General features: G+C 37.4%; 2 protein-coding genes and 1 pseudogene across 3 annotated transcripts in view; 2 read left to right on the plus strand and 1 right to left on the minus strand.

Moving 5' to 3' along the window:
* Positions 1-18,702: 18,702 nt before the first annotated feature.
* NVL (nuclear VCP like) lies at positions 18,703-98,783 on the minus strand. The gene is made up of 23 exons (XM_074222779.1): positions 98,675-98,783; positions 94,113-94,186; positions 93,615-93,667; positions 93,436-93,535; positions 91,299-91,356; positions 87,806-88,069; positions 75,140-75,266; positions 74,806-74,882; positions 74,179-74,313; positions 73,264-73,365; positions 72,221-72,338; positions 65,935-66,079; positions 60,192-60,456; positions 57,180-57,398; positions 56,230-56,334; positions 47,179-47,241; positions 45,983-46,102; positions 38,585-38,684; positions 34,108-34,214; positions 28,805-28,881; positions 26,917-27,005; positions 22,333-22,403; positions 18,703-18,964 (listed from the first exon to the last, which is right to left on the minus strand). The coding sequence occupies exons 1-23, from the start codon at positions 98,729-98,731 to the stop codon at positions 18,923-18,925; spliced, it is 2,568 nt and encodes an 855-aa protein (XP_074078880.1). The 5' UTR covers positions 98,732-98,783; the 3' UTR covers positions 18,703-18,922.
* Positions 77,656-78,333, plus strand: LOC141510848 (ATP synthase F(0) complex subunit C3, mitochondrial pseudogene; annotated as a pseudogene).
* A 26,037-nt stretch (positions 98,784-124,820) lies between the features above and the next one.
* Positions 124,821-144,179, plus strand: part of CNIH4 (cornichon family member 4) — a 21,984-nt gene continuing 2,625 nt past the window's right edge. Inside the window, exons 1-5 of one of the 2 annotated variants that reach the window (XM_074222785.1) lie at positions 124,821-125,004; positions 127,000-127,068; positions 136,054-136,166; positions 136,218-136,219; positions 142,801-142,892. In XM_074222785.1, coding sequence (XP_074078886.1) covers positions 124,936-125,004; positions 127,000-127,068; positions 136,054-136,166; positions 136,218-136,219; positions 142,801-142,892 — 345 coding nt within the window. In that variant the 5' untranslated portion in view covers positions 124,821-124,935. Of the gene's footprint in view, positions 125,005-126,999; positions 127,069-136,053; positions 136,167-136,217; positions 136,220-142,751; positions 142,893-144,179 lie in introns of those variants that run through there. The other variant, XM_074222784.1, reaches the window with a different exon arrangement.

The following is a 144,179-nucleotide window of genomic DNA, read 5'->3' on the forward strand; positions in this document are numbered from 1 at the left end:
CACTGGTATGGAAATTTTATGGTAACAAAGTTTGGAATACAGTAAAGCTAACCTGTCTCTTGATGGTCTATTCACACTTCATTGAGTTTCAACACTGACATTCAGAGAAAACCTCAGCAGGCTCTTGAGATGCTTTGTTTTAATTAAATGATCAGATTCCTCTGGTTTGCACCAATTCTAAGTCAACTGCTAGGCACTCACTGACAGTCTTGATTATCCTCAACCTGGTTTAGCCCATCTGCTAAGATGGATTTACCAGGGTGTAGCTAGCAGCTATGTGGTACATGGGATAGAGCATCAGCTCAGGAGTCAGGAGGACCTGAGTTCAAATCTGACCTTAGATACTTGCCACTTACTAGCTGTGTGACCTTGGGCAAGTTACTTAACCCTGATTGCCTCCTTGCATCCAGAGACATCTGTCATCCTGATCCATATCTGGTCACTGGACCTAGATGCTCTGGAGAAAGTGAGACTAGTGGCTTAGCACAGCTCTTCCTCACCTGCTTGTCATGACATCACCTCCCTGATTTCATGGTCTTTTTCAGAAGGAAGGACAAGCATCATCATTAGCTGTTGCTGCACAGGCTAGAAGGGCAGCCCTGAAAAGAGCTAGCAAGCCCTTACCAGAGGTACCTGCTAGTCCTCCTCCCTCAACACTCCATGCACCTCTTTCCCATGCCCCTGCCCTATTTCCTATAGCTTTCATTGAAAGTAGCACTTCCTGTGGAGAGGGGCCAGTCATCTCCAAACACAGGGCAAGGGCAAGGGCAAGGCAACTCTCTTCCTTAAACTCTGAGATCCAGTCATGTAAGTTTACTTGCAGTTCCTCAAATTAGACACTCCATGTCTTTTTCGTTTATTTGTTTTTTGCAAGGCAATGGGGTTAAGTGACTTGTCCAAGGTGTCTGAGGCAGGATTTGAACTCAGGTCCTCCTGACTCCAAGACTGGTGCTCTGTCTACTTCACAACCTAGCTGCCCTGACTCCATGTCTTGATTATCTTTGCAGTGACTATTTCCTATGGCTAGAGTGTATTTCCACTCCTGGTTTCCTTCAAGATGCAGCTTTTTCATGATCATGCCCTTCCTTCCATAATGGCCTTGTAATCATTTATATATATATATATATATATATATATATATATACACACACATATGTATATACATATATTTATATACAAAAAACACATGCATATGAATGTTCTCTCCCTCATTCCAATGTACGCTTAAGTTTGACTTTTGTCTTTGAATCTCTAGCACTTAGCAGTCACTTAACACAGTGTCTGTCATAGAACAAGTCCTTAATAAATACTTATAGATTGATTTCTTTTTTAGTTTTTTGCAAGGCAATGGGGTTAAGTGACTTGCCCAAGTCCACACAGCTAGGTAATTATTAAGTGTCTGAGGCAGGATTTGAACTCAGGTCCTCCTGACTCCAGGGCCAGTGCTCTATCCACTTCGCCACCTAGCTGCCCCTGATTGATTTCTTGATATATAGTATACACAACAAATTCATGTTTATTGATTATTTGATTCTACTTCAATGAAAGAAAATTGAAGAAAAAAGAGCAGGCTCAAAGTAGAGTGAATGGAATCAGTGACCCGAAGAGGAAGACATAATAAGAAGGAAAAGGGGAAGAGAATTGAGAAGACAAAGTAAGGAAGGTAAGAAAAGAAAAGAGAAAGAGCTGGAGAATAAAGTAAAATTGAAAGACTGGTTTGGCGGGTTTGGTTGGGTGGGGCAAATTGTTGAAACAGAATATCAGCAAGGGGAAACAAATGGGTGTGGTTTTAGAATTGGGTTTATTAATTTAGGGAGATAATTGGCTATACAGGTTTGATTTATAGTGATAATTGGTTATAGAGCTTTAAGTAATGTGGCATAAGTGCCTACTTATAATGTTGGTTGGGAAAAAATCAAGGTTGCAAATCTCAACTAGTATGGCAAAAAAGTTTTGTAGTAACTTGGATTTTCTGCTACCATTTATTTGTATATGAAGGGAATTGAGAACCCCTATCCATCTATCCTGTTGTTGGGGACAGTGGGGAAAAAAAAGTGATTTTAGTCTTCCCTTGTGAGGCCAAGTTGGATTGTGGAAGAAAGCTAACACTGCAAAAGAAGGGAAGAAAAAGGACAGTTCTACACTTACAACTAATAACCAAAAGCAAAAGAGCAAAAAACACCAAACTAAATCAGACTTGAAGTTCTTGAAGATTCCGAAGGAGCTAGATGGTCTGAGGACAATTCAGTCGCTTGACTTCAGTAGAGTTAGGTGAAGGACCATAGAGTAAAGACAGGAGGAAGAATTAAAGCAGAGATTAGAAGTTCTCTGTCTGTTTTTTACATCTTAAAAAAAATTTCAAAAACATTTAATATGTAATATCATGCTCTAGCTGCAATCATTTATTTTACCCAATTTAACAATTAGTTTACTGGATTCTAACACACCTTTTTTAAATCATTGTGAAAGCACACTTTGATCCAATTGATATTAAACATTAAAGTCAACCCAAATATATATATTATTTTTCCAATTATATATAGAAATAACTTTAACATTCATTTTTGTAAAGTTTTCCACCTCTCACCCTTCCCTCTCCTTCCCTAGATTAGCAAGTAATCTAATATGGGTTATAAATGTGCTGATTGATATAGTATTGATATAGTTTTAAATAGTATTTTATTTTTTACAGTCATATATATATATACATATATATATGTGTGATATGTGTGTGTGTGTGTGTGTGTGTGTGTGTGTGTGTGTGTGTGTGTGTATTTGTTTTTGCAAGGCAATGGAGTTAAGTGATTTGCCCAGGATCACACAGGAAGGTAATTATTAAGTGTCAGAGACTGGATTTGAACTCAGGTCCTCCTGATTCCAGGGTCAGGTGCTCTATCCCCTGTGCCACCTAGCTGCTCCCTGTAAAGACAATTTTTAACATTCATTTAAAAAATTTTTTGAATTACAAATTTTCTGCCTCTCTCTCCACCAAAAAAAAGAAAGAATTTTAAATAGGTTATATATTTGCAATTATGTAAAATTCCATATTAGTCTTTCTTGGAGCCAGCCTGAATTTCATTGTTGCCTAGTAAAGCCCCATTATCCTTTTCCTTTTTTTTTTTAGGTTTTTGCAAGGCAAATGGGGTTAAATGGCTTGCCCAAGGCCACACAGCTAGGTAATTATTAAGTGTCTGAGGCAGGATTTGAACCCAGGTACTTCTGACTCCAGAGCAGGTGCTTTATCCACTGCACCACCTAGCCGCCCCTCCATTATTCTTTTCTAAGGACATAAATCTTAACCTCCATGGAAACTCCAAATAATGCACAATCTCACTTTGGTGAACCCCCAAACAAAACCAATCCTCTATGGGAACCCCAATCCCAATCCCTATAGAAACTATACCACCCTACCTCCTATATCCCATACCCTATAAAAAGACTTGCTCTCCCCATTACCCACTGCTGGAATCTGTTGGACCCAGTCCACTGTTCCTTCATTCAACAGCTTTGCATTCACTTTCATTCATAGTACCATCTTCCTTTTTACTGAGAGTTCATCTTTTGATCTATTATTTGGTGTTGAAATCCAGGAGAGGAGTAGTGGGGAATCCTGAAGGCTCCCTATCAGGTAAGCTAGTTAACGCCCTGATTTTGCCTAAGGGAACCCTTGCCACCCTCTCCTGGACCCACCAAGCCCTCAGATGACTGCTACCAGTCCTCCCACTCACCCCGCCACTTCAGAAGACCAGACTAATTTGAGAGTTAAGACTACTTCCTAGGCATTGCCCTTCAGCTATTCCAGGACACCCAGGCTGGGTGCTCCTTCCAAAATCCAACCTAGGTGGGGAACTGCCTGGAAACAGAGAAACAGAACTGGGACACCACTTTCTTTCTCTGTTTAAAACAAACTAAACATGCCTGAGCAGGTGGGGACATCCTTCGCATAGAGTCTTAAGTTACACCCACTGGGATCTTCACCTCTCTTAGTACTCATCTTCATGAGGACCTTACATTCCAAAAACACCCTAGACCTTCCACTGGGATGTTCTCGAAAAATCTGAAACAAATAGAACCCGACTCAAGACTAAATGGCTTGTCTTTCTTTCCACCACATAGTGACCTCAACACAAATTGGATAATAGGGGGGCATGGCCCCCATTGCTACCCTCACTGACCTGTGTCAGAGGCAAGACAAATGGCCTGAGATTCCACATGTTCAGTTGTTTTTTGACCTGTGTCTCTCCCTATGTGAATACATTTCCAACTCCCAAATTCTTCTTTTCCATCAACCAGAACCTCCCCAGACTGATACATCAGACCCTTCAGCCCTTTCTACCGCTGCTCAGGATGATCCTCTGGAAGACGCCCTCCTTTCAGCCCCACTTCACTTTCCCCTCCACATGCCACTCCTCTTCTGCCTGACCACCACAACTTCTCTTGTCCTTCACCCCCTCTTCAGTCTCGCCATCCTTTAGATCCTGTCCTCCCTCTTTTCCACGTGGTGGGGCTGAGGGTAAACCGATAGGGTCTATAGCCCTTTCTCTTTTGCCAACCTCAGTTAGATTGAGAAACACCTTAGTTCCTAGTCTACTGATCCCTCTCAATTTTCTCTTTTTTTTTTAGGTTTTTTTTTTTTGCCAGGCAAATGGGGTTAAGTGGCTTGCCCAAGGCCACACAGCTAGGTAATTATTAAGTGTCTGAGACCAGATTTGAATTCAGGTCCTCCTGACTCCAGGGCTGGTGCTCTATCCACTGCACCACCTACCTACCCCACCCTCTCAATTTTCTAAAGAATTTTATTGTCTTACTGTTTCCTTATGACCTGACCTGGAGAGATGTTTATGTTATTTTTTCCCACTTGTATGACTGCTGATGAGAAGGAAAGGGTCTGGAAAGCACACAGGATCATACAGACATGTTAAATGGACAGAATCCTGCAGCCAGTCCTGTAGGGACGCTAGCCATCCCTCAGGAAGACCCTAAATCCCAAGAGACGTTACCAGGGATCATGATTGCTTGCTTGATGACTGGCCTGCCAACCGAAGTTGGGAAAGTTGTCAACTTTGATAGTTAAGGAGGTTTCACAGGGCTCTAATGAAAACCCCACAGCCTTCCTTAACAGACTTAAAAAGGCTACTACCAAATATATTAATTTTTTTTAGGTAGTTTTTTTTTTGCAAGGCAAATGGGGTTAAGTGGCTTGCCCAAGGCCACACAGCTAGGTAATTATTAAGTGTCTGAGGTCGGATTTGAACCCAGGTACTCCTGACTTCAGTGCCGGTGCTTTATCCACTGCACCACCTAGCCACCCCAAATATATTAATGTTAATTCTGAATCTCCTGAAGGAATTATTTTCCTAAATATCCACTTTATTTCTCAATTGCTCCTGAAAGCTGAGGAAGCTGGAGGCTGGCCCCAGCCACTTATAGGAGACTTGGTCAATTAGGCCTTTTTTGGTCTTTAATAATCGAGATGAAGAGAGTTACCTCCCAAATCAAATCTCTCCAGATGCTTCTGCCATTAATGGGTCCCAAGATCCCCAAGGGGCACTTAATAATGGCAATGATACCAAAGGTGACTGTTAAATGTAGTACGTCTGGACACTGGGCAATTCAATGCCCAAATTCCAGCCCCACCCTTCCAAGCCTTGCTCAAGTTATGACAAAAAAGGACAGGACACTGGAAGTCAGATTGAGCAAGTCCTCTTCCTTGAATGGGAGGACCTTGGTTGACACCTAATGTTCTCCCTGCTCTCTTGGATTTGGCCATGGGTGATTGATGGTGCCAAGGATTTGCTTCAGTCCACAAATCCATCATATGAGCAGAATCTTGGGTAATTCCACAAGCAGCAGGTTAGGCAACATTTTTCTCCTAGACATGGGGGCCACCTTCTCTGTTCTGCCAGAATATAAAGGACCCACAAAGAACATTTATTTCCATTCTAATTACTACTCCTTTACCCTGTTCTTTTGGGGCTTCCACTTTTACTCATCCCTTTCTGGTAGTTCCCAGTTGTCCTATACCAGTAGTGATAGAGATATCCTCTCCCATTTAATGGCACAGATCTTAATTCCTTCCTTTCAGCAGCCACAAGAGGATCCTATGGTTATCTTCCTTCTCTCACTTTGACTCTCCCACTACCCTCTGATTCCTTCTCCTCACACCTCTGTCCCAAAGTTGTCTCTGATCTTCTCATGCCCTTCCCTCAGATTTCTGACACCCCCTTCCCAGCCCCTGATGATGACTGGTTCATCGATGGGAGCTCCTCAGTGTTAAAGGGGAAGCAGATAGCAGGGTATGCTACATATCCTCCATATCTCTCATTGAGTTCATCCCTCTTCCTCCACAGACTTCTTCAGAGACAGCAGAACCCACTGCCTTAATTTGAGCAAAAGGGAAACATTAATATCTACACAGATTCCTGATAAGCCTTTCATATTTTACATTCTCATGCCTCTATCTGGGCAGAAGCTCTCCTGGAACTGACCTAATTCTTTTTTTTTTTTTGCAAGGCAAATGGGGTTAAGTGGCTTGCCCAAGGCCACACAGTTAGGTAATTATTAAGTGTTTGAGACTGGATTGGAACCCAGGTACTCCTGACTCCAGGGCCGGTGCTTTATCCACTATAACACCTAGCCGCCCCATGACCTAATTCTTAAACTCTTCTCTGCCCCATCCTCCTCTGCTCCTTTGCTGGTGATCCACTGTAAGGGCCATTAAGGTATGCAGCCAAACAGGCTGCATGCCAAACCTCCACACACCTCCAGTTAGTTATCTTGTCTTCCCTGATTCCAGAACGAAAAACAAGCCCACCTCTCTAAAGGGCTGTTATGGCAAGGGTTAAATCAGAATGGCTGCCTTCTCTTCCCTACTTTTCTTTTCTCACTTTCATGATCTCCATCTAGGACACAAACCCCTCCTATAGTTTACATCCCCACTGCTTAGTGCTCCTACTCTGTGCCACCCTCTTGAACCTTGCCTCCCCTCAAGGGAGCCTCCAAATTCCCCCTTCTTTCCCAACACACCAAGCCCATGGGCATGTCCCCAGCCAAGACCCATGACAAGTCTAGCCCTTGCAGGTTCTCTCTCACTTTGGCACAGAGAGAGGAAAGAACTCACCTCTTCTCTCTCTCCATCTTGGTGTATGCTTGAGAGGAGATGGCATCTTCTCTGTGGGCATGCTGCATATGTCTTTTTTTATTTTATTTTTTTAGGTTTTGTTTTTGCAAGGCAGTGGGGGTTAAGTGACTTGCTCAAAGCCATGCAGCTAGGTAATTATTAAGTGTCTGAGGTCGGATTTGAACTCAGGTACTCCTGACTCCAGGGCCGGTGCTCTATCCACTGCACCACCTAGCTACCCCCCATGCTGCATATGTCTTACCATCAACTGGATAGGTATTTGTTCCCTGGTCTACCTCTCACCCCACATTGAGGTAGCTTCTAACAACCAGTCCCTTCCTGTCACCCTCAAGACACACACACAAGGTGCCAGAGAGGTCCTGCTCTCATTCCTTTCTTAGTGGCAATAGGCATCCTTTCTGCCATGGGTATGGGGGTAGGTGGCATCACAACTTCTCTATATTACTTTCAGCAGCTATCATAAGACCTTCAGGAAAGTCTTGCTGATATAGTCAAAAGTCCTTTACAAATTCAAAATCAATTGGATTCCCTAGCTGCTGTAACCCTGCAAAACAGATGGAGCCTGACTGGACCTATTGATAGCCAAGGAGAATGCTGTTCCTATAATCAGTCTGGATTGGTTCGGGATGCTGCTAAAAAATTGGCTGACACAGCATTATATTGTATGAGGGAAAAATCAGCTGACACTTGGTCAGGTTGGTTTTTGTCTTCTCACATACTCCTTTGGTTCTTTCCCATATTAACCGCACTAATCATGGTTTTGTTGGCCCTCTTCTTAGGTCCTCCTTTGTTTTGGATGCTTACATCCTTCATCCACAAAACAGTGAATACTGTGCAACATCTCAGATGGCCAAATCCATGATGCTACTTTGGGCACAAAGATATCAGCAGTTCCATCCTTTAACCTTGCTATACATGATGATATCATCACCCCCACTCAGCTAGAAGTATCTCCAGAAGAACTGATCTCTGACCCCAACCCCCCTTAGTAAAATTAAAACAAAAAGGCTAAGGGGGCAGCTAGGTAGTGCAGTGCATAGAGCACCAGTCCTGGACACAGGAGGACCTGAGTTCAAATCTGACCTCAGACACTAATAATTATCTAGCTGTGTGACTTTGGGTACATCTCTTAACCCCATTGCTTTGCAAAAAAAAAGCTGGAATGATGGATCCAGGCCTGAGTTTCATTGTTGCCTAATAAAGTCCCATTGATTATCCCTTCCTAAGGACATGAACCCTAACTTCCATAGAAACTCCAATAGAAACCATACCACTCCACCTCCTATATCCCACAACTTTTATAAAGACTTGCTCTCTCTACTCCCCACTGCTGGAATCTGGTTGGACCCTGTCCACTGTTCCTTCCTTCAATAAACAGCTTTGCATTCACTTCCATTTATAGCATCATTTCCTTTTTACCAAGGGTTCACCTTTTGAACTTTCATTCACTTTGTGACCTTTTAGTCATATTATGAAATAAGAAACAGAACAAAAGGGAAAAATAATCATGAAAAAATATGGTGAAAATAGTATGATTTGAGCTGCATTCAGATTCCATGAGCTCCTTCTCTGTATATGGATGGCATTTCCCATCATGAGTCTGTTGGAATTGTCTTAGATCATTGTATTGCTGAAAATTATTTATAGTTGATCATTGCATATGGTTGCTGTGACTATATACAATGTTCTTCACTCTGTACAGAGCAGATCTGTGAATGGTCTTTAGGTCTTTAAAAAAATTGAGCTATGGCCTTCATCTCTACTTTCATTCTTTGCCATTCTTTGCTCTATGTTAGTAAATCAGGAATGAGGGGCAAATGTGGCCAACTGTCTAGTTTTGTAGGGCCCTTGAGCAAAGAATGGTTTTTGCATTTTAAAATATAATAAAATTTTATTTAAAAAATGTAAAGGCCATTCTTTAGCTCATAGGCCCTATAAAAATGCTTGACTGATATTGGTTGAGGGACTGGAGTTTGCCCAACCCTGCTCTAAGACATCAATTCTACTTTTTGTGGATTCAGAAAATAGGCTCAGGGCAGCCAGGTGAAGTGGACAAAGCACCAGCCCTGGAGTCAGGAGTACCTGAGTTCAAATCTGGTCTCAGACACTTAATAATTACCTAGTTGTGTGGCCTTGGGCAAGCCACTTAACCCTATTGCCTTGCCAAAAAAAAAAATATAAAAGATACAGAAAATAGGCTCATAGGATCATAGTTTTAGTAAGTCTGAGACCCAGAGGTGAAGTGTCATACCCCAAAGTCACATAAGAAGCTGTAGAGCAAGGATCTGAACCCAGGTTCTCTGCTACCATCATGCTGCCTTTATATTATTTATAAGGTCCACATGCCTGTTGCATAGAGCTTAATAATTCCAAAGGAATTTATTGATTCCTGATGAAATGATTCTATGACCGATAGGACTGACTACAATAAAAAAACCTGGCAACCTGTTCAACCTGCATGCCAACTGCCTTGAAAACTGTCATTCATTTATGGATTCCCTGCCCCCCCCAATTTGTCTTTAATTTTATGCTTACCAAATAATCTGATGAAATGTTTTGGCATCCTGAGATACCCTAAAGGTTACTCCTAGGTCTCTACCCCCCAAAACCCCCTACCACCCAAAAGGTCTCAACCCTTAAAAAAAAAAAAGAGGAAACTTTGTGTACCTACATCTACTCTTTTTTTAAAAATGTTTTATTTTTTCCCCAATTATAAGTAAAAAAAATTTCCACATTTATTTTTTAAAATTTTGGGTTTCAAATTTTCTCTTTCCCTCTTTTCTCCACTCCCTGAGATGGTAAGCAATCTGATATAGGTTATACATGCACAAATATGTAATATATATTTCCATATTAATCTTTCTGTATAAGAAAACTGATTTTTAAAAAGTGAAAATAGCATCTTTTGGTGTGCATTCAGATTCCAGTTCTTTCTCTGGAGGCAGAAAACATTTTTCATTATAAGTCTTTTGGAATTGTCTTGAATTTTTGTGTTGCTGAAAATGGTCAAAACATCTAGTTGTTCATCATACAATATTGCTGTTACTATGTTACTATGTACAATGGTCTCCTGGTTCTGCTCCCTTCACTCTGCATCATTTCATCCAAGTTTTCCAGGTATTTCTCAAATCATACTGCTTGTTACTTCTTCTTCTTCTTCTTTTTTTTTTTTAGGTTTTTGCCAGGCAAATGGGGTTAAGTGGCTTGCCCAAGGCCACACAGCCTAGGTACTCCTGACTCGAGGGCTGGTGCTTTATCTACTGCGCCACCTAGCCGCCCCTGCTTGTTACTTCTTACAGCACATTAGTAGTCCATTATAATTATAGGCTACAGTTTGGTCAGCTATTCCTCAACTGAGGGGCATCCCCTAAATTTCTGATTCTTTGCCAATCCAAAAAAGGGCTAGTATAAATGTTTTTTACAGATAAGTTCCCCCTCCCCTTTTTTAATCTCTTTGGTATCTAAGAACTAAGCAGTGGTATTGCTGGAACAAAGGATATGCAGTTTTATAGCTCTTTGGGCAAAGTACCAAATTGCTCTCCAGAACGTTTGGATCAGTTCACAACTCCACCAGTAATGCATTTGTCCCAATTTTTTTTTCCATGTAGCCTCCAACATTTGTCACTTTTCTTTCTTGTCATTCTAGCCAGTCTGTTAAGTGTGAGGTGGTGCCTCATAGAGTTGTTTTAATTTACATTTTCTTTGAGCAATATTCACTAATGGATCTTTCATGGTTCAGCTCAAATCCCATTTCTACCAAGAAGACTTTCCTGACCAGTTCAACCTATAAATGCTCTCCCCAGCTTTGGCAGCTAAGTGGCACAATGGATAGAATGCTATAAGCTGCCTGCCTCAGTTTCCTCAGCTGTAAAGAAGAGACAGTATACTCCCAGGGTTATTGTGTGAGCATCAAATGAGAGGATTGTAAAGCATAGAGCTTAACTCAAATAAACTGTTAATAAATTGTTTGTTCACTTTCCTTTTCCCCTTCCTCTTCCCCTTGAACTCACTATGCTTGTCTGTAAAAAGAATTTGGGAATGAAACATCTTGCTGCCTTATGACAAAAGGCAATATCCCATAGTAGATAAAAGTATGAGCCTCAAGCCCTCCTTTTAACACACACACCATGTAATCTTTTTTTTCCCCCTAGGCTTTTGCAAGGCAATGGGGTTAAGTGGCTTGCCCAAGGCCACACAGCTAGATAATTATTAAGTGTCTGAGGCCAAATTTGAATTCAGGTACTCCTGACTCCAGGGCTGGTGTTCCATCCACTGGGCCACCTAGCTGCCCCTTCGCCATGTAATCTTGGGAAAATTATAAAACCCCTTAGAATTCTAGGCAATGTGAGGACTGGCTCTCCTTAGGAGGAGTTTCTTCAACTAGAAGTTGCCTCCCCAACTGAATTGTAAACTCCTTGACTGCAGTGAGTAGGTTTACTTCCATGAGTCTCCTCAACACCTACAAAAGCACATTTCTCAAAATATCTCAGAATTGTTGGATTGCTTGATTGTCCTGAATTCCTTAGGGATCCTAAAGAATGGCCAGTCTAACATTTGACCTAAGAATTTTATTGAACCTAAAGAAAGATTTCCTTCCTTTAGTTCTATCAGCTCTAAAATGTCACAAAAGGGGATAGTTAAAAATTCTATTTTTATTTAGTCACTTGTCATAAGTCACTTGAATTACCTAGAAAAAGTGAGCAGCTTTGTTACTCTGCACCTTAGCTTATCCTGCTGGAATTTCCAGTTAAAAACAAATTGCTTCACTTATCAAGTTAGACCTGAACACTTCCCTATTGCTAATTTTGTCCCAGAATGGGGAATAGAGAGTAAAGTCCCTACTCAATATTCTGGTTCTTTCCTTCTCATCTGTATCACATTCCACTTTTTGAAGGTTTGTCAGCAAAGTTTTATCGCAATTGCCTTTGCTTAAGTGAGGGACCTTTAGAAGACCAGTGGAGCAACTTTTAATTATAATATGGAAATTTAATACAGAGCCAGCTCATCAGGTTTAAGTTTATGGGAAAGAGGAAGAGGGAGGGAGATAGTTTGATGGCTGGGAGTTTTGTGCCAAAAACTTACCTTTTAATCTATACCAGGCAGTTTTCATAACCACAGTTAAAGGGGCAGGAGCCTCCTTTGGGGACCTTGCTTTTTCTTTTTGTTTAATTCAGGTTCTGCTCTCAGGCTACAAACAATATTCATCTTAGTTATTTTAATTGCTTTAATTCCTTTCAGTGATAAGTCATACTCAAATAGAGAAGGCATCAAGGCTTGTAGATAAGATTTCTTATGGGTCACATATAGACTTGGAAAATTACATTATGGTTTATTGCATTTTTTTTGTTAAATATTTCCCAATTACATTTAATCTGGTCAGCTTGGGAGTGTTTTGGGTCATATGCAATTATAATTTGACATCTCTGCTCTACATTACTTATAAAGCTACAATCCTGGTCTGCTATATGTGGGGAATGAGTTTGCTATGCAAAATTAATATCTTACCTCCCCTTAGTTGGAAAATTAGTCACTTAATTAGTCATCTAAATCTACTACCACCTTTGACCAACTACTTCATTTAGCCTTTTGCAACATGTATAATTCTTGCTTTTTGCCTAGTATGACCCACTGCTGCCTAATATGACTTAATTTATGACCTAGAGTGTGAGAAGGTGCTAGCTTCATACTACCTAAACAACTTTGGACAGGTCACAGGGTCCAAGTTGCCTTTTCTGCAAAAGGAGAGGCTTAGACTAGATGTCTTTGCAGATTTCTTCTTGTCCTAACTTTATGATCCTATGATCTTTGATGAATTGCAGACTTTGAGTTTTCAGGTCATCTCTGTACTCTGATTTCCCAATGTTGTTATAACCCTACTGGTCTCATCTCATCTTCCAATCTGTGGCCATAGTCTCCTGTGTCTAGCACCATTATAGTGGCATGAAGGATTTTTAGATTTCTGTTAGTCCTGGAAGAATAGCTAAGATTTAGAATAATACAAGTAAAGTGAAAAGGCATTTTACCAAGAGGGAACAACCCAAGGAAGTGAGAGTTAAGCTGTTTTGGGAATAATGATGTGATTGGTCTGGCTGAAATTGTGGGTTAGGACATAATAGATGAACTATAGGAAATGTAATTGATTAGGTAAAGTGGATTAAGATTATGGAGAAAATTGAAAGCTAAAAAGAATTGTGGGTTTAGGGGCAGCTAGGTGGATAGAGTACTGGCCCTGGAGTCAAGTTGTAACTGAGTTCAAATCTGACCTCAGACACTTAATAATTACCTAGCTGTGTGGCTTTGGGCAAGTCACTTAACCCCCAATGCCTAGCAAAAACCAAAAAAAAAAAATTGTGGGCTTGATATGGCAGGCCAAGAGATACTGTTGTTGGTTCTAAAGGAAAGGTAGTGACACAAATATGAGAAATGTTTGGGATGAAATGATCTGACAGCAATATGAAGGATTTGAGCAATCAGAAACACAAGAGACATCAAAAATTGGTCAAGGAAGGGATGAGTTGCAGATTGGAGCCTTGTCACTCCCAAATGTGAGACTCAGATGAAATGGTGTCAGTGGAAGCAGTTGGATCTATCTGTTGAATCATTCAGCCTATTGGGAATTTTTCAGGTATATGAATCAGTCAACAAGAATTTATTAAGCAGGGATGCCAGGCCCTGGTTAAGTGCTGAAGAAAAAATGTGGTCAGAACTCAGATCTCAAAAATAAAGGGAAAAAAGGGGAGAAAGTGAAAACAAACCCCGCCCTTAAGGAGATCATATTTTAATGAGGGAGACAATCAAATAGTTATGTACATATAAAATAACTACAGTGCAAATGGAAGATAATCTCTAAAGGAAGGTACTAGAAAGGGGGAGTAAGAAGAAAGGCCTGAGGTATATAAGATGGGGATTTGAGCTATCTTGAGATGTACATTTCTTTCCAATACCAGAGAAATACCCATTTTGGTGGGTGGGGGGATTGGTTATTGTCCCTCTTGACCTAACTATGTGAGAGTCAAGTAACAATGCGTTTTACTATGGCTGAGACCAGCTTGGAATGCCTCACTATGGATCAGACACAAGTGGTCCATGTGCACATTTAGATTATCTAAATTTGCAGATTTCATATTTCCTTTGCGCTATTTGTTTTGCTTCCCTCATACAGGATAGTGCCTACTTTGATATAGGTACAACAAGCTAGGTGGTCCTTTACAAGCGTCTCCCAAGTCAATCAATCCCAAAGTTCTTGAGACCTTGAGAATGTCTTGTATTGCTTCTGATGTCATATTAGTACTTGTCTTGTGTAACTACTCCATGAAAGGCTTTCAGTTTGCCAATCAAGCAACTTAGCTAACCCACTGGAGTTGAGTTCTTATAGAACTTCAGTTTGGTAGTCTATTATCTCTTCTCTTCCACATCTTCCTTTGGAGCTTCCCAAACACTGAGCTAACTCTGGCGATGCATGCATCATTATTAATGTGTACATTCCTGGAAAGTATACTGCCAAGGTAAGTGAACTGAATAAATTCAAAACCTCTCCACCTGCTGTAACTGTTCTACATATGGAAGGTCTGGTGCTGGTTGGTGGAGCATCTGTTTTCATGACATTGTTAGGCCAAAAATCAGCACAAGTAGAAAACTGATCCATACTTTGTTGCATCCCAGCTTCAGAGGCTGCATTGAGTACACTGGGGTGTAAGGTGTGTTCAGGGAAGATTAGTACCTCTGGTGTAAGGGTTGCCAGTCCCCCTTTCAGGGATGCTTTCCACCAGCTAAAAACATGGCACAATAACTCCTTCTAGATCCACTCTCCTTGGTTTTCTTCTCTTGCCCTAGTTTTTTTTAGCAAGCATAATGTATTTTGGGACCCAACTGTGAGTCTTAAGCAGTCTTTCCACCTTTGACCAGTTCAGATGTGTGAGGTTCAAGGCTCAAGTTTGTCACTTCTCTATTCCCCTCTTTATTTGGATAGCCTCTATCCATAGCATGCTGATATGGGAGACAATTTTCTTTACTCTTCCTTTCCCTTTACATTCTTTTACAGTCATTAAAACAGAGCCAATATCAGGTCCTGTTTTAAAAACTCCCTCTATAACCCCCATAATCATCTTGTTCTATCAGAGTGTAAGCAGTTTGTCCTTGTTTTGTCCCATAAGATTTGCTCATTTACCTTTATCTTTTTAGTTTTTACAAGGCCATGGGGTTGACTTGCTCAAGGTCACACACCTAGGCAATTATTATGTGTCTGAGACTGGATTTGAAGTCAGGTCCTCCTCATTCCAGGGCCAGTGCTCTATCCGCTGTGCCGGGGATAGCTGCCCTTATTTACCTTTTTATGCTTCTCTTATCTCTTGTGTTTACATTTCAAAGTTTGTATGTAGCTCTGGACTTCTCATCAGTAATACTTGGAAATATTTTCTTTCACTTCAGGTTCATTTCTTCTTCCTCCTCCTCCATAGGCTAAAACTCAGTTTTGCACATAGGCTATTCTTTTAGAAGTCATCTTTTGCCTTCTGAAATGCTGTCAAAGTCTGTGCTATGAATGGTGGTATGTGTGAACCCGACTGGCTCTTTGGTAACTTTCTGATTGCTTGTGCTATTTTCTTGTTTGGCCTTGGAAGTGATGGATTAGGGTTATGTTTTGAGTTTTTCATCTGGAGTTTTTCAGGAGTGACTAGTAGATTCTATTTTCACTTCATTTTTTATTTTTACATGCTTGAGATTGTGTAGTTTTACAATTTCTTGAAAGATGTTCTATTTTTTTTATCATAGATTTCAGATAATCTAATGATTCTTAAATGTTTTGTCTGATTTCCAGTCACTGGCTTTTGGACCAATGTCCAGTTGAACTTTCAGAGAGATTTTTCTTGGGCAAGATTCTGTATGTCTGGTGCCAAGCTACTATTTCTATTCCCAATTCTTAGTTCCATGGTTTTCATTTCTTTCTTTCAGGGCACTTATCTCATTAATAGAAACATTTACAACTTCTTAATTATCAATGAAATCCCAGGTCTAAAAAGAAAAATGTCATCATAGAGTAGTTGAAGGAATATTGAACCTGGAATTAAGTGACCTAATTTCTAGTCACTGATCCAGCACTTACTAGCTCTGTAAATCACTGACTAGCTAAGTCATTTAACTTTTCTTAATCTATTTCCTCATCTGTAAAATTGGGATCAAAATAATTGCAAGATTTATAATTCATGTATATTATGAACTTTGAAGTGGTTTTTAACTTCCTTGAACTTCCTGTTAAATCTCCCACTCTATTTTTTTAGTTTGTTCTCAGTTTCTTCAGGACATTCTGAGATTTCTGGAACACAAAAAGTCAAGACTCAATGTATGACACACTAAACTCAATTAGCTGGAGTAGAAGTGCTGGTTATCCTGTCTGTTTTAAAAAGCTGGGGATAAGCAGAACCAGAAGAACAGAAGAACACTGTACACCATAACAGCAACATGGGGGCTGATGATCAACCTTAATGGACTTACTCATTCCATCAGTGCAACAATCAAGCACAATTTTGGGGTTTCTGCGATGGAGAATACTATCTGTATCCAGAGAAAAAATTGTAGAATTCAAAGACCAAAGACTATTGCCTTTAATTAAAAAAAATAACCCATTATCTTATTATGTAACTTTGCCATCTCATAACTTTATTTTTCTTCCATAAGGATATGATTTCTCTCTCATCACATTCAACTTAGATCAGTATATACCATGGATTAACAGACTGCCTTTTGTGGGGAGTAGGAGGGAAGCAAGGTTAGGGGGAAAAAATGGCAAAATTCAAAATAGAATCTTTCTAAAAAAAAAAGTTGGGGTTAGATTATCAGTCAAGTTGTGGCAAAAGACCTGTTGAGGTTTTTTTTAGGCTTTTGCAAGGCAAATGCGGTTAAGTGGCTTGCCCAAGGCCACATAGCTAGGTTAATTATTAAGTGTCTAAGGTTGGATTTGAACTCAGGTCCTCCTGACTCCAGGGTAGATGCTTTATCCATGGCACCACCTAGCTGCCCTAAAGGTCCTATTTTTTACACTATTTATCATTTTCTTCAAAGGGCCAACTGATGCTAGTTTGTCTGATAGATTTCAATAAAATCCCATGAAATGTTTGTCTAGAGTAAGTAGATGTAGTTGTACCCCTTCATCAGATTTAATTTGGGTACAGATAATAAAGAAAACATTTCCTTAGATCCTAATTCTTTCTCTCTCCCTAATATTTATTCAGGACAACAGCTCTCCATTAAGAGCTAGACCCCAGTGGCCACAGAAGTATCAATGAACTATATATGTCACAACTTAAATGTGATTTCCAGATATAAAGATTAAAAATGCAACATGTTAAATTTGTTCTAAACACTCTAATTTGCACAAGTTTATAGAATTTTAAGATGGGAAGGAACTTTTAAAGGGTAGTCTAATTCAATCCTTCTCTCCAATCTCCATCTCACAGATGAAGAAACTGTAAACTTAAAGAAGGGAAGTGACTTGGCCAAGATTACATAGATTTAACCTCAAGACTTCTAATTTCAAATTCAGTGTTCTTTTCCAATATGCCATACTCCTAATTTATTTGAACGGAAATATATACATATTATTTTACAAAGACAAATAATATTAATTACATAAAAATAAATTTATTGACTTTTTGCATTTATTTCCATTATGTTTGATTCACTGCTGTTTGTCTCAGTCACTTTATCCTTCTCTTTTTATCTTTTCAACAATGTGTCATCTTTACAGCTATTCAGTGAGATTATAGAATATATCTAAATTTCACACAATCTAGAGCTGGGGAAAATGTGTGGTCAATATATAATATATAACTTGATGCTAATTATAGTAATGGAAACTATGCAAATTCAATTCACAGAATAAACTTTATGCTTAAATCACACTCACAAAGAAGAAAAAGGAAGTGGCTTATTTCTACTTAAAAAAATTTAGGGGAAAAATGTCAAAACTTCATGCTTGTCAGAATACTTCAGAGTTGGCAACATTTCCTTTCACCGGATCTATAATAGTTTCTTTTTTCTCTGACATTTCATTTATGACCTCTTTTCCTTCCATCTTCTCTCTCTCTCTCCCCCGCCATATACAGACATACACACACACACACACACACACACACAAGAGTGTATGCATGCAATTTTCCTCAGATGCTCTCCAGGTGGGGATGGCAGCTTTCTTTTAGGCAATGTGTGAAACCTGAGGTGATTTCTGTAAAAAAGATCAGTTTCAACATCCAAATTTGGAAATCCAACATCAGGGATGTCCAATACCTTCTCCAACTGTGGCACTCATAAACTTCATTTGATCTGTTTCAGCCATGACAGAAAGAATGCAGGGTAGTTCCATCTTACAGAGATGAGCAAATTGAGACATGAAGTTTTGCGTGACTATAGGGAGAGGACCACACTTCAGATTACTATCTAAAAATAGTACTTTTTCTAAAAGAAAAACTGTTTCCAAACTAACAGGTTCTTTAGTTGGAAGACAACTCTTCTACAGGTAGTGAGAATAAGATACACTCAAACTGGAGAAACATAACATAAACATATAATCTGTTTCATTTTGGTTCTTTTATTTTCCAAAAAAAGTAAAATGTTTGACTGTTACTATACAAAGTTCCAGAGAAACTAAGGATTCTCCAGCAATTGTTCATGTTTACCATCTTGAAAAAACAAATTATCAAACGAAAATGTCAAGGTTTTCTTTGCATACAAACAAATGATACAATCAACACATTCTTCCACAGAGCAAAAATGCAGATAGTGACACTATCAGCTGAAGGATTGACGAAGTTTTTCATACATCATTTGGTCCTAAAGATACCACAGAGAGAAGAGAGACAAATAAGAGAGCATTAGGTTATCACTGTGGAACACTGACACTGCTTGTTCTTTAATCTAATACCTACCTTTCCACAGGTGACCTTTAAAGTTGTTTGTGTAAAACACAGGGTCGTAAAAGAGAATTATTTAGTAAAATTTTGGGGGAAAAGTAAAATTATAAACTGTATTGAGTGAGAACTGGGCAGCAAAGCAGAAATGGGAACCTTGGCCATATATTACTGGCTAAATGAAATTGGTTGTAGAACCCATTTGAATATTCTTTTAAATCATAAATGGTGTGTCTCTGGTATCAAGCCAAATCTCTGCTTTCTCTTTGTCTTGTATTCAATCTGATTTTGTTTTCTATTAGCACTTCACAGCTAATTTTTCACCAGAATTCAACTACCCCAGGAAAGCAAATGAATATGGAACAAACTAGCTTTAGGAAAGGTAAGCAGGAGTAGTGTCTTAGAGACTGCCTGCATGGTGTAGTATGCTATAGGACTATAGCAACAGAAAAGACTGCTCAGGGAAGGACTATGCCTGAGTGCTCTTTTACACTCAATATCAGACCGCTCTTTGGTCAGATGCAGTTCTTAGAAACTAAGGCCAGGATGTACAGGAGAAATGTAGTAATTATTAGGAAATCATTTGAGAACAAAGTACTCCAGAGCTAATGGAGGCATTGGTTCTCTTTCCTTAATATTTTCTTTCCTGGTTCTGAATATGGACATAGGTAATTGCATCTGTAATAATTTTTAAGATAGAAGGGATGGGAATTCAGGGAAGCCTGGAAGGATTTGAATGAACTGATGCACAGCGAGATGAGCAGAACTAGAAGAACACTGTACACTCTAACAGCAACATGGGGGTGATGCTCAACCTTGATGGACTTGCTCGTTCCATTAGTGCAACAATCAGGCACAATTTGGGGGGTATCAGCGATGGCGAATACCATCTGTATCCAGAGACAGAATTGTAGAGTTTAAACAAAGACCAAACACCTTTAATTTAAAAAAAAAAAACACGTTATCTTATTATGTAATTTTCCTATCTCTTATACTTTATTTTTTTTCTGTAAGGATATGTTTTCTTTTTCATCACATTCAACTTGGATCAATGTATACCATGGAAACAATGGAAAGCCTAACAGACTACCTTCTGTGGGGGGAAGGAAGTGAGATCAGGGGAAAAATTATAAAATTCAAAATAAATAAATAAATTTAAAATAAAAACCATGCATATTATTGCTCACATCTAAAATTATCTATCACATTCAGCATTTAGAGTCCATCATGTTCATATACCATATTTGGTTTAGTCATTCTCTAGCAGGTGGTACTCTTATTTTCCAGGTTCTTTCTACTATGAAAAGAGCTGGCATAAATATTTTTGTACATGTGGATCTTTTCCCTTCTTTCCCTCCACCCCTTATTCTGATTGACTGAGAGTCCATCCTCTAGGTCAACACTCTAGGTCTTCACATTAGTATTCTTTTTTTCCCCCAAGGCAATGGGATTAGGTGATTTGCCCAAGGCCACACAGCTAGGTAATTATTAAGTGTCTGAGGTCAAATTTGAACTCAGGTCCCTCCTGACTACAGGGCCAGTGCTCTGTCGACTGTGCCCCCTTGCTGTCTCTCATTAGCATTTTAATTAAAACCTGAGCAACAATTTACACTAATTAATATTTATTGTGTACCTATTATGTGCCACTGGAGATAAAAAAAAAAGAAAAATTTCCACCTTCAAGGAATTTACAATCTAATGGAGGAGACGACATGCATACAAATAGATATTTATTTATCCTGTTTAAAGCTTGCTTTATACATATATAAAATGAAACACATTTATGGACAAGAACAATGTGGCAATTTATTTTGACTACGTATACTACAAGAGTTTAGGTTCTGTTCTTTTTTTCTCTTTAGAGGAGATAGGTCACACAGCTAGGTGATTATTAAGAACCTGATGCTGGATTTGAACTCAAGTTCTCCTGACTCCAGGGCTGGTGCTTTATCCACTTCGCCACCTAGCTGCCCCTGCAACATCCTTTGGAAGCTGGAAAACAGTTCTTGAGTTCAAATCTGGCCTCAGACACTTACTATCTATGTGATGCTGGGAAAGTCATTTAACCCTCTTTGCCTGTTTTCTCCTATATAAAATGAGTTAGAGAAAAGAAAACCCAAAATGGGGCAACAAAGAGACAGACCTGGCTGAACGGATTGAACAACAACAGGGGATGAGGAAGGAGGCTCCAGGAATGGGAGAGGAGATTCCATGAACAAAAGCTCAGGTGAGGTGAAGACACTGTTGGGTGTGGTGCTACAGTAAATATCTCATTCAGTTAGAATAATGAGAAAAATACAACTAATAAGACCCAGCTCTAACTGTGGTCACCGAAGCTATGGAGCATACCACAAGCAATCAATCCATTCTATATGATTGTTAAAGATTTTGAAGTAAGATTTTTCAATTGATAATAATATTGCAAGAAAATCTGGAGTTGGAAGTAGTAAATAGTTAATGATTTAAAAGCTGTTTTTAATAAGATAAAAAACAAGTTGTCTTGGCCAAGAAACATTATACTTTGTAAATGCTATCCAAAGAGCCTGGAAACAATAAGAGACCCAAGTGAACATGGACTTCCTAACTATTCAATTCAGATTCATCTTTGTATATGGATATCATCCCTGTGATAATCTTCACAAGAACCGGTTTCATTTCCTAACAACAAGTCTTTCTCATTCATTAATTACAAATAGAACACATCAACAATCAGAAGTGAACATTCAAAACCAGACATCTCATATGACAAAGGGAAAAGAGAAAACATCGTGGTAATTTCTTAATCTCATTCCTATCAAAAGGTGAAGATATTATTTCTACTTCATTGAAATGAATACATAAATTAATAGTTTTCTAACCAATGCAAAGCTTAAGTTTAGCAAAACCACATTATGATTAGAAGCCACTAGGTAAGAAATATGGGTCCAATAGATACTTGAATGGATAATTATTTAAGTTCAGCTAGTTGTTTGGTAAATTTAAAAAAATTATCTTCATCTATAGAATGTTAGCACTGCAACAGATGTGAAATAATTTCATGGATAATAAAACAGAAGAAAATTTTTTTCAATTTGTTCCTAATTTTAATGATAATCAAATAACTTTATTTCACCACATAATGTGTTTCTGTTTCATTTTCTACCCAAACATCCCTCCTGACTCTAGGAGGAGCAGTATTGCTGGATTTTTCATTTCATGTATGCAGTGTGGGATTCTCTTGGAAAAGAGATAATATGTTGAAAAGAGGTCAAAAATGGCTCCCATTTTTTTTACTTAAAGGGCATTTCTTACCTCTTTTGATGTAGAAGGTTTCACTTTCTTAAAAGCTTCTTCAAAGTGCTCCTGGCTAACCATAACTTCTCCTATAGAGGAAAACATACACACATAGTCTGACTTAGAATAACAGAATGTTAGGGCTTAGAGGTAATCCAGTCCAAAGTTCTGATTTTACAAATAAGGAAACAGGCCTCTGAAGGTGAGGTCATTTGGTTAACTAGAACTAAAATCCAGATTTGTTGAACTGCAACATCATTCCTTCTTTCCACTGTGCCTTCCTTACTGAATAGGATTTAATAACCTAATTCTTAAGGACAGATTAACTCAAAGAGAATATCAAAGAACAATATATTTTCAATAGTCTTTGATGAAATTATCCTACAGAAACATTTTCATGCAAGTTCTCAGAGCTAGGATTTTGTTTCAGCATTAAATAAATCAGTATAAGCAACCCTAAAAAAAGGGCATCCTTTCATATATTTTTATGAATCATGTATCTTTACTCATTTTTTGGGGTTGTTTTTTTTTTTAGGTTTTTGCAAGGCAAACGGGGTTAAGTGCTTGCCCAAGGCCACACAGCTAGTTAATTATTAAGTGTCTGAGTCCAGATTTGAACCCAGGTACTCCTGACTCCAGGGCTGGTGCTTTATCTGCTATGCCACCTAGCTGCCCCTTTTTAGGTTTTTTTGCAAGGCAATGGGGTTAAATGGCTTGCCCAAGGTCACAGAGGTAGGTAATTATTAAGTGTCTGAGGCTGGATTTGAACTCAGGTACTGCTGACTCCAGGGCTGGTGCGCTATCCACTGCGCCACCTAGCTACCCCGTTTACTCATTTTTTTTAAAATTTTTACTAAGACAAACGAGGTTAAGTGGCTTGCCCAAGGCCACACAGCTAGGTAATTATTGTCTGAGACCGGATTCGAACCCAGATACTCCTGACTCCAGGGCCGGTGTTTTATCCACTACGCCACCTAGCCACCCTCCGTTGACTCATTTTAAAAAGAAAGTAACAGTCTATGTAGAATAAGATTTTCTACTGGTAGATCTCCCAAGACAACTAACATGAAAATATGGACATTAGGATAACAAGTTCATGGATGAAGTAGGATCATTACTATAGTTAAAACAGAGGAAAGTGATCCCTCTGATTAAGTGAAAAACAGCCAAGTTTCTCCTATATTTCCTTCATTTAGACATATTTAGTGAGACTCAGTTTCACTTCACTAATTTATTAGTCTCCTCTCAGTTTCACAAGAGCTATCCTGCTTCAGTTCCTCACAAAACAGTATTTATTTATCAAAAGTATCTCCTTTGTGCTAGATCCCCATGTTTACTCTCTAAAAGCTTCCAATACTTTCTGAGTCATCAAAACATTCATGTCTTGTTTCATTTTTCAGGTGATAATCTTAAGTGTCTGAGGCTGGATTTGAACTCAGGTCCTTCTAATTCCAGGGCAGGTGCTCTATCTACTACTCCACCTAGCTGCCCCTGGATGATAATCTTATGAGGATAGGTGCTATTACTCCTATTTGTCCTGATTAGTTTAAGCAATCAGGCTAAGTACACTGAGCTAATGCATCAGACCTGGGACCTCTACATTCCACTTGTGAGTTTGTATAATGGCACAATCTGCAACAAGCAGTGGATAAAGGCTTGCAAAAGAATCAGTCCCATTTCTTTGCAGGTATATAAATACTCTATTCAAGAAAGTTTTTTTTGAATTTCCTACGTTATGAAGCTAATTGAATTAGTTATGTTAAAATATTTTTCAGTCTGCTCTACCATCAGGTATTTTGTTTTAATCTTTTTGTTTAAACCTGTTATTTCATCCTTGTAGAACTACTGGTACAGAAATTTTCTCCACAATGTAGATTCAACACTGTAATTTATAGTCTTTGATAGAACCAAAGCACTAAAAGGCTTAGAGACTTGATGGTGGCAATATATAAGCAAATGTTATATACAAACCAACTCAAGACCCTGATAGAGAAGGGAAACTTTTAACTTTTTCCTAAAAAGAATAAAATCTCATCACAGATTTTATTTCTTGTCTGTTGAGACTTTCTCTTAAAGTTTTAGCCTTCTACAGAGAGATGAAAGAGGAAATTAAGGACATTACTTCAGAATGTTTCCAAATGAACAGTCTTAGGAATAAGTCCCTATACTGAATAGTCTACAGTCAAATAAACTACAAAAAAGAAATAAATCTCCTGATAAAAGTAACATACTGTAGAAAAGGATATTCATTTATGTCTATAAGATTAGTATTGAAGGAGGCTAGGTGGCGCAGTGAATAGAGCACCGGCCTTGGAGTCAGGAGTACCTGGGTTCAAATCCAGTCTCAGACACTTAATAATTACCTAGTCATGTAGCCTTGGGCAAGCCACTTAGCCCCATTGTCTTGAAAAATCTAAAAAAAACAAAATTAATATTGAAAGATGACTTGGAAAAGTTAAAATTTAATAAGAATATTATGTTATGTTTCTTTTTTTGTTTTTGCAAGGCAATGGGATTAGATTAAGCGACTTGCCCAACATTACAGTTGGGTAATTAGAATTAGTTAATGTCTGAGGTCATATTTGAATTCAGGTCCTCCTGACTCCAGGGCTGGTACTCTTTCCATTGCACCACCTAGGTGCCCCTATCAAATTGTTCCTTAAACTAATCAGAAACTTACTTTAAAGCTAGAGGAATTATCTTCCACCAAAGTGGATCTCAATCTCTCTAAATTATAGTTACACTGGGCCATGTGAGCAAGCAAGATGGCACACTAGATTTTATCCAATCTCCACAACTTCTCGAAGTTCTCCATTTCAGAAATTATGTGCCAAAGATAAAGCAACTTCAGTTGTCTCCCTGGTACATGGCATCAAGAATCTAAGTCAAGAACTGATATTCATTGACCCTAAGCTCACTCAGCAATTTCTATCTTAACTCCTCACTAGTGGCAGCAAGGTTACACCAGCAGACCTAAGGACAGAAGATAGACTTACATCAAAACCTCCATGCCACCTGTTCTCCCCTCCCTCTTTCCAGTGCAATGGAGACCCTAGCTCTAGGCTATGGTCTTGATGGTCAGCATAACCACTGCTCTTTAGGAGCAACCTAGAAAACCAGTGCTATAAAGCTCTGAACTTACAGTGCTGGGCCAGAGAACTGAGGAAAAAGGGACTGGCACCAATAGCCAGAACAGGATATTGTGTGGGTGGGTGGGGTGTGTGCAGCACTCTATAAAGTCTAGGAAAGACAGAATCCTATGGAATTGAGAACATGGAACCATAAAAAAACTATTCCTGAGTGGTTGAAAATAGAAGTGAGAGTGAAGAGCAGAATCTATGTGTTGTACAACAAAAATGAACAGATTAAAACAATTTGGATCTACAATGGCAAGGCTAACCAAAGAAACAAAAGAACGTTAGATTGAGAATGCAAATACACAGAAGAGAAGGACAACCCATTTATGTAATCCTGGATAAGTCATCTCCTTGGGCAATGGTTTTCCTCATCTATAAAATGAGGGAATTTGGCATCTGAAATTCTTTTCAACTCTGGAAACTTCTGGGCAGTAAAGTAATGCAACATTGATCAGACATTAGAAAGATTTCTACATATAAGAGAGATTCAATTAATGCTGACTGCTCATTGCTTAAGAGCCTGAATTCAAAATTTAAACTTGCATTCATAAATATGTGAATCTACAGGGGCTTGTTAATCTCTACTGAAGATAGATCTAAATAGTCATCAATTGCAGTTATCTTGGCAGAATGTTATCAAATGTTGTTTTGACATATGACGAAACAGGGCAGCTAGGTGGCACAGTGGATAGAGCACTGGCCCAAGAGTCAGGAGGATCTGAGTTTAAATCTGGGCTCAGAACTTAATATTTACTTAGCTGTGTAATCCTGGGCAAGTAACTTAATCCCATTGCCTTGCAAAAACAAAACAAAACCAACAAAAAAAGGAAAGTCAAAAAAAAAAAAAAAAAAAAGCAAAGCAAATGTGCATGTTGTCCAAGCCCTGGGCACACTGGCAGGCTTTCAGATAAAATGGTAATATATAGACCCCACACAAGTTCTCCTAGGCAGCGGAAGTTTTTTTTCCCCTAAGGAAAAGTATGCCAGGCATGAGAGAAAAACTGAAGGTCATAAATTGAAAGTAGAAAAGAGAAGGGCTTCTAGACATAAATGCCAGCCACCTCTGAATCTTGCCAGCTGTGTCACCATCATTTCTCATATTTGCACCTTATTTTAGAGGAGTTTTTCTCATCTCATCCCCAGTCCCTCCTCCAGCCTTCCTAAAGCAGGTCAGGTGATGGTATCAGGAAGGTGACTGTGACTTGCTCCAGGTCATGTGGGTAGTAGGGAAATAGAGTCAAGTCTAAGAATCCAGAGCTCTTCAGAATGAGCCATGTGGCCAAAGTGATATAATATGAAAGGCGAGCAATGGCAAAACTTTGAGAATGGTCCCAAATTTTTATATACAGAACATTCTTTTAAAATGAAAAAAAAGAGGAGTCAACTGGTAGGGAAATTCTTCCTCTGGAGAGATTTCCCCAAAATAAAAATTAAGCTGGAATTGAGGGCCTGAAGACACATTTACCTTTTTTATTACCATTCTTGTCACTTGCCATTTCTTGTCTCAAGACACAGATGGAAGCTTCTCTTATCAGAAGATAAAGATCGGCACCACTGCAAACATAGAAAAATAGGTGTTTAGATGTCTATGTTCATCTTGTTACCTAAAATGATCACATGCACTGGAAACTGTAAAGAGAGGACTATTTCTGACTGAGGCAAAAATCACATGTTGATCAAAAACATCTCCAACTAAACAGAATGAACTGACCAGAACTGGAAGGAAGGTGATTTGAGATTTTTTGCATATACTTCTTCTACTCTTCTTTTTTTTTTTAAAAGGTTTTTGCAAGGCAATGGGGTTAAGTGGCTTGCCAAAGGCCAAACAGCTAGGTAATTATTAAGTGTCTGAGACCGGATTTGAACCCAGGTACTCCTGACTCCAAGGCTGGTGCTTTATCACTACGCCACCTAGCCGCCCCCTTCTACTCTTCTTAAAGTCAATACAACAACTATTTAAGCAAGACACAGAAAGTTGACAGGACTTTGACTATTTTATTATTTTTAAAACGTGCTCTGGTACAAGATTAACTTGTTATACTCAATTGAATGCTCTGAGTCAACAGAAACAGTGAATTCTGTTTTGCCTATATTACAGAATTAAATCTTTTTTTTTTTAACACATATGAAGGAATGGTTGTTTTGACAAAGAGCTAGTTATTAAAAGACCCCCAGTTCTTCCTCTGGCATGCCATGATCTCTGGATGAAAAAGAACTCACAACTTATTTACTATATAAGACTGAAGGACTGCTTATTAAATACATGAAGCTAAAAGACCCTCAAAAACGAAGAAATATTAATTTTGGGGACTGCAATTAAGGAATTTTATGGTTCTAATAACATACAGGGATTTTTTGTAAGGCAGTAGGGTTAAGTGACTTGCCCAAGGTCACACAGCTAGGTAATTATAATGTGTCTGATAGTGTATTTGAATTCAGGTCCTCCTGATTTCAGGGCCGGTGCTCTATCCACTGAGCCACCTGGCTGTTCCAACATACTGTTTTTTTTTTAATTCCTTCTACCAACTTTTCTGTAAATGGTGTTACTGTCTGTTATCAAAACTGTCTTAATTGCTTTTTAGAAAAGGGACAGGATTTTTTATAATGGCACCAAAATTCTGCTCAGATTTTCAAGTGTGGTCAAGTAGGGAAAAGGATAAAACAAAGATCAGTAAAGCTCATTCCCAATTCTAGAAAACAGCTTAAGTTCTGTCAGTAGAGTAAACATTTCCCCAATTTATTTTCAAATACAAAAGTCAGCACATATTCTTATAGAAGATTTTTATATGGCTTATAAAATTTCCAAATCCATGAGACACAAAAATATTAGCTAATCTAGGTCAGAGAATTCACCATATCAACTCTATTTTTGTCACTATTAACTGGATTCTTCTGTTCTGTTTTCTTAATAGAACTATGAAGATAAAATAACTTTTACAAAACACATTGGCAATAGTGTTTAAAAACTCAAATATTTTAATAAATGGGAAGTATGAAAACCTGAAAAAACTTTAAATACTGTCCTTAATATGTGGCGGTCCTAATTTATTCACATTTGATTTCTTATATATCATACATTAAAAATAAAAACAGGACTAAAATTAAAAATGGATAATCGTAAGCCAATAAGTCACTATTTGTGAAAAATTTCAGTATTCCTATACAGAACATTTTGGCAATCACTTATCTTCTTTTACATCTTAGTAGAAAGGATAAACAGAATTTGTTCAGAATGGAAACAAGAAGAGAATTTAGGAATTAAAGGTCCACAAGATGAAATCTCACATTCACAATACACATTTCACTATCTCATCAAGAACATTCTTTTTATTTTAATTGGAGAAAACACTTACGAAAAGCAATCACATCTAGAGTCATAAGCAATGGACTCTAGACTGACAGAAACATCCAGAGGAGGTGTGGTTCCATTCTAAAGAAGGGAGAGAAATGAACAGTTTTCAGTGGAGTTTTGAAGGAATTCCTTTTTTGAGAGTTGACATGCATTGCACAATGTAACTGACAACTGATGGTACCTAAATATTTTAATTATTCCATCTCAGTTTAGAAATAGGAAATGAATTTTGCAAAGTCTATACTAAGGAAAATAATTCACACTCATGAATATTAAAGAATTTTGATGCTATTCACGGGGGGGGGGGGGGAGAAAAAAACTCTTACCAAAAGTGAAAATAGGTATGCATTTTCTTTTCTATGATTAAATTTGATACTATGATGGCATAATGACAAGTGAGATAGACTGGGACTTAAGAAAGCTTGGATTTATGCCCCCCCCCCTCCTCCATCATTTCTACAAGCTGAAGGAACAGGGGAAGGCCTTCAACTTCCCTATGGTAGTTTCCAGAATTATAAAATCCCTGTTTTGTGTGTATAATTCATTGGATTGTCATGAAGATCATTCTGCAAACATTCAAATGATATGTTAATGTCAACTCTCATTCAACTTCACAAGTCAGAAGCATCAAGAGGACACAGGGGAGTGCCAGGTTGGGTTCTGAGAAAGGAAAAGAGAGTCCCCACCCTAGAGAAGCTCACAATTTAATAATTCTAAGATTTTTTTTTTTGCCCCCAAAGAATAAGTCATTTAGTTAATATTGGGAGGGTTGCAGGAAGACAGGAAAACTAAGATAATTGGTCTGACTATTCTGAAATCAATTTGGAATTATGCTAGGATAAAAATGACTAAATGTTCACAAAAAACCCTAAGTACATACCTCAATGAGCTCAAAGTCAGTAAGAAAGGTCTTAGAATATTAAAACACAGACAGTAGCACTTTTTGTGTTATCAAAAAATTGTAAATAAATTAAATACTCCTAGAGCACATTAGGAAATGGCTAACATGATACATGATTATAAAAGAATATTATCTTGCTGAATATTGTACAATTGCAATAAGCAAACCTGGCTCCAAGAAAATGAAAGAATACAGGCTCATCTTTCATTGTCCAGAAGAGGAATGTTAATTAGGCTGTCAGATATGGTCAATGTATTGCCAGATTTTGTCAAACTTTTTATTTCCTCTTTCTTCTAAAATCTTCATGACAATGGAAAACTTATTGGGAAGGGAAAGATGGGAAAGGATAAATCCAGAAATGAATATGATGCTTTTAAAAATGCTTTTTAAAATAAAATTTTATCATGCTTCTATATTCATCTCTATTCCCAAACTATCTCACTGTAACCCATCCAGAGAATGGTTTCCTGTAAGAAAGCATTGAGAGAAAAAACAATCCAGCAATCCAACAAAAAACTGATTATTTTGGGACAGGTAGGTGGTGCAATGGATAGAGCACTAGTCCTGGAGTCAGGAGGACCTGAGTTCAAATCTAATAGATACTTAATAATTACCTAGATGTATGACCTTGGGCAAGTCATTTAACCCCATTGCCTGGCACCCCTACCCCCACAAATTGATATTTTATTGTTCTTTCCACTTATGTTGCTGTAGTCATTGTAAATATTTTTCCTTGGTTGTTTGTTTTTGTCCTTCATTGCTGAAGAGACCACAAGAAGCACATGATTGAATTTGAGTGAGGGGATAGCATGCTAAGTCACCAGTCTCACTTCCTCCGCCAGTCATCTGAATCCAGTCACCAGGATGACTGGAGAAGAACTCAGATGCAAGGCATCAGGGTTGTGACTTGCCCAAAGTCAAACAACTAGTAAATATCTGACACTGAATTCAAACTCCTGTCCTCCTGACTCCAAAACCAGTGCTCTATCCACTGTACCTTCTAGCTCTCCCTCCTGATTACTTTACTTTAAACAGTTTATATTACTCCTTTTCTGCTTCATTATACTCATATGCATTGTGTTTTAGAATAAGTTATATTTTACATTCATGAACCACTATTTATTTGAAGAATTCAATGAATCTCTTAATTTGTGTCCAATTCCTTGCTATTACAAATATTTTGGTACTTTATAAATCCATTCATTTTATCACTGACTTTTGGATGTGATAGGCATCAATTAAAAAAGAATGCTACTATACAGAAAAATGTTAGTCTTGATATTGAAAAGCAGTATTTAACACTGAATTCAGTGGTTTAAAACTCCAGACCTTTAGAAAGAGTTAGACTTCTAAAGATAAACAATATATAGTAAAGTTCTTTTAGTCTACTTTAGCAGGTTACATTTTTTTTAGAAAGATTATATTTATTTTGAGTTTTACAATATTTGCCCCATTCTTACCCCCCCCCCCACCAGAAAGCATTCTGTTAGTCATTCTTTCCATGGTATACATTGATCTCAGTTGAATGTGATGACAGAGAAATCATATACTTAAGGAAGAAAAATAAAGTAAAAGATAACAAAATTACATAATAAGATAACTCCCCCCCCCCATTTGAAAGTAATAGTCTTTGGTCTTTGTTCAAACTCCACAATTCTTTCTCTAAATATTCTCCATTGCAGACAGCCCAAAGCTGCCCCTGGTTGTTGCGCTGATGGAATGAGCAAGTCCATCAAGGTTGATCATCACCCCCATGTTGCTGTTAGGGTGTACAATGTTTTTCTGGTTCTGCTCATTTTGCTCAGCATCAGTTTATGCAAATCCTTCTGAGTTTCCCTGAATTCCCATCCCTCCTGGGTTTCTAATAGAACAATAGTGTTCTATGACATACATATACCACAGTTTGTTAAGGCATTCCCCAACTGAAGGACATTCACTTAATTTCCAATTCTTTGCCACCACAAACAGGGCTGCTATGAATATTTTTGTTCAGGTGATGTTTTTACCCTTTTTCATCATCTCTTCAGGGTATAGACCCAGTATTTTTGTTGCCCTTTGGGCATAATTCCAAATTTTTCTCCAGACAGGTTGGATGAGTTCACAGAGCCACCAACAATGTATTAGTGTCCCAGATTTCCCACATCCCTTCCAACATTGATCACTGTCCTTTCTGGTCATACTGGCTAGTCTGAGAGATACTTTAATTTTCATTTCTCTAATAAGTAAAGATTTAGAGCAATTTTTCATATAGGTAGCTTTGATTTCCTCATCTGTAAATTGCCTTTGCATATCCTTTGACCATTTGTCAATTGGGGAATGGTTTTTTTGAAAATTTGACTCAGTTCAATGTATATTTTAGAAATGAGTCCTTTGTCAAAAACACGTTGTAAAGATTGTTTCCCAATTTACTACATTTCTTTTGATCTCAGCTAACAATGATTTTGTCTGTGCAAAAGCTTTTTAATTTAACGTAATCAAAATCATCTAGTTTGTTTTTCATCTCTTCCTTGATCATAAACTGCTTCCCTTTCCACAGATCTGACAGGTAAACTACTCCTGATCTTCTAGTTTGCTTATATTGTTTTTTATGTCTAAATCCTGTATCCATTTTCATCTTATCTTGGTATAGGATGTGAGGTTTTGATCTAATCTAAGTTTCTTCCATACTAACTTCCAATTTTCCCAACAGTTTTTAATGAAGAGTTTTTATCCCAACAGGTGGACTCTTTGGGTTTATCAAGCAGCAGAATACTATGATCATTTCCTGCTATTGCACCTAGTCTATTCCACTGATCCATCACTCTATTTCTTAGTCAATACCAGACAGTTTTGATAACTGATGCTTTATAATCTTAGATCTGGTAAGGCTAAGCCACCTTCTTTTGCACTCTTTTTCATTGAATCCCTGGAAATTCTTGACTTTATTTCTTCATATAAATTTACTTACCACTTTTTCTTTTTTTTTTTTTTTGCAAGGCAAACGGGGTTAAGTGGCTTGCCCAAGGCCACACAGCTAGGTAATTATTAAGTGTCTGAGACCGGATTTGAACCCAGGTACTCCTGACTCCAGGGCCGGTGCTTTATCCACTACGCCACCTAGCTGCCCAACTTAGCACTTTTTCTAACTCATTAAAGTAATTTTTTAGTATTTTGATTGATAGGGCACTAAGCAAGTAGTTTAGTTTTGGTAGAATTATCATTTTTATTATATTAGCGTGACCTATCCATGAACAGTTGAAGTTTGATCAGTTATTTAAATTTGATGTTATTTGTGTGAGAAGTGTTTTGCAATTGTTTTCAAAAAGTTTTTGAGTCTGCCTTGACAGGTAGACTCCCAGGTATTTTATATTGTCTGAGGTTACTCTGAATGGGATTTCTCTTTCTAGCTCTTTCTGCTATATCATATATATAAATGTTGAGCATTTATGAGGGTTTATTTTATATTCTGCAACTTTGCTGAAGTTGCTAATTATTTCTAGTAGTTTTTTAGATGATTTTTTGGGATTCTCTAGGTATACCATCATGTCATCTGCCAAGAGTGAGTTTTGTCTCTTCCTTCCCAATTCTTAATTCTTTCAATTTCTTTTTCTTCTCTTATTGCTGAAGCTAACATTTCTAATACAATATTGTATAGTAGTGGTGATAATGGGTATCTTCCTTTCACCCCGATCTTATTGGGAATGCCTCTAGCCTAGCCCGGATGCACATAATGCTTGTTGATGGTTTCAAATAGATAAGCAGGTAACATTATCAATCAAGCATTAAAATCCCAACAATAAGCTAGCTTATTCAGTCTAATTTTGATTACTTGATTTTGATCCTGGGAAAATGGGAATTTAAATTTTTTTAATTATGAAAAAGATGTCAAGCTCCAAGTCAGGTACAGTTACAGAAAGAAAAAAACTTGGATGTTACTTTCAACTACTTTTTTTTTCATTTTAAAGATTTTAGAATTTTTCCCCTAACCTTACTCCCCCACCACAGAAGGCAATATACCAGTCTTTACATTGTTTCCATGGTATACATTGATCCAAATTGAATGTGATGAGAAAGAAATCATATCCTTAAGGAAGAAAAATAAAGTATAAGAGATAGCAAGATTATATAATAAGATATCAGGTTTTTTTCCCCCTAAATTAAAGGTAATAGTCCTTGGTCCTTGTTCAAATTCCACAATTCTTTCTCTGGATACAGTCTCCACTGCAGACAGCCTCAAATTATCCCTGACTGTTGTACTGATGGAATGAGCAAGTCCATCAAGGTTGATCATCAACCCATGTTTCTGTTCTGCTCATCTCACTCAACATCATCAACTACTTTTTAAAAATTATATACATTACAGTATGAATCACCTCAAAACAAGAAACTTTTTTCAAATGGTAAAAATAATTCCTTTTACTCACCTTTGTGATAGTTTTCAAGATAGCAAAACGATCTGCAGGGGATGGCAAACCCACAAAAAGTGTTTTATCTAGCCGGCCTGGACGCAAGATGGCCCGGTCAATAGAATCTAGTAAGAAAATGCAAATACTAATAAAAACAATTTCTATGAAAGCTAGAATAGAAGAACCACATACTTAACCACAACCAACTTTCACATGGTATTTTTATAAAAATACTCTTGTCAGAAACAAAATGTAGCTATGGTTCAGAATCTTGTTAGAACTTTTCTTTGGATAACTGCTGCACAAATATTAACAACACTGTTAAAGTGTGTACAACACTGTTAAAAGCATGAACTGAAGAGTTTAAGGAACAAAGAAGGGCAATCCATCTAACAGGAAGTTTTCTCATTATTAATCATTTCAGCAAGTTTAATGGTTATGAGTGGTCTTAAAGTTACTTTGGCCCTAGTTACAGGAACCTTGGAACTAATGTCAGTACAATCTCCTGGGATGGCCCAGAATGGTGATTCTTAAATTCCTTTTTAAAATTTTTTTAAGTTTAAGGCACTGGTTAAGTGACTTGCCCAAGGTCACACAGTTAAGCAATTATTAAGTATCTGAGGCAGGATTTGAACTCAGGTACTCCTGACTCCAGGTAAGATGCTCTATCTACTGCACCACCTAGCTGCTTCCCAATTCTTAAATTCTTACAAAATACTACTCAGTCTCATTCTTGGATTTTAGGTTTTGTAGAACTATCAGACAAAACAAGAGGTTTCTTATTCAATTTAAGTAATTGTGGCTATTAATTTCTTAAGCTTTGAAAATCACAGTATAGAAATAAAATATACAAAAATAACTGATTTCTTGTGCATTTAGGAATTTGTTAGCCAGAGGTGGTGAACAGATGGGCGACAGATTAGATATTTAGAGATAGTGATTTCTCAGCAGGAAACAACCCCTGTAGCTTGAAATAGGTATTCAGTTTAGACATAAAGGGTGATAGAGGATCAAGAAAGGAAGAAATTACCTATTAGACACATCTATAAATAGGGGAAGAGTTCATGACCAAAATGAACAAGATAGGTTCTCAGGAGGCAAAATGGATAATTCTGATTACATAAAATCAAAAAGGCTTTGTACAATCCAGACCAGTTCAGCTAAAATTAGAAGAGAAGCAGCAAACTGAGGGGGAAAAAAAATCTTTGCAGCAAGCTTCTCTGATTAAGCTCTCATTTTAAAGATATATATATATATATATATATATATATATATATATATATATATATATATATATAGAAACTTAGTTTAATTTTAAAAAAATAAGTCATTCTCCATATGATAACTAGTCAAAAGGCAGGTCATTTAAAGACTATTATTACCTTTAATTAAAAAAATGTTCTTATTATGTAATTTTGCTTTTAGACTTTATTTTGTTCCTTATGGATATGAATTTTACTCCAATAACAGTGTTTTGATTACTGATGTTTAACACAGGAAAAACAACTATTCTAGTACCTCAAATATGGTTGGAGAGTAATAAAAGTTTGCTGAACCGAATAAAAATTAAAGTTGGTTGCAACCAGACTACAGCTCTATTTCTTTAAGCTTCAATATCCTCACCTAAACAATAAGAAGCATGGAATAAACTATTTCAGATCTACATTTTCAACTATATAATTTTTGGAGGCAGTAAGTAAAAGGGCTCAAAAGGGAGCTTTATCTGATTTATGCAACATCTAGTAAGAAAATGCAAATACTAATTAAAAACAATTTCCATGAAAGCTAGAATAGAAGAACCACACCAAAACCAACTTTTACATGGTATTTTTATAAAATACTATTGTCAGAAAAGATGGATGGGAAAGATATAGAAGACATGATCCACAGAACTTGATAACTGAAATGAAGAGCCAAACTACACCAATATTTTAAACATGGAGGAATGAAAGATTGATGATGTCACTAACAAAAGGTACTGGAGGTTCAAAAAAATAGCTCTTTTATGTTAAGTCATGATAAGCTTGATTCAGACTCAATACTATAAAAAGCACTGGGTTTATTGTATAATCTTAGAAGAAATAAATGAATTGTGTTTATTTTTTAAATTTATTTGTTTTTCCAATTATATATAAAGTTTTCCACATTCATTTTGTAAAGTTTTCTCCCTATTACCCTGGAAAACAATATGCAACTATATCAGAAAACAAATTACAACTATGCCAAAAAGTCATTAAATGTGCATTCTCTTTGCCTAGTAATTTGATTGCTAGGTCTATATCCCAAAGAGATCAAAGAAAGAGAGAAAGGACCCATTGTGGAAAAAAACAGGCAGCAAGGTGCGGCACAGTGGCTAGAGTATACTCTGGAGTTATACTCTAAATAGGACAGTTCCCTAGAAAGGATATTAACTATTGGTTAAAATATTAGCCAAGCCAAGTGTCCCACTCCACCCCACCCTCATCTGGGTTGTATGAAGCTAAGGAGCAGACTATAATTATTAATTCTTTGTTTGACTTTTGTCTTCCATATGTTCCTAAGGAAAGGGAGTGGCCCAGACTATTCTTTTTTTTTTTTAAAGGTTTTTGCAGGGCAATGGGGTTAAGTGGCCACACAGCTAGGTAATTATTAAGTGTCTGAGGCCAGATTTGAACTCAGGGACTCCTGACTCCAGGACCAGTACTCTATTCACTTTGCCACCTAGCTGCCCCTAGACTATTCTTCTTAACTGTCTCTCCCATCATAGTCAATCTGTATTCCCTTGGTAAAACATGCCAAGTATTTAACAACAAAGTCCCATACACAGAAATACTGTATAATAAATACTGTATAAATACAGCACAATTACTCTGGGAGAGCAAGGGATTAGCAGGGCATACAAATGTAAAGAATAAGCCAGGGACGCATATACATCTTATTGGGGAATGCCTATCCAACTGTTGTCTATTCTTATCTGAAACATAAAATTATTCTGTGTAATACTGAATTTTGAGGTCCTCTTTCTACCATTTGGAATAGTCTCCTAACACATAAACGCATGTGAACTTTCCTCCCTTCAAGCTTAGATGCTTTTGACTTTTCTTTTTAAAACTCCAAATTTGACAAGAACAAACACATGCATTGTTCACATAAAAGAAGAAAGAGAGCATGCATGGCACATAAAACTGAATCTCTTCCACATGAAATTTGTCCTTTTATTTCTTCTAAGATATACAATAAACCCAGTACTTTATAGTTAGATCCCAGTTAGTGCAAATATCCTTAATAAGAAGTTATCCTCTTATAATAGTCTGGAGATTGTTATTAACTGATGACTGGAACTGTTATTTCTGATTCTTAAAACTTTAGGAGAACTCAGCCATTTAAGACAAGGTCAGTTTGAAGAATAACTAATGGTACTTTAGTTTATTTAGAACAAAGGTAATTCAATTCAATCATAATTGGTGACTCTCAAAATCACATCAATTCTCCTTCATCTGTAACTTAAGAAATAATGTCATGAATTTACTTTATAGGAATACTTAAAATTAGTAAGTGTGGGTAGTACTTTATGATTTATGTAGTTATTTTAAATTGAACTTTATAAAGTTATGTGAAAGAATAAATCACTCTGGCCCTTCCTAAAAGAGTTAAACACAAGAAAATATATCCAAACTATTTTAGTTTAACTTGTGCATGGCCAGTAAAAGGTATATTTTATGGAGTACTATGGATTCAGAGCTCCACTACAGAAAGAGAATAGTTGGATAAAAGGTTAAATTCTACTTTTGTACACTTTGTGCCTATCAAGTAACTTCTCTGAATATCTAAGTACATAGCTGTAATAAATTATTGCCCAATGTGCTAATTCGATTTTCTGTGATTTTCCTTAAGAATGCAAGTTATTGGGTGGGGAAGAGGGAATGCAGGGAGATGGGAAAAAGTAATTTGTCCAAATCATTGGACAAAGCAAAAAGCAGAAATAAGATTTACTGGTCAGAATACAGGCAGTCTAATTTCTTTTTTAAGTGCAATACTTGTTTTATGATGGCAGATTTAAAAAATCACTCAACTTCTCAATCCTCCATGTTCAAATGTTGTATTGTTCATGTATAAAACTTAAATCACATTAATTGCTATCTTAGGGTGGGGGTTGGGGGGAAGAAAGGGTAATAGGGAGAAAACTACAAAATGAATGTTGAAAACTTTTTTTTACATATAATTGGAAAAATAAATTAAAAAATAAATCACAATTAAGTTTCTTTAGAAAATGAAGATTTTTACTGGTAGTAAAGTAATATATATGGACTAATTTAAATATTTAAAAGAGTTTTCAGAACATCAATTATAAAAGCATGTGCATCAAGAAAAAAAATCACAATCTTGAATGAGTCAAGAAAAACTCCTGTTTTTTCCTGGTATCATTTAGTAAGACACAGCTGAAAAGTTGAATTGAACATCTGATACTCAAACTTATTTGTTTACCACAAATTAAGCAAATCACACTTTTTCTTACCTGGCCTGTTGGTGGCTGCCAGAATGTAAACCTGCTGCCGTGATTCTATACCATCCATTTCTGTAAGAAGCTGACTTACTACCCGGTCACTGACAGCGGACTGAAAAAGAAATGGGTTTTCAGGAAACACTTGGGAAAATGAAAACCACAACCAATTGTTTTATTAGACTAATGCAAAAAAAAAAAATCTACTATAAAAGAGCTTGCTTGATAAATTAAAATTAACTACTTTTGTAGCAGGAAACCTAGAGCAGACATATTAAGGAGATAGGGGTCATCACATCATTGGGGAAGGTCTACCACTAAGATTAATAAGAAAAACACTGGATGAGCTAGAACTTTCAAACATATTAAAATTTTAAAAGTTTTCTGTTATTCCAACATAAATATTCTTTAGATAAGAGTGTTGACTATTCAACTGAAATGTCTAAGGGGTAGTAAGATAAAATGCAAAGCAGCTAGATATAGTTAACATTACAGTTATAGACAAAGATACATGCATAAAAGAAGTAGGTGGTACAATGGATAGAATATTGTACCACCTGGCTTCTTTTATGGATGCATCTTAAGAGCAATAGCTATATCTAGCTACTCTGCATTTTATCTTAGTACCTATCTCACACCTTTCTAGATCTGTGAACCTGGGGTAGTGACTTAACCTTTTATTTACCTCAGCCTCTTCAACTATTAAAATGGGGATTAATAACTGTAGGGTTGTAGTGAGGGTGAGATATTTTGTAAAACACTTAGCTAGTCTGTAATGTAAATACTTATTCCTTTCTTCCCTTACTAGTCCCCATATAGGAAGAGTAAAAAGAAAGCAATAGGGAATACAGTAAGAGTCAAGGAAAGGTAATTTACAAAACTTCTTTTCATAATTCACAGGGTTATTTCTATGCAACATATAGAAGTGTTCATTAGCCTAACACTCCTTTATCTGACGACCATACTGGTGTCCCAGACCATCACTGGTAGGAAGAGTCTCCATTAAGACTAAAGGAGGACAGAACCACATTATATTTTGGGGGAAAACATATTTTTTTTTCATCTGGAGAAGTGAGCAATAATACATAGCATAGTGTGATTAGGGAAAAGTAATTAACACAAAAAAAGCAAAAACAAGGTTAACTGTCACCTAAATGCAGACTCCAAGCAATTATGTTGATGGTTTGTAAAAGCTCAGCTGACTAAATAAGTTTTCTTGGACTTGCTCGACAAAAATCAGTTTAAAAAGTCAAATTGTCCTAGTTGGCATGTTGTTCTAGCACATCCTTTTGCAAAAACTATGAAAAAAAAGTAACTCTTTTGCAAAAGCCAGTCAATACTTTTTCTTATTAGGTTCGGTTCAAACAGAAGTTGGGTGTGGCTTTCCTAACATTGTTGAAAGGTTAAGTAGCAGAGTGAGCTCAGCATCAAGTCTCAGAGTGGGGTATAATTTTGATAACTGTAAAATCACCCTGTACAATGGTAATAGTGAATTTATTTATTTATTAGGTTTTTGCAAGGCAAATGGGGTCAAGTGGCTTGCCCAAGGCCACACAGCTAGGTAATTATTAAGTGTCTGAGACAGGATTTGAACCCAGATACTCCTGACTCCAGAGCCGGTGCTTTATCCACTATGCCACCTAGGGTAATAGTGAATTTAATGGTGGTTGAGAACTAGAGCCTGGTACATGTCCCAGGTGGTCTAGTTTTACAGAAGCCAACAACGGAAAAGTCAACTTTAACTGTTCTAATACATTTCTGATAATATAAATGCCTACAGGATCATTTAAAAATGCAAATCTTAGCATCTTGTACTATTAATAAAAAAAATACTAAATACAACATTAACAACCAGGGGAAAGACTGCCAGAAATTGGTTTTATCCAAGAATCTTAGCCACAGGTTTGCATACAGATTATGAAAGGTGTGCCCAGACACACCTATGCCAGCAGAGCATGAGACAGTTTTGCCAGGATCTAGAACCACCCAGTTGCTATAATCATGACTGCTACTACTACTCTGTGACAGAAGGAAGAAAAAGGGGACTCTAATGACTTGGTTGCTCTAAACAGCCTTTTCCTATACTATCAGCTTCATCTTGACAGAATCCAGGTTTGGGGGTTAATTGAGCGGTTTGACCTCCTTCCTTTCTACCCAACTGGCTTTAGTCAAGTCAAATAAAAATTCAGTTTTACCTCTATGATATTTTGTTTTCATTGTTTCAGCAGCTAATTATTTGTAGCCTCTGGGTTCTGGGCTGGAATGGGAAAAATTAAAATCTGAAAGAATTCCCCTATGGTTACTAGTCCATGAACTTGACTACTCATCTTTCATGGCAAACTGTGCATCTACAGGAGAAGGATCCACTGGAAAAGATGCATTTTAAGCAAAGAAGATATAGTTGAAAGGCTGTTCTATATTTTAGAATAAGGGAAATGTTTATTTAAAAGGAACTCTTTCAAAGCCTAAATATTTTTAAAGTTAATTCTTTAAATTTTTTTTTTATTTATTTAAGGCAGTGGGGTTAAGTGACTTGCCCAAGGTCACACAGCTAGGCAATTATTAAGTGTCTGAAGCTACATTTGACCCCAGGGCTGCTGCTCTATCCACTACACCACCTAGCTGCCCCAGTTGTTAAGTTTCCTTAGTTTGAGGAATAACAATGTCTCTAACAATTGCTTCAACAGAGTAAATACTTTAAAGTTTTTAAACAATGAGTTTAAGAAACTTGTCCTGAAGTGTTAGAACAAGAGGGGTAAGTAGAAATAAGAAAAAAATTCACTGATCACCACCTGAAAGGGATCCTAGGAATTTTTTTCTCATTTCTATTTTCCCCTCTTGCTCTAACACTTCAGGACAAGTTTCTTTAATTATTTCTTATATAATTGTATATCAAGATTTTATTTTTGATTGTAGCTTTCAGGAAATACAATTATTCTTATGTTTCTTATATTTCAGCATAGTGGATGGAGCACCAGCCCTGGAGTCAGGAGTACCTGGGTTCCAATCCAACCTCAGACCTTAATAATGACCTAGCCATATGGCCTTGGGCACGCCACTTAACCCCCTCTGCCTTGAAAAATCTTAAAAAAAAATTCACATTTCTTCTATTTTTTTCATTCTTCATAGTTTTTTTCTTGGTCTCAAAACTTCACAGTTCTTCCTTTGCTCAATTCCTATTTTCAGAGTCATTTTCTTCCTTAAGATTCTGAATCTCCTTTTTTCAGTAAGTTAACCTTCTTTTCATAATCTTTTTTCTTGGATTGTTCTTATTTTCTTTATTACCTTTTTTCCTCAATCTCTTTTATCTGATTTTTAAAGTCTTTTTTTGAGTTCTTCTATGAATTCCTTTTATCAGTAGCTACCTAACATTATTCTCTGGAGTAGGAGAGGGTTTTTTTGGCTCCAGCATCTTTCTCTGAAGATAAAATCCAATCTTCTTTATTGCCAAAATAACTGTCTTTGGTTGGGTCCTTTCTCCTTTGCTCATTTTTTTTTGTCAATTTTTAAATTTTTAGCAGCTTGTTGATATATTCTGCTCTCGTGCTCCAGTGTGTGAGATGGTGCCTCTGGTCTCAGGAGTTTTGTCTTGGGATCAACCTCTATACTCCTTTTCCCATCTAAGTCACAATTGGAGCTTCCAATAACTTTCAGTTCTCCCTTCTGATCTGGAACCAAGATGAAGAACTCAGTTCTCCTATAGGTGTCCACAACGGCCAGCATCCTGCATCACTGCTTTTGCACTCACTGGTTCTGTGCTGGGTCCTTCTTGCCCAGGACCCCACAGCTGAGTGTGCTCAGACATCTGATTCCTCACACTATTCAGGAGGTGAGAGTTCCTTTGGCTGAGGTAGGGGCTATCTCCTACCCCAACTGCTTCAGGGAGCTAACCTGGAGGTATTTACATTTTCATTCCTGAGGAACTCCTTTTTCCTATCTTCTCTGGTTGTCCCAGGAGCACGGTTCTGTTCCAACTCTTGTTTATTTTTGCTATTCTACATTCACCCTATGGTGTTTTTTTGACTTGTTTGTGGAGGAAATCTGGAAAGCTTCGAATTTTCTGACCAGTAGGACTGCCATCTTCCCAGAATCTTCAAGAACTATTGTTTTAATGGTAACAGGGAATAATAGATCATAAACTATTTATAAGTTTAGGTTTAAGGGTTGAAAAAAATCTTAGATTAAGGTCAAAATAGGTTAAAGGGTGATACTATAAACCAATTAGAAGAGCAAAGAATCATTTACCTATCATATTTATGGAGGGGAGAATTTATGACCAAAGAAGAATAGAGAATATTATGAAATGCAAAATGGATAATTTTGATAACATCATATTGAAAAAAGTTTTTGCATAAACAAAGGCCAATGCAACCCAGATTAGAAGGAAACCAGAAAGCTGGGAAACAATTTTTACAGTCAGTTTTTCTAAAATATATAGAGAACTATGTCAAATTTATAAAAATACAAATCACTCCTCAATTGATAGTCAAAGGATATGACTAGCCAATTTTCATATGAAGAAACTAAAGCTCTCTAGAATCATGAAAAAATGCTCAGTTACTATTACTTAGAGAAATGCAAATGTAAATATTTCATACCAATAAAATGGGCTAATATAGCAGAAGAGGGAAATGATAAATATTGGAGGGGATGTAGAAAAACTGGGAAACTAAAGCATTGTTGGTGGAATTGTGAATCAATCTAACTTTTCTGGAACACAATTTGGAACTACGACCAAAGGGCAATAAAATTGGGCATACCTTTAGAACCAGCAATACCACTACTAGGTCTGTATCCCAAAGAGATCACAAAAAAAGGTAAAAATAAAAAACCCTGCATATACAAGAATATTCATAGCAGTTGTGGTGGTAAAGAATTAGAAATTGAAGGGATGTCCAATATTTGAAGAATGGCCAAAGAAGTGATAGGATATGAATATAATAATTTAGTTCTATAGAAATGCTGAGCAGGCAGATCTCAGAAAAGCCTGGAAACATTTTGCAAGAACGGATGCTGTGTAAAGTGAGCAGTACCAGGAGAACAACATACACCTTACAACTACATTGTGCAAGGTTCAGCTATGATAGACTTAATTCTTCTCAGCAATAAAGTGATTAAAGACAATTCTAAAAGAGTTGTGGGGGGCAGCTAGGTGGTGCAGTGGATAAAGCACTGGCCCTGGAGTCAGGAGTACCTGAGTTCAAATCCAGCCTCAGATACTTAATAATTACCTAGCTGTGTGACCTTGGGCAAGTCACTTAACCCCATTGCCTTGCAAAAAAGAAAAAAAACAAACCTAAAAGAGTTGTGATAGAAAATGCCATTCACATCCAGAGAAAGGATTATAGGGTCTGAATAGCAGATTCAAAGCATTCTATTTTCAACTTTTTAAATGTTTTTTTTGCTTTATTTCTTATGGTTTTTCCGTTTTTGTTCTTATTCTTCTTTCACAGTGTGAGTAACTTGGAATATCTTGAGAGGATGGGCCATAATGATGATTAGTTCACTGGTAGGTTTGGATATACTGGGTTGTTTCATTCTATCATATATTGAATGGAAGGTCTAAGGGAGGAAAGGCTGTACGGATGATCAGTTCATCGAGAGACAGGTTAGGTGGGTTGTCACACACTCTGATGCCAGTGTCACATGGCAAGGAAAGTCTAAGAGGAAAAGCCAACCTGACAATTACTCCATCAAAAGACATGTTAGGATGTACCCATTGCCAGATATCTCATGCTGGTACTTGCCTGGTGTTGATGAAGCTTAGAGGTGTCTTGCTGATGTGGGAGTAATTTAAGGCCAAGAGACTACCACAGCAGCCCTAATCAATCAGGTCATGGAGTGGAACAATTCTGATAAAGGCAAATGAGAAGGATGCCTTGCATAGCATAGCATACCCCTCACTATAATAAACATAAATGTGCAAGCATCAATCACTTAGTTGATCGCTGTGGTCCTCTTCAGTAGTAGTAGTAGTAGTAGTAGTAGTAGTAGTAGTAGTAGTAGTAGTAGTAGTAGTAGTAGTAGTAGTAGTAGTACTAGTAATAACATGGAGATAATTGCAATATGATACATGTATAGCCTCTTCAGATTACTTGCTATTTTGGGCACTCTCCACTGAATTCTCTATATGTTGTATTATAAGATACACAGATACAATAGCTATCCAATATATCTCAATTTTAAGCATTATTTTTCTAATACACCAAATCTGGAATTACATTCTGTGTCAAATAATTGCTACTCTTATACTTGACTCATGTTGTGTTCTCTATTTGTAAGTAAGTTTGGATAATCAATATGCAATGCACTAGGTTACCTGATTTTTCCTTCAAAAAACATTCAATGAACTTCCTTTTAAAAACATGTAATATGGCTGGCTGCTCTCTACTTAGGTCAGAAGTTCTTAAATCAGAAGTTCATGAACTAGCTTTTAAAAATAACTGGACAAATATATTAAAACGTTAATACACTAAACACATTTTAATATACTTTAAAAATCCCACACATTTTACTTTATGAGTACATGAGTTCAAATCCGGTTGCAGACACTTAATAATTACCTGGTTGTGTGGCTTTGGCCAAGTCACTTAACCTCACTGCTTTGCAAATACCAAAAATATAAAAAAAAATTTAAGGCAATATGTCACATTAAATTCATTTCTTTTTCTTGCCTCATCAGAAAATGAAATCCATTTGAACACCAAATAAATGAAAAATAACCCCATTTTAAACATTATTTTTCAATCATTTGTCCAAATCTGTGACAAGAATAGTCTAATTTCAGGCTGTTTGTCGAAGGGAAATGAATGAAAACATGATTAAGATTTTCTTTCCACTAGTTTTTTAAAATAAATTCTTAAGACAAAACCTGAGGATCCCTCCACAAACTGGTTCTTTAGCCCAGGAGAAAATTAAAGCCAAATCCATTCTGATAGTCCAACTGGATAAACAATCAAACATGGCACAACACAGAAATCTAACTATTCCTTTATTAATCCCAATTTTAAGTGAATCTCTTGAAAACTTATTTAGAAATTTAGATTGATGGTATGTTTGGCTACATTTAAAAAAAAAACATCGATTTGGGCCTCTGGAGTCAGGGAAGACTGAAGTTTTGTTTCTCTAGAGCCCCCAAGGTGGCAAGGAATGCTGTAGGTTCTAAGAATTCAAAGCTTAAATTCCTCCCTTTGTTATCATGTGGAGAAAATGGTATCAATCAAGTGGAGTAGCCAAAATGCAAGCAAGGGAAAAAAAGGGAAAAAGAATTATGGGTCTGTGAAATGGAGCCAGAAAAACCAAAAGTTGCTGATACTTCACAAAAAACATTTTCTAAAAAAACATAAGAACATTGCAAACTTACCCTTTTAAACAAACATACAAATAAAATATTTTATCATCTGTGAGTCTCACCTCCACTTTTGCTCTCTGAGGGCACAACCCATCTATTTCATCAAAGAAGATGACACATGGTGCTGAATTTCTGGCACGCTGGAAAACCTGTCGCACAGCTGACTCACTCTGCCCAACATACTAAATATATGGTATGAAAAAAAAGAATCATCTTAGGCTGAGTGATTTTCTTTTAAACAATACTACCAATATCCTGCCAAGACCTGAATGGGAGACAATCTGCCTAGTTTTCCCATATCAAAAAACAAAAATTTGAAACTTGCACTAAATCAAATAATGAACAAGATATCTAAAGAGAAACTAGAGTAAACAGTTCACCCATCCCAGAAGTGGAAGAAAAAAGTGAAAGAGAAGCTCACAGAGGGAAAAAGATTGCATCAGCATTTTATCCCCTCCCCCCACCAGACAATGGCAACATGACCAAAGATTAGACAGCATGGCTCTTGTGTCTAGAGGAAGTCAGAGGACAAGGTTCCCCTGAGAAAATTTCATGGTCAGTACCAGCCCTGGAATAAGGAGGACTGAGTTCAAATCCAGCCTTACATCCTTAATAATTGCCTAGTTGGGTAACCTTGGGTATGTCACTTAACCCCATTGCCTTAAAGAAATAAAATTTTTTTTAAAATTCCATGGACATCAGAAAGGCCCAAGGAGTGGAGATGGAAAGTCCTGCCTGGGCATAATAACTTCCTTTAAATTTATCTCATTTTTAAGTCCTACACACCTAGTATGATGGCCAAGCATTCAGACCATAATAATAGGCAAGGTCCAGGTAGCTCAAAGATGTCTATCTTTCTGTCCCCTAGACCCTAGAGATGGCCCTAAAGATACAGCACTTTGAACCACAAAGAACTAGGGAGAGGTGAACTCTGAAAGGTAAAGATCACCACAAGAATCTAGGTTGGGGCTTACAACTCAGACTGGTTATTTTATTTCTCAGAAGGAAACAAAGTGACAAGGGATACTGCTATTCTGCCCAGCAAGAAAAACTTGAGGAAAAAATTACTGACATCTTAGAATTTATGATAGCCAAGGAAGGTAGAGCTATAACCTTGATTTTATAATATCATGGGCATAATACTGTGGCCTGAGAATCTACAAGGCAAAGCTCAGCAAGAAAGAGAAACTCTCTAATGTAATCAGGGACAAACACTAGAGTGGCACAGACCTTCAAGACTGGCACCAATATTACTCACCATATTTAACAATTCAGGGCCCTTCACAGAAATGAAATTCAGTCCACATTCATTTGCAACAGCCTGTAAAAATAAAAGTGACACATATATTCTGAAAATGTATTCCTATTGCATGGCAAAGGTTTTGTGGTCTTTTGTTAATTAAATTAGTCAATGAATAGGAAAAAACAAAATCAAAGGAAAGCAGTAATCAAATGTTAGCCTAAACAGCCTATGAACTATAATAAAACAATACAAACCATAAGAAAAACAACAAAATCCTGGTTAGCTTTCACAAGTTTAGATGTGTTCCTTGGTAAAAATTCTAATTAAGTCCATTTATTAATATTTATTCCAAGGAATAATAAATACTTTCATTTTAAAAGGTTTTCTTTTTAGGTTAGCAGTTTTACATTTTAATGGATTACATTTCTTGAAATGAATCTTAAAAACCTCATAAAACATATTATGTGTTAAAACATAATTTTGATATAGGTTTAAAAGTTATAAAAGTTACAGAGTTGAAGAATAACATATGGCTACTAAGAACAGATGATTCAAACAAAATAAGCCAGCACCCAGTATCCAAACACAGAAATGATTATTGTTGAATAGAAAAATCAGAACTCTGGCACAATAACTTCCTTTAAATCTATCACATTTTAAAGAAAGACAGAGAAAATATTGGATAGAGAAATGTTTTATCATTATTATTATTATAATGTTCCATCAGCACAGACCAAGTATCTCACAATTAACAATGCTGAAGGAATATACCCCCATCATTGAACTTTTATTTTTTTGAATTTTACAATTTTCCCCCCCAATATTGCTTCCCTCCCCCACCCCTTATAGAAGGCAGTCTGATAGTCTTTACATTGTTTCCATGGTATACACTGATCAAAATTGAATGTGTTGAGAGAGAAATCATATCCTTAAGGAAAAAATATTAAGAGATAGCAAAATTACATAAGATACCTTTCTTTAAAAAAAATTTAAGGTAATAGTCTTTGGTCTTTGTTTAAAATTCACAATTCTTTCTTTAGATACAGATGGCATCAAGTCCATCAAGGTTGAACATCACCCCCATGTTGCTGTTAGGGTATACAATGTTTTCTGGTTCTGCTCATTTCACTCAGCATCAGTTCATGCAAATCCTTCCAGGCTTCTCTGAATTCCCACCCCACCTGGTTTCTAAAAGAACAAAAGTGTTAAGTACTTTGCCCTACCCTGTCCTGAAAGGATAAAATATATGAGCTTACAGCCCCTTCACCATTACCTCTCTCTCATTACCTCATCTCTGCTCCCTGAGTTTCCTGCTCCTACCTATGTTTTCCTACATTCTCCTTAAAAACTCAGTTGAGTTGCTTGTCTTCCAGTGAAGCTAGTCCACTCTCAGGGAGTGTTGTCCCCCATATATTCTCTCATACTCATTTCTTTAAGGCTCATCCTCTCATGGCAGCTTATATATTGTTGATGTGGCTGCTGCTGCTGGCTTCCTGTTGCCTTTACTTTTTCCTTTCATTTAGCTTCTGCTAACCACAATAATACTTAAATAAATCATTTTGATCCAAAATTTCTACTGTGTCAGAGTTGGTCAGTCTTTCATTTTCTGCCTGAACCTTTAGCTAGCTACATTTTCCTTGGCATCATTACCACCAAACAAAACAAGGGAATTGGAGAATTGAGAAAGGCAGCAAAATGAAAGAGGTCTGAAAGAGAGTCTTAGTTTCCTTTTTAATACCACAAAGTGGTTGAACTAGGGTCCAGGGGAAGGGAAGCTCATTTCTGCCAAGAGCCATTTGGATATTTATTACATCATTCAAGGGCCATCCAAAACTATGAACTTAAAAATCAGCCTGCTATATTTGGTAAAATATTTAACTAATTCACCCCTAAAAAGTACTTAGATTTATAAAATTTTGAGTCCTGTCCACAGTTGCCCATTGCTTTTATATTGCCCTCCTGACCTTGGAGGTTCCAATCCCTGGCCTAGATAATCTAGCAATAATAAAGACTGCTTTGAGAAAGCTCCCTTAACTCTAAACAGCACCAAGGATTGCAATCTTAATCCTGCCAAGAGCTTCATAGCAATCTCCATTTCACTGGACTCCTTTCACTGGAATGTCTGATGTTCCGAGTTCCCTCTACCCCATCCTGATTCCCCCCACCATCCTAGGTTGGGGGCTTATACCCTTCTTAGGTTGGTAAAGACAGAGATGATGTTTCAGATTCCACCTTCTGATATTCAAAAGTTGGGTAAGGGGTCTTGGATCTCTAGCTAGACACTTCCTCCCATGTCAGAGTAATTTTTGACTTGGAGAAATATCAAAAAATGTGGTGTTAACATAATTCTGTTTTGCTCTTTAAAGTCAAACCTCTGGTAATGTTTGTCCTTGATTAGAACAAAATCTGAAAAGGATAACACAAAATTCACACTAAAAATCTGTGATAAGATATTTCTTGCTACAGTTTGGCTTTTTCAACTCACTCATTCTTCACTGGGGTGGGGTGATAGTAAAGTCTTATTATAGCACAGGCTCAGACAAGTCCAAATCAATACGGAAAGAATTTATTACCTCCCAAGATGGACAATGGACTGTGGTTTATTTGAGGGCGAGTCTATGAATTTCAGAGTTTATGGAGAGTTTCATCATTAGAAGGGTTAGGAACAGGCAGTGAATTTTTCTGGGCCACAGCAAATCATAAAAATCATTTAGCAAGGCAGAGAAAGGTTGTGATCTTTATATAGAAACATAATATAAACAATAATAAAAATATAAGTCTTTTACTTTCTTTGGAGGGGGAGGATGGGGGAAAACTGTGAAATTCAAAACCCCACCAAAAAATGATAGGTAGAAACTAATATTGTATATAATTGGAAAACAAAAATATTTATATATAAAAATATAAGTCTTTTGAAATATTACAACTAGTATTAGGAATGTGACATGCTAAATGCTAAATGCAATTGAATTTTATAACTAACTCTAATCCTTACATTCTTGGACTTTTCTATTTTAGTTGTTTTTGAAATCTTTCTAAAATTAAAAATAATCCTGGATCCCAACCCTTTCCACTGACACAGATTAGTAAATCTTCTGAAATTAAATGGTTAAATGACTTTTTTATTATAATATGATCCTTGTGAATACCTCAAAGTGCTAAAGAATAATAGTTATCTTTCATTCACGCAGTTGCCTAAGAATACTTTAACTATTGCTTCTGCTCCAATTCAAATAACTTCAAAATGCATAAAACATCTGAGGATCAACTTCCCAGGGCACACAAAAGACTTGTATAGACTCAATTACAAAGCACTCTTCTCAAAGAATTAAAGAGCAACCTGAAAACTGGAGGAAAACTTATGGGTCAGTATAATAAAAACAATAATGTTAACATTAACTCATACTTTTAATGCTATACCAATCAAATTATCAAGAAGACACAATTCAGCTTAATAAAGTAAAATCAAAATTCAGTTGGAAAAACAAAAGATCAGGAATATCAAGGATAATGATAAAAAGAAGTAAGGATGAAAGAGGAATAATATTTTCAGACTTCCAACTATATTATAAAGCAGCAGTCATCAAGTTTTGATCTGGTAATGGTTAAAGAAGAAAGAAAGAGATTAACAGAACAGACTAGACAAGAGAGATGCAGTCTGTTAGAAATTAAACTTAGATCAGCATCTTAAAATTCTGCTCTACAATAGAGCCTCAAAGGATATATGACCTTAATGAAAAGATCATACTATTTTAAAAAACAGATCATGTATCTCTTAAAGTTACTGGTAAGTATTCTTGACCAAACAAAAGGTAGAGAAGCAGTTAGGAAAGATAAAATAAATAATTTCAATTACTTGAACCTGAAATTCTTCTGCATGGTCAACATGAATATACTGAGGATAAGAAGGGAAGTAGTTGAATGGGAAAAAGAAAATCTATATATCAAATTTTTCTAATAATGGTATATATATATATATATATATATATATATATATATATATATATATATGATATATAAATAAATGTATATATGTCAAATAGCTATTCTCCAATAGATAAATGGTTAAAAGTTATGAAAAGAACTGCAAAGTACTGCTGACTACATGAAAAAAAATGTCCCAAATGACTAATAATAAGAAAAATGTAAATAAAAACAACCCTTAGGCTTCTCATCTTTCAAATCAGAAAAAATAGCAGTGGTCACTGTCAGATGGGTTGTAGAAGGATAGGCACACTAACACGTGGATTTTGGAATTGTGAAACGGTACAACCATTTTGGAAAGCAACGTGAAATTATGGAAAAATGTCCATATCCTTTGACCCTGAGATTATTTTTTTACTTTTTTAAAAATTATATTTATTTTATTGTTGTACAAATTTTTTATACATTACTAAAATATTCTTGTTTAAGAATAAACATAATACCCCCTCCCCCTCAAATATAGACCTTCATGAGCAATAAAGAGCAAAAAATTAAAATTAAAAAATAATAACAGGGGTAGCTAGGTGGCACAGTGGACAGAGCACCAGCCCTGGAGTCAGAAGTACCGGAGTTCAAATCTGCCCCAGACACCAAACAATGACCCAGCTGTGTGGCCCTGGGCAAGCCACCCCAAACCCACTGCCCTACAAAAACCAAAAACCAAACCAAAATAATAATAACAATAATAACGATGATGACGATGACGATGATAGCAGCGGCCAGAGCACCAGCCCTGGAGTCAGGAGCACCTGGGTTCAAATCCAGCCTCAGACACCCAACACCACCCATTTGTGTGGCCCTGGGCAAGCCACCCTACCCCATCTGCCCTGCAACCCCTCCCAAATAACAACAACAACAACAACAACAAAATAAAAAATGAAAATGTGCTTCAGTCTGTGTTCCAACAGCACCAGCTCTGTTTGTGGGTGAATCACATTCTTTCATCATAAAAGCTACTTCCATATTTTCCCACTGTTACCATTGCTGATCACAACTCCCTCCGTTCATACTACCCCATGCCATACACTATATTTTCTCTCTCCTTTCACTCTGTCCCTCTTCTTAAATGTGCTGTAGGGTAGCTGGGTGGCACAGCAGACTGATAGCACTGGCCCTGGGGCCAAGAGGCTCAGAGCCCACATGCCACCCCTAAGGCCCAACGACCACCCAGCCCTGTGGTCCAGTCCCAGCTCCTTGCAAGAAGTAAAAAAGAAAATGTTATATCTGACCACTCTCCCCCATGGTCCATGCTCTCCTCCATCACTCACACCCCACCCCTTCTCTAGATGTCTATACCCCATTGAGTATATATGCCATTTCCTCTCCAAGCCACCTCTGATGAGAGCAAAGGTTCTCTCACACCCCCTTGCCTTCACCCCATCCATACCATTACAATAGCTCATTGAAAAAAAAATCTTATTATGTGAAATATCTTAGCCTATTCCACCTCTCTTTTCACTTACTCCCATTACGTTTCCCTTTTAGCCAATGACTCCGTTTTTACATTATATCTTCAAATTCAGCTCTCTCCTGTGCTTCATCTATAAAAGCTCCTTCTACCTGCTCTATTAAATGAGAAGTTTCCTATGAGTATTATCAGTATCATTTTTTTAGGCAGGAATACATGTAGTTCATCATCATTAAGTCCCTCATATTTTCCCCTTCTCCTCCACTCTCTATGCTTCACCTGAGTCCTGAACTTTCTGTTCAGCTCTGGCCAAACTTAACATGAACATTTGGAATTCCCCTGGTTCATTGACAGTCCATCCTTTTCCCTGGAAGAGGATGTTCAGTTTTGTGTGTGTGTGTGTGTGTGTGTGTGTGTGTGTGTTTTTTAAGGTTTTTGCAAGACAAATGGGGTTAAGTGGCTTGCCCAAGGCCACACAGCTAGGTAATTATTAAGTATCTGAGGTTGAATTTGAACTCAGATACTCCTGACTCCAGGGCCGGTGCTCTATTCACTGCGCACCTAGCCTCCCCAGTACATTCAGCTTTGCTGGGCAGTTGAATCTTGGTTGCATTCCGAGCTCTTTTGCCTTCTGGAATATGTTCCAAGCCCTACGAGCTTTTAATGTAGTTGCTGCTAAGTCCTGTGTGATCCTGACTGAAGTTCAATAATATCTAAATTGTGTCCTTCTGGCTGCTTGTAATATTTTCTCTATGACTTGGGAATTCTGGAACTTGGCTATAATATTCCTGGGAGTTGTTTTCTTTTGAGTATTATTGGGACATACCCTCCCCCACCCAGGATCTCCGTGTGTGAGGCTCTGTCTTCCCTCCTGGTCTGTGATTTACCACAAGTGCACCCCTCTGACACAGGGCTGAGGTGGGGGGTCCTAGACTATGATCAGGATCTGAATGTGGTCAGAATCCCAGAGTCCTGTAGCAGGTACAGAGGACAGACTTTGAAAGTCTCTCTCCACTCCCCTACCTAGGGTGAGCATTCAAGGCTCAGTTGCCTGGGGGCTCCTGCTTAATGCAGCTCTGCCTGCTTCGGGTTCCTGGATCTGAGCTGCCATGGCCATGGTGCTCACTGAGTGCCCTGAGGGCTGGGCTTCATGCGCTCCTCTGGCACAGGCACCCCCCCCCATCTTTCAAGTTGTGCCTGGTGTTCCACAGGGTGTAGTAAGCAAACTGCCACTGCTGCTGTGCGCCATGGCTCCCAGGTGCCCTGGGGCTGCCTCTGGGAGGCTGAATTTCCTTCACTCTGGTGGGCTGCCCCTCTAACCCCATGGAATGGAGCCTTTCTGTTATTTTCCAGGTTACCTTGGCCTGAAGAATTGGCTCACTCTGTCCCTCTGTGGGTTCTGTCTCTGGAAAATTTAGTTAAGAGTCCTTATTTTATAAGTTTTGAAATATTATAGTGAGAGAGCACCTAAGAGAGGTTCTTCTCCTGTCACCATCTTGGCTCCATACCCTTGAACCTGAGATTCTGTTACTAAGTTCATACTACAAGGAAGCCATCAATAAGAAAAAAGGTCTCCAAATATTCCTGAATATTTATAGCATCACTTTTTGTGATAGCTAACAGAATTGGAAAAGAAGTAGATGTCCATCAATTGGGAAATGGCTAAACAAACTGTGGTAATAGACGATTACTGTGCTGTAAGATGATGCTATGTGATAAATACAACAAAGCATGGAAAGATCAACATGAACTGATGCAGAGTGGAGTAAAGAGAGTCAAGCAAATAAAATACAAAATAACTACAATGATGTAAATGTAAAGAACATACCAAAAATTAAGTAAATATAACAAAATTGAAAAGATCAAATGGAACACAAATGTAGATATACAAGAAGATCATGGAAATAGGAGGTCCCCACAGGTGTTTTTGGACTTTCTCAATGTACTGATCTGGTGTGCTAAGGGAGAATCTATGATGATACAAAAAATAGGAAACATGAAAATTCTTTAAAAATATGCTTCTGTGGCCTCTAACCCTAACCTTTTCCCTGACTGATACCACTACTGGTCTATATCCTGAAGAGATCATGAAAAAGGGTGATAACATCACTTGTACAAAAATATTCATAGCAGCCCTGTTTGTGGTGGCAAAGAATTGGAAATCAAGTAAATGTCCTGCAATTGGGGAATGGCTTAGCAAACTGTGGTATATGTATGTCAAGGAACACTATTGTTCTATTAGAAACCAGGAGGGATGGGAATTCAGGGAAGCCTGGAGGGATTTGCATGAACTGATGCTGAGTGAGATGAGCAGAACCAGAAAAACACTGTACACCCCAACAGCAACATGGGAGTGATATTCAACCTTGATGGACTCTCTCATTCCATCAGTACAACAATTGGGAACAATTTTGGGTTTGTCTGCAATGGGGAGTGCCATCTGTATCCAGATAAGGAGCTGTGGAGTTTGAACAAAATTCAAGGACTATTCCCTGTAATTTAGGAAAAAAACACAGATTTCTTCTTTTTGTTTCTTCCTTAAGGATTTCATTTCTCTCTCATCATACTCAATTTGGATCAATGTACAACATGGAAACAATGTAAAGACAGACAAATTGGTTTCTGTGGGGGGAGGGAAGTAAGATTGGGGGGAAAATTGTAAAATTCAAAATAAATAAAATCTTTAATAAAACAAAACAAAAAAAAGAGTATTAAAAGCTACAGGTTACGGGGCAGCTAGATGGCACATTGCATATAGCACAGGCATCTTGGAATCAGGAAGACCTGAGTTCAAATCTAGCCTCAGACACTTAATAATTAACTAGTTTTATGACCTTGGGCAAGTCACTTAACCCCATTGCCTTAAATATATGAAATTTTTAAAAAAACTACAAGTTAAAAAAAAGCATTACACAAAATTTAGCAACATGTAAAACTAAGCAAGGCAGGTGGTACAGTGGATAGAGTGTCAGGCCTGGAGTCAAGAAGAACTGAGTTCAAATCTAGGCTCAAGACGTTTATTGCCTGTGTGATCCTGTAAAATGAACTGGAGAAGGAAATGGCAAAGAACTACAGTATTTTTGCCAAGAAATCCTCAAATGGAATCACAAAGAGTGTGACACAACTGAAATAAATGATTAAAAAAAAAAGAAACCATGTCATCATGTCACTCATTTACAGTCCTGAGTGCAGTTATGACTAGAGAAATATTGAATCTACAGATCTACTGATACATAGATTTAGTCCCAAAAAGCTGTCCTGCATCACTTCTAAATCTCAAAATCCTTCCTTGCAGTACTGGAAGAGTCTGGAAAGTATATTTTCTTCAAAGTGGAATGGGTAAAATAAGACAAATGACTCCTAAATATCATGATACCTTGTACAAGTAGTAAATTTGTTTTCTTAGGTTTTTGCAAGGCAAATGGGGCTAAGTGGCTTCAAGGCCACACAGCTAGGTAATTATTAAGTGTCTGAGGCTGGATTTGAACTCAGGTACTCCTGACTCCAGGGCCAGTATTCTATCCACTGTGCCACCTAGCCACCCCTGTACAAGTACTATTAAGCTATGTTCAGTTTTGTTCCTTTTACCCTAAAGGTAAGCCTGGTTTCTGTTAACCACCTTGGTTCAAACACATTGTGTGGTTCAAAAATACAAAATATATCTGAAGACCCACCTTTGCCAAAAGAGTCTTTCCACAGCCTGGTGGTCCAGCAAGAAGAATACCAGCTGGTGTCATTAATCCAAGGGCTTTAACCTGATCAGGATAGCGCAATGGAGCCTAGAAACAAAATTCCAACATGTTTTAGTTATTCTTTTTTTTGTTTTTTTGCAAGGCAATGAGGTTAAGTGGCTTGCCCAAGGCCACCCAGCTAGGAAATTATTAAATGTCTGAGACTGGATTTGAACCCAGGTACTCCTGACTCCAGGGCCAGTGCCTTATCCACTGAGCCTCCTAGCTGCCCCTACCACTGCGCCACCTAGCCGCCCCCATATTTTAGTTATTAATAATTTTTCACTGTTTAATTTTAATGGAATTAATGATTTGCAGACTTGATGTGCCCATCTAAATGACAAAAGATATTGTTGTTAAATGGCTAAACTGGCACTATTTATAAAAAAGTTTGTCACAAAAATCTCAGAAAACACTCAGGTTTATGGAAAATGTAAATTTTATACAAATATAAATAGCAGAGGGCTGCGTAACTAAAATACTTTCTCTGCATTTCTTCTCCTTTTCAGTACATTCTAACAATAGATGTTTTTATTATTAAAGTTGATTAATGAGAGCAAAAATAGAAATTTAACACAAAAAATTAAAAATTGGAGTTAATTTAAAATTAATTTTTATTTTTAAATGTACCAAATTTCACAAACACTGATAGGAATTTGGTCTCAGAACAAAACTTGATGTGTCTTTGGTTAAGTCACAGACAAATATAATCACAATCTAAAAATAAAGAAAAATCTAAGGAAAGACTCACCCTGTGGTGGGTGGGTGAATTTAGTTTGCAAAGACCTCTAAAATAAAAATATACAGCTGAGTTAGCTATGTATAAAACAGAATACAGTGGTATGACTCTGTCTCGGATAGCTTTAAATGATTTAAATATAAAACACACCTACCAACAATGCCATGGTGAGCTCTTCTCGAATACTTTCCAGGGCTCCAATATCTGACCATGTCACATTAGGAACAGTGACAAAGCCTTCTCTCTTTGCAGAAGGCTGTACTTTAGACAAAGCAACAATGAAATCATTCATTTCTATACACAGCATTTGCAGATCCTCTTCTGGGATGGAGTTTTGGTCCTTTAGCACCTCAAGCAGTCTCAGTAATTCATTCTTGGACATTGGAGGTATGGAAGAGGCAGTGAGAAGAGAGAGAATCAGTTATCATTTAGAGTTTACTGAAAAGATAATATCTATGTTTTAATGCTCATTTTACTCTCCTCCCTTAAGCCCAATATCTGTTCTTGTTTCTCTGGAAGCTAGAATAAACTTCCTTACAAATTTATGGTTTTCTTAAATTGACATCATCATGAATTTCACTTGGTGCCACTAAGGCTACACACATGCAATGAAATGGTCCTCCATTAATTTTCATATAATCAATCAACCAAACATTATTAAATGCCTAACACACACACACACACACACACACACACACACACACACACACACACACACACACTGCCAGGCAGTATATGAGCTGGGGGATACAAGTACAATAAATGAGACAAAACCTACATACCAACAAATGTACAGCCCTCAGGAAAATATTTCAATAATAAATTACCTCCCAATAGTAAAAGAAATATGACTATCTCCAAATATATGGAGTTACTCTGAAGTGGCTTTATTATTCTACAACTTCACAGAGGACAGAATGCACAAAAGGAAATACATTTAACATAACGGTATAGAGCATTCAAGTAAGACAGAGCTACAGCTGCAGGGGTGAGTAAACAATAAAATAGGCTAACATGACAAAGAATGAAATCTCCCATCCTGGAAATATGGTATATAACAGGAACTGAGAAAGGTACAGAAAGGTGAGATGTGTATTTATTTAGTTTAATATGTACATAAGAGGCAAATCATGAGGGAAAAAAATTTGCAGCAAATCCATCAGTCTTTAATGGTCAAATATTAACCATAACACAGAAGACCAGATCAAATAATTTTAGGTTTCTTTTCCATCTACAACTTAATAACATCTGAGATAACTTTTCATGCAAAGGCCAGACAGGCTCTGGTGTACACTATCCTCAGTATGTGGGTTAAGCTTATGGTATCTACAAACTATTAAAGTCTAGAGGAGAAAATAAGACTCTTGCTCAGCCTTAAGGAATATATAGGATTTGGATGGGTGAAGAGCAAAGGGAAAGTAGAACATGCTTACTGGACAGTGAGACCATTCTATCTAGGTACCCTAAGCAGAACATAGGGTAAAAAAGAAATATCAATTACTATCCTTTCACTTCTCTGTTTGTTAAACTTACATTTTGAAATATCAGGTTTCCTTAAGTTTGGAACTCCTCTTTGGTGAGCACTAGTTTTAAAAACTCCATGCTTTCATATAGAAGAGAAGGTTTAAGATGAGCATATTACAAACCGAAGTGAAATAAAGGATTACAAAAATATTAAATGGATGATATATTAATGTTAGGAAGGATTCTGTGCTTTATAAAAGAATACAACATGGGTTTATTTAAAATAATTCTGAGGGGCAGTTAGGTGGGACAATGGATAAAGCCCCGGAGTTAGGAGGACCTGAGTTCAAATCTGGATTCAGACACTTGATAATTACCTAGATGTGTGATCTTGGGCAAGTCTCTTAATCCATTGTCTTACGTAAAAAAAAAAAAATTCTGTGCCATAAGATTTAAGGTGATTCTATTTTTTTTTTTTTTAGGTTTTTGCAAGGCAATGGGGTTAAGCGGCTTGCCCAAGGCCACACGGCTAGGTAATTATGAAGTATCTGAGGCCAGATTTGTACTCAGGCACTCCTGGCTCCAGGACTGGTGCTCTATCCACTGCGCCACCTAGCCGCCCCTTAAGGTGATTCTATTTATAAGAGCTTCATTAATTAACTTTTAAGGGGTGGCTAGGTGGCGCAGTGGATAAAACACCGGCCTTGGAGCCAGGAGTACCTGGGTTCAAATCTGGTCTGACACTTAATAATTACCTAGCCGTGTGGCCTTGGGCAAGCCGCTTAACCCCATTTGCCTTGCAAAAGCCTTAAAAAAAAAATTAACTTTTGCTTTTCTGAAGAGTTAGAAGGGATCTCAGAACCCACCTAGTTTAATTCATACCTGAATAAGGATTCCTTCTACAATATCCCCAATAGCTAACTGATCACTTATGGTCTTCTTTGACTCCCCCTACTGAAAAATTTGCCAAAATTTCCTAATTTTCTTCTCCTCAAATCTGGCAACTATCTATCCTCACTGCAACAACCCTGTACTGGATCAATCTGTGTATAGATCATGCTTCTAATACTAATTTACTATATAATAAATGATTTCTGAATTGAATTACTTAAAACAATGTGTGCTTGAAGCTCCCAATAGAAGTTGACCAGAGTAGACTGGACTTGGAATCCAAAGATCTGGGATCAAATCTAACTCTGTCACTTTATTACTTAATTTGGGGGGTAAAGGGGAGAAGAAAAGAATAACCTAGCTATAAAATCAAGGTTTCATTATCTCTAAGGTACCATCTAGTCTTAATATATCCTATAACTGTCCTATAAATGTTTTCAAAATTTTCACAAAGAATTATTTCTTTTAAAAGTTTTTGCCTGATAAATATTCTTTAAGATTATTGTGACTGAGTTCTAGGATTGTATAGGACTTGAAACAGATACTATGACTATGATGAGAGGGAATTTTACCTTATACCAACCCCAAAAGTCCAAATTGCTTAAAGGCTCTACAGTAGTACTAAGTCTGCCATAGATCCAATCCACTCAAAATAAATCATGGAGAAAGAACTAAAAGGTTTTTTAGGATAACTTTTAGTAAATGTCTGTTTCATGCAACTATGCCATTTAATAGGGAGTCTCATAAACATAAACTAGTTTCACTTAAAATAAAGAGCACAAGGAAGAAAGTGTGTAGCCATTTATAATACCTTTTCAGAAAAATCCAGTGGTTTTGAACCATCATCTGTTTTCATCAGCTCTACCAGGCTTCCCTCAGGTGTCACATCCCCAGATTGACCATCTTTCTGCTTTGTCATATTCAACTTTAACAAAACCCTGTCAACTGCACAGCTGACTGCTTCTTGTCGCAATGCCATCAGATCAGCACCAACATAGCCTGGTGTAAGGTGGGCTAAGTGACGAAAATCAAAAGCCTCAGGGAGTTTCATCTTTCTACACAAAGTTTGAAGAATCCTGTTATGGGGGAGAAGCAAGAGGCAAAAATTCAAGTATCCAGTTTAAATAGATAAAGTTATCTGTTGAATTAAAGTGTCAAATTGACACTATGGATAGGGAGCAAGTCCTAATGTCAGGAAGTCTAGGGTTTAATTCCTGTTTCTGGTATATACTAGGTAAGAGAAAAAAAGCCTGTTGTAAAAAGGAACTGTGACCTGCATGGCATAGGGAGTTTCCTTATCTGAAAGTTCCCTATATGAATGAAATCTCGTTCTCTTTATATTTTTTCCTATATATATTCATATATTCATGAGTCTTCTCTATTAGAAGGCAAGTTCCTCGATAAGGACTGTTTCATTACTTCTAAGTGTAGAAAGACTACATCGGAGTACATTACACACACACACACACACACACACACACACACACACACACACACACAGTAGATATGCATAATAAATGATTTATCATTTGAGTGAGAAAGTAAATGAAAAGTTTGGATAGTGATGAGGGGGACTTGAATCATTTATCTTTTTAGGTTTTTGCAAGGGAAATGGGGTTAAGTGGCTTGCCCAAGGCCACACAGCTAAGTAATTATTAAGTGTCTGAGGCCGGGTTTGAACTCAGGTACTCCTGACTCCAGGGCCGGTGCTCTATCCAATGTGCCACCTAGCCACCCCAGGGACGTGAATTATTAACACAACTTCTGGAAGATCCATTAAGAAATTTCTGACTTGGGGGGCAGAGCCAAGATGGCAACAGGAGAGGATTGATTGTCTCTTAGACTAACTAAATTTGAGACAGAATCCACAGAGGGATGCAGGGAGGCAGTTCTCCAACCCAAGGTAACCTGGAAATGAGTGGAAAAGCTCCGCTCCATGGGGTTGGAAGGGTAGCCCGACAGAGCAAAGGAACTTCAGCTTCCTGGAGGCAGCCCCAGGGCACTGGGAGCTGCGGCTCAGAGCAGCAAGGGCAATTTCCTTACCTACACCCTGGGAAGCACTGGGCACAACTTGGGGGATCAGCGGGGGACCTCTGCCAGAGTGCAGCCCAGATCCAGAAACTGGAAACAGGCAGAGCCAGTAAGCAGGAGCCCCCATGCATGAGTACTGAGCCTAGGTAGGGGAGTGGAGAGAGACTGGTGAACTCTGTCCTCTTTCCCTGGAAAAGAACTCTGGGCCTGTAACCACATTCAGATCCTGATCACAGCCTAGGCCCCACCACCACCTCAGCCCTGTGGCAGAGGGGGGCACTTATGGTCATTCATAGATCAGGAAGGAAGACAGAGCCTCCTCACACACAGTGTTCCTGGGGGGGGGGGGTGTCCCAACAATACTCAAAAGCTCAGGAAGCACCCCAAAACCAGGCACAGGCTGGAGAATGAGTAAGCAGAAAAAAAGAGGAACACCATTGAGAAATACATTATCTATGATCCCAAGAAGGATCAAAATACTCAGTCTGAAGATGAGGAAGTACAAGCTCCTGCATCTAAAGACTCCAAGAAAAACAGAAATTGGGCTCAGACTATGACAGAGCTCAAAAAAGACTTTGAAAATCAAATGAGGGAGATAGAAGATAATATGGGAAAAGAAATGAGAGAGAGAGAGAGATGCAGGAAAAACATGAAAAAGATGTCAGCAGCTTAGTCAAGGAGCTCCCAAAAAATGCTGAAGAAAATAACATGTTAAAAACCAGCATAGGTCAAATGGATAAAACAGTTCAAAAAGTTATTGAGGAGAAGAATGCTTTAAAAAGCAGAATTGGCCAGATGGAAAAAGAGATAAGAAAGCTCTCTGAGGAAAACAAATTCTTCAGACAAAGAATGGAACTAAGGGAGGTTGCTGAAATTACGAGAAATCAGGACTCAATACTTCAAAACCAAAAGAATGAAAAATTAGAAGAAAATGTGAAACATCTCATTGAAAAAACAACTGATATAGAAAACAGATTTAGGAAAGATAATTTAAAAATTATTGGAATACCTGAAAGTCATGACCAGGAAAAGAGCCTTGACATCCTTTTCAAAGAATTACTACAGGAAAATTGCCCAGATATCCTAGAAGCAGAGGGCAAAATAGAAATTGAGAGAATCCACCGATCTCCCCTGGAAAGAGATGCAAAAAAAACCCAACTCCCAGGAATATTATAGCCAAGTTCCTTAACTCCCAAGTCAAAGAGAAAATATTACAAGCAGCCAGAAGGACACAATTCAAATAACATGGAGCTTCAGTCAGGATCACACAGGACTTAGCAGCAACTACATTAAAAGCTCATAGGGCTTGGAATATAATATTCCGGAAGGCAAAATAGCTCAGAATGCAACCAAGAATGAACCACCCAGCAAAACTGAACGGCCACTTCCAGGGAAAAAGATGGAGTTTCAATGAACCAGGGGAATTTCAAATGTTCCTGTTGGAATGGCCAAAGCTGAACAGAAGGTCTGATCTTCGAATACGGGACTCAGGTGAAGCATAGAGAATGTAGGAGAAGGATAAAATATGACAGACTTAATGGTGATGAACTACATGTACTCCTGCATAGAAAAATGATACTGATAATACTTATATGAACCTTCTCAATTAACAGAGCAGGTAGAAGGAGCTCTTATAGATGAAATACAGGAGAAAGCTGAATTTTAAGATATATTGTGGTGTAAAAATGGAGTCAATAGATGACAGGGAAATGTAATGGGAGAAAGATAAAGGAGAAGAGGAATAGGCTAAGATATTTCGTATAATAAGATTTTTCTTTATTACAATGAGCTATTGCAATGATATGGAAGGGGGGGAGGCAAGGGGGAATGAGGGAATCTTTGCTCTCATCAGAGGTGGCTAGGAGAGGAAACAGCATATATACTCAATGGGGTATAGATATCTGGAGTAAGAAGGGGAAGCAGGGGGAAGGGGTGGGGATGTGAATAAAGGAGGAGAGGATGGACCATGGGGGGAGAGTGGTCAGATATAACACATTTTCTTTTTTACTTCTTGCAAGGGGCTGGGATTGGATGGCCTGTCCGGGACCATAGGGCCAGGTGGATGCTGGACCTAAGGGGGTGGTAAGGGGGCTTGGGGCCTCTTGGCCCCAGGGCCAGGGATCTGTCTGCTGCACCACTCAGCTACCCTATAGCAGAGAGAGTGAAAGGAGAGAGAAAAATATAGTACATGGTAGTGGAGAAGTACGAATGGAGGGAGTTGCGATCCGCAATGGCAATGGTGGAAAAATACGGAAGTAGCTTTTGTGATGGACTTATTTTGGCTCTTTTTTCCTTTTTTTGGTTTTTGCAGGGCAATGGGGTTGGATTGCATTGGGTCACACAGCTGGGTGACTGTTGGGTGTCAGGGGCTGGATTTGGTCTCAGGTGGTCCTAGCTCCAGAGCCAGTGCTCTGTCCACTGCACCACCTGGCCATACCTACTGTTATCATTATCATTATTATTATTTTTAATTTTTTTCTCTCCCCTTTACTTTCTTGCTCATGCGGGTCTATATTTTTTGGGGGAAGGGTACTATGTTTACTCTTAGACAAGAATATTTTAGTAATGTATAAAAAAATTATTTGAACAAAATAAGAATAAACAAATAAAAAATAAAAGCACTTGGAGGTAAAAAAAGAAGTTTCCAACTTGCCTTAAAAGATAATTTCATCTTTTTAATAATTTCACCATTTCATTTCATGTATAAAATTTACAATTTCATCATTCAATGAATTAGTGCATTAAGTAGACATTATGTGAATGGATTGTATCATGAGGAAAAGTAACAAGAAGCATTTGATAATTTACTAATGGTATTCCAAGAATGTTACCTTTAACCTTTTTTTTTTACTGCATATCAGAAATGCAGTCTGAACCAGATTAAAATGTTTTTAAAAAAATAAAAATATAACAAAACACAATATTAACTTGAGGTTTTTAAGTATTCAGTTCACAGGGAGTTACACTGTTGTACATGATCTTTGGATAACTGTACAACACCTCCTCCTCCCTCACAAACTCTTGTCTTATCAATTTCAATGTATCTTTCACATAAGAGCCTAGGAATATTTTATATATAAGTAACTTGTGAGTTTGAAGTTGATGACTCAAATAACCTTTCCATTTCCAAGATTCTGTGATTCTTTTCAAAGCTGCCTGGAAGCCTAGGAATGGAAAACTGTTTTTATTTCTAGATTACTATTACAAGCACAAAAGCCATTGTGGAAAAATTTATCTTAAGATCAATAGACAAGGAAGAATTTATGACCAAATTAGAGATAGAGGGAATCACAGATATAAAATGGACAATTTTGATAACAGTAAATTAAACCTTTTTTATACAAAGCCAATGTAGCTTTGATTAGAAGGAAAGCAGGAAACTAGAAAAAAAAGTTTTCAGCAAGTTTTTCTGATAAAGATTTTATGTCTTTTTCAAATATAAAGAACTGTTAACTGATAAGCACTTTTTTAGAAGAATTAAAAGAATTCAAATTTAAGTCATAAAAAATGCTCTAAATCACTACTAATTAGAGAAACACAAATTAAAACTCTGAGGTACCACCTATCAAATTGGTTTAAATGACAGGAAAGGAAAATAATAAATATTTTGGAGAGAAAGTGGAAAAACTGAGGTACTAAAGTACTGTTTTAGTGAAGTTGTAAACTGATCCCACCAATCTGGGGTACAATTTGGAGCTATGCCTGAAGAGCTATAAAACTGAATATACCAGGGTGGCTAGGTAGTGCTACTGCACCAGCCCAGAGGTCAGGTGTACCTGGGTTCAAATCTGGTCTCAGACACTTACTTAATAATTACCTAGCTGTGTGGCCTTGGGCAAGTCACTTAACCCCACTGCCTTCCAAAAAAAACTATATAAAAAAACTGAATATACCTTTTGACCAGCAATATCACTGCTAGGCTGGTATCGCAAAGAGGTTTAAAAAAAAAAAGGCAAAGGTCTCATAATGCACAAAAATATTTATAGCACATTTTTTTGTGTGGTGGCAAAGAATTGAGAATTGAGGGAACAGACATTAATTGTGGAATGGCTGAATCAGCTGTAGTATAACTGTCATGGAATTCTACTGTGCTATAAGAAATGATAAGTAGGATGGTTTCAAAAAAACCTGGAAAGTCTTTTATGAACTGAGGCAAAGTGAAGTGAGCAGAAACAAGAGAACATTGTGAACACTAATAGCTAAATTGTAAGGATGATCAACTGCTAATGACTTTAGCTACTCTAATGCAATGATCCAAGACAATCCCAAAGGACCCATGATGAAAAATATGCTATTCACCTCTAGAGAAAGAACTGACAGAATCTGACTGCAGATTGAAGTGTAAATTTTTTTTTCACTTGTATTTTTCTTCCTTTTTTCAAGAACATGGCTAATAAGTAAATGTTTTGTATAATTTCCATGTGTAACTAATACCACACATTTCTGGATGGGGAGAGAATTCAGAACTAAAAAAAATTTTAAATCAATGTCAAAAAGAAATAACAATGTAAAACAGAATTTACCTTTCTCTGGATGCCTCATCTGGAATACCCATGCAAATTTCTCTGTCAAACCTTCCTGCACGTCTCAATGCTGGGTCCAGTGAATCTGGTCTGTTGGTAGCTCCAATTACTAAGACCTGTGCTGTAGCAGCTAGATTATTCAGGTCTAAAAGAAAAAAAAAGGAACTGGTGAAGATATTAACCCTTTGGATTTATCTTAATGATTTTGTTTTGTAATAAACAATGGATACTGAAAAGCCTGGAAAGACCTGCATGAACTGATGCTGAGTGAAGTAAGCAGAATCATGGGAACACTGTACATTGACAGCAACATCGTGTGATAATCAACTATGAAGACCTTAGCTTTTCTCAGCAATTCAGTGATCAAGGACAAGTCTGAAAGACCTGTGACAGAAAATGCCATCCATATCTGGAGGAAGAACTATGGAGTCTGAATGCAAACTACAGCATACTATTTTCACTTGTTAAAACTTGTTTATATATATTTTTTTCTCATGTTCCACCCCCCCCCCCAGTGGTTCTGAATCTTCTTTCATAACTTGACTTATATGGAAATTTATCAAACATAATTGTACATGTCTAACTTACAGCACATTGCTCGCTGTTAAAGGGAGAAGGAGGAAAGGAGAGAGGTAGAAAAATGTAGACTTCAAAAGTTTAAAAAAAGATGACTGTTAGAAAACTATCGTTGCATATAATTGAAAAAATAAAATATTTTAAAAAATAAAAACAAAATAACTGATAAGCCTAGAAAAAATTTACTGAATATATCTAGTTACAGGAAATAATTTTGTTGCTTTTTGCTATTTAATCTTGACCTTTCTATATACATCTTGTAACTACATTACTTCATCTACCTTCACATCATTATTTTGATCAGAATAACTAAGTCACTCATAGTTTATCACCCTAACAATACTGTTGTTTCTGATAAACTCTTGAGAGCAAATTGAAATAGAATTCTCTCACTTTAAAAAAAACTGCTAATATGAAAATATTTTTCATGATTTTATATGCAAAATTGATATCATATTGCCATCTCAGTGGATGGGAAAGGGAGGGAGAAAAGAAATTCAGAACTCAAAATTTAAAAAAAAAATCAGTTGAGTCATCCAATTCTGAAGGGGAAAGATGATCATTAAATTCCAATTTAAGTGGTTAAGGAAACTCATACCCCTTGGAAGCCTATAAGGAAACAACATCAAAAAACTCAACTTTCATTTCACAATCAATCCTTTTATTTTAAATTTACGTAAGGTCTTCTCCTTATGTTAAGATTACTAAGGATTAAATCCATACCATATAATTTATACTTATATTCACAATAAATACATTACAATATATTTACAATAAATATATATATACTATATTTATATATTTTGCTTTTGCATTATGCTTACAATTTCCTATCTCTAATTAGATTGTGAGGTTAGATGGTAAGCATGAAGATTATTTATATATACATTCTTCTCTATTTGTATTCCTTGAGTCTCAGTCTGGTGTTATGTCTGACAATGATCTGATCAATTAATCAGGAGGATCAATTTTTCATTCAATCACTAGCATAAAAAGGATCTTCCAATCAAGATACTCCCTTATGAAAAAAACTGAAAAAAACCTCTTTAATTCTGGTACAAAATATTGCATTTGCTTTTGGAGAAAAATGACAATTTGGTTAGTTTTACTGAACACCCCCCTCCGCTTCCATCTTTCTTTGTTACAAGGATGGCTCCCTAGGTGGGTAGTGGGATAGATTCACAAAGGCAATTTCAAAACAAGATATCATTAAAAATAAGATTAAAAAAGAAATAAAAATACTCTATTAAATAGAACTATCTCCCTCATTTTTATTAAATGAAATAAAATTAGGGGTAAGAAAATCTCTCAAAGCAGAGATGTTACTCAGATTGCTGAACATTTCTAGAGGAAATTTCAATTTTATATTTTTCTCAGAACTCATTTCAAATTAAGTAAAATCTGTATTATAAAATATTCTAAACAAAGTTTTGCTGCTTTCTGAAACAGTATTGAAGCTAGTGAACAAAGTTTAATAAAGATCAATATGCAATTAGCATAAGTAAAAGGGTATGTTGAGTAGTCAAAAATAATTAAAAAATAACTTGCTCAAGTATTTAAATATTCTCCACTTAAAGTACCACCAAAGGTTTTCATTCTCCTCATCCTTCTTAATCTTTTTGCAGTATTTGTGACCATCAAATGCTTCCTTTCCCTCTACTTCTCTTGGACATTCTGACATGTTTCTAGTTCTTTTACCTGTATGACAGTTTCTCCTCAAATCAATTCAACAAAAATTTATTAACAACCTACTGTATGAAGATATTACTAGGTTATAAGAATTGGAAAAAAAGAAAACAAAAGAACAAAAGTACAATCCTTGACCTCAAGAAGCATATGATTTACTTTGGAGAATGCATCCATCACATGCATAGAAAAATTAAACAATTCAACTAATATTAACTAAAATTATCTGCATATTCCCATGAAAATGACCACAGCAGGTCCCAGAAGATCATCAGAGCAGAGAAAAGAAAGAGCATAGAGACAGAAATGAAACTAGAGTTCAGGTCAACAAATATTGGTCAAGTTCCTTCAGGCACCAGGAAGATGGCATATTACCATTCTGGGAAAGGAAGGGGAAAGTTACTAAGAAACTCAGAAAGTCTGACTCATCAAACTGAATCAAAATCCACATTAAAGCACAACTGAGGCATAAGTCTCCTAAATCTTCCTGTCAGTCTAATCACATTCATTTTGGTTCTCAATGCCTCATTTTATTTATCACACTTTCATCCTTTTCTCACAAATTTTTATTAGTGTACATCTAATGATCCATCTCTCCACACGGGGCCTAGGAAATTTTAACATTTATACAAATAGTAAAGAATGATGATATTAAATAATCAGATATAGGGCGGCTAGGTGGCGCAGTGGATAAAACACCGGCCCTGGAGTCAGGAGTACCTGGGTTCAAATCTGGTCATAGACACTTAATAATTACCTTGGGCCTTGGGCAAGCCACTTAACCCCATTTGCCTTGCAAAATAAATAAATAAATACATAAATAATTACAAATAACTATAGAGAAAACTGGTTTGGATGGAGGAATAATAGCAATAGAAGAATGGGAAAGGACACGGAAATGTCCTCTGTCTGCATACCCATCTATACTCAATGCTAACCAAGGTACTGTTTTAGGGTCTTTTCTCTCTCTCTCCCCCCTCTCCTTTGGTGATCTCATTTGGAAAAGAATTCACTTATCAGCACTACAGAAGGAATATTCAAATCAGTAAAAAGATTCCTAATTTTTTCCCTTTATTGTAGATAAAGCCCTGTATTGCAAAACTGCCAGCCGGAAGTCTTCTCTTAGATACCCTGATTATAACTTAAAACTTGTTTCTCTCCCTCAAACTTTTGTAATTTTGTTAATAGTAGCACTAGTCTCCTAGAAACCCAAGTTCAAAACCTTGAACTTATTTTTAACTCTTCCCCACCCTTAATATTCTCAACCAAGTAGCTGCCAAATTTTTGTGAGATTGGACAATACCTCCCAAATCTGTTCCCCTACTCCATTTATACAACCATAATTCTAGTTCAGACAATCACCATCTTTCCTGGGACTATTTATAAAGTCTCCTGTCATTCTCCTTCTTCCAACAATAGGTTTAATCTTCCTAAGGCACAAGTCTGACACTCAAAAACCATCTAAAGTCCTCTATGGGGTAAAATACAAACTCCTAAAGCTGGCAACTAAAGAAATTCCATAAATTGGTTCAGATGTCTACCTTTCCTATGATTCTACTTACTATTCATTACAATCAAACATTTTACTTTCCAATCAAGGTTAATTATTGGCTATTACATAAATTAATTAGGTTCTGCTAGTAGGGCAGGGATTTCAAGGTACAGAAAGAAAGTCATACAAGCAAATTTTCCCAGCTACAGATTTTAATGATGTGATATTAAACCAATCTAGTGCATCCTCAATCATTGTGTTCCTATTTTTACTAACCTCAAATTTTCTAAATTTCCCCATTCTTTTTTTTCTAGGTTTTTCCAAGGCAAATGGGGTTAAGTGACTTGCCCAAGGCCACACAGCCAGGTAATCATTAAGTGTCTGAGACCGGATTTGAACCCAGGTACTCCTGACTCCAGGGCCGGTGCCTTATCCACTGCACCATCTAGCCGCCCCTAAATTTCCCCATTCTTAAAAAATACCTTCATTAATTTCAATTATCCCCTCAAAACAGCATCCTGTATCTCTTCTCTCTCTTCAAGAGAATTCCTTGAAAAAGCAATTTAAGGGGGCAGCTAGGTGGCGCAGTGGATAGGGCACCGGCCCTAGAGTCAGGAGTACCTGGGTTCAAATCCGGTCTCAGACATTTAATAATTACCTAGCTGGTGTGGCCTTGGGCAAGTCACTCTTAACCCCACTGCCTTAAAAAGGGGGGGGGGGAACGGCTAGGTGGCATAGTGAATAAAGCACCAGCCCTGGAGTCAGGAGTACCTGAGCTCAAATCCGGTCTCAGACACTTAATAATTACCTAGCTGCGTGGCCTTGGGAAAGCCACTTAACCCCATTTGCCTTGCAAAAACCTTAAAAAAAAAGCAATTTAAATTTCCCTTTATTTCTTCTCTTACTCCTCCTTACTCCTCAATTTTCTGCAATCTGGCTTCCAATCTCACCATTCAACTAAAACTACTCTTATACCTGCCAAATTTGATTTTCCTTTCTGGTTACTCAATATTCACCCAGGGGGAAAAAATGAACAAAAAAACATCTATTTGCTAGGCTACAGAATACCAATGGATAATTAGGTAATATTATATACCAGTATTAAGAAGTAAAAGTTGATGATCATTCGAAGGGCAACTGAGAGATGAAAAGGCATAAATAAAGCAATATCATTGAAATGATATGGATGTTATAACAAGAAAAGTAGATAGGCTAGTTGTATTGTGAAAACAAGAAATAGTCAACAAGTCAGCCCTTAATGGATAAGTCTTATAATTGAACATCCCAGTGTATGACCCTGTTTTGGGGCCTTGAAACACAATCATACTTAAATAGCAGAACTTGGTTAGGATGTGTTATTTCAGTGACAAAGATTTAGAGGAAGGTACTGCTGGACCACTGTGGAGGCTTTCTGGAAGAATATGGTAAGTGTGATAAAACCCAGAAGAATAAGCGTATCCCTAGCAATCTTTGATACATTAAATAGTTAAGAAATTTTGTTGAATTGAATTAATTTTTCTCATGATCTTATGAATTTACTTAGTAAAAATTCATGTTTGAATCAGTGGAAATTACAACTGAATGGAATCAAAATAAATGATTTTTTTAATCAGCCTTAAAAATGTGCAAAACGGGTGGCTAGGTGGCACTGTAGATAGAGCACTGGCCCTGCAGTCAGGAGTACCTGAGTTCAAATCCTGCCTCAAACACTTAATAATTAGCTAGCTGTGTGGCCTTGAGCAAGTTACTTATAACCCCATTTGCTTGCAAAAAAAATGTGCAAAACAAAGAACCACTGATAAAATTATCAGGAATAAGTTTCATTAGGTTTATCTTTCATATAAGTTAAATCTTGTAACTTTATGTTCTGGTTTAAGGGTAATCTTTTAAAGTCTTTATATTCCCTTCCAAGTTGATACAGGTTCAGATGCTAGAATTCTTCAATAATATGGCTCATGTTCTCATATGTTATGGAAAAGATAGGTGGTCATGAAGTCTCAAAACCTGGGTTTAAGTCCCTTTTTTAAGTGTGACTTTGAGCAAGTCACTTCGTTTCTCTAGTTTTCAATTTTGTGATAGGTAAAAAGGCAGATAATACTAATTCCATTAACAACCAACTTCAGAGTTGTTGAAAATCAGGTATGGTGACACACACACACACACACACACACACACACACACACACACACACACTATATTTTATAATTACTCAGCACTATAATTTTAATAATTGCAAAAATGCAATCTTACAGAACAAACTATCATCAAGAAAATATATCAAGGCTTAAAAGTCAAAAGAATACAGAATATATAGGTAATTAAAAAATGAAATGTACAGATCAACTTTTTAAAATCACAAAGTTATACAAAGACATTTCTACTTCAGATTTAAACAGGTGCACAAAACAAGCAACATTCAACAATGGGGATTATCTTAAGAAGTTTGGTGGAACTGGCAGTGTCAACCCCCTTAATACAAATTATGCCTTTAAAAAAGAATATTTTTCAAACAAGTATTTATTTTAAACTAACCATCCATGCAGACTAGAAGCTGGGCCACAATTCTTCGTTCCATGTCTTTTGAAGCAATTTCTCTTTTGGGAGTGATAGCATCAATTTCATCAATAAAAAGGATGCAAGGTGCATTTGACTAAAAATAAGAATGCCATGATAAGTGATTTATGGAGATATCAACCATACAAAGATGAATAATAACAAAACAATCTAAGGAAGCATTCGTATCATTCAGAAAACCTAGAATTTTTAAGATCACATATTAATATCTTTGACCCCAAAATTTAGATGGTTTTATAGTGTAGGCACTGTGCTAAGATAAAAAGGCAACAATAAAATAGTACTTGACCTAAAGGATAAGACAATACACACATATATAGGTACAAAGGCATTTGGGAAAAGAAAGACAGCAGATGGGAAAAAGGAAAGGAGGGATTTTTAGAGGCAGAGGCAAGGAGAAATTTGAAGCAAGAGGAACATTCAATACAATTTGTAAGGTCAGTAATAAGGACAGGTTGGCTGCACTGCAGAATTCAAATTTCTGAATGAAAAAGAACTGTAATAAGTTGTTATTATGTATCAAGCAGTGTGATAGTAAAAAGAAGTTCAAAGAGCTTACATTCCAATAGGGTGAGAAAACATGAAAAAATAATTTCACTGAAGTAGTTTCCCATAGTCTGGACCAATTCGATTCCCCCAGCTCCTATTTGAGGGACCAAGTCAGAGAGCCCAAGTGCTGGCTTGGAGCTGAGCAAGCAATCTGGGATACCTTGGTCACTTATGGAGTATTCTTCTGGATGTTCAAAAGTGGCTTCTATAAAAGCTATCTGCAGATTGTCTCTATCCAATCATGTCTCTGTCATGGGGTCCCTGAGTACAAAATACTCAATACAAAAGTCTTCCTCAATTCTCTTTCGCAACAGTAGGCATGGCAATTATAATGTCACTCAATCAGTTCAGTGAATGAGCAAATGCTGCTGATGCCTCAGAAATGGGGACTAAGCTGAACATAATTTCCTAATGAAATAGTCTCAGTGTAGCTATCAGCCATCTTGACTTACCACAGCCTGATCAAAGAGGTTTCTCAGATGCTGTTCAGACTCCCCTGATAATCCAGACACAATCTCAGTAGCAGCTACTTTAAGAATTGGCAGTTCAAGCTCCTGTATGCAAACACACAAAGAATGATGAAATTGTCAATTTGTAAACTAAATTATTTCCTTTTGACTCAGTCAACAGAAATAAACTAATTTTTTAGGTACCAATTTCTAAGGAATTGCTATCTTTTGATACTAGCCCAATGAAAAAGTAACTTTTAAAATCAAGAATATTTTAACATCAGTTTTTGTGGAACATGCCCGAGGATTTTTAATTCCACCCTTGGCAGAGGAAAGCTTGAAGATTGTTTTCATTCCCCTGAAAAGCTGGTCTGGTACTAAAGAAGTTATAATCTTTCCCAATTCTAGAATCAATTTATTTCCCTGTTGCCTAGGAAGAGGTGTACAGAAGATCCAACACAAATCCAAAACTTTCCCTCCCTAAAACTGACAAATCTATGGTCAGTGATAAGAGGGAAGTCTCATAGAACAAAGCTATATATATAAAGCCAATTTTATCAATGGCTATAAGAAGGATAATTATGATCATCTTAAAGGTGATTTAACTTCACTGTCTACTGCTCTAATGGAAAAAGTAATGGGATCCTATTCTACCCATAAAGTTAACCAGAAATAAAGCAGTAAGATTACAATTTTGGTTATTATCAGTTTGGGAATTCAGTGAATAGAAAACCTGAAAACTAACCTGGAACATGTTATTTCAATATACCGGTTTCATAAATTGACACAATTCAATGACTTTTAAAATAAAGAAAAAATGAAAAGAAGATAATTTCTAAATGAAAATTATTTTCTTCCTGACACCAGCACATAATTAATTAAAGAAATTCAGAGAGAAATAGTATCAGCATTTCTTACCCCAGCAATTGCCTGGGCAAGTAATGTTTTCCCACAACCTGGAGGCCCATGCAAAAGAAATCCTCTAGGTGGCACTACACCAAGGTAGTGGTATACTTCAGGATGTCGCATATGGATAAGCATTTTGCATACTTCCTATCAAAAGAGAAGGAAATAATACTGGTCTGCAAAGCAAAACACATACATTATCTAATTTGATCAGCATAATAACTGTGAGGTAGGCCTTGAAGGTATGAAATTTTTTTGATGTAGCAGGTTAAAGTGACTTGCCCAAGGTCAGAGGAAATAAAAAGTCAGAGAAGATTTAAATTCTAACCTCACAAGACTTGAAAGTCAAATCTCTACAATACCACAGCTTCCACTAAGTTAGCCAAAGGGAAAAATACATTTAAGTTGAATTGAATATCCAATTTTTAAAACAAACATCAATGACTGACCTTAAATCAAAGGTACTGTGTTTTATCACAGTATATATTTCTTTTGCCCCCAATAAAGAAAATAAGTAGGCTAGCCTATCTGAGTTTTTATTCACAATGGATACATATTTGACAGAGGCAAAAAACTGGGGTCTGTTTCCTTCTGTCACTAATAGCATAACAAGAAGTTATATTCTATAGTGTAACTAACCTTCAGGGTCACATCATTGCCCCCCACATCTTCAAACTTCACAGTTGGAATCTGAAGCTCTAGTGTTTGAAGTTTGGCTGTCAAGCAGGAGAATTCAGAGCAAGTCAATAGGAATCTACGTAATGAACCATTATTAAGTACATTACTACAAATAAGGAAATATTTTCTAATGCTGGCTTACTATATACTCCACCTAAGCCCTATATCTAAAATCACAGGACCTTATATCTACGTCTCCAAAAGAAGTTTCATGAAATTTAAAGCTAAGTATGATCCAATGATACACTACTGCCACTTACCACCCACATAAAAGTAAACTACTCATTAATCTAACCTTTTTTTTGTAAAACACCTTCAATTTCTCCATCTACTTTCTGAAGATCCTCAGTTTTCCTCTTGGTTCTCTTAAGCCTGTTTTTTCTTTTTCTCTCATTCTCCAGAAGAGAATTCTCTTTTGAATTCTAGAGACACCAAATGAGATAATATCTGTAAGAATAGTAATTCAACATGCAGTTTTAAAAATATTTACTTAAGTTACCATTGAAGATATGATAGAAAAAGCCTTAACTTTTTCAGAGAAGGGTACTTGTCAAACATTTCACTGTTCCTGACTCCCACATTATTTATCTCAGACATCAAGAGTTACTGGCTAATTCAAGTAGGAAAGAAGAGAACAAAGTCAGCTAAAATTCAAGCACAAAACTTCTTCTGTTGTTGAAGTTCAACAGAGCTTTTTATCTCTCCAGATGTTTATGCATGCTGGCCCACTTGCTCCTCATGTGGGCTTTCTGAACCTAAAACTATGTTTCTTGATACACCAGTCTAATTCAATTCAGATTCCTCTATTTGTTACACAGCCTAGACTGACAGAATCTGATCCCATCACCTTCTGTGTTTTGCCCTACTTTTTTGTCATCTGGTTATATGCTGCTGAGTCCTAGTGAGAAAGATTTTAAAACAGTTTTTCAAATATATCATAGCATGGCAGAACCTCCATATTATCCTACTAATGGTTAATTATGGTGTAAGAGGATAAGTTCTGGATATTTCTACCATTCTGGAAACTGATTATTGTCAGAGCAACCTTGCTATGGGAGAGGCATGTCAACAGGATATGATCACCTAAATAATCTATTTTTTTGGACCAAGACTATAAATCAAAGAAAATTGCAAAATGGCAATTACAGGTTTGGGGCAGCTAGGTGACAGAGTGGATAGAGCACTGACCCTGTAGTCAGGAGTACCTGAGTTCAAATCTGGCCCCAGACACTTAATAATTGTCTACCTGTGTGACCTTAGCCAAGTCACTTAACTCCATTGCCCTACAATGGGCAGATTCCCAGAACCAGGTTCCCTGAAAACAAATGCACAAAAAGGTGAAGCTTGGGAAAGTGCACCCTCCATCCTGGAAGCAGAATCCCACTTTACTATACAATTAAAAGTTAAAAAACAAACTGATAAACTCAAATAAGAGAATAGAGGAAAAATTGGGAAAAGAAATGAGAATGATGCAATGATGCAAGAGTCAATTGCTTAGTAAAAGGAGGTTCAAAAAATACTGAAGACAACATCACCTTAAAAAACAGAAGAAACCAAGTGGTAAAAAAAAATCAATAAGAAGAATGCTTTGAAAAGCAGAATTGGTCAAATGGAAAAAGGAGTATAAAAGTTCACAGAAGGGCAGCTAGGTAGCATAGTGGATAAAGCACTGGCCTTGGAGTCAGGAGTACCTGGGTTCAAATCTGGTCTCACACACTTAATAATTACCTAGCTGTGTGGCCTTGGGCAAACCACTTAACCCCATTTGCCTTGCAAAAACCTAAAAAAAAAGTTCACAGAAGAAGTAAAATTCCTTAAAAATTAGAACTGGGTCTGAAGAGATCATGAAAAAGAGTAAAAATTCCAGATGTTCAAAAATATTCATAGTTCTTTTGGTAGGGGCAAAGAATTGGAAATTGAAGGGATGCCCATCAATTAGGGAATGACTGAACAAACTGTGGTAAATGTATGTGATGGAACATTACTGATCTATAGGAAATCATGAGGGATGGGATTTCAGAAAAGTCTGGAAAGACTTGCATGAATTAATGCTAAGTGAAATGAACAGAACCAGAATGACACTATATACATTAATAACATGGGATGAACTTATAATCAAAGACAATTTTAAAGTTATAATTGAAAATACCATCCAAATCCAAAGAAGGAAGTGGAGTTTAAATGAAGACCAAAGCTTATTATCTTCAACTTGTCAACAAGTTGTCATATGTATTGTTTTCTCTAATATTGTCATTCTTCCACTTGGATCTGATTCTTCTCTCACAACATGTTCAATATCAATCTATGTTTAACATAGTTATATTGAGAGTCTATATCAGATTGCTTTCTCTTAGGGGAAGGGGGAGAAGAGAGGGAGAAAAACTGTGAAACACAAAACCTTGCAAAAAAAAAAAAAAGATTGGTAAAAACCACCATTGCATGTAGTTGGAAAAATAAATGAAATATATTTTTAAAAATTAGAATTGGGCAAGTAAAAATCTAATGAATTTTATCAGACATCAAGAAACAATTTAAAAAAATCAAAAGATGAAAATGTAAAATATATCACTGAAAAAACAACTGACCTGCAAGATGGATCCAAAAGAGATAATTTAGGAATTACTGAACTAACTGAAAGTCATGATTAAAAAAAGAGCCGAGCCCCACTTGCTTCGACTTCTGCCGCAGACTAGAGAGAGAGAGAGAGAGAGAGAGAGAGAGAGAAAGAGAAAAGAGGAAGTGGAGCCGAGCCCGTGCTGCCACACCACCACATCCCGTCTTTTGTTGTCGCTCGCCACAGCCACCCCTAAGATGTTTGCCTGGGCCAAGATCACCTGCTCCCCTGCCCTGATCATGCTGGATCCAGAATTGCATACAGACCAATTTCTGCAGCAGTGTTGCCTCGAACAGAAGTCAGGACTGGAGAGAGCAACACAGTATCTTATAGGCCCCAGAACAGGGTGTCTCAACTAGGACTAAGGGAGATCCAGACCAGTGCTATCAGCAGAGACATTGACACTGCTGCCAATTTTATTGGTGCAGGCGCTGCCACAGTAGGAGTGGCTGGTTCTGGTGCTGGTATTGGAACTGTCTTTGGTAGTCTGATTATTGGTTATGCCAGAAACCCTTCGGCTGAAGCAGCAGCTGTTCTAATATGCTATCCTGGGATTCACCTTGTCTGAAGCTATGGGTCTCTACTGTTTGACGGTTGCTTTCTTGATCTTGTTTGCCATGTGTAATAAATTGCTGCTTAAAATGTTGACATTTAATACAAATTACAGATGTAATTCTATGTCATCTTACTGTGGCTCTGAAAACTGTTGTGTTGGTGTCATGGAAATGTACATTATTTCCAAAGTCATTTCATTAAAGATAACTTTAATTTTTGCTGTCACTTGTACTTATGTTGAACATGGGAACACATACTCTGGTATAAATTGTACTGCTAAACTGGATGAATCTATTAACTTCATCTATAGTGGTACCTGAGTGATGTAAAATAGAGATTGTTGTATATGGCCTCTGGGTTTTTTTTTATGTTTGCTTAAAAGAAATATGAATGTATAAATGATTCGTCCATGAGAAATACTGGCAGTTGTATTTGGTAATGTTATTACAAAAGTTGTTTTAAAAAGTAACATATGGAATTAAGACTCTTCTAAGTTAGAAGTTCATTCATTTTGGTATCAAACCTGCATTTTAAAGTTCTTTGAAATATGACTGATAGACTTTTATTGTGACTTAATTTCTAGTTAACACCTACTTAAAATTATATGTGCAAGAGCCATAGTAAAGATTCTTAACAATGAATCACATCACTTGTTTTTAGTAAAATTTTTAGATGTTATAACCTAAAGTTATAAAAATATGATTTGATTTCAGGTTTCATCTTAAATAAGTTCATGTGATAAAGGTGAAAGTAATTAACTATTTCTCAATTGAGTCCCTTTTTCAAATCATGTATTCCAATAAAGTAGTCAACTAATGTCAAAAAAAAAAAAGAGCCAAGAAATCAAGTTTCAGTATATAATCAAGGAAAAAACTATCATATTTTAGTACCATAAGATAAAATAGGAATTGAAATTGAAAAACATTCCCCAAACACCTCCTGAAAAACTTCCAGGACTACTACAGCCAAATTCCAGAGCTCTCAGATAAGGGAGAAAATGTTTCAAGCAGTCAAAAACAATTCAAATGCAATGGAAACAGAAAAACACAAATTTAGCAGCTTCTACATTAAAAGGGTTTTGAATGATATTCTGCAGAGCAAAAAAGTTAGGATTACAAAAAACTGTATAATCTTTTGGTGGTGGAAAAAGGGTCATTCAATGAAATAGAATTTCTGATGAAATGATCAAACTGAACAGAAATTTTGACTTTCAAAATAAAATTCAAGAGAAGCATTAAAAGGGAAAGAGGAAAGAGAAATTATAAGGGTTTCAATAAGGTTAAACTGGTTTACTTTCCCATACAGGAAAATGATACCTGGAATTCCTAAAAACTTTCTCATTTTTAGGGCAGCTAAAAGGAGTGTACATAGAGAGTACAGGGTATTAAGTTGAATATGATAGGATTATTATCTTAAGAAAATGAAATTAAGGGGAAAGGAAGAGGAATGCACTGGAAGAAGGGAAAAGGGAGCAGCAGAATGGGGTAAATTTTATCACATAAAAGAGACATGAGTCTTTTTTTTTTTAAGGTTTTTGCAGGGCAAATGGGGTTAAGTGGCTTGCCCAAGGCCACACAGCTAGGTAATTATTAAGTGTCTGAGACTGGATTTGTTTTGGGAGCCAGGGTCTCTAAGCTGTTTGACACAGTAGCGGCAAGAAGACTCAGGGCAGTCACACTGCCTGATGGAACAACATTTCCTTCTTCAATATATATAGAGATTCCATGTATACCCATATTTATAGGTATATTATTGATTGCAAAACTTACTCATCCTAATAGTGGAATGAATATAAAGGAAGGATTTCAGAGAAATTCCTTCAATAAAACAAGACTGTGAACTCTGTCCAAATTTCACAGGACTGCCTCTCCCTGAGACATACAAAAGGCTTCAGCATTATGAAATCTTTGGAAGATACAGCACTGGGAGTTCCAGGGAGATGTCAGAATATATACAGGGAAACCAGATACAAGATGGGTCAGATAGAATTCCAGGGAAATTAACAGTTTTGCCCCCCTTATCATACACAGGAATATATGATAAAGATGGTGAGAGAATAGTTAGTATAGGTAACCAATATGTGAACTCAAACAGCCTTAGTTTATTGGCAAAGAATAAAAAGTCATGGAAACCATAGCGTCTACCAACAAGGGCTGAAAGGAAAATTAGTTATTGAAGGAGTCAACGGACAGGTGGACAAACATAACTACCCTCACTATAGGTTGTCAAGGGAGCATATCGAAAAACATTACATATGCGGTACAAAAACATAGAAGCATTCCATTAAACAAATTATATCAAAGATTATTCTAAGGAAAGTTCTATTGAATCAATAACTTTACTATGCAGCAACAAACTAGGCAACAGGCAGGTTGAGGTCATCACGGTCTGAGCAGGGACAAGAAAATTAACTACATGACTGATAATCATGCTTGTAGCCACTACATGATCAAACTTGTAACCATATGAACTATGTGATTAATGATGAAAATTGTATACTTTTGTAACCAAGGAAATGATTTTAGTTTGCTTGTTTCATATGATTCTAAGACTATAAAAATAAATCTAAGCAGCTGACAGTCAACCTGCTCCTGCCTTTACCCACTTGTTGACTCAACTCATTTCACCGACTCTATCCCTCCTGTCAGGTTCCAAGAACCCCGCAGAGGTTGGACCCCCGCAGATTTGAACCCAGGTACTCCTGACTCCAGGGCCGGTGCTTTGTCCACTGTGCCACCTAGCTGCCCCCCAAGAAAAAGTCTTTTACAGTAGAGGGAAAGATGGGGAAGATAAGGGAGGAGCCAGCAAAACTTAATATCATTAGAATTGGCCCAAAAAAGGAAATAACACACACACACTCAGTTGGATATAGATATCTATCTTACTCTATGGGAAGTTAAGAAGGTAAAGGAATAAAGAAGGGGGATTGGAACAGAAGGTGATAGAAGGCAGGCATATCAAGCGGAGACAATCTATTATGCCTGAACAGAAGCTTAAAAAGGGCAGGCATGGCAATCATATCTCAGAGAAAGCAAAAGCAAAAACTGAACTAAATAGATAAACAAGGAAACTACATGTAAATGAAAAGTACCATAGATAATCAATGAATATTATGTATCAAATGACATATTACCTAAATTCTTAAAGGAAAAGTCAAATGAATTCCTAGAGGAAACAGTAAGTTGAAGAGTGGAAAACCCCATTTTACCTTCAAATCTAAATAACCATAAAATTAAAAAAAATACTTAAAGAGATGAATAGGATTTTAGAAAAACTTAGGCATGATAGAGCTTTAGAAAATACTGACTGGGAACAGAAAGGGAATATACCCACTTCTCAACTATGCTTGTTGTAGTCACAAAAACTGACCATGAATAAATGCATAAAAATTTCACAAATACAGAAAAGCAAAAATAACTAAAGTATCTTTTTCTGAACATAATGCAATAAAATTACATTCAATAAAGAGCCTCTAAATCAAATTAAAAAGCAAATTGAAAACCAAATAACTTTAATCTTAAAGTATGAGTAGTTCAAAAAACAAACCATAGAAACAATCCATAATTCTATTAAAGATCTGACAACAGTGAAACAAAATACCAAAATTTGTGTACGCAGCCAAAGTAATGCTTAGGCAAAAATTTTTATCTCTAAATGTTTACATAAATAAAGAGAAAGAAGAGATCAACAAATTAGTCATGCAATTAAAAAAAAATCAGAAAACCAACAAGTTTTAAAAACTCCAATTAAGCACTAAAATGGAAATCCTAAAAATGGGGGGAAGGTCCCCATAGCTAGGTGGCACAGTAGATAGAGCCGTGGAGTCAGGAAGACCTGAGTTCAAATCCAGCTTCAGACACTTAATACATGTGCGCTAAGTCACTTGGGCAAGTCACTTAAACCCATTGCCTTGTAAAACAGCAACAACAAAAATCCAAAGGGGAAATTAACAAAATATAAAGTTAAAAAAACAGAGAACTCTTAAACTAATATATAAAACCAAGAACTAGTTTTGTTTAAAAAAAGTAAATAAAGCAAATAAAATTTTTCGGTATCAAAAATGAAAAAGGTAAATTTATAACCAATGAAAGAAAAGCAATTAATCAGAGCTATTTTGCCTAATTATCTGCTATTAAAGCTGACAATCTAAATGTAAAAGATGAATAGTTACAAAAATATAAACTGCATAGATTAACAGAATAGGAAATACAATATGAAATAAACCTAACTGAAAACAGAAGAAATCAATTCCTTAAGGAAGTCCCCAGAACAAAATTGAATAACAAGTTAATTCTATCAAAAGAACAATTCCAATACTATAGAAATTGTTTTTTAAAAAATAAAAAAGGATTGGGGTGGCTAGGTGGCATAGTGGATAAAGCACCGGCCTTGGAGTCAGGAGTACCTGGGTCTGGTCTCAGACACTTAATAATTACCTAGCTGTGTGGCCTTGGGCAAGCCATTTAACCCCATTTGACTTGCAAAAACCTAAAAAAAAAAAAAAAAAGGAGAGGCAGCTAGATGGCCAAGTGGATACAGCATCCACCTGGTGACAGGAGGATCTAAGGTTCACAGTGACCTCAGAGACTTAAAAATTACCTAGCTGTGTGACACTTTAACCCCATTGCCTTATAAAAAACCAAAAATGGGGGGTGGGGTGGGCAGAGCCAAAATGGCGCAGTGAAAGCAGCATTTTACAGAAACACCTTCCCCCCAAAACTCCAAAAGCCAACAAATTATGACTCTAGCCAAAATATAGAGGGGCAGAAACCACAGAAAGACTGAGTGATACATTCTCCCAGTCCAAGATAATGTAGAAGTTCTGTGGGAAACGTGTGTTTCACCAGGACCAGGAGTTGGAAAAAAGTGGTAGCCTCAGTGCAGCCCAGCCAAGGCCAGGGATCACCAGGAACAGCTTGAAGGGGCCACAAGAGAATTCTGCTACACCAGAATGAGTGTGGAGTGAGGAGCACTGGCCACAGAACCTGCATCCAGAATTGGGGATAATCAGCCTGCACTTCCAGAGTACAGCCCACAGATAGTAAGGGGGTCAGGGGACACTGCAGAAATATCTGCTCTCCCTGGGGCAGGACTCTGCTGTTTGCCCACACTCAAATCCAGGTTGCAATTTGGTCTTCCATACAAAGATAGCAGGGATCCTCCTCAAAGCTACAGGGCAGAGGGGGGGGGGGCCTGTGGGCATATACATATCAAAGAACAGGCAAGAGAGCATAAGACCTTGGAGGAATAAAGGTCCCAGTGGAGTGGCCCAAAAAACCCCCAAAGTGGGTGTCTCAATAATACTCAAAAGCCCAGGAAACACCCCAAAACCAGGCACAGGCTGGAGAAATGAGTAAACAGAGAAAAAAGAGGAACACCATTGAGAAATTCTTTGTCTCACCACTACTATTCAATATGTTATTAGAAATGTTAGCTTCAGCAATAAGAGAAGAAAAAGAAATGGATGGAATTAGAATTGGGAAGGGGGTGGCTAGGTGGTGCAGTGGAAAGAGCATCAGCTCTGGAGTCAGGAGTACCTGAGTTTAAATCCGGCTTCAGACATTTAATAATTACTTAGCTGTGTGGCCTTGGGCAAGCCATTTAACCCCATTTGCCTTGCAAAAACCTAAAAAAAAAAAAGTTATTGAGGAGAAGAATGCTTTAAAAAGCAGAACTAGCCAGATGGAAAAAGAGATAAGAAAGCTCTCTGAGGAAAACAAATTCTTCAGATGCAGAATGAAACTAAAGGATGCTGCTGACTTTACTAGAAGTCAAGACACAATACTTCAACACCAAAAGAATGAAAAATTAGAAGAAAATGTGAAACATCTCATTGAAAAAAAAAACTGACCTGGAAAACAAATTCAGGAAAGATAATTTAAAAATTATTAGGATACCTGAAAGCCCTGATCAGGAAAAGAGCCTTGTTTGACCTCATTTTAAAAGAAATCCTAGGGGCGGCTAGGTGGCGCAGTGGATAAAGCACCGGCCCTGGAGTCAGGAGTACCTGAGTTCAAATCTAGTCTCAGACAACTTGATAATTACCTAGCTGTGTGGCCTTGGGCAAGCCACTTAACACCATTTGCCTTGCCCCCCAAATGAAAGAAAGAAAGAAAGAAAGAAAGAAAGAAAGAAAGAAAGAAAGAAAGAAAGAAAGAAAGAAAGAAAGAAATCCTACAGGAAAATTGCTGTGATATTCTAAAAGCATAGAGCAAAGTAGAAATTGAGAGAATCCACCAATCTCTCCCAGAAAGAGATCCCAAAAAACCAACCCACAGGAATATTATAGCCAAGTTCCAGAACTCCCAAGTCAAAGAGAAAATATTACAAGCAGCCAGAAGGTCACAATTCAAATATCATGGAGCTGCAGTCAGGATCACATAGGACTTAGCAACAACTAGGTTAAGGGCTTGCAGGGCTTGGAACGCAACTGAGAATCAGCCACCCAGCAAAACTGAATATCCTTTTCCAGGGGAAAAGGTGGACTTTCAATAAACCCAGGAATTTCAAATGATCCTGTTGAAACAACCAGAGCTGAACAGAAAGTTTGACCTTCAAATATAGGACTCAGGTGGAGAATAGAGAGTGGAGGAGAAAGGTAAGTCATGAGAGACTTAATGATGATGAACTACATGTATTCCTGCATAGAAAAATGATGCTGATGATACCCAAATGAAATTTCTCATTTAACAGAGCAGGTAGAAGGAACTTTTATAGATGAAGCACAGGAGAGAGCTGAATTTGAAGATATAATATATTGTAAGGATGGAGTCAATGGCTAAAAGGGAAATGCACTGGGAGTAAGGGAAAGGAGAGGTGGAATAGGCTAAGATATTTCATAGAAAAGATGAATTTTTTATTGCAATGATATGGAAGGGGGAAAGGTGAGGAGCAATGAGGGAACCTTTACTCTCATCAGAAATGGCTCAGAGAGTAAACAGCATACACACTCAATAGGGTATAGACATCTAGAGTAAAAAGGAGGGGGAGGAGGAAAGGGGGAGATATGGGTGATAGAGGAGAGGGTAAATCATAGAAGAAAATAGTCAGATATAACACATTTTCTTTTTTATTTCTTGCAAGGGGCTGGGATTGGGTGGCCTGTCCAGAACCATGGGGTAGGGTGGTTGCTGGGTCTCAGGGGTGGTATGTGGGCTCGGGGCCTCTTGGCCCCAGGGCCAGTGATCAGTTCACTGCACTACTCAGCTAACCTACAGCACATTTTAAAGGAGGGATAGAGTAAAAGGAGAGAGAAAATATAATATATGGTAGTGGGAGGAATGGATGGAGGGAATTACAGCCAGCAACAGCAACAGTGAAAAAATATGGAAGTAACTTTTATAATGGACTTATCATAAAGAATATGATCCACCTGAGACAGAGCTGATGGTAACAGAACACAGAATGAAACACATTTTTTTCACTCTTTCCTTTATTTCTCATGAGGATATATATATTTTTTGGGGAGGGGTGATTATATTTACTCTTAAACAAGAATATTTTAGTAATGTATAAAACCCCCCATCATTTATACAAAAATATTCATAGGAGCTCTGTTTGTGGTGGCAAAGAATTGGAAATTAATGTAAATGTCCTTCAACTGGGGAATGGCTTAACAAAATGTGGTACAGGTATGTGATGGAACATTATTGTTCTATTAGAAAACAGAAGGGATGGAAATTTAGAGAAGCCTGGAAAAATTTGCATGGACTGACATTGAGTGAAATGAGCAAAACCAGAGGAACATTGTGCACCCTGGCAGCAACATGGGGGTAAATCAACCTCGATGGACTTGCTCATTCCATCAGTGTAACAATCAAGCACAATATTTTATTTTTCTTTCTTAAGGATATGATTCTCTCTCATCACATTCAACTTAGATCAATGTACACCATGGAAACAATGTAAAGACTAACAGACTGCCTTCTGTGGGGGTGGGGGGGTGGGAAGCAAGATTGGGGGGAAACTGTAAAAAAACCGAAAAAAACCCAACCCCCCCAATTAAATTAAAAATAAAGTAGGAATCCTATCAAAATCTTACTATGACAAAAATATTGCCTTGATACCTAAAAAGTGGGAGTTAAAGTACAAAACTAAAAATCACTTTTTCTACTGAATATGGACTCAAAACATTTTTAAAATTCAAGAAGAATATGTATTACAAAGGAAGAGTACTGTCACAAAAATCATACACTATAACCAAGCTAGATTTTTATCAGGAATGAAAGGTTGGTTCAGTTTTAAGAAAACAACAAGCATAATTGACCATATTAACAACAAAATCATACAATCATTTCAATAGGTGCAAAAAGAGTTTTTGACAAAAGATAATATTCATTCACATTTAAAATACTAGAAAGGGGCAGTTAGGTGCTGCAGTGGATGGAGGGCCAGCCCTGGAGTCAGGAGGACCTGAGTTCAAATTCAGCCTCAGACACTTAATAATTACCTAGCTATATGACCTTGGGCAAGTCACTTAACCCTGTTGCCTTAAATAAATAAAAATTTAAAAAAACACTAGAAAGTATAGAAATAATTTTCTTTAAAATCTTAAATAAAAGCGATCCCTCCTCTGCAAATGAAGTTAGATGCTAGGAATTCTATATAACAAAACTTTGATTTCAGAAATATTAATTATGCTGTCTCAGGCTTTTAAAAAAATTTTCAAAGAAATCACAAAATTTTCCAAGGAGCTCAGATACAGTGTATTTGAATTTAGAAATGAGAAATTTGAGCTAAATGGATAAACAGTCCATGTTATCATAGAGTTGCTTAAGATGCCCAGAATTTTAGCAATATCTACCTAAAAACTGTATGGTTAATATCCCTAAAGTAAGGGCTAAAAGCAGATTAGGTGAGAAACTAGAGATACAAGAAAAGAAAATTCATAGGGTTAAAGGTCCTACTCTCTTAAGCTAGTTGAAAACTAAGAATAAAAGGTACAGATCTGGATGTAAATCTTGGGGAATCAGATCTAAGCCCAAAAGCTTTGACGCTTAGATTTCACAAATTCAGAATGGGCAGAGATGACCTTGCCTAAAATTTATTTACCTTCTCAACTTAGACCAATCTTCTGAGGACATTTAGAAGTCAATTCAGTTCTATTATCTTATACTCTCAAGCAGGAACCAAAGCAAGGGAAACTCCTATGTGACTCACTACAACTTCCTTGAACCATTTGGGATATAGGTTCCTAATAGATCAGAAATAAGTCAAATGATATTTAAATATTATTATTCTTCTACATTACAGTTGACAGTGGACAAAAACCTTGCAGAGATATTTGATAGGATCCACTGTTAACAAGAAAATCATGATAAAAAAGAAAATTTAAACTCTCCTCAATCGTACCAGTAAGAATAACGCTAATTACAGATGACAAAGACAGAGGAAAAAGCCAAAGGGAAAAAAGCATATGCCACCAAATAAAGGTTAGTGATACATTTTTTTAATACCATTCTTTCTGATAATACTATAAAGAATCAAATAATAGTCATTTTCTCAATAGCCATTTTCTCAATACATCCAATTTACATGAGGACAGCTAGAATTAAAAATTAGCATTCTATAAAGCATGTTTTCACAGTTCCTTTCCTCATGATTAATCATCAACCAAAGTAAAAGACAATCATAACTTGACTCCACTAAACTTCAGCAAGTTAAAGGTGAAATGGTCCTGTTTTCTTTTATACAGCAGAAATGTCTACTTGAAAAGGCATCTACCTAGTGACAATGATTCAGAAGGCTGCACTATGTTCTTAAAATAAGGCTAAACTATGAAAATGCAAATACCTGGAACTCAGAAATTGGCTTCATATTGTTGCCTTGTTCATCTGAAAGGTCTAAAAAAGTATTCTCTTTTTTTCCACTTGGAGTTTTGTCAATAAACCATCCACCTTCAGAAACCCTGGTAAAAGCAGGTGTTGACAAAGGGAAGACCTTCTTTGGCACAGAGAAACTATTTTTGCCTTGTTCAACTGTAGGACTTTCTGGTACAATGTCAGGATTTCCTTTCCGGTACAATGACAGGAGAGAGTTGTTCATGTGATTTGTAGACTGCAAAAAATAGATTATATGAATGAATTCACAAACATTCAGAAAAATATAATTAACTATATTAACAAAGGTCTTACACAATGACTTGATACTTCTATTTATTATTCAAATGCAAAAATAAAGTAATTTCACAAGGAGTTTCCAATAAAAATTCCTTTCCTTACCACTTAATATCAGTCAATCAAAAAAAATGCTTTTCAATTCTAGGAATCACAGTAAAGTTCTGATATCATGTCAAATTTAAAGTAAATTGTATTCTAACTAAATCAGTAAAAAAAAAAAACCACATCATTTTTTAAGAACATACAGCTTAAACCTACCACCTGAACCAAGAAAATTGTTTTTTTAATGAAAAATAGCATAAAAAATCAAAGCTTTGATATAATTTGTGAAACTGACAAAGGGGGCAGATGGTCTTGTACAAAAAAAAGATAGTGATATAATAAGGATCTCTGAAGGCAGAAATTTAAAATCAAGTAGGATGGCAATGAAGAAAACCATGTTTTTGAAAATAACATTAATATTACCTATTATTACTAATAATAGCCCTGTCATTCTATGATGTAAAGTCCTTTCTTATGTCATTTACTACTACAAATGTCTTAGGCAAATGTCTTAAATTTTTCAGGGCTTCAGTTTCCTCACTGGTAAAGTGAAATGGTTGGACTAAATAACTTCTAAATCCCCGCCACCTATAGATGTAAGATTCTATGATTAGACCTAACTCATAGTGTTCCTATAACTTGAGGACTATAACATAAAAGTATACTTATGGTCCATTAAAGACCCTACACTTTGAAGTCAAACTATTCATGTTCCATTGATTCACTCCTCTACTTGACCACTGCTATACACAAACAAAAGTTCTGCATTCAATGGCTTTAAACTCCAAAATTCTTTTATCTGATCATAATCTCTTACCACAGACTAAGGGACTTCAAAATACAAACTGACATTCTCTCGAATATTAACCCCCCTAGGTCCTCAGTCTACTCATTTTGCATGATCTATTCTTCCATACAACTCTACTATGCATGAAGACAGTTACACCCCTCAAGTTGCAATCAATTCACAATCCTGAAAATGGAAATCAGGAACTCTGAAATTCTTTTTTTGGATCATAACCTTTTATCATTCCTTCATTCCTTTCAAAGGTCTACTCCTGATTCTCTAACTTTAGTTAGCATGTCATCCAAACGATCCCTCAGTCCCATGGCCCTAGAATCTCTATTTTAAAGCATTCACTAAAGCAGTTTAATAAACCTAATCTTTTGTCCTTGACTTTTGATCCCTAAATCCATTCTTCCTCCAGTTGTCACCTAAAGTCTCTCTCCAATTTCTTTCCTAGGCCATCAAACCTACACTAGCTACAATCTCTTTCCTTTCCTGTTTCTACCCTTTAGTGACTTCATCTTCCACTGACTTATCTAACCATATAATTTACCTAACCAATAAGTCCTCAAGGTTCCCTATTTCCCTTAGGATTGTGTTTAAGGTCCACACCTTCTCAGTCTTTTTTTCATTTTATTTTTCCTCATGCATCCTAATCTAACCACAAAGGACCTTCTGTCTCCCAATTCTGTCCCCTTTCTCTGTATGTTTCTTGTGTCTAGGCTATCTTCCCTTTCACTTCCATCTCCTAATTTCTCTGTTTTCCTCAAAGATTCAATTCAAATGCCACCTTCTGAAGGATGTCTTTATCCCTCCTCATCCTAGTAGCTTCAATATTACACATATATCTAGAATATCACTGTTATTTGCATATGGTCTCCCCTTCTAGAATAAGTTCCTCCAAAGGTTGGGATCACGTTTTTCACCTTTCTAAGTTATGCCAGTGCTTAGCACAGTGCCTCACATATAAGGGCTTAATAAATCTTTTTGACTGTCTGAACAACAATTACTAGAATAATAAAAAAGGAACAAGATTCTGATTCAAATAGGAAATATCCAAATACTATTGCTAGTAATTATGAATTGATTATCCTTTAAAATTTGCAAAGAAAAATGATAACTTCTACTCCACCTCAAGTTCTGGAAAGATAATAAAATATCCACATCATTCAAAGGTTCAAACCAATGGATTTCTTCAGTGTCTTTTGTAATACCTAGTCATATTAAAGTGGGCACACCCACATATATACACAAAAGTTCTTTATTTCTAGTTAATTAAGCAGGGATATGAAACAGCCTGTACATAAATACAGCAATAAAGTGGGGGGGGGGGCAGTTTGGCTGGGCCATAGTGATTAAGGGGGGTAGTAATTTTGTTAGTTGCTGCCCTTTGTGTTCAAAGAGGACCAATATGACACCATTAGTTTGGGTCAAGATAAAAGTGTCTGACTATGGCTGATCAGGTCGATACAAATTCAGAAGGCTCCACCACAGATTGGGAACAAGCAGTCCCTATGAAAATCTGAGTGAAGACATCTCTCTAAATTTGTATATTTCATGTTTCTTTTCTCTCTCTCTCTCTCTCTCTCTCTCTCTCTCTCTCTCTCTCTGGTCTTTGTGGGCAAGGAAATTAAGTGACATGTTCAAGGTCACACAGCTAGAAAGTATCAATAGACATCTGATTTGAACTCAAGTTCTCTGACCAATGCTCTCTATCCATTGCACCACTGAGCTGCACAGTTCTGAAAGCATCACGCTGAAAAGTAAAGAGCAAACAAACAGCTCCGCTTCACTCCACCAGTAACATGAGAAGAACAAGAGCATCATCTATTCTCCAGACCCCATGGAACTGGTATACAATTCCGGATGAAGTACTCTGGGCAATCAAATTTCGCCATGATCTTCCAAGTGTAGTTATGTATTAAATATGATTGGAAAGGTAGATTGGGTTCAGGTAGCAAGTTTGCATTTGATTCTGGAGGTAATGGGGAGCTACTGCAGTTTACTGAGCATCAAAACTATTCTTTAAGAATATCACTTTAGGGGCGGCTAGGTGGCACAATGGATAGAGCACCGGCCCTGGAGTCAGGAGGAACTGAGTTCAAATTCAGCACCAGACACTTAATAATTACCTAGCTGTGTGGCCTTGGGCAAGCCACTTAACCCCGCTTGCCTTACAAAAGCCTAAATAAACAAACAAATGAATAAATAAATAAATGAAAGAATAAATAAATAAATGGGTGGATGGATGGATGGATGGATGAATGAATGAATGAATAAATAAATAAATAAATAGATAGATAGATAGAAAATATGGTTGCTAAACTATTTGACTCACCTGTTGATCTGGGAAACTGTCCACATCTGAATCATCGTCTGTTTTGTTTGCTATGTATCTTAAAGATAGAAAAGGTATAATATTTTTAACACAAAAATATTGAGGGACAGTATAATAATCTTGACAAGACACTCATACAATAATATTAACATATGAAATGAAGTAGCCAGACCAAGACTCATTAGATGTATTTCGTTTATGAGTATTGTATTCCAAATTAACAAAAAAAAGGCAACAATAAAGCAAGAAATAAAAAGAGAAGACTTTTCATTTGGGGCTGTTGGGTGGCACAGTAGAATCAGGGAGACCTGAGTTCAAAGGTGACCCCAAACATTTTTTTAAAGTTTTTGCAAGGCAATGGAGTTAAATAACTTGCCCAAGGTCACACAGCTAGGTAATTAGTAAGTGTCTGAGGCCGGATGTGAACTCTGGATCTCCTGACTCCAGGGCTGGTGCTCTATTTACTGAGCCAACTAGCTGTGCCTGACCCCAGACATTTTACCAACTGTTTTGACATGGCAAATAACATAATGTCTCTAGAGTGCCTCAGTTTCCTCATCTTAAAAATGGGGATAATAGCACCCCACCTCCCACAGTTGTTATGTAGTTCAAATAAGATATTTGCTACAGCCCTCAGCTCAGTAGGCTTGGCACATAGTAGGTATTATTGTATTATTTAAATGTTAGCTATCATCATCATCCTCATTCTCATTTCTAAGAATTTGAGTATTATTAATTGATAAAAGTGAAATGGGCATAGTGAGGAGCACAATTTATACAAATACAACAATGCTGTCAAGTAAACAACTTTGAAAAGCTTACTTAGTCTGATCAATGTAATGACAACCAAAGCTTTATAAGACCACTAAAGTATATAAATGTATAAGTTCATCACTATAAATACCATTACTCCTTAATAGATAAAGGTACAGGACACAAGATGCAGAAAGGAACAAGATATCAAGGTGGATTAATTTTGACTATGTTTAAAAATCATTAGGATTTTTCCCCTCAGTTTTTAACTGTGAAGGGAGAAGTACTTTGGGTTAGCAATTATGCTACACATAAAAAGGACTATTGAAACATTTTTTTTAATGCATAAAGGTAAAAGGTTAGAAGTACATATAAGCAGATCAGTTTTTTAAGTATTGTGGAATTATTATATACTTTTCTTTTAAAGAGGCAAGCATACTGGTGGACAATGAAAACTAGATAATTTAGTGTAAAAGGAACATCCTTGAGGGTTTGTTTCCAAAATAACTGTTTCCACATAGAACTGTTTTCTATCTCAGCCTAGTGCAGCAGGTTACTTAAATCCTTCAGTTTGTAAGCAGTTGTGTAAACAAGTCAGCTCAGAGCACTAAAGTCCTGAATTTACAGTCTGGGAGTTTTTGGTTTTTAAGGAGATCTTCTATGCTGATTTGCTTTATAGTCTTGCCCCAATATCCTAGTCTTGCTTTTTGGTGGTAAACCTTTTGTCTCAAAAGTCATTTTGTCTTAAGTTAGAGATAGGTCATATAACTCCAGGGGAAAAAACAAACTATTATCTTTTTTTTTTCCTACCAAGGCAAGGACAGAGAAATCTGGCCAGGTTTCTGAGAAAAAAGTCAGTCTGTTTTATCTTCTTTCCATTCTTTCCATTTGGTACCTCACCCAAATGAAGAGTTCCAAGTTTTCCATTTGAGATAACCTAGGGTCTGGGAACTAATGTAAAATGTACATGTAATGCTGTTTTTCTATTCTCCTTTCAACTCAGGAGCCCAATGGAAAAAGGCAAAAAGTCTGGGTTCCACGGATTTCAATACTGAAGATTTTTTCAAGGAAATTTAAAATAAAGCCTACACATTAAAAAAAAAAGTTACGAAAAGGAGATTAATTTTTTTGGTTTTTCCAAGGCAATGGGAGTTAAGTGACTTGCCCAAGGTCACCCAGCTAGGAATTATTAAGTGTTTGAGGCTGGATTTAAACTCAGGTCCTCCTGACTCCAGGGCCAGTGATCTATCCACTGTGTCACCAAGCTTCCCCCAGATTAATTTTTAAAAATATAATCTACCTTTTGTGTTCTGCTGTGAATATGGAAATGTATAAGTTCAGAATGAAAAATTTAAAAAAAAAACACCTATTTTCTAATACTCACTCATCAAATTCTTGACTCTGTCTTGCTCTTTTTGTTAGGTGTTCATCTTCTAATTCAGTTAAGTCTTCAAGTTCTTTCTCTTTTCTGATTACGCCAAAAACTAGAATAAAAGAAGTTTCCATTAAATAAGATGTTTTCTACAATGTTTGTTATTAGTTCAACAATATCAGGAATCTCACCTTTTTCTACCTGAATTCTAAAAGCATTTCTCTTCCTACGGCCATAATCAACACTGAAAGACAATACAAATAACTTTAGCAAAGTAGATGCTGCCAGTTAGTCAACAAGCATTTTTAAATTCATAATAAGTGTCAGGATCACTATGTGTCAAATGCTGGAAATACACATATAAGCAAAATGACAGTCCCTGTCCTGAAGAACCTGCCAATTTATTAGAGTAAGACTATACAAAAAAAAAAAAAAGGTAGCTGAAAAACTGGGGGTGGGTAATGGAGATGAAGATACCTATCAGAAAGGCATAGCACAGAAAGTCCTATTTAGAGACAGAAGTGAAACCTGGAGAGGAATAAAGAGATAGGTGATCTGGGCCCCCTTAAAATGTAAGCATTAACAAAAATCAATCAATCAAATGAGTATTTTACATAGCATGATATCTAGCACACAGTAGACTCTATACAAATGCTTATTCTCTCCTTCTCATACTGTTTATTGCTTACCTATACAATCCTTGCAAATCCGATGCTAAGGTGCCAATATCCACATACTTTCCACATTCGTTACTGCTCAGGTACTACAACATAAAATTTGAAAAATATACACGTGTGATCTTCCATCTTCCTTCTTCAATTATTAAAAGTCACAAATTGGTTAAAAAGGATCATGATCACAATAAGAGAGTGTAAAGAATATCATATCTGGAACTGAAAGACCCAGAATTTATTTCTTAGTGATATAACCTTAGTTGGGCAAGTTTTTTCCTTTTATCTTTTAATTTTCCTGGATAAGTTTCTTAATTTGCAAAATTCATTTACACTATCTAACTTTTAAGGTTGCTTTCTCTCTCCCTCCAGCCTTTCCTCCACCCACAATGAAGGGAAGCAATGATGCCTATAATATATGTGAAGTCATTCAAAACGTACACATTAACCCTACTACAAAAATAAACAAGAAAAATAAAGTTAAAAAATAAAAGTTTCAGTCCACACTCAAGAATTCCTCAGTTCTTTCTCTGAATGATTTTAATAAAAAATTCTCTCCTCCTATTCTCTGTTCTTGGAAAATGATGCGGACTTTGCCATTACCAAATCCTCTATCTGTACTCTCATCCTATCTCTTCTAGAAGCTTACTCCTTTGATCATTTGTCTTACTGAATTTTCTTATCTTTTTTCTATTAATATTGTTTTTATATCATATTCATTTCCCAATATATTTCTCCCCATTCCTTTACCCAGTGATACCATTTAACAAAGATTTTTCCTTAAAAAGCAAAACTAACAAATTAGTGGTTTTTGATAATATACACTACATTTCATATCAATGGTATGCCACCTCTGAAATGAATGCTATATCTAGAATCAGGAAGACATGAATTCAAAATAGGTCTCAGATACTGATTAGCTTTGTACTCATACAACTCACATAACCTTTTTTGCCTCAGTTTCCTTATCTATAAAAGGGGCATAACTAATAGCATCTATCTTCTAGGGTGATTGTGAGGAACAAATGAGATAATAATTGTAAAATGCTTAGCACAATGCCAAGCACAAAAACAACTATATAAATTTTAGTTGCTATTATTTTATTAATTTTCAAGTTCTCTTTATTCACTGGTTCCTTCCCTGCTACCTACAAATACATCCATATTTCCCCCACTCATTCATTAAAAAACTTAAGCCTCAGGCTGTTTTGTGCAGTTGAAGGGTGATCTATTAATCATCTCCTGTATGCCAGGTCAGGAACTGTACTAGCCACAAAGAATAAAAATACAAAAAAGAAATAGTATCTCAAGTTTACCTTCTACTCCTTAGTTAGGCATTTAAGGCCATCAATAATCCAACTCCAATCTACTTTTCCAAGTTCATTTAATATACTTTATATTCAACCAAAAAGAAAAACTAGCTCTATTTCATTTAATGAGGTTTAGAAAGTAGAGAAGAAGGGGTGGCTAGGTGGCGCAGTGGATAAAGCACTGGCCCTGGAGTCAGGAATACCTGGGTTCAAATCCGGTCTCAGACACTTAATAATTACCTAGCTGTGTGGCCTTGGGCAAGCCACTTTAACCCCACTTGCCTTGCAAGAAAAAAAAAAGTAGAGAAGACTTAAAAGAGCCCTGATGTACATCACCAAATATTTAAAGGGTTATCAAGTGAAAGATTAAACTTATCCTACTTTGCTCCAGGAGAGTAGGGTGTGTTCAAGGAAGACTAGTACCTCCAGTGTGAGGACTGTGGAGCCCTTTCCAGGGCTGTTTTCCACCTTTGATGTCCACCTGAGCCACTCAACTCTCACCAGTGCTCCAAGAAGCTGAAGCATGCACATCAGCCACATTCCAGTAAACTGTTTTGGCAGACAAGCTAAACCAGATTCAGGGTAACTAAGGGGGTCTCAAACCACCAACAAGTTGGGAGATTTCTACTCTAAGCATGTGAAGTCTTCCACTGCTGGAATGGGCTATTGAGAACACTTCATCCCAACAGCGATGAAGGCAGAGCTGAAGCAGGGACTGTAGAACACTTTGGAGCTTGATTAGACATGGAAAATTCCAAGGTCATCCGCTGCATCTAGAGCCATCACCAATTGTCTAGACTCTGTCTTGCCATTGGATCATGATGACTTTGAAAGAGAAAATGAAGCCAATGACATTGTGCAACTCTGCCTCACTTAAATACAATTTACCCATGAATCAAGACATCACCCATACCACTTTATTATTCCTATTTCGAAGTCCTGAAGTGACAGGCTAAGTGACAAAGCAGCAGGTGCAGATATACCGGAGCTGTAGTCACAATCCCTGTACACAGGTGGCCCAGGACATATGGTTGTCTCTTCACTGGAAGCAGCAGTGGGGATATGGCAGCCTCATGGGAGTCTTGAGCAGTCCTTTTAAGGATTTCACTACTCACCTCCTGGTGTGAGGAAGGGGCCAGAAAAGGTGCCCTAACAATTGCCTGCTTATCCAACCCTGGTCTGATTACCACAGGTAGGGATCCCAAAGTGTGGTCAGGAAACTCATATCTACAAAAACTTCTTTGAAGATTCCACTCACATCAGTACATGAAATGTGTGCACCACTCAAGACACAATAGACCTTAAGGACAACAGCTCTTGTTGCAAGAGAACTCAGCAGCTATCACAGTCAAATAGCAGCCCTGAGTGAAATAAGGCTAATAAATGAAGGCCAGCTTACTGAAGTCAGAGCTGGATACATGTTTTTTTCTGGAGTGGCCAAAGTGAAGGGGAGTGCCATGGAGTTGGGGTAGGTTTTGCAATCAAAACTAATCTAGTGGGGGTGGCTAGGTGGTGCAGTGGATAAAGCACCGGCCCTGGAGTCAGGAGTACCTGGGTTCAAATCCGGCCTCAGACACTTAATAATTACCTAGCTGTGTGGCCTTGGGCAAGCCACTTAACCCCATTTGCCTTGCAAAAAGGATAAAAAAAAAACTAATCTAGTCAACAAGCTTGAATGCCTACCATGAGGAGTGAATGACAAGTTCATACAATGAAATTGCCATTTCCAAGAAAACCCCATGCCACCATTATCAATACCTAAGCTCCCAGCATGATGAACCCTGATGAAGTCAAAGAAAAATCTTATGAAGACCTGGAGATCCTTATCATAAATGCACCAAAAGAGCACAAGCTTATAATTTTGGATGACTTTAATGCCAAGAGATTCAGACTTCCAGATCTGACATGGAGTCCTTGGGAGGAATGATGTTGGAAATAGCAACAGCAGTGATTACCTACTTCTGAAGACTTGTGAATCTCATGATCATCTTATCACAAACACTTTCTCTGTCTACCTAAATGTAGTAAAACTTCCTGGATGCACTCTTGCAGCCAATACTGGCTTCTAATAGATGATGTGATTGTAAGAAGAAGAGACAAACATGTGAGAGTGACAAAGGCAATATGTGGTGCAGAGCGCTGGACTGATCACAGAATCATCCTCTCCATTCAACTGAAATGGTGGCCCCAAGGCAAAATGATTACTAGAAGAATAAATGTCAAGAGATTATAGTGTATCTCTCTGAGGGGGAACAGATTGTTGCTAAATTGGAGGGAAAACTGAGCCAACACACAGTTGGCAACAGTGTAGCAAAAAAAAGAGCAGGCAGTTTTCAGAGTTCTGGTATATACCACATTTAATTTGCTCATCTGAGTCAGAAGACTTAAAAACATCAAGACTGGTCTGATGAAAATGATGAGGAAATAGGGGGAAAAATTTAAGATGTCCAAAAGACAGCTAGTAATATGGGAATAGAGCTCAGGAGAGAGATTAGGGCTGACAACAGCTGGAATTACCTGCACAGAGATAAAAGTTGAATTTATGAGAACACCAAGCAAAACTATAAAGGGAAAAAAGAAAATGGTCCACAATAGATGCTTAGTAAACATCCATAAATAATAGGTATAACCTTAAAAAAAAAAGAGAGGTGGCAAAGGTGAGAGAGAATGGGGGGAGGAGAAGATAGGAGGACTGTGATGTCTGAAGAAATGGGGGCACGAGTACAAGTCAGAAAGAGGGAAGAGAAGAGGGGAAAGGGTGATGACAAGGTGCGGTGAAGACTCCGATGTCCGGTTCCAGATGACCAACAGGCAGCCGGAGATGGCAGGGAGATCATGGCTGGATTACAGATTACAGATTGCCACCCGGGGGAGCTCGTGAAATCAGCGGGGAGGGTCAGGGACGCGGGGGCCGCCCGCAGCGGGCAGGGCCCATCCTGACCTGACCCGGCAGAACGGAGTCGGGGCGGAGGGACTAGAGCCGGGAAAATCCTCGAGGCTGGAGACGAGGTAAACAGGGTCAAAATCTGAGGAAGGGTCCAGAAGATCCGGGCTGGGAAAGGGCAGTTTCAGTTGGAAAAGGAGGTCAGAGGTCAGAGGGCGGAGGGGGAGGGGCCGCAGGGTCCCCCTCTGTCACCTCGCGAAGCTAGGCCGAGCCTGGAGGAAAGGGGGCGTGTGCGGGGCGCGCGCGGAGTGGGCGTGCGGGCGCGGAAGGGGCGCGGGCGTGCCCGGGCGGGAGGGCGGGAGGACGGGTCCGCGGACGGGTCATACCTGCGCGATGCGCCTTTTCAGCTTTCGGTCCACGAAGGGCACCCCCCGAGGTCTCATGTTTGAAGAGATCTCCCAGAAGGAAGCGCGGGGTGTGGGGGGAGATCTCCAAGAGGAAGTCGGGGACCTCGCGGCCAAAGCTGCCCCGGAGAATGCCTGACTCGCCGGCCGGGTTGGTCCGCCGCGCCCGATCCCACCACCTTGGCATTCTACTTCATAATGGGATTTTATAATGAGAATGATAAAAGTGAAATCCTCAAGGAAGGAGCGTCACTCTGACATCGTAAAATCATGGATTCTATTTCTTTTCCCATAAGGCTCTTGTTGGGCACCCTGAGCGTAAGGACCCTCGGGAACAGTCCGAGACTATTGGTTGCAAAACAGGAAGTTTCCTGTTGGGAAGACACGTGGGGCCGGTGTTTTCTGCTTTTACTCGGTTCCTGTGCCTCCTGACTGCTCTCTTCAGTGGTCGGGCAGCTAGTTTGCAATTTTTTTTTGGTTTTTTCCAAGGCAATGGGGTTAAGCGGCTTGCCCAAGGCCACACAGGTAGGTCATTATTAAGTGTCTGGGGCCGAATTTGAACCCAGGTAGGTACTCCTGACTCCAGAGCTGGTGCTCTATGTGCCACCTAGCCGCCCCCAGATGTGAATTGTTTAAAGGAGTTTTCTTACTTAAGAGTTCCCTTTACCAAACAAATCCCACATTCAGTACTTGGCCCACAGTGGAGAGAATGCTAATTTAATGATATATATATATATATATCCCAGGAGAGCCCTGCTAAATTGAGGGTACTCAGGAAATTCCCATTCTCTTTAACAGTTCATGGGCCTCACCTTTTTTACTTTTTCTTTAGCCACTCAGAGGACCCAATTAGTTAAAAAAAAAAGTTTTGCATGAAATTATAGAGTAAGAAAATTGACAACAGAACATTCCTCTCGTGAGCCTATGGCATAACCTTCCACCAATATACTTTATATCAATGGGGACAGTAAGTACACGTAGAAAATCTGAATAAGCAACACATGGGGAAGAAAGGAGCAAATTCGATGTGGCAAAACTACTCATACTTCTAAAAATGACACCACATTTTTCCCATTAGAGCTGTGCTCCTTCTGGGTTGTGACATTGACACCATAGGTCCTTTGTTGTCCTGCTGTGGCTGCTGGCATATGGTCTCCACCGGCATAATTTTCCAAATAGATTTTTTTTTTGTTTTTGTAAAGCAATAGGGTTGAGTGACTTGTCCAAGGTCACACAGCTAAGGTAATTATTAAATGTCTGAGGCTGGATTTGAATGCACTTCCTCCTGACTTCAGAGCTGGGTGCTTTATCTGTTGTGTTACCTAACTGTCCCTGGCATATTGTTTTAATTTTTTTATTATGAACCAAAATGCCAAACAAAGGAGATCCCCACATACCCAATAGCTCGAAAAAGAATATTCTTTTTTTTTTTTTTAAAAGAATATTCAGGGGGCTGCTAGGTGGCGGGCAGTGGATAGAGCACTGGCCCTGGAGTCAGGAGTACCTGAGTTCAAATCCAGCCTCAGACGCTTAATAATTACCTAGCTGTGTGGCCTTGGGCAAGCCCCTTAACCCCATTGCCTTGCCAAAAAAAAAATATTCAGTATGTCTCTATTCTTACCTTTTTCTTTTCATTGACTTACCTCCATATCTGAAATATTCTCCTGTACTTTCACCACCTGGCTTTCCTAGAGCTTTCAAGATTCAACTTAAATTCCAACTTTTCTGAGGCTTTTTTTTATCTCTCCCTCCCCAATTCCACTCCATATTCCTCAGCTATTACCTCCTATTTACATTGTATGTATTGTGTTAGACATAGTAGTTTGATGTTGCTCCACAGAACTCCTGGGAAGTGACCCTGTTTTTGCTTTCTTCATATCCTCAAATATTTAGAATGCTCAAGCATCAAGCATATAATAGATGCTTATTAAATGCTTTTTTGCCAATTAAATAAAAGAAATTCACATTTACTTTCTTTTTTTAGGTTTTTGCAAGGCAAATGGGCTTAAGTGGCTTGCCCAAGGCCACACAGCTAGGTAATTATTAAGTATCTAGGCCGGATTTGAACTCAGGTACTCCTGACTCCAGGGCCGGTGCCTTATCCACTGCACCACCTAGCTGCCCCACATTTACTTCTAAAACTATTCTTTTTTTACTTCCTTCTATTCTTTGTATTTTAAAAAAAGTATTTAAATTATTCTTTTTTTTTTAAATTACTATTGAGGGGACAGCTAGGTGGTACAGTGGATAGAGTACCTGCCCTAGAGTTAAGAGGACCTGAGTTTAAATCCAGAACTTAGAATCAAATGGGAAGACAAGATCTAAAAAGAAACTGGAAAGCAGTGGGAGGGTTGGGGAGAGAGAAAGAGAGAACACCCAGGGATACCAGTTGTTAAGTGAAATTGAAAGCATAGAGTTGCCTGTGGAAAGTGGAGAGAGTCAATGTGGGATTGAGCTACTTGATCTATATCTCATTCATGTTTGTATATTTGGTACCTTTTTAAACTTTCTTCCCATACAAGGAAATCTCTAGCTTTTTAGTGACCCTCTAAATATTTCTTTAAGTAGAATTTTCTTTGGGAATTTAAGGCAGCAGGGGACTAAATTACTAGGGAACCTATATCTCTTATTGAGAAGTCAGGAATCCCAGAGCAATGAACCCAGTACATAAATGCATGTCTGGGTTTAGAGCAGGAAGGGGGTAGGTAGTAGAAATTGCTTTTGACTTCTATTCCAGATTAGTTAAAATGTGAGGTTCTAGGTTGAGAGGGTAGGCGGGGTAAATGTGGAAGGAGAGAGTTGAGGAGAGAAGAAAAGATTTAGAATAACATCTGGGAGGAATGGATTAGGGAATCAAGGGTAAGTAAATACTGTAATGTCTTTTTGAGATTAAATTTTTAAAAATTGTGGGGAACCTAGTTAACTTGACTATGACTTCTTTAGCTCCATTCATCAATCTGGGAAAAGGATTATAGTAGGCTGTTGATTTTTGTCCGACAAGGAACATTACCTTTTGATTGAATAGTGGCTAATAAGAATCTGATAATTATATTTACTATAGTTCACTTTCACTGCCTAAAGCAGAGCAGCTAATAATATCTCAGGTTATTTTAATGATAATTTCACTCTTTAAAAGATGTCAGAATTTCTGAGGTACCACACACCTCTCAAACTGGCCAATATGATCAGGAAAGGACAATGATCAATGTTGGAAAGGATGTGGGAAATCTGGGACACAAATGCATTGTTGGTGGAGCTGTGAACTCATCCAACCTTTCTGGAGAGCAATTTGGAATTACCCAAAGGGCAACCAAAATGTGCATACCTTTGATCCAGCAATACCACTACTGGGTCTATACACTGAAGAGATGATGAAAAAGGGTAAAGGCATCATTCGTACAAAAATATTCGTAGCAGCACTGTTTGTGGTGGCAAAGAATTGGAAATTAGGTGAATGTTCTTCAACTGGGGAATGGCTTAGCAAACTGTGGTATATGTATATCATGGAACACTATCGTTCTATTAGAAACCAGGAGGAATAGGAATTCAGGGAAGCCTGGAAGGATTTGCATGAACTGATGCTGAGCGAGATGAGCAGAACCAGAAAAACACTGTACACCCTAACAGCAGCATGGGGGTCATGATCAACCTTGATGAACTTGCTCATTCCATCAGTGCAACAATCAGGCACAATTTGGGGCTATCTGCATTGAAGAATACCATCTGTATCCAGAAAAGGAATTGTGGAGTTTGAACAAAGGTCAAAGACTATTACCTTAATTTAAAAAAAAAAAGCATTATCTTATTATGTAATTTTGCTATCTCTTGTACTTTATTTTTCTTCCTTAAGGGTATGATTTCTGTCTTATCACATTAAACTTAGATCAATGTATACCCCATGGAAACAGTGTAAAGACTAACAGAATGCCTTCTGTGGGGGGTGGGGGAAGCAAGATTAGGGGAAAAATTGTAAAATTCAAAATAAATAAAATCTTTTATTTAAAAAATAAAATCTTGAATCACATTAAAACAATCTTGTGAGATTATCAACTATAATGGATGCAGCTCCTCTCAGCAATTCAGTGATCAAGGACAATCCTGAAAGACCTGAAACATTCAGAGGGAAAAAACCATGAAGTCTATCCGAATGCAGAGCAAAGCATACTATGGTCTTGTTTTAAAACTTCTTTCATGCTTTTTCCTTCATTCTCATGGTTTTCCCACCTTGGTTTTAATTCTTCTTTTACAACATGATTAATATGGAAATATATTAAACATGATGTTACATATACAACTTTTACCATATTATTCACTGTTATAGAGAGGAGGGAGGAGAGTAGAAAAATGTGGAACTTATAACTTGCAAATGAGGTATGTTGAATGTTGAAAACTACCTTTGCATGTATTTGGAAAAGTAAAATAAAAAACAATTCATTTGCTTATAGTTATGAAGGCATATAATCTGCTTTTTCTTGTATCTTACTTATGGTGTTAAATTTCTTTTATTTAACTTTGAGAAACCGCCTTCAGTCTTCAAGTGAATACCTCCATCTAGTGGCAGTGGCATATTTTAGCTTCTACTCCAGCTCTGCTGCCCTCACAAAACTTTCCCTTCAACAAAAGCAAACTCCTTTCTCTCTCTCTCTCTCTCTCTCTCTCTGTGTTTAATGACAAAATCTTTACTATCAAAGACAGTGGAACCACTGCATTTGAACTCTAACATCAATCTCAGATGTGATTTATAGAGGAGAAAGAAATGGCATAAGAGATAAAATAGAATAGGTAGGTGCATTAGTGGATAGAGCACCTTGAAATCAGAGGACCTGAGTTCAAATTTGACCTCAAACACTTGATAGCTGTGTCACCCTGGGCAAACCACTTAACCCCAATTGTCTTAAAACACACACACACACAAACACACATGGCTCATTTACTGATCCTGTCTTTCCAGTGATATGACATGATGAGAGAGAGTGAGAGCGAGAGCAAGAGAGAAAGAGAATTCTTCATCCTCCACCCCAGGGTTTCCTCTGAACCTGGGATCCCTCAAAATTGAGTTGGTTGTTACTTGGTTTAGGACCAAGAAAATGTGAAAGCTGTTTAGAGGTGACATAAATGAGGAGAGGGTGGTGAAAGAAACAATCATAAGATGTCTGAAGAGGTAGAAGATACTAAAGGCATGGACAAAACTTAATATTTTATTAGTATGGGGGTAGGGAGGAAGAATTACTAAGAAAATATCAACAACGACTAGCCTATATATCCCTATTTTTTCCACTAGAGAAATTTTGAGAATAATCTCCACCCATTTCAAGATCTTCTTTAATAATGGCATTGTCATGAAACAGGTAGGCTTTCTAAAGTGATATTCTACAATAGACCACATGAGGAGATATAATTATATTTGATATAACATAATACACAATTCTATATCATATAATTGACTGAAAGATTATATGAAAAATACTAAATCTTGCTGTTTATTATTTGTTGACTAGGCACATAATTTGGCAAAGGCAAAATACTACCTTAAAATAAAGGCTGTTCTCCAACTAATTATCTTCCATGCATATTCATAATTATTCCAGATTACTAGAAAAATATGTAACAAGTCCTCTATACAGACTCTTGTCCCAGAGTCAGATTTCTACATCCTTCCTTCAAGGGTTCAGGGCTGATTGTAAAACCCAACATGGATTTGATGTTTATTAGATTGGCTTGACAGCTTAGAAACCCATAGGTCACACTGCCTCCAAATTAATTTCCTTCATCTAAAATAAAACAGACAAAATAATTTCCTTCATCTAAAATATAACAAAGAACTGAGACAAATGAGATGTTTGCTTGGGTAGTAGAGGGTCTTAGAGTATTGTCTCTTATCAGACATCTTCAATGAAAAAAAATCAAACCCAGAGGGACCCATTAAGAGAAGGGACTAAACTAAAGCAGACCAAAGCTTTTTGAAGGTACTCCCAGATCTGGTTATGTAATTGTAGCAATCAAAGATTGATGTTCATTATATTAGCAAACCAGAAGAAGTTACAGAATATCTAGACATTCTTCAGTATCTCATTAAGGCACTTCCATTACACAGCTTCATAACTTTCTCAGAAGCAGGGAGCCTCTTCTACTTGAGGAATTACCTCGAGCCAAGCATGCTCTGCTGTTCACAGATTTATAGGCACCAGGCTCATTGGTAAAGTTCCCCATCACAGGTAAAACAACTGAAATTATCCCCATTCAATCATCTGGTTATTATTATCAGGAGCATAAGACATAAAAAAAGTGTGGAAGAGGATCACACTTATAGATAGTGCTGGGGGCATCATGATCTAGAACACTGCAGCACGTTTTTGGATAAAATCTATAATTCTTAAAAGCAACTTTGCCCAACTATTCATAAAGAAAAACATCAAATGGAGAAAGAATGTCTGTTGTTCAGACTGCACTATATGATGTCTCCCAGACCACCAGCCTTGTTTCCAGCTTGTACTCCAAAGCAATGATTAAAAGAAGCAATCCTTGTGAAAAGAGGTTTGCGCCACTTATAGAAATCACCTATTGGCCAATAGCTTCCAATGGGTTGGTAAATCTTAGAGCCACAGAAAAAGTGGAGTCCTCCCAGATTACTAGCCCTATTTCTAATGTAGTCTAGGCAACTACCATTCAAGGAATGAACCCTCATGAAAACAAACTGCCATGGATGAACAGGTAAGCCCAGGAGTCCTTGGAACACAGAAGCATTGGGGAAAATTTTTAATTAAAATATTATTTAAAGAAAGAAAAAAAATAGCAGCATTCTATTCCCAAACACTTGCTTCTAACCTGACCCCCTGAAACCATAATCCAGTAAATAGTCTTTTTTCAATATATATAATTTATCAATTCCCTCTGTAGTTACTACAGCCCCCACCTGCTTATCAGCCACAACTATTGAAGACCTGGAAAATAAAATTCTTGACACCAAAGTACTGCACTAGTCAAATGAGTCAACATTAAAACCAATATGGTTTTATGGAATGATGTTAATGAAAATGCAAGAATATGTGTTGTTTATATTATAATAGAGATTCTTCATGGTAATTTTTTTTTTTTAGATTTTTGCAAGACAAATGGGGTTAAGTGGCTTGCCCAAGGCCACACAGCTAGGTAATTATTAAGTGTCTGAGATCAGATTTGAACCCAGGTACTCCTGACTCCAGGGCCGGTGCTTTATCCACTACGCCACCTAGCTGCCCCCATGGTAATTTTTTAAGGGATATTTCTCTTTCATGATCAGTCTCAAAATCTTTTTCTAGGAGATTGACAATAGAGGAAGAAAAAGGGATCCTTATCGCCAAGTCACTATTTTATATTCACAATTGCCTTGTCAGGTTCTTGGCATTTACTGTTTAGGCTAATTAGTGATTGAAATAGTTAAATTTCATTCTCTTTTTTCCATGGACTCAAAGAGAAAAGCTATTTGGAGGCAGCTTCTTATTTTTCTGTTTTCAAGTAGCAAGTTACTGTCAACTCTAATAAGAAGATAACATTGCTATAAAGTCATAACAAGGATTGGGGTAGAGAACTTGGAAAAATTATAGGAAGAATTGGTAACATTCTACTTTTTTCCATCATTTAAAGATTTTATTTATTTTGAGTTTTACAATTTTCCCCCAATCTTACTTCCCTCCCCCCACCCCCCCCACAGAAAGCAATTTGTGAGTCATTGCTTTATTTCCATGTTGTACATTGATCCAAATTGAGTGTGATGAGAGAAATCACTCCTTAAGGAAGAAACAAAAAGTATAAGAGATAACAAGATCAGACAATAAGATATCTGATTTTTTTTTGTCTAAAGAGAATAGTCCTTGAACTTTATTCAATCTCCACAGTTCTTTATCTGGATACAGATGGTATTCTCCATTGCAGAATTGTCCCTGATAGTTGCACTGATGGGATAAGCAAGTCCATCAAGGTTGATCATCGCCCCCATGTTGCTGTTAGGGTGTACAGTGTTTTTCTGGTTCTGCTCATCTTTCTCAGCATCAGTTCATGCAAATCCCTCCAGGCTTCCCTGAATTCCTGTCCCTCCTGGTTTCTAATAGAACACTAGTGTTCCATGACATACATATACCACAATTTGCTAAGCTATTCCCTAACTGAAGGACATTTACTTGATTTCCAATTCTTTGCCACCACAAACAGGGCTGCTATGAATATTTTTGTACAAGTAATGGGTAACATTCTACTTGAGCTCAACAGACCCCTGTTTTCTGATTTCTCTTTTCATTGGATGGATAACAGTAGAAACTGAAGGACATTCTAATACACCCATGAAACACTAGTGTTCTATTAGAAACCAGGAGGGACGGGATTTCAGGGAAGCCTAGAGGGATTTGCATGAACTGATGCTGAGTTGAGATGAGCAGAACCAGAAAAACACTGTACACCCTAACTGCAACATGGGAGCGATGTTCAACCTTGAAGGAATCGCTCATTCCATCAGTGCAACAATCAGGAACAATTTTGGGCTGTCTGCAAAGGAGAGTGCCATCTGTATCCAGGTAAGGAGCTGTGGAGTTTGAACAAAGTTCAAGGACTATTCCCTTTAAGTTAGGAAAAAAACAGATATCTTATTGTCTGATCTTGTTACCTCTTAGACTTCTCTTCTCTTCTTTAAGGATATGATTTCTCTCTCATCACACCCAATTTGGATCAAGGTACAACATGGAACCAAAGTAAAGATTGACAGAGTGCTTTCCATGAGGGGGGGAGGGAAGCAAGATGGGGGGGGAATTGTAAAACTCAAATAATATCTTTAATAAAAATTAATTAAAAAACTAATATACTCATGAAGTGTCAATGGTGAATGTTTGCAAAAAACCACTATGGAAATAATTGAAGCTTGTGTGTCAATATCTGTTATAAATTGACATGTACTTTAATTCTCAGTGACTTAAAAAAATGGTTATAGGTGAGGATAGCAAGAAATACTGTGGAAAATTTGAATCTAAAATAAGAAGAGAAACTGAAGGCTTCCAGAATATATAGAGGCCTCATCCCCTACTTGATAAATACTTTCTTTGAGAAAAGACTTTGGGAATGATTAGATATAGCTAACAACCATCAAATAATATCCCCAAAAATAAAACTGATTTTATTTTAACAGAGAGGAAATGACTTGTTACTGATGTATCATTACTGGATCATTTGAATTCCTGAATTAGTGTGTGGTTTGTTGTTTTTCAGTTTTTCCATTCATGTCTGACTTTGTGAACCAGGCTGTCCATGAGGTTTTCTTGGCAAAGATACTGGAGTGATTGATTTATCATTTCCTTCTCCAGTGGATTAAGGCAGTGATTAAGCAACTTGTTCAAGGTCATACAGCTAAGTATCTGAGGCCAGATTTGAACTGAGGTCTTCTTGATTCCAGACTCAATGTTCTATCCACTGAGTCACGTAACTGCCTTTAAGAATTCTTATGTATAGTCAGACAACTAATTAACTAGATCAAAAGTAATTCAAATCTAGAAAAAAATTTTAAGTGAGAAAGGGATGAGGTATGCAGTGAAAATAATGCCAGTGATTCTAACCAGTTGTTGATCTTGAGAAATGGAAATGGGAAAGATTAGTTCAGTTGTCATTTTCTATTCTATTATGTATATGGAACTGTTTTGTTTATTTGGGGTTTGTTAATTTTAGAATTTAATAAAAAATAGATAGAGAATACAAAATATCAGCATACTATTTTTGCTTGTTAGCCAACTTTTCTGATATTTAAATCTCTTCCCAACAAAATCTCAACTTATCTTTTCTGTCTTATTTCATACCACTCTCCTTCATGCACACTATCCTCTGATCATTCCAACCTTCTTATTGTTCCTCATATACACCATTTCATTTCCTATCTCTGTTCTTTTCACTGACTGTCCCTTATGCTTCATGCCTGAGACATGCTCTCCCTGCTCCCTCCCTCACCTTCAACTTTTGGAACCACTAGTTTCCTTCAAAACTCACAAGCTCCACCTTCTACCTTAAGCCTTTACTGATTCCCATATTTCCTAGCAATCACCACCACCCTCATCTTGCATCTATTTTGTATTTATGTTAGTCTATGAGCAGAATAGTTTCCCCTGGTAGAATGTAAGCTCCTTGAAGGCAGGAACTTTTTCACTTTTGTCTTTGTATCTCTAGCAGCTATAGGGGTATGTGCTACTTAGTACCAGAGCTTAATAATAGTACCTTCTTCACAGGAGTATTTTGAGAATCAAATGATATATATATATATTTATATATATATATATATATATATATATATATATATATGGAGAGAGAGAGAGAGGTTTATACATATAACAATATACATACATCTATAAATATAGCATGGTATCTAGATATGTGTGTTCACACACTTATTTGATATTTCTATATTATATATAATGTATATGTACATATCACTTTGAAAACCTTAAAATGCCATAAAATCTTAGCTATTAATTTTTTTTTAGGTTTTTTTGCAAGGCAATGGGGTTAAGTGGCTTGTCCAAGGCCATACAGTTAGGTAATTATTAAGTGTCTGAGGCTGGATTTGAACTCAGGTCTGCCTGACTCCAGGGCTTAGTGTTCTATTTACTGTACCACCGAGCCACCCCATTAGCTATTATTTTTAATAAATGCTAATTGGTTAATGTGACTTGGCAGGACAAAAGCCCCTCATAAAACAAAGGCTCTTCTCCATCTAGACCAATGAGAGCTAAGTCATTATGAGCATATTCAATGAACTGTGCCTCATTCAGGCCCCTACATAGACTTCAGAACATTCACAAGCATTTGTTTTTTCTTATCCATTTAACACATAGGGAAGATGCTGGTTTCTGCAGTTGAGGGAGTGATTTTGTCCATCAGTTCTATTGTACTCAGAAGTGAATTTGGTCAAGCAAATATTTTGTAGCTACTGCTTTAAGTTTTGACTAATTCTCCTCAAAGACAGAAATGGTATGGCAGAAAGTGTGACCCTAATTGGACATAATTGTGTTTCTCACTTCTGTTCGTGTTCAATATTTTCTCAGTAAATTATCACTTTGTCAATTAATAGTTAAATAATATGTGCTAATCCACAGGTCAATGATAGGAAGATAATGGTGAACTGGTAATAGATGTTAAGGACCATAGGATTGGAAGCTCAATTAGTATTTGAATGATACTTTTAACTTCTCAGGGATATTCCTTTTTTTTTTAATTTAAATTAATTTTTATTAAAGATATTATTTGAGTTTTACAATTTTCCCCCAATCTTGCTTCCCTCCCCCCCCACAGAAAGCACTCTGTCAGTATTTACTTTGTTTCCATGTTGTACCTTGATCCAAATTGGGTATGATGAGAGAGAAATCATATCCTTAAAAGAGAAGAGAAGTCTAAGAGGTAATAAGATCAGACAATAAGATATCTGTTTTTTTCTAAATTAAAGGGAATAGTCCTTACACTTTGTTCAAACTCCACAGCTCCTTATCTGGATACAGATGATATTCTCCTTTGCAGACAGCCCAAAATTGTTCCCGATTGTTGCACTGATGAAATGAGCAAGTCCTTCAAGGTTGAAGATCACCCCCATGTTGCTGTTAGGGTATACAGTGTTTTTCTGGTTCTGCTCATCTCACTCAGCATCAGTTCATGTAAATCCCTCCAGGTTTCCCTGAATTCCCATCCCTCCTGGTTTCTAATAGAACAATAGTGTTCCGTGACATACATATACCACAGTTTGCTAAGCCATTCCCTAATTGAAGGACATTTACTGGATTTCCAATTCTTTGCCACCACAAACAGGGCTGCTATAAACATTTTTGTACAAGTAATGTTTTTACCCTTTTTCCTCATCTCTTCAGGGTATAGACCCAGTAGTGGTATTGCTAGGTCAAAGGGTATGCTCATTTTTGTTGCCCTTTGGGCATAGTTCCAAATAGCTCTCCAGAAGGGTTGGATGAGTTTACAGCTTCTCAGGGGTATTCCTAAGGGATACCCCTTGCTTTGAGAGAACAAATTCTCCAATTCAAGTGGAATTTGGAATAAGAGCCCTCAAAGTCTATAGGAGCTATTATTATTGTTCAGTCATTTAAGTCATGCCTGCCTTTTTATGACCCTGTTTGCTCATTTACAGATGGAGAACTGAGGCAAACAGGGTTTTAAGTGACTTGTCCAAGGTCACACAGCTCATTAACTGTCTGAGGCCAGGTTTGAACTCAGGAAGATGAGTCCTCCCAACATCAGGCATCCAGGGGCTACAGGTGTCCAAAATATTCAGGATTCCTGGAAAGATATACTGGCAGAGAGAACTTTGTCTAACAACCTGCTGGTCATTAATATTAGGGAAGGCAGAAACTAGGGAGACATATGTTCACCAAAGACCTTTCAACCAATCAACAATCATTTATTATGTAGGTTCCTATAATGAACCAGTCACGATGTTAGATGCTGGGAATTCAGCAAAGACAAAACTGAAACTGCCCCTACCTTGAAGGAATTACAGACTGGTAAAGACAACGTTTGGATATAAAAGTATATGCAAATTAGATACAAGATGACTTTGAGAGGAAGGTACTAGCAACTGGGAGAGGGGAAGCATCAGAATAGAACCATCAGCGATGGTTCTTGAACACTGTTTTATAAGAGACAAAAGATTCTAAGAGATAGAAGCATCAAGGATGAACAGGGCAAACACATCATGGCAGAAAAAAGTGACTTATTTGAGAACCAACAAGAATGTTAGCTGAGTTAAACTATATGCAGAGGGAAGTAATATTTATTTAGCTAGCAAAGGTAGACTATGTCCTGTCTCAAGGACTAGGTTGTAAAGAATTTTAAAGCTGAAGAAAGAATTTACATTTGATCCTAGAGGTTTCAGGTTGCCATTGGAATTTGCTGGAAAAACAATAACATGATCAGAACTGTACTTTAACCAAGTATGAGGAGAACCAAGAGAAAACAAATTTTCTCTACCAAAATCAGAGGGAAGGAGAGTATCCAGGAAAAGGTGATAGCTTCAAATGTCCAAGACTTAAGAAAGGTCAAGAAGGATGAGGAATGAAAAAAACTTAATAGATCTAGTATTCAAAAGATGATTGTTGTCCTTTGTAATCAAAGAAGACCATGACCTCAACTGAATGATGACATAACATGCACATTATATTGATTAAAACCAGGGGAATAATGGTACAAAGACATCCTCACTACCTCTTCCAGAACTGTCAATATCCATTGGCCTGCTAGCTTGGGGAACAGGACTACTGGTGATGGTCTGGATACAGTCTTGGCCATTTAGCTGTAGTCCCTCCCATGTAATCGAGGCACCACAGCATTGCAATAATGCTTGGTGGAGTAACAACTAGTATTTTTGCAACATTACAGCAAAGTTAACCCCTTTCTTCATGATCTAAATCGTCAGTATGGGATAATTTTTCTATAGTGGGGTTAAGCTAAACCTGTCTCATGCTGGACTAAATTGTCGCTACAGTAATATTTGGTGACAAGGTCTCAGCAGGAAGCCAAAGCTAACCTATCACTTGCAACCATACTCTCCCAAAACCCATTGGTTTCCAGGAAGTTGTCTGGTAGGTCATAGGAATAACACTACTGGATGGTATATATGGCAAGTGGACATTGAACCTCCAACTTTTGCTCTTAATTAATGAAAACATTCTTGACAAATGTTTTTGCTTTGGTCCATCTTGCATAGATCCCAGAATTTCATCTCTAGTGCCACAATATGAATGTCCCTGTTTGACTCTCTTAATCATGACCTCAGTACCAAAACCCAACAAAATAGAACTAGTGTCCCATTCCATTATTTCTAGCTGAAGTATCCAAGGGACTCAAGCCTGCTTTGAACATTCTAATTTTTTCAAAGGAGGTTACTGGTAATTTTGGATAGAACAGATTCAATTAGATGATGACTTTGGGAGACATTGTAAAAAGTTTAGAAGAAAATAAGAATAGTAGAAACAATGAATATTAGTTTTGTAAAAGATTTTAGCTGAGAGAGGGAGAAAGAGATAGAATGATAACTTGAAGGGAAAGGATGGTTGGGCCTAAAGAGGGCATTTTTGTTTTTATCTTTTTGTTTTAGGTTTTTGCAAGGCAAATGGGGTTAAGTGGCTTGCCCAAGGACACACAGCTAGGTAATTATTAAGTGGTAATTAAGCTAGGTAATTATTAAGTCTGAGGTTGGAATTTGAACTGGGGTACTCCTGACTCCAGGGCCTATGTTCTATCCACTGTGCTATCTAGCTGCCCTTGGTTTTATCGTTTAAAGAATGGGGAGACCTGGTTAGATTTGTAGGCAGCAGAAAAGAAACGAGTTGAGAGGGGGAAAATAAGGAAATTGGGGGGCCAATCCACTGTAGAAGACTGGAAGGGATAGAATTGAGGTCATATTTAGGGGGTAGTCTTGGCAAATAGAAGGAACTCCTTTTCATCAGCGATAAATAAAAGAAAAGGTGGTGGGGACTATTTGATTTGGCAATTGAGTTCATTGGTAACTTTGAAGAGAGTAGTTTCAGGATGGTTTGTTGTTTGTTTAGAGAGAATGTTTCTAAACATTTACTAGCACAAAACTATTGCACATAGTCTCAAAAATTCAAAAAGATTATAACCTGAGGAAAGCCAGGATTCAAACTGAGAGAATATGAGAACAGGTAGGAAACAAAACAAAAAACACCCCCAACCTCTTCTGATGATAAATTCATATTTCTAGCAAAGGGATAAACCCCAGTGAAGTCATAAGAAAATGACTACTTATAGGTCAAACTTCTACTATTTTTTTCTGGTGACATTTTTCTGCTGCTTCTCCATAAATGATTGTTGACTCAAGCAATGATCACATTTCTGCAGTTACTCACTTTCAGTTTCTTGCATGGAATAAGAAATGACAGCCCAGTAAGCAGTAGGTCAACAAGCGTTTATTAAGCTCCTACTATGTGCTTTGCACTGTGCAAAGCATTGGGGAATACAAAAAAAAGGAAAACAAAAAACAAAAAACCAGACCCTACTGTCAAGGATTTCAAATCTAATGGGTCAGATTTATTTCCAGGTTCCTTTTGGTATTCTGCTTTGCCTGACCTTTATTTTCCAGTTCCAAATCTTCTAATTTGGACTGTGAATCAGGGTGATTAGTTCTATTTCTGAGGCAAATCATTCAATTAAATGATGAAGCTAGGGGCGGCTAGGTGCTGTAGTAGATAAAGCACTGGCCCTGGAGTCAGGCGTACCTGGGTTCAAATCTGGTCTCAGACACTTAATAATTACCTAGTGATGTGGCCTTGGGCAAGCCACTTAACCCCATTTGCCTTGCCAAAAAAAAAAACACCCTAAAAAAAATGATGAAGCTTAATCTTAGATTCTCCACTAGAACCTATTCCTGCCCAAATTTTATTTTCTCACCCCAAGTTATGCACTATTACCCCCAGATATTGCCTGGGGTGGAGAAAGTTAATTCCCCCCACTTCAGCTTTGGAGCTGAATCCACATTGTCACCTAGGTGTGCAAAAGAATCACTATTGCTAACTGGCTATTTGATATCACCTCCTTCTTTCATTTATATTAAATCTTTCATTTTTTTTGCAACAAACAACTGTGAGTGTGTGTGTGTGTGTGTGTGTGTGTGTGTGTGTGTGTGTGTGAGCCTGACATGACTGTATCAGGTTTAGCCTGTGAAGAATCTGCCACTGAATTATGGGAGCACCAGAACAGCAATAACACAAGATGGTAGCAACAATGACTTTTTATTGAATGGGAATAGATAGGGGAATTTTCTGGTATCATTGGCTTAATTTTGGATGAAGGTTTTAATGATACAATTAGGGTAATCCCTTTTTATTCGAATCACATTTCAATATTCCTCCTAGAGATTGACTTAGTTTTCTGGGAGGTTATTTCATATAGAAAGTCTTGTTGGTTCTAAATCCATGTCCCTGTTACACCTTGGCTTAGCAGGCTTTGATAGTTCTCCTTGCTGAGTTCAGAGAGTAGTAACCATTATAGCTGAAACTGAGAGTCCCTTTGTTCATACTCAGTCATCTATAAATTCCCTATTTCTTACAAGGATCAATATATACAATATTATTTATCGTAGCAAAGAACTAGGAACAAAGTAAGAAGTCATCAACTAGGTAATAGCTGAACAAATTACTGCATATATGGTCGCCTTGTCATGGGTCTACTATCCCCACCCTCGACTTCCCTGTTCCACAGACTCTGACAGGTGAGCTTTCGTGCCTTAAACTGTAGGGCCTCAGGACTCCAAACAACTTCCTTAGGCTTCCTTGCCATGCCCATTCTTTCCAGTTCTCCTTTATGTAATGACTTCTCCCATTAGAATGTAAGCTATTTGAGGCAAGGAGTATCTGATTGTATGGTATCCTTAGCATCTGGCACTTTGCCTGGCCAATAAATATGAGATAAATTATGTAACTGTCTCTACCTCTGCCTTGTCTCCTATCCAACTGTCTATATGGCCACAATGCAATATTATTATTGCAGAATAAGAAAAAAGAATAATAGTAATAGAATAAGAGAAACATGGCAAGACACATGAGCTGAAGTGAATAGAACCAGTACAATTTATAACATAACTACAATAATTTTAAGAAAAAAATCTATGACTTAGAAATGCTGACCAATCCTCACTCCAGAAGAATGCTTTCCACTTCTTGGCAGAGAGGTGGTAGACTAGAGAGGCACCAGAAAGAAACTTGTTTTTCTTGATTCTATTTATTTCAAGGGAAGGCTTTAATTTTGTTTTGTAAGAAAGAGATGATTGAAGGGAGGATTCCATGGGTAGTGATAGTGATGCAAAAAAAAGGGGAAGGAAGTGTCAGCAGAAACACTAAAAACACAGAAAAGAAGAAAATGAAGTTTCTGAGGGGAAAAGATAGTGTCAGTACTGTTCTCTGACAAAGTGTGATAGTTTAGGGTAGAAAGCAATAGCAAAAGCAAGGAACTTCCTTTCCTGACTCCCTCCCATTGTTAGGAATGTGGGCAAGGTAAAAAGCTTTTTGCCTGGATTGTTGGCAAAGTCTAAATACAAGGTTAAACATAAAACAAAGAAAAACTCCCAGACCTAACATTTGCAGAGATTCAAAGTTATAGGTAAGTAGGGTAATCCAGGTTATATATATATGTATATATACATATATATATATATATATATATATATATATTCCTCATTTCCTGTTCTTTATATATTGAATGTTGTTTGAGTTAAAAGTTAAAAAAAGTAAAATGAAGAATAAGGGACAAGTGTGAGATGTGTTCAAGGAAGACTAGTGGTGTGAGGGCTGCTGAGCACTTTTCAGGGCTGCTTTCCACCTTTGATGTTCACCCGAGCCCAATTCTCACCATGGCTCCAGGAAGCTGTAGAATGCACACCGGCCATACCCTAGTAAACTACTTTGGCAGGCAGGCTAAACCAGGTTGAGGATAATCTGGGAAGGAGGCTCAAACTCATCAGTGAGTAGTGGGGGGAGTCTATACCAAGCATAAGAAGTCTTCCACTAGTGGAATGGGTGGTTAAGAACACTTTGTTCCCATGGCCATGAAGGCAACTGAAGCTGTGGAACACTTGGAGCTTGGTTAGATATCAAAGACATCAAGGTCACCCCTGAACATCCAGAGCCATACCAGTTATCTTGACTCCATCATGATGACTTTGGAAGAGAGATTGAAGATGACATCATGCAATTCTGCCTCACTTAAATCTAATTTACCCATGAATCAAAAGACATCACCCATACCACTTTACCATTCCTGAGACATTCTTGCAGGAAGATATCCTTGGGGCTTGGGGGCTTCTCACACAGTTGAGGGAATGAACAAATTATGTCTTATTAACAGAGTGGAAATTACTGGTGGTATAATAGAGAAGTCCAAAGGAGTGCTGTCAGGTCAGATATATGAATATAGTGGAATATTACTGAACTATGATGCATGAAGAGATTATAGATGATTTGAGAAAATCCTAGATAGTATGAACTGATGTAAAGTGAATAGAACTAGAGCAATATATGTCAGGAAAATGACATTGTAAAGAAAACAATTTTGAAAAACTTAAGAACTGATCAATGTAATGAACAAGTAAATCTTCAGAATGCCTATGATGAAGCATGTTACTCATCTCCTAACATAAAGGAGATAAATGCCAAGATAATTAGGACCTGATTCTCTGCTACTTGTGCTAATTTTGGCCTAATAATTAACACCAAGAAAAACAGGAACTCCATCAACCAGCACCATACCATCCATATGTGGAACCAATGATAATAGTCAATGGAGAAGCTTTGAATACTCTGGACTTTTCAAGGAGGTACAAGTTGACAATGAGGTTGACACAGGCATTGCCAGAGCTAGCTTTGTATTTGGGAGACTCTGAAAGAAAGTGTGAAAGAGAAGAGGTATTATTAGACTGACTACCAAAATGACTTGCTGACCTCATTGCCTCTGAAACCTGGACAGTCTTCCAGCGTCATGCCAGGAAAATGAATCACTTACATTTAAATTGTCTTAGGAAGATTCTGAGGATGTTACTATAGAAAGTGCAACTGTGATGGGCTGGCGTTGTTAGAATGCCAGAAGTAGGGGTGGCATAGTGGATAAAGCATTGGCCCTGGAGTCAGTAGTACTTGGGGTAAAATCCAGTCTCAGACACTTAATAATTGCCTAACTGTGTGGCCTTGGGCAAGCCACTTAACCCTGTTTGCCTTACAAAAACCTTAAAAAAAAAAGAATGCCAGAAGTATATTTGTCAAAAAGACTATTTTATGAAGTTGCACACAGCAAACACTCAAAAGGGTGTCAGAAGAAGCCAAACTAGGACACCCCGAAGATCTTTCTTAGGAACTATAGAATTGATTATGCCCCATGGGAGACACTGGTACAGGACTGCCTAGCATGGTCTGCCCTCATCAGTGAAGATGCTCTATGAGAAGGGCAGAATGGAAGCTGCTCAAAGGAAAGATGAGATGCATAAATTTAGAGTAAACACCTCAAGTGTTCATGTGATCTATTTGTTCTGGACCTGTGGTAAAGCATTCCAAGCCCATATTGGTCTGGTAGGCCACAGTCAGACACACAGTAATATAGCTGAGTGGAATATTCCCTCTTAAGAGTTAGCATTCTGAGTGAAGTCCTCTCAGGGTTAAAAATCATTAAAACAAAGACTATTACTCTTAGACTATTCTTAGAAGAGGGGGAGAAGACTTGCATTCTCAGTCTGACACCCTCCTGATTCTGCTAGGGAGTGAAACAGTGGACTATTTCCAGAAAGACCTTGCATTGATTCTGGTAGGGAGGGAAATAGTGGAATACTTCCAGAGAAGAGACCTTGCAGTCTTAGCCACCTATTTGATAATAGACTGTGAGAACAGTAGCCTGCCTTCTCTTGTTTGATAAGTACTAAACTAATAAGATAATCGAGTTCCTTAGAAGACCTTGCATACATTAATTCATTTAATAGAAGGTCATTAGAGATCTTCTGATACCCTCACCATCTGGATGGTGAGGTAATATTTTATGAAAACCTTTTATTTTTCTCTTTGTTGCTGGATGGATTTTTTGCTTAAAAGATTGTAACTCTGAAAACCTTAACCAATCAGGTTAGAAGAGACGGGGGTTGGATGGGGGGGGGGGGGGAATCGGGCTAGGCCATATAATCTTGCTTGACCATCACCCCAGGGCAGCTCCTTGATCTTCACTACCTTAGTGAGACTTGGGAGTGTGCCCTTTTCTTGAGAAAATCCAAAATAAACTTTCCTTTTTGCTCGGAGGAGTCTCTATATTTTTGTAAGAAGATTCTCATCCCACACAGTTTATGGTGCATTGGCAGGGAATCAACCCCCTCCCTGAGACTCTCTTGGGCATAAGCACAAGCAGGCTCCATGCTGAAATGTTATCAGCAATTTGTGATTTAGAGCCCAGGTAGATCCCTTGAGGAGTGAGGGAAAGAACCCAAAGAGAAACTTAGCTGGAACAAAACTGAAAGCCAGAAGACCTCAGGAGGCAGGACTACAAGGAGATGGCATGGGGAAGATCCAGGAATGGCACTACGGGCTCCTAAATTTGTGTACAAGAGCCTAGGTATTGTAAATCCTGGATACAGGCCTAGGTATAGTAAAGTCCTAGGTGACCCGCCTTTTGCCATCCCATTAATTTGGGACAGAGAAAAGGACAGAGGGGGAAATACTCCCATGCAATTAAATTGCCATGCCCAAGCAGTTCAAGGCTGAAGGGCCAATTCAATTCACACAGTAGAGTCTGCAGAATTGTCAGGCAATCTGAGGGGAGAGATTCCAGTAGCCCAAGCAGTTAGAGGCTGAAGGGCAAAATAGAAGGGTCTGGAAGTGTTGGCTGAGAGCTCTGGGGTATAACAAAGTAAATAAATCTTTCTAGGAGAAATACCAAGAGACAGCATTAGGCTGTAAAAATGGGAGGGTCAAATTTAAAGCACCACTACAGCAGTAACTTATTGTAATCCCTCCCTGAAGTGCCAGGAGATAGCCCCTTGAGACTTCAATAAGTGCAGAAAATGATAAAATGCTGTTGACTTTTTCTCTTCCCCCCTTTTTCACTGATTCTATGTTTCTAGAATGCTTTCTCCTGCTCCTCCTCCTCCCCCTCCCCCTCCCTGCTGCTTTTCTATGGGCTGCTTGCCTGGTCTTTTTTGATTTGTTATCTTTTGACCTTGGGAGAGAAAAGGGAGCAAAAAGGGAATTCATTCATTCATTCATTCATTTATTTTTTTTTTAGGTTTTTACAAGGCAAATGGGGTTAAATGGCTTGCCCAAGGCCACACGACTAGGTAATTATTGTCTGAGGCCGGATTTAAACCCAGGTACTCCTGACTCCAAGGCCTGTGCTTTATCCACTGCACCACAAAAAGGGAATTTATTAAGAAAAAGGGACCTTATTTTGCAGTTAAAGAGACAGGAAAGAGACAACGAAAATTACTAAATATGTTAAATAATGAAGTCACCGAAAGAAATGTTATTTTAATTTGAGAAAGGTTTTGGGAAATGTAAATCCCAGAAAGTCAAGAGAGTCAGGTTAATTCTAAAGTATATAATTTGTTTACATAGAAATTCCAGAAAAGGGAAACTAAATAATCTTTTACCAGAATGATATGGCAACATTATAGTTTTGAGATTCTGGTAATGTTAGTTATTACAGAGAGTAATGGAACAAGGAGGGGACCTAAGAACAGAAGAGCCTCCAAGAAAGATTTTGGACCTGCCTCCTTATGAGAAAAGTTATGTGATTTATTCTATCTGAAGAAGGGAGCAGGTGATATTCCAATTAGGCTGTGAGATTTTTTTTTTTAAGTAGCTGTCTTCTCAAAGGTTTTTACCAGTTAAAATCAAGAAGTGTTAAATATTAAATCCTTTGAATGAAAAATGTTTTCTGGAAAGTGGAATCATGTCTGTGGTTTATATAGCCAGTTCAGAACAGTATTAACTAGAGTTAAAAAGAGTTAATGAAAAAAAAGAATGATGGAACAGAATATTAAGGGAAAATGTAAGAGGTTCTGAAAGTAGGAAGAGAATTGGAGTTTTTGAATCATTTGCTAAGTATGGAAATTGGTTAAAGCATGTAGACAAAAGATTTGAGCAGGTTTGATATTGTATAAGTAAAAGGATCAATTTTAGGGATTTTGGGGCCTTGGGAGGTGATTTCAAATTCAATTAAGGTTTTTTTTTTATTTTTAATATTTTATGGCTCCTCCAGAGTCATAGGAGGAAAAAGAATTAATGGAAATGCTGTGATAGATAGGGATGGAATGGCCTTGGTGGAGGGTGGCAGTCAGGATAGACTGTGAGTTATCTTAATCAAGCTTTAAAATTACTAAACAAGGGGAATTGGGAAACACCAATTCAAAATGTGTTTGGGGCATGGTTCATGTATCTGGAAAGAATCTGGGGTGAGTGAGTAATGATAAATAGTAAAGGTGCAGAATTAATATATATTACTTTAATATCTCAAATTGAGGGGAATCTCCAATTCCAAAAAACATAAGTGTTCTAATATTAATGTTGGTGAGTAAGAATAGAAAACCCTTATAAGTTAAGAGCATTGAGAAGATAGAATTGCATTGGTAAAGATAAAAAGAATTTGCAACTTTTCTTTTAGATTTTGAAAAAGAAAATGATTTAAGGTTATTTTGAATATGAATTTTGGATTTGAGAGAAATATAAAGAAAATCTTATAATCATAAAAAGGGATTTGTTACCAACAACTGGTTTTAAGAATTTTTCTGTGTTGCAAAATTCTAGGGAGTAGAGGGAAACTACTTGAAATTGAAATATGTAGTAAAGAATTAGTAAACTTTGTTTAAGAATAGATTTAAACAATATTTTTGAGAATTTAAAATTGTGTTACAATAATGAACAATGAATGAATTGAGGTCTATTTAAGAAATTATATATGTAAATGTAACACTAGCATGGGTAATGTTAGTTATTACAGAGAGTAATGGAAAAGGGCTTTTGAAATTATCATATGTATGAGACTGAAATTCATGGAGAATCTTATTTTCTTTGTTTTGAAAATAGAAGTGTATTTGGAAGAAGAGATAAGCTTATAAAGCACAAATTTAGAATAGGTTTGTGTGTAATGTGTAATTTTACACACATCTAATGTATGTAAAAGATAATTATAAAGTTAACTTTAAGAAAAGCTGTTGTTTTGTTTTGCTTTAAGAGAATGAGATGTTAGCATGAAAACTTTGTTTCGTGCCGGTTAAGGATTTAATATTTAAATTTTAAGGAAATAAAATTGCAGATTTCTTCTCCCATGTTAAATGCAACTTCAGAAGGAGAGTGTAACTGCAAGATATCCTTTCCAATAATGTTGTGTAAATGTGAGGAGCTTTGGAAAATGATTAGGAAATTAAAAACCATGTAATCCTAATTAGATGACTTATCAAAGAATAAGTGTTGAAGAGTATTATCAAACATGTGATCTACTTTTGTAAATATAAACTATTTTACTGTAATGTGGTCAAACCTGGAATTAATGATTGATTGCTTTATAGGAATAATGAGGGAAGCTATCAAAGACCCTCTGGGTTCCTTGAAATTTTTAAATGATGTGTCAGACCTTGCTCTAGAACTGTAGGTCCAGGTATTAATGTAATAATGGAAAGATTGTTTTGTGAAATCTAGTTCTTAATGTGTTACACTAATTACTTACTGTTTTGTTAAATTTAGAGATATCCTAATGGGTTGAATGAATTCTGAAAAATAATAATTTGTATTTCAAACATGGCTAATAATTAAACAGGTTTATTATATTAAACAGGTTTATTATAGAGAATTGTTTGCATAAGGACTTGACAATTTTGGAATTTTTGTGGTAATGTGTATATAAATATATATATATATATATATATTTATATTCATAATCTCAAAGTTGTGGTTGTTTGCTTTGAAGTAACAGCACCTAAGCAACATGGGAAAGAAAATAATGATAATAATAATTTGTGATTTGTTTTGTGACAGTCTCTGGCTAATTGTTATGTAGGAATTCTTAGAATAATCTCCTAGCCAAAGGAGGTGTTTATTTATTGTTACAGCAGGCTAGCCAAGAGGCCTCTAATATACCATCTTTGTCCAGTAATAAAACAGATATGATTTCAGACAAAGGGATGTGGGTCTGCAGATTAGAGGTTAGTGCCACCAGGAAGATAGACCTTCTAGTTGAATTATGAAACATATTTGTAAAGAAATTTTTTTTTGTATGTTAAGGAATACTCCAGATCCTGGGAGAACTTGACTGCTTTTTGAATGTTTAGAAAGTCACTCTATTTAATGTATTCTGATGACAGGGATACTCAGAGTAGATATAGGTGATATATGTGTAGGGAAGGGGACTAATTGATTGTGACCCCCCCCATCCAGATTAGAATTGGCATCTAGTCCTTGTGAAGTGGATTCACTTGGAGAACTAATTAGATGGAATTACTATTTTAGATCATGGGACTTTTCATTGGCTTTTGTTTTGTGTTTAACAACAGGTATGATCAGCAAAGAAAGTGCTGTTGAGTCAATGCTCTCTTGAAGTCTGGAAGCCCAAAGGAAGTTTGGATACTACACAGGTGACAGGTGTATTGGGAGAAAAAGTAGAAGGGGTGACTTTTCAGTGCAACCTGAGGTTGGACCCTTTTGACTTGACTTCTCCAAATGTGACATCTGAATGTCTCACCAGATAAATCTAAGATTTGACTTAAGGTATTTGACTATCCACATGACCTCTGCCTGGAAACTGACACTCAAAATTTTATCTATAAAGGAATTTTCCTTTGCTGTCCCAGATCTTTATGGTAAATCACCAAAGTCAATCTGATATAGAAATTTTAGGTCAAGTGGAAGGTAATAACTAGATAGGCCAGCATGTGGTTTTAACCTCTGCTGTAATGTTTTGAGAAGAATTCAGATTCTTTTATTTTATGCTAGGGAAAGGATATTTAGGTAAGAAGAATAACAAAGGTTATAAGATACACTTCTGAGCAGTAGCAGTTTCAAGTTCTACTTTGAGAAGGGAATGCAAGTCAGTTGAGTATATCAGGAGAAGAATCACTTATAGTTTAGTTAAGAAACAGCTTGGGGTGGGGGCAGCTAGGTGGTATGGTGGATAAAGCACTGGCCTTGGAGTCAGGAGTACCTGGGTTCAAATCCAGTCTCAGACACTTAATAATTACCTAGTTGTGTGGCCTTGGGCAAGCCACCTAACCCCATTTGCCTTGCAAAAACCTAAAAAAGAAAAAAAACAGTTTGGAAAGAAAGAAGAATTTATTTTAGTTAAGGATACTTGAGTTTTTATTTTAATGAAGAGCAAGAGATTAAGGCTATTTATATGTCACTTGCTGGACACATTGTACAAAGATTTTTCAACATATTCACTTGTGAAGTAAACAATTATGGAAGTTGTATTTTGTTCAAGTAAAATATGTATATCAATGTGAAAAGTGAATTATAATAACTTTAGAATTTTGTGGTCTGATGATGAAAATATGAATCTGTCTGATAAGATGTTGTGTTAAGAAGTCCCTTTACCAGAGGAGGAGATCTCAACAAGTCATCTGAATTGGAGACTGGAATGGATCCTGCAGATACAGAAAGATATTGAATGCCTCCAGGGGAAAAGAGAGAAACTAGATGAGTTTATCTTCCTCCCTTGTGTCTATTTAGGAAAAAAAGAGAAGGGATTGAGTGGAATATTCCTTCTTAAGAGTTAACGTTCCTAGCGAAGTCTGCTCAGGGTTAAAAATCATTAAAACAAGCTGTGTGGCCTTGGGCCTTTTGCCTTGCAAAAACTAAAAAAAAAAAATCATTTAAACAAAGACAGACTATTACCCTTAGACTATTCTTAGAAGAGAGAGCCCTTGCATTCCCAGTCAGAAGCCCTCCTGATTCTGCTAGGGAGTGAAACAGTGGACTATTTCCAGACAGACCTTGCATAGATTCTGGTAGGGAGGGACAGAGTGGGATACTTCCAGAGAAGAGACCTTGTAGTCTTAGCCTCTTGTCTGATAACAGCGGCTTGCCCAAAGCCACCCGGCTAGGGGCCGGAGTGGAACACTGCACTACCCAGCCGCCTCAAGGCCATAGAATCTTGCTTGACCGTGACCCCGGGGGCAGCTCCTGGATCTTCGTGAGCCTCGAGGGTGCCCTTTTCTCTAGAAAAGCCCAAATGAACTTTCCTTTTTGCTCAGAGGAGTCTCTGTTCCTTTAAGCGGCTTCTCGTCCCACACACAGCAGCGAGAGTTTATGACGTCACAGGCTTAGCGCCCAGAGCCGACCTTGGAGCACAGTCCAGAGGGGCCACACCGCTAGCCCCGCTCGCTCGGACCCAGGTCCTCTCTTCTCTCCGGACCCTCCGCTCAAGATTCTTCAAAACTAGTCGCTTTCATAAAGTTTTAAGCCGAACTGTCTAGAGGATGGCTTTCTCCAGAAAATGCGCCCTAAGTGTCCGGGCTAGGGGGCCGGGGCGCCCCTCGGCACGCGACGCACATCTCCCCGCGCCCAGGCGCGCACCAAAAGTCCCGCGGTTGGCAGAGGGCGGGGCCACGGGCGCTTCCCAGCGTGCAGCGGGGCCAGGCCGGAAGGGCTGAGGCGCCGCGGACTACCATTCCCGGCATGCAGCGGGCGGGGGAGGCCATCGGTGGGCGGTTCCGCCGACGGTAGCCGGTTTGGCGGAACTGGCGGCGAGGAAGGCGCCCGAGGATGGAGGCGGTGGTGTTCGTCTTCTCGCTCATCGATTGCTGCGCCCTCATCTTCCTTTCCGTCTATTTTGTATCCTTGCCTGTGGGCCTCGTTGGCCGCGCTGCGGCGTGGCGGGCCGGGCGCGGGCGGGCGCTCCGGGATGCGGCGGCCGGGGCCGGGGCCGGGGCCGGGGCCGCGGAGGGTGGGTGTGTCGTGCGGAAGCGCGGGGCAGCCGCGGCCCGATCTCGCGGCTCCCGGGCCCCGCCGGAGCGGCCTGTGTGCCCGGGGGCGGGGGTCCCCGCTCGGCCCCGGGCGCCCCGAGGGGAGGAAGGGCGGGTTTGCCCAGCAGCTTTCGTGCGGGGGGGGGCTGCGTGGGGGTCGGAGGCCGCCGCCCCCTCCCGTGGCCGCGGAGGTGCCGGGGAGCCCCCGCGGCATGCCTGAGGCGCCCCGCTTTGTTCTTGTGCGTGTGGCCGCCCAGGCAGCGCCCACCCCAGCACCCAGGGGCTCGCACACACGTCGTGCTGACGAACACACCCTTTTCTGGATGCTTCGAAAAAGAGGCGGTTTTGAAGAAATCGCCTTTCTATAAATACACCATTAGCCCACGGCCTCCATCCTTTTTTGCATCTACTTTTTGCAGTTTGCGAAACTCTTTATAAGTCTGAACCTGCCAGAAGTGTCTACAAGTCTGGAAATCTTTGAAATTTAATCCTGCCGGGTGACAATGTTATACCGCATCTATGCAAAAGCAGAATGTAGCTATTGAAGCCCCGGACTGAACCAAGTAGGCACTTTAGGACTTAGAAAAATACAAATACTTAACCCCAGAACACCACATTTATTTATTTTTTTATTTATTTTGATTTTTATTTTTTGCAAGGCAATGGGGTTAAGTGATTTGCCCAAGGGCACACAACTAGGTAATTAATAAGTGTCTGAGTCCGGATTTGAACTCCCAGGTGCTCTATCCGCTGCGCCACCTAACTGCCCCTACATTTCTTAACAGTATTGCATACTGCCATATCACATTTTCATTATAATTAAACTAGAATCTGCCTCCTTTAGGTTAGCGCTTAGTACCTTGAAAATATTAAGGTGCCTCCTCAGTAATTGTTGAATAAATAAAGGAATGACTGGTTTAGAAATTAGCATTCCTTCCCACTTTTTTTTTGGTTACTTTATAATTCATGAGTTTTTAATCCTTTTTTTTTGTGTCATGAATCCTTTTGTCTCTGCTGAAACTTGTGGACTCTTTCTTAGAACTGTTGTCTTTTAAAATGCATACAATCATAAAGGAAACCATTTCTATTGAAATATAGTTAGCAAAATTTTTTAAAAGGTCATGGACCAGGGGCAGCTAGGTGGTGCAGTAGATAGAGCACTGGCCCAGGAGTCAGGAGGACCTGAGTAAAAAGAAAAAAAAAGGTCATGGACCCCAGATTAAGAATCCCTGTTATTTATACAGAATTATATTTTTCACTTTGTTAGAGCATAATGCTTTTTGGTTTTACTACAGTTTTAAAATTCTTTAAAATTGATAACTATTTTTGACACAAGACAAGCCCAAAACTCCCAACAATGAGCAAACAATCTAATGGAGTGTTTGTAACTGATAGATATCACTTTTCTGTAGAATGGTGAGCATGAAAACCAAAATGTTCCAGGTTAAGTAGACAAGGATATTGAGGAAATGGAGGCAAGGGATATATATATACTGAATAGTCCCATTTCTTTTTAATTTTTTAAATTAATTGTGCTTTACTATTTTTGTAATTTTATTTTGGATCTTTTAATCTACCTGTTTTTCACATTGCATTACATTTAGGAGACCCAGAAATACTAAGTACTATCCAAGAATGTCAGTGGTTGAGGGAATAGAGTTAAAACAAATGAGAGATTTAAGTTGTCTTAATAATCTTACTTGAATGTTCTTCAGTAAGGAAATAGCAAGATTTTTATCATCAGCCCTTATTCTGTCTCTGAGTGATGTGAGTTGTATACTTAGTCATTTTCTGACGGTTTAAAATGAAATCAGTGTTGTATTATTAGAGAATAAATTTAATAGTTCCTTATCTTGATCTTCAGATAATTACATTATCTGATTTAGAATGTGACTACATCAATGCTAGGTCTTGTTGCTCAAAATTAAACAAGGTAAGACTTTTTAAAAAATCTGTCTTCTAATTTCCTGTACCAATGGTAGAACAGTTGACTTTAGAATACGTGTTAAGTTTGAATTATGGATATAACATTAAAGATAATATCAGTAAGGCACTTGGCCAGAATTAACCAGTTTTCAGAATTTCTTTTTTTTTAGGTTTTTGCAAGGCAAGTGACTTTGCTGAAGGCCACACAGCTAGGTAATTATTAAGTGTCTGAGACTGGATTTGAACCCAGGTACTCCTGACTCCAAGACTGGTGCTTTATCCACTAAGCCATCTAGCCACCCCTAGTTTTCAGAATTTAAAAAAAATATACATTACAAGGACAATAAAGAACTTGGACATATATTTGATATAATGATACTAGGAAAGGGCTGAGTACTCCTTGGGGTAGATGGTATAATAATAATGCTACCAAATGAGAAGGAGAAAAGAAACTAAATACCCAGCTACTCTCCTTCCGCCTTCTCAGTCGAGAAAAAGGATCCTCAAACTGATAATGGTAGGACAAACTTGGTGAAAAGGAAATTGAAACTCAAGGCATGCAACTAGATAGTAAGAAAGCATATTGTGCTACTTTAAATGACTTTTCAAAGAATCATGGAGTCTTGAAGGAACCTCAAAGTTTTCTAGTCCAGACTCTAACTGAAGCATGAATCTTTACTAGTGTCCCTGACATACTGGCTTCCTTGTGAACATGTCTAATGAGAGAAAACAATATTCTCTCATCCCTCAAAGATAACCCCGTCTCATTTTTGGGCAACTCTTAATTGTAAAGAACTTGTTTCTTATTTGAAACCCTGGTTCAGTTCTTGGAAGCCAAGCAGAATAAAAAAAAGTAGATTCCAATTATTTTAACAAGATGAAATTTAATTGGTATTATTCTCAAATGAATATCGCAAATGGATATCTGAGCTCATTGCTTCTAGATTTTCCCAAATGGTGCAGGTTACAACTTATCCATGCCTGCCCATCCTTTGCTACTCTTGTCCAAATCTTTCTATAAATTTGCTGTAAGGCATCCAACCTGTTTGCAGGAGGTCCATGAATTGGAATTATAGTGATGATAATAGTTTACAAACACTTTCTTTAGAACAATCCTGTAGTATAGAGAGTGTAAGCATAATTTCCATTTTATAGGTGAGCTAACTGAAATTCAGAGAATGACTTTGTCCACTGTCACACAGAGAGGCAACTGGTAGGACCCAGATTTTGTCTTCTAACTCCTGATCCATTATAGTTTTTACTACACCAGACTCTAAAATTCAAAGTTCTTAGATTCAAAAAGTTAACTTAATAAATATGGGATGGAAGAGATATGGCTTAACAGCAGTTGATATAAGAAGATTTAGGGATTTTAGTTGACTGTAAACTCAATTAGAGTCAGTAGTTTGGTTTATCTGCTGAAAAACTCTTTAACTTGACTTTAGGCTCTATGATTAGAAATGCATTTCTCAGAATAAGGAAGATATTAGTACAATTCTTCATTCTCCTGGTCAGATCACATGTATATAGTATGTTCGTTTCTAGGTTAGACATGGGATAAGATGGAAATCATCTGTGATGATGAAGGGACTTGGAACCAGGTCAGAAGAGGATTGATTGAAGAAACTACAGGTTGTTTAGGATGGAGAAGAGCAGATTTAATTTCAAATAGATTTCCAGTCTTCACATATTTGAAGGGTTATCATATGGAAGGTGGGTTGGAACTTAGTTTTCCCTTTCATCTCAGAGATTTGATTAGTTTTGCCATTTCACAATAACATTTGATTCAGGGAGCCAGCCTGAACCAGCTGGAACCATTTTAAAATTGTTTGTATAGGTATTTATACCTCAGAAATTGGCAGATAATAGAGATCAGGGCTTAATTTATCATTTGTTGGTTGTCTAGAGTTAAGAAAGTGAGGAGAAGGAAAAAAATGTTAACAATGCATATTACAAATCTGTCATTATATACTCCTCTAGCCTCCTCCTTGTTAAACATTTTTCAGCACACTTAAGCTTTTAGGCCATACTTTGAGTTTGTATAATCCAGATTTGGGAGAAAAAAAATTCAGATTATAGTTAGACCAAAATAGAAGGCTTTTTTTTTTTTGCTTAAAAGATTCCCTTCAGGCTACTGAGGCAGCACTACCTTTAATTTAGCCAGAATTTTATTTTGGTAAAAATATTTGAATTGCAGAAATTGAATACATGTAAGTGATACAATTAGTATTATTTCATCCTGTGGGAAGTCTTACACTTTGCACAAAAAAGGTAAAATATACATATCTTTAAAAACCATTTTCAGTGTCTTTTCCATTTTTTCTATTAAAATTTCTCTGAAAATTTTAAAATTTGATTTTTTAAATAAACCATAGTTACTTATCTAGAAGTAATATTATTACTGAATCGTTAACTTTCAAATCAATTATTTCTTGGTTAGTTGAGTGACCCATTATTTATGATTTGTATATAGGATGTTTTATGAGGTTTCTTTTGAAAAATGAAAAAAAAATTACGTGCATACAAAAAAGTACTGGTCTTTTTGAATGAGAGGATTATTCTTTGCCATCCATGTAAGTCAGAGATCTGTGAACTTGTTTTTTAAAAAATATTTTGATAGCCATTTTAATAAAATTGGTTCCCTTAGTAATCCTATGTGATTAAAAATGTTACTCCAAAAAGAGATCCAAAGGCTTCCTCAGATGGCCAAAGGGTTCTGTCACATAAAACAGATTAAGAACACTTGATTTAAATCATTTTAAAGACACCTAAATATTGTCTGGGCTGGTATTAGCTAATTATAGCATGGATATAGGATTTGATAGCTTGAGATTTTAATGAGAATTTTATGATACAGCTCTGCCTGGAATTCCCCAACTAGAGCAAGCTCCAGTGTCTTGCTGTTTGTCTTATCTCATAAGTGTATATCTGTTTTGGGACTGATGATAGCACTCACTCCCTAGTTTCAGGGCTGAGAGTGATATTATTGGCTTTGGTGGTGAGCTGCCTTCTTGTAGTCACACAGGGATGCCATTTAGAACAGCTGCACCACCTCTATATGTTTTTTCCTGACTGCATTTTCTACCCTTCTTTACCTTGTTTTCACACTGTCAATATAATCTTTTAAGATTGGATTCCGTTCCTATGTTTCTATCAAGAAATCAAAAGAACTTCAGGACTTCAAAATTAGGGATTTGGTTTTTTTTTTTAGGTTTTTGCCAGGCAAATGGGGTTAAGTGGCTTGTCCAAGGCCACACAGCTAGGTAAAGTTTCTGAAACCAGATTTGAACCCAGGTACTCCTGACTTCCGGGCCGGTGCTTTATCCACTGCGCCACCTAGCTGCCCCTGGAAGGGATTTCAAGACATTATTTATTCCAACAATACTTTAGAAAAATCTGGGGAAAAAATAGACAACTGCAATAGCATACTGGGCTGGGAGGAGTGCATAACCTACTGAGTCTTTCCATTCTACTTTTGAACAGTTCTTAATTATTGGGAGGTACTTCCTGCTATCATACTTAAGGCCTTTTATGTCTTCTATCCATTCTTCCTAGTTTTACTCACTGAAGTCAAACTAATCCAGGCTAATCCCTATGCCACACAGATCTATATAGAGAGCTATATTGCACCTCCTTGCTCTCTGAATTTCCTGTTCTCACTCAACATCCTTATATTTTCTTCAGCCAGTGTTCATATTGTGTGGTTCTTTGGTCCTTCACCCTGCTTACCTTCCTTGGACACTCACTGGTTTCTCAGTGTCCTTCCTAAATTCTGGTACACAGAAATGAGTGCAACATTCCAGATGTCTGACAAGGGTATAGTAAATATGGATTGTTGCTTCTTTGTTCTCGAAGCTGTGCCCCCCTTATTCAGCTTCAGATCACATTGATTTTTTTGGGTAGGGATATCACACTTTGATTCACTGAACTTTTTTTGTTTTTTTTTTCCCCAAGGGGGAAAGTGATTTGCCCAAGGTCACACAGATAGGTACTTATTAAGTGTGTAAAGCTGGATTTGAACTCAGGCCCTCCTGGTTCCAGGGCCAGTGTGCTATCCACTGTGCCACCTAGCTGCCCCTCTCACTGGTCTTTGAATACACTCAAACTAGCACTTTTTCAGATGAGCTGGTATAGCCTGGAAGTTAATTTTTTTGAACCCAAATACATGACTTTATGTTTAGCTTTGTTACATATCATTTTTTTAGAGTCAGACACAAGATGAGATCTTTTTTGATCCTGTTCAGTCATCCAGACTGTCTCTTCTAGTTTTGTGTCATCTGCAAATTTGATATGAATGCCATCTATACCTTTCATTGCCAAGAATGTTAAGCAGCATACAAGAATACATTTCTATGAAATCCATTGGAGAGCTCTTTCCAAGTTGATATCAGATCATCCTTTCAACTAGTAATTAGACATATAACCTACATCTCTCCACAGTTTTTCTTTTCTTTTTTTTGATTTCTTTTTTTTAATTTATTATTTTTATTCTCATTTTGTACAAATGTTTTTTTACATTAATAAAATATTCTTGTTTACAAGTAAACAAAATACCCCTCCTCCCCCATGAATATAGATAGACTTGTTTGGGCGAAAAAAGTAAAGGGGAGAGAGAAAAAAATTAAAATAAAAAAATAATAATAATAGTAATAATTGTAGGTATGGCCGGGTGGCGCAATGGATGAAGCACCAGTCCTGGAGCCACGAGCACCCGAGTCCATATCCAGCCTCATAAACCCAACAATCACCCAGCTGTGTGACATGCAAGCCACCCTATCCCCACTGCCCTGCAAAACTCAAAAAAAAAACCAGAGACCCAAAATAAAATAAAATAGTAATAATAGTAGGGGTGGCTGGGTGTTAGACAGAGCATTGGCCCTTGAGCCAGGAGCACCTGGGTCCAAATCTGGCCCCAGACACCCAAAGATCACCCCGCTATGTGGCCCCAGGCAGGCCATCCAGCCCCACTTGCCCTGCGCCCTCCCCCAAATAATAATAATAAAAAATGTGCTTGAGTCTTTGTTCCAACACCAACAACTCTGTCATGGGTGGATCTCATTCTTTATGATAAGACCATCACAAAAATTATTTCCATATTTTTCCACTGTTGCCATTGCTGATTGCAACTCCCTCCTTTCTTATTTCTCCACTACCATGTACTATATTTTCTCTCTCCTTTCACTATGACTCTGCTGTAGGGTCGCTGAGTGGCACAGCAGACAGATCCCTGGTCCTGGGGCCAAGAAGCCCTGAGCCCCCCTACCACCCCTTAGGCCCAGAATCCATCCGGCCCTGTGGTCCTGGGCAGGCCTTCCATTCCCAGCCCCTTGCAAGAAGTAAGAAAGAAAATGTGTTAAATATCTGGCCACTTTCCCCCCATGGTCCATCCTCTCCTCCTTTATTCACATCCCCACCCCTTCCCCCTGCTCCCCCCTCCTTCTTACTCCAGATGTCTATTTGCTGTTTCCTCTCCTAGCCATCTCTGATGAGAGCAAATTTTCCCTCATTCCCCCTTGCCTTCCCCCCCTTCCATATCATTGCAATAGCTCATTGTAATAAAAAAAAAATCTTATGTGAAATATCCTGGACTATTCCCCCTCTCCTTTTTCTTTCTCCCATTCCATTTCCCTTTTTTTCTACTGACTCCATTTTTACACCATATATTATCTTCAAATTCAGCTTTCTCCTGTGCTTCAACTATAAAAGCTCTCTACCTGCTCTATTAACTGAGAAGGTTCATATGAGTAGTATCAGTGTCATTTTTCTATGCAGGAATACATGCAGGTCATCATCATTAAGTCCCTCATATTTCCCCCCTTCTCCTCCAGTCCTTTTACTTCACCTGAGTCCTGTATTTGAAGATCAAACCTTCTGTTCAGCTCTGGCCATTCCAACAGGAACATTTGAAATTCCCCTGGTTCATTGAAAGTCCATCTTTTACCTGGAAGAGGACACTCAGCCTTGCTGGGTAGTTCATTCTTGGCTGCATTCTAAGCTCTTTTGCCTTCCTGTATATTGTATTCCAAGCCCTACGAGCTTCCAATGTAGCTGCTGCTAAGTCCTGTGTGATCCTGACTGCAGCTCCACGATATTTGAATTGTGTCCTTCTGGCTGCTTGTAATATTTTCTCTTTGACTTGGGAGTTCTGGAACTTGGCTATAATATTCCTAGGGGTTGGTTTTTTGGGATCTCTTTCTGGGGGGGGGATTGGTGGATTCTCTCCATTTCTATTTTGCCCTCTGCTTCTAGAATATCAGGGCAATTTTCCTGTTGTAATTCTTTGAAAATGATGTCAAGGCTCTTCCTGATCATGACTTTCAGGTATTCCAATAATTTTTAAATTATAAGTCTGTTTTCCATATCAGTTGTTTTTTCAATGAGATATTTCACATTTTCTTCTAATTTTTCATTTTTTCGGTTTTGAAGTATTGATTCCTGATTTCTGGTAAATTCATCAATCTCCCTGAATTCTATTCTTTGTCTGAAGGATTTGTTCTCCTCAGAGAGTTTTCTTATCTCTTTTTCCATCTGGCCAATTTTACTTTTTAAAGCATTCTTCTCCTCAGTAACTTTTTGAACTGTTTTATCCATTTGACCTAAGCTGGTTTTTAGCATGCTATTTTCTTCAGCATTTTTTTGGATTTCCTTGACTAGGCTGCTGACTTCATTTTCATGTTTTTCCTGCATCTCTCTCCTTTCTTTTCCCAGTTTTTCTTCCAACTCCCTCATTTGATTTTCAAAGTCTTTTTTGAGCTCTGTCATAGCCTGAGCCCAATTTCTGTTTTTCTTGGAGTCTTTAGATGCAGGAGCTTGTGCTTCCTCATCTTCAGACTGAGTATTTTGGTCCTTCTTGGGCTCATTTGCAAAATATTTCTCAATAGTCTTCTTTTTGTTTCTCTGCTTGTTCATTTTCCCAGCCTGGGCCTGGTTTGGGGTGTTTCTTGAGCTTTTGGGACATTCCCACAAAGTTCTCAGTGTGTGAGGCTCTGTCCTCCCTCCTGGTCTGTGAATGACCATAAGCACCTCCCCCTGCCATGGGGCTGAGGTGTGGGGACCCTGCTGTTCTGTGGCGGGGCCTAGACTGCGATCAGGATCTGAATGTGGTCAGAGCCCCAGAGTCCTGTTCCAGAGGCAGAGGACAGAGCTCTGCAGTCTCTCTTCACTCCCCTCCCTCAGCTCTATGGGCTCATGCCCTGGTGGCTCCTGCTTACAGGCTCCACCTGCTTCTGTTTCCTGGATCAGGGCTGGGGAAAGACCGTGCTGCTGGCTGTGTGCCCTGAGGGCTGGGCTCCACGTGCTCACTCTGGCAGAGGTCCCCCGCTCTTCCCCCACTTTGTGCCTGGTGCTCCTCGGGGTGCAGCTCAGGAGACTCCCCTGCTGCAGTGAGCTGGGGCTCCCAGCGCCCTGGGGAGGCTGAAGTTCTTTAGCTCTGGCAGGCCACCCCTCCCACCCCGGGGAGCAGAGCCTTTCTGCTCTTTTCCAGGTTACCTTGAGTAGGAGAACTGCCTCACTGGGACCCTTTGTGGGTTCTGTCCTTAGCTGATGAATTTTATCAGAGAGCTCCTAAGACTCGATCCCTTCTTGTCGCCATCTTGGCTCCGCCCCCTCAGTTTTTCTAAGAATAGTATGAAATATGTATTCAAATACTTTTCTGAACACTGGATTAACAACATTCTAATCTACCAGATTAATGACATTGTTTAAAGAAAGAAATTAAGACTGGTATAAATAAATATTGCTGACTGTTGAACTAAATTATACATTTGTTAGTAGTTTGAAAGTTTGACCACATTTTTAGAAAATGTGAAAGATATAAATATGTTATGGTTTGTCCCTAGAAAGTAAATTACCCAGTAGGAGACTCTGACTAATTGGGAGTTGTTTTGATACTTCCTTTTGTTTAGCTTTTTATACTGCATCATTAATAAAATATGTTAATGCAAAACATTTTATTAGATTCTTCTGTTCCCACATCCTCTGCTCTACCCCATTGAGAGGAAAACCACAATAGTTGCAGTGTATGTAAAATGGAGTTATAAATGAAGAAACTAAAATTGGGTTGCTATATTAATATAATAATGTGATCTTAAATTTAAGTCCAGGTTTTGCCACCATTTCTCTACCCCCAAGTATTTACTTTAAGCTTTATTCAGTATTTAGGTTTGTATCTTTCCTTGAGTTGAATGGTGGTTTCCAGGAGAATGTTGTATTTGTAAAGTACATTGAGATTCTTGGTTGAAAGGTCTTATTAGTTGTTATCAGTTTATTAGCTATTCCAAGTGGCATAGCAGGTCCTGGAATCAGAATTGCCTTAGTTCAAGTCTCCCCTCTGACATATCTATAGTGTGTGAACTTAGTTTTCATTGTTATAAACCAGAGGCAGCAAATGTGGGACTAGAGTCTGAAAATGTAATTGAGCCATATTTAACAAAGTAAATAAATAAAAATACAATAAATGTCACATTTTAAAACTAAATCACTTTGCAGCTGCAGGATCTTAATCTATGTTTAGTGGTCCCTAATTCTATTTGAGTTTGATAGTATTACTTAGGGCAACTCTTTAAAAACCAGAAGTTGTAAAAAAAGGTACTGGCTGGCCTGTGTTGATAGAAATTCCTTACTAAGAGTTTTCTATGCCACTAAAATTAGAGGTCCCTCTCCACCTGTAGTGCCCTAACTTGTGTTCTTATTGACTTTTTTTTAAGTGTAGAGATTGAAATAGAAAGTAAAACAGATTCCTCTTATCCCTTTCAATCAAGGCTTTCCAACTCTGATAAATTTAAACATGAAATTTAAGTATGTTTTTTAAAATAACTGAATTAGTCACATAGGTAGTAAATTGGTTGCATAGGCAGTGAAGCCACTTGAATATCTTAGGCATCTGCCCTTGAGTAAAATCCTGAGGCACCAGTGTGGAGGAGGTTCTTTATACTCAAAGATTTGGCTACAAGCAATTTGCCCCGAAGGTAAAATGTGCTTCCTTTCTTTTCAGTGGGTGGTCCCAGAATTGATTGGCCACACTATTGTTACCGTATTAATGCTTATTTCATTGCACTGGTTCATCTTTCTCCTCAACTTGCCTGTTGCTACCTGGAATGTATATCGGTGAGTACAGCATATATAATTACTTCATTAGGCAATTTTTTTAGCCTAGAGAAGTGAGGATGTATGAAGCCACATTTGAAAGTAAATTAAAACATTTAATTGTACTTTAAAAAAAAAACTTCTTAATGAGGAATTATTGATTGATACAGTAAATGAAAGAAGGATCTTTATTACTTGTGTGACATGCACGAATTGTTTACTTTGGAGCAATTTTCAAGACTCTTATGGTACAAAAGCATAAATTTGTTTTGTAAATATTTTATCAAGTCTACAATATTTAGCTACCATAAACTTGAAAAATGTTCTTTCATTCAGTACTGAATTCTTTCAAGGAAAAAATTTTGAGGATTGTCAAAAGACTGAACATGTTAGACTTTTTGTTGCATTTTATATCTGTAGGTATGGATTTGTCCAGACCACAGATAACCCACAAGTCATTGCAGATTATATATTATAACATGCAAATTAGATAACTATAACAATTTCTAAAGCCTTTACTTAACCATATAGTTCTGTTCAAATATACCAGATTGCAAATACACTCACAGTTCTATAAATATACAGAATACTTTCTCACTTGAAAAGAACTATGAAATAGCAACAAATGGTGCTTAAAACCACAACCACATTTTTGATGGTAGTTGTTTAATCCTTTTGGAAACTTGACTTTCCTTTTGCATTTATATCTTGCTTAAGCAAAACAAAAAATATTATTACTCCTTTAGTTCAGACCTTCTTCACTCAAAAGTTAATATATTTTGTTTTGATTTCTTCTTCAGATCCCCCCCAAGTATTCCTTGTAACTCAGAGAGCTATTCCTTGTTTTTTTTTGTTGTTGTTGTTTATTTTTGTTTTTTAGGTTTTTGCAAGGCAAACGGGATTAAGTGGCTTGCCCAAGGCCACACAGCTAGGTAATTATTAAGTTTTTGAGACCCTATTTGAACCCAGGTATTCCTGACTCCAAGGCCAGTGCTTTATCGACTACGCCACCTAGCCACCCCCCTTGGTTTTTTTTCCTTTTGTGAGACAAATGGGGTTAAGTGGCTTGCCCAAGGCCACACCGCTAGGCAATTATTAAGTGTCTGAGGCAGCATTTGAACTCAGGTACTCCTGACTCCAGGGCCAGTGCTCTATCCACTGCTCCACCTAGCTGCCCTGAGCTATTCCTTGTAACAAAGAAAAGGGAAAAAAATGTTTCTGCAAAAACTAATATGATTTAGGAAATATATGCAGTATTTATGCTTAGTCACTCATCTCCATGGTGAAGGGAGGTAAAGTTTTTCATCTCTCTTTTGGGGCCTAGCATAGTTGTATATAATAGATCATAATGTTTGACTTATTTTTTTATTCGTTTACATTATTGTAGTTATTGTGTATATTTTTTTTTGGTGCTGCTTACTTCATTTTGCATCAGTTCATATTCTCTGTATTCTTATTTGTCCTTTTTCTTAAATCATAGTAACATTTTGTTAGACGTTCGTACCACAATTTGTTAGCTTTTTCCCCAATCAGTGTGCACCTATTTTCTGGGTGTTGTTTTTTTTTTTTCTTTTTTTTTTTGCTCTCACAAAAAGGGATATGACCAATATTTTGGTGTAAATGAGACTTTTCGTTCTATTTTTGTTTTCCATGGGATAGGGATCTAGCAGTGGGATCATGACTTAAAAGGGTCTGGACATTTGAATCACTTTTCCACATAATTCCACTTGCTTTCCAGAATCATTGGATTAATTCATAGTTCCACCAAATGAGTACTGATGTACTTGTCTTCCCACAATCTTTCCAACATTGTATTACTCCTATCATTTGTTATCTTTGTGAATTTGCTGGTGAGATAAAATCTCAAGTGATATTTTGATTCGTAATTTTTAAAATTATGAGTGACTAAGAGTTATTTAATGATTGTTCTTATTTTGAGAATTGTTCAAAACATTTTACTATTCATGGCTTTCTCTCTATATATATATACATATATATATTTATCCATTTTCATTTTGGATATCAGACTCTGATCAGGAATATTTTTTTATAGAGTTCTCATTCTTGTTGCATTGATTTTGTTCAAGAACTTTTTGCTATCCTGTAGCCTAATTTATTTTTAATTCTTTAATTGTCTTTATCCCTTGATTGGTTAAGAATTCTTAGTTTTATTGATAATGCCATGTCTTTTTCTGCTTTTTTTGTGTGTGTGATGTGACATCTTATATTTTTAAAAACCATTTGGGAATTTGTTGTGGTACTTGGTATAAATGCTAGTCTTTATTTTTGAGAGTCTTTTGTTTTTTTTGTTTTTTCCAAACAATTTTTCCACTTGTGGCCAAATAAATAGGGAATTAATTGGTTTATAGAATACTGGGTAATTGAATTTAGTTATTTCTGATTTTTAATGAATATCAAAATTTTTTGATGATTATTTTACTGCTTATTTTAGATTTTGCCCCTTCATTTCTACTTTTTATCATTATTCTTTGGAAATTTTAGGCTTTCTGTTTCTGCAAATGAATTTTGTTATAATTTTGTCAAGCTTTGTAAAGTATTTTCTTGATAGTTTGATTGGCATAGAACTAAATCTGTAAATCAGAAAGTTATTTTTTGTCTTTGTCATTTTTTAAAAAGAAGAAAAATGTACTTGAGCAGTGTCAACATGTTTATGTCTCATAGATCTACCACTGACCTTGAACTCATTCTTGATAAATCAAGACCCCACTACATCTAAAGTGCTGTCTCTTTCTGACCATAATATACCATACATGAGCAATACTGGGGACTGAAATCTCTTAGACTCTAGGTCTTGGATATACTCTTAACTCACCACAAACCACAGCATCAGGAACTTAATGCATGCAAGTGCTTACTTATCTTATTGGAAACTGAAATGCTCAGAAGAAATTAAGAGCTCTGAAGTAGTTACCTTTGTACCTGTAGTTAGATTATAACAGAGGAAGGCACTCCCTTTGGTTGATTTTTGGATGTCAAGTCCAAAGATCTCCCTTCCTTGTAATTACATGAGGACAAACTTTAAGTAGGTATATTTGAAGGAAGGATAGGTTCCATAAGCATACTTCAGAAGAATAATTATCTGTGGATGGCAAGTTCATTAGACATTTAAAAATAATTTCCTCCTCAGTTGCTCAATAGGATATTTATTAAACATCTACTGTGGACAAAGCTTTATGTCAAACACTGTGGGGGAGACATGAAAAATAAAATGTGATCCCTGGGTAGAAGGACCTTGTTTCTGGAAATAAGATATAGATATAATTATTAAATAATTAAATTAATGATACAAACATGAAATAGATGTCCTAAGAGAGTACACAGTTCATTGTCAAGTAAATGGTACTGTCAGTAAATTGAATGAGAGAGGGGGATGAGATCATCATGTCACCTGAGCAGGGCCTTGAAGAATAAATAGGTTTTAGGCATTTTACCAAACACAGACAGGAAACTTGTATAGATCATATTTTTATATAGAAGAATAATGGAAGAGAAAATTGATCAGTAGTAAATAGCTAATATTTACATAGCACTTTAAGATTTCCAAAGCACTTTACAGATATCACATTTTATCTCAACAACTCTGAGAAGTGGGTGCCATTATTATTGCCATTTTTCAGATGGGGGAAACTCAAGCAGACAGTGGTTAAGTGACTTGCCCATCGTCTCACCTAGTAACTGACTGAGGCAGAATTTGACCTTGAGTCTGGAGGTGTATCAGATAGACCCCAAGTTCAAATTCAGTCTCAATCTATTGCACCTTCTAACTATGGTTTTTGCAGTTTCAGGTGAAGTAGTTTGACTTCAATCCTTTAGACTGGCGGTGTCAAAGCCAGGGAGTCTCTAAACCATACATATGAATCCCTCAGGACCATATATTGACTGAGAAAATCTTCTCTTAATATTATCTATGTTTTATTGTATTTTTATTTATTTTGCTAAGTATTTCCCAGTTATATTTTAATGAGATTTGGAGTGTTGGGGGCTGCCTGCTTTAGGCAATGGAAGCCCTAGTCCAAGTGCCCTAAGGAGTTCCCTCCCATGATTAAAGAAACATCTAAAATGAACTTCAGACCAGAAGGTGACTTCTTTGGAGGGAGGAGTGGTTAATAGAGTCTTAGGGCTGCAGCTGGAAGGGAACTCAGTCTCCTTATTTTACAGATGAGGAAACGGGCTAAGGGAGTTGGTGAGCTTCAAAGGCTAGATTCAAACACAGATCTATCCTCTGACTCTTTCCCAGCCTTCCTAAGTCACAGTTTTTTAATTTTAATCTGAGTTTCTTGCCTCTGAGACTATCCCCAATTTATCTCATCTGATCCTTATTGGGTGACAGCTGTTTGAATGTTGTCTCCTCATTGCTTTTAAAGGTTTGGGGTTTTTTTGCCTTTCTTTATATTCCTAGTGCTTAGCAGTCTTCCATAAATGCTAGTTGACTGACAGATTATTCATCCATTACATCTAATTAGTTATCAGGTCTTGTTTTTACCACAATATGTCTCCCAAGATTAACTCCTGCTCACTTGGCTTCCAAATGATGTGATAGACATCATCTTTTCTCACTTTATACCTTATATCCAGGTTGGGAAAGGTTTGTGTATTAATATAAGAACTTGGGAATGATAGAAGTCCTTCATGGCCCTTAGCTCATTGACTTCTATGCTGTTTTATCAGCTGCCTATTGACAATGACGAGGAATTGGCTCAAGCTTCTAAAGAAGCATTGATTGCTTCCTAAAATTTTTAATAGGGGCAGCTTAGGTGGTGCAGTAGATAGAATACTGGCCCTGGAGTCAGGAGGACCTGAGGTCAAATCCAACCTCAGACACTTAATAATTACCTAGCTGTGTGACCTTGGGCAAGTCACTTAACCCCATTCCCTTAAATAAATAAATAAAAGTAATCTTTAAAATTTTTAATAAAAGCATTTCCTTTAATTATACTAGTTTAGGATTTGGAATATTATACTAACCTTCTAGGTGGCCTCCTTGCCTCCAATTGCTCCTGTTTCATCCTACATATGACTGTCAAGATATAACTACACCATGGGTTCGCCCATGTGAAGAGGCTTGGAGGGGCTCTTTTTGTGTAGAATAAAATAGATTCTTCTGATAGGCTTTTCATTGTTAGCTTGAGCCAATCTTTCCAGGCTTCTGGGAGGTTTCAGCTTGTGACTCCATCATTTCTTTGCTAGCAACTTGGCCCTCTTGTATTCTCTATATGTGATACCACATCATGTGTCACCTTGCCTTTACATGGGCTGTCCCTCATGTCTGATGTATATTTCTTCACCTTTGTTTCTGAGAATTCCTTACTTCTTCCAAAGTTCAACCCAAGTACCTCAATCTAAAGGAAAGTTATCCTGATATCTTCAATATCTGCCCTTGCCTCAGATATTACTCTGTACAGTTTGTATTTAATTTTCTGTTTACATATTTTTCCTTCCAATCGATTGTAGCTCTTTGAGGGCAGGCACTATTTTGTTTAATTCTTCCTATACACATATGCTATATTCATCTTTTTTTAAAAATCACTTCTATCATATTACCTCCTATAAAATTTTCGATTTAATGCAATAATTTATTAAGTTCTGTAACTGCAAGATGTTGAGGCTACTTTTTCCAGTAGAGTACATGAAGGAGGGATAATGAGAAAACATCATTTAGAGGTAGACATAGTGATTATCAAAGAAAACCTTGGGGAATGTTCATATTTTGAGGTGATTAGACACATGGTCATGGAAGAAGACAGTTCTATTGTTATTAGAAATGTTATAATAGTATGTAGAATGTATATGTCTGTGTGTGTGTGTATATGTATATATATATATATATATATATATATAGAGAGAGAGAGAGAGAGAGAGAGAGAGAGAGAGAGATGGGTGTGTATCCAAACACATGAATATATGTATTTATAATAATAATAGCCAATGTTTATATTATGCTTTAAGGCTTGCAAGATTCTGTGCATATATTACTGATCCTCATAATTCTATGAAGTAGGTGTCATTTTATGAATATGGAAATTGAGATTGAGAGAGATGGTCACTTGCCCAATATAAGGTTTGAAGAGGGATTTGAATTGAAGTATTCCCTTCTCTGAGTGCTTTATTCATCTGTCTGAGACTGAATTTAAACAGTCACTTTATATTTTGATCATATTAAAAGACTGAAATTTGAGGCAGCAGTATCATTTATAATATGACTCGGTTTGAGGAAGCATGAATATCTAAATATTTCTCATGAAATTGTTTCTAAAACTTATTTTAAATGATTTTTAGTCAGTGGCTGCTTTAGTTCTTTACTTTTTCTTACTTTAAGTACTCATATTTCTTTATATTCTTCATTTTTTAAGGAATTTTAGTTTAAGGACAATTAAATTTAAGGAATATTAAAATATATTTTGTTAAGACAAACCATAATCATTGGATAGAAAGTTTTTTCCCTGCTCCCCCCTCCACCCCATATCATAAATAGTTTTGGTAGTAATATTTTTGTTCAGATGGATTGACTTTCCTATTGGTAATCTCTTTACAGTATAGTCCTAGTAATAGTATCATTTGATCATTTTTTATTCTTTAATCTTCCAGATTCATTATGGTGCCAAGTGGGAACATGGGAGTGTTTGATCCTACTGAGATACACAACCGAGGGCAGTTGAAGACACACATGAAGGAAGCCATGATCAAGCTTGGTTTTCATTTGCTTTGTTTCTTCATGTACCTTTATAGGTAAGTGAAATATCATTAAGGTTTTCCTATATGCCAAGGAATTTTACTTCATTTATGTTTGACATATCAGAGCACAAAAGGGTGACTTGCAGAGATTACTTGTATTTTAGCTGTGTGGAGTTACTATTGTCATTGTATCCATATCCTTTTTAACTTAGCTTCTTGGGAGCCAATGAAGTGGCAACATGCTTAAAGTACTATCCACTGATTAAGAATTAAACCCATTTTTTTATGTATCTTTATCTGTGAGTTTTCACTACATGATAAACTCAACTGAATTCTGTGTCCTGTGCAAAATTCATAGTGCAACTGGCACTAGGGCAGCAAAAACAAGTGAACTAGTTTGGCATCCCCAAATTGACTCCTGCTAACCCAGCTTCCAAATGATCCTTATTTATGTTATATCAAGATTGAGAGCAGTTGGGAGTGAGGGTGGGGCTTATGGGAATCACTAGAAATTGAATAGAAGGGGCAGCTAGGTGGCGCAGTGGATAGAACATTGGCCCTGGAGTCAGGAGTACCTGAGTTCAAATCCGGCCTCAGACACTTAATAATTACCTAGCTCTGTGGCCTTGGGCAAGCCACTTAACCCCATTTGCCTTGCCAGATCTTAAAAAAACAACCCAACCCCCCCCCCCCCGAAATTGAATAGAAGCAGATACCAAAACCCTGTTTCAAATTTCAAACATTAAATCCTTTTCTTTATCTTCGTTACTTTTATGTACTTTTCACCTTCATTCTCCAGGGCAAAGGAAAGACAGAATCTAAAATCTTATGTGTTTGGATAAGCTACTTTATCTGACTTGTGAAAAACATTGTGATCCAGCAAATAAGGATAGGTTATTGTTTCAAAACTTAGGAGGCTTTTCTTTTTTTCCTCTGGGTACATTTCACAAATTTTAGTTAAACAAAGAAAATATATTATTAACAGCATGACTTGAATATTAAGTTGATTACTGGACTTGAAGTCAAGAAGTTCTAGATTTGAATTCTGTTTGGCCCTTACTACCTGAATGGGCAAGTCATTCATCCTTCTATGCCTCAGGTACCATTCTGGAATTTAAATTGAAACGGGATTCCATTGTTAATGAAATTGCAGGTCCTTATTAAGACTGACATATATGTCAAGATTTCAAACTTTTATCAGCTGCAGATTCTCAATGGTTGTTACTATGAATCAATGATAGATTTTATAAATGACCTTTGACCACTGAGGAGGACTTCAAGAATCACTATCAATATTTAAATAACATTTTAAAGTCTGCCATAAACGTTACATGTATCTTA

This window comes from Macrotis lagotis, chromosome 2, assembly GCF_037893015.1.
Source record: "Macrotis lagotis isolate mMagLag1 chromosome 2, bilby.v1.9.chrom.fasta, whole genome shotgun sequence".
Classification (NCBI taxonomy): Eukaryota; Metazoa; Chordata; class Mammalia; order Peramelemorphia; family Peramelidae; genus Macrotis; species Macrotis lagotis.

What these genes read in the sequence shown, in the direction of transcription:
- NVL (XM_074222779.1), bottom strand. Translation starts at nt 98,731, where the DNA reads ATGAGACCTCGGGGGGTGCCCTTCGTGGACCGAAAGCTGAAAAGGCGC. An exon ending in AGGTGTTTTACAAAAAAAAG is followed by an intron (nt 74,883 to 75,139) that starts GTTAGATTAATG and finishes CCTGCTTGACAG; the next exon opens with CCAAACTTCAAACACTAGAG. An exon ending in ACCTCTTTGATCAGGCTGTG is followed by an intron (nt 72,339 to 73,263) that starts GTAAGTCAAGAT and finishes TCTTATTTTTAG; the next exon opens with TCAAATGCACCTTGCATCCT.